At 45.6% G+C, this 132282-nt stretch overlaps 8 protein-coding genes and 1 pseudogene across 10 annotated transcripts; 4 read left to right on the top strand and 5 right to left on the bottom strand.

The window, feature by feature from the left end:
• The first annotated feature begins 11260 nt into the window (after nt 1-11260).
• Nucleotides 11261-17402, top strand: Defb24 (defensin beta 24). Its single transcript, NM_001037508.1, has 2 exons — nt 11261-11375; nt 17132-17402. Exons 1-2 carry the CDS (start codon nt 11318-11320, stop codon nt 17323-17325), a joined length of 252 nt encoding a protein of 83 aa, NP_001032597.1. The 5' UTR covers nt 11261-11317; the 3' UTR covers nt 17326-17402.
• A 2158-nt stretch (nt 17403-19560) lies between these two features.
• Defb21 (defensin beta 21) lies at nt 19561-22129 on the bottom strand. 2 transcript variants are annotated; one of them, XM_087654251.1, is made up of 3 exons: nt 22036-22129; nt 21071-21211; nt 19561-20007 (listed from the first exon to the last, which is right to left on the bottom strand). In XM_087654251.1, exons 1-3 carry the CDS (start codon nt 22058-22060, stop codon nt 19814-19816), a joined length of 360 nt encoding a protein of 119 aa, XP_087510377.1. In that variant the 5' UTR covers nt 22061-22129; the 3' UTR covers nt 19561-19813. The 2 variants fall into 2 exon arrangements, with proteins under 2 accessions (XP_087510377.1, NP_001032601.1); NM_001037512.2 differs by lacking the exon at nt 22036-22129 and having other exon boundaries at nt 19745-20007; nt 21071-21162.
• A 3860-nt stretch (nt 22130-25989) lies between these two features.
• On the bottom strand, nt 25990-33597 carry Defb19 (defensin beta 19). Its single transcript, NM_001416773.1, has 2 exons — nt 33495-33597; nt 25990-26301 (listed from the first exon to the last, which is right to left on the bottom strand). Exons 1-2 carry the CDS (start codon nt 33550-33552, stop codon nt 26084-26086), a joined length of 276 nt encoding a protein of 91 aa, NP_001403702.1. The 5' UTR covers nt 33553-33597; the 3' UTR covers nt 25990-26083.
• On the top strand, nt 30746-59555 carry Defb29 (defensin beta 29). 2 transcript variants are annotated; one of them, NM_001037368.2, is given in 4 exon segments: nt 54251-54359; nt 57034-57137; nt 58095-58270; nt 59248-59553. In NM_001037368.2, coding segments are annotated over 2 exon segments (237 nt in total). In that variant the 5' UTR covers nt 54251-54359; nt 57034-57137; nt 58095-58203; the 3' UTR covers nt 59418-59553.
• Nucleotides 59556-66256: 6701 nt separating this feature from the next.
• On the bottom strand, nt 66257-66778 carry Rps10-ps1 (ribosomal protein S10, pseudogene 1; annotated as a pseudogene).
• Nucleotides 66779-72536: 5758 nt separating this feature from the next.
• Nucleotides 72537-75801, bottom strand: Defb28 (defensin beta 28). The gene is made up of 3 exons (XM_087655255.1): nt 75545-75801; nt 73774-73938; nt 72537-72664 (listed from the first exon to the last, which is right to left on the bottom strand). The coding sequence occupies exons 1-3, from the start codon at nt 75636-75638 to the stop codon at nt 72654-72656; spliced, it is 270 nt and encodes an 89-aa protein (XP_087511381.1). The 5' UTR covers nt 75639-75801; the 3' UTR covers nt 72537-72653.
• A 6910-nt stretch (nt 75802-82711) lies between these two features.
• Defb26 (defensin beta 26) lies at nt 82712-86418 on the top strand. The gene is made up of 2 exons (NM_001037506.2): nt 82712-82825; nt 85815-86418. Exons 1-2 carry the CDS (start codon nt 82768-82770, stop codon nt 86141-86143), a joined length of 387 nt encoding a protein of 128 aa, NP_001032595.1. The 5' UTR covers nt 82712-82767; the 3' UTR covers nt 86144-86418.
• A 15845-nt stretch (nt 86419-102263) lies between these two features.
• Defb22 (defensin beta 22) lies at nt 102264-106525 on the top strand. The gene is made up of 2 exons (NM_134391.1): nt 102264-102579; nt 106189-106525. Exons 1-2 carry the CDS (start codon nt 102522-102524, stop codon nt 106464-106466), a joined length of 336 nt encoding a protein of 111 aa, NP_599218.1. The 5' UTR covers nt 102264-102521; the 3' UTR covers nt 106467-106525.
• Nucleotides 106526-112715: 6190 nt separating this feature from the next.
• Defb20 (defensin beta 20) lies at nt 112716-115579 on the bottom strand. Its single transcript, NM_001037517.2, has 2 exons — nt 115485-115579; nt 112716-113087 (listed from the first exon to the last, which is right to left on the bottom strand). The coding sequence occupies exons 1-2, from the start codon at nt 115531-115533 to the stop codon at nt 112846-112848; spliced, it is 291 nt and encodes a 96-aa protein (NP_001032606.1). The 5' UTR covers nt 115534-115579; the 3' UTR covers nt 112716-112845.
• Between the last annotated feature and the right edge of the window lie 16703 nt (nt 115580-132282).

Here is a 132282-nt window from a genome sequence, read left to right as displayed (position 1 = left end):
ATAGTCAACATTTTTATCTTTTCAACTTTTTATTGATTTTTGTGAGTTTCACATCATGCACCCCAGTCCCACTAATCTCCCCATCCATTCATACCCGACCTTCCCCGTGGTGGAGTCTCCGCTGAGGATGCCCTGGAGCCACCCAGAGAAGGCAGGGCAAAGTCCAGAATGGAGAGTTCGCAGTCGGTGTTTCCCTTTGGGGTGCTGGATTCCGCTCCATGCGGGACCGGAAGGGGAACGGCGTGGTCTTGGACAAATGCTATGGTTCACCGTCTCTCTGGGTATGTACCCAGATGCTGTTGGTGTACCACCTGGAGAGGAAGTCACGGGGTCTGAGGTCTATGTTTCCCCTCGGGGCATCTGCAAGCCAAGCCGTAGGAGCCAAGCCCGAGGAAGGAAGTGGAGCCACAACGAGCAGGGTCCAGTCTGATTGGGGGCGAATGCCGAGTACTGGATGGGTGGCAGAAGAGAGAGCCTTCTTTGGGAGTCTTAGGCCAGGCTTTTTTAGGCGAAGACTTCCCCATGGCAGTCTTTAATGAAACAGTTCTCTGAGATGATCCTTGATTGTTCATACTGCTTTTCGGGGGTTGGGGGTGGATGTGAATTTATACACTTTACTCCGGGAGAAACAGGGATTATACACTTTTGGAGGAAGGGCATGGGAATATCCAGGAAGGTCATTGGCTGACGGCTAAGGCTATCTAGATTCCTCATTGGGTGGTATGCTACCTTGACTCAGAGCAGGTACAAAGACGGGTAGCGAGTGGCTCCACTCCAGCGGTTCGCACATCCTGAGATTCCCCGAGTTTGGGCTCACTCGACCTCACCAGTTCCTATTTCTGTCTGGCGGCACAGCCCACTTGCCCCAATGCCTTTGCAACGCCCCAAAAGAAAACAAACAAACCAAAAATAATAGGTAAAACAAAACAAAGCATAGAAAATATCGTCATGAAAGCTGTAGTGTGTCACAGAGTGTCCCACAGTATACCCCTCTGTCCATACATCTTCACTTGCAAATGTTCACGGCAATGAGTCATCGGTCTGATTTCGAGGCCTCTGGCTTCTACCACACCATCAATACTGGATCCTCAGCGGGACTCTTCCTGATTATCCTGTTGTTGCCCTGTGTCATGGAGATCTTGCTGATTTAGATCACACTAGCCCTTTCATGCGCTCCAACAGCTCACAAATGGTATAGATTTTGGGGTGTGCCAACTCAGAAGCCCTGGGTCTGGGCCTGGGTGGTAGCTGTGCTAGTCAGCAGGCCTGTATCTGCACCACCAGGGCGAGCTCTGCAGCAGCGCTGGCCCTGCTAGCCCACTCAAGGAGGGAGCAGGGTCAGCTGTTCTGATCTCGTGCGCTTGGGGCTGGCTCACCTGCGCTCACACCACCAGAGCCAGCTTCACTGTGCTGCACAGTTGAGGCACGGGGCCCACTCTCTCAAGTGCTGAAACTGTAAGGGACAGCTTTCCTGCTCTCACGCCCTAGCGGCTAGCTCACCTCATCATCAGGGTCCATTGTGTTGCCCAGAGGAGGTGCAGCGCCCTCCTCTGTTCTCCAGTTTGTGAGGGGCGGGGCCAGCTCTCCAGACTACTGCAGGTAAGGGTAGGAGGGGTGGGAAGGCATCACCTCTGCACCCACACCACCTCACAGCAGATGAGCGGTGGGGCCAGCTCTCCCAGACTCACAACCTAAGAACAGGCTAAGGCTCCACCAGGACCAACTCCACTATACTGCCCAGGTGAGGGGCAGGGCAGCTCTCCAGAGTGCGGCATCCAGTGAGGGGCAGGGTCAGTTCTGCCCAGCCCTTGGTGGCTGCCCAGACCAGGGATGTCCCCATGGTTCTCTAGTGGTAATATGACCCATGGACATGTACACCAACCTCTGCTCCTGCATGGCCACAGACCCAGACATGACCCTCAGCGGTAGCACAGGTTGGGACTTCACTACAGCTGACGTGGTTGGGCTGGCTACTCATAGCAGGCTGTTCCTCTCTACCCTCATGTGTCCATTCTCATCTCTCTTCATAATGTTCACACTGTCCTGCTTTGCTCTCTCTCACATCTGTCCACCATGTAGCTTGCACACTGTAGTGGCTCCTGCTGCAGGCTGGCCTTACAGCTGGCTGGTGGCGCTCTGGGTGACCTCCTCTGCTCATGCTATGGGGCATGGTCTCAGACTGGCCCCTGTGTATCTACGGCCTACCCGTGCCGTGTGGTAGTAGAAGGGTCTCTGGGCGTGTTCTCCTGCCCACCCCCATTTTTAATAGAACAGGGGGATGCCCACAAGCTATTCATCTGACAGAGGATTAGTACCCAGAGTATATTATAAAGAACTCAAAAAAAAAAAAAAGAGCAAAAGTGACCAATTGCATGGAGAATTGACTAACATCTTTAGCCATCAGGCAAGTGCAAACCTCAGTCCCTCACGTACTCCAGGTTATCCCTACGTTGCTTGCCGTACCCGATGGAATGGAAACTGTGTAATTAGTGTGTACAAGACCGTTATACAGCCAGGGAAGCTGGGTGTGCTGCCTGTTAGGGGCAGTGTAAGCTTTTAGTCTCACCCATTCCTTAACATGCCATTACAGGGTTAGTGGGATCTAACGGTCAGGTGACACCCTGTGTACATAGGCCGTGCGGCATGACGGTGACAGACACCTGGGCTGCACTCGCGCTGGCACTGAGCAAGCACATCCATCCATCACAGTGGTTGTTACTTTTCCTTGCTGACCAAGTGCTTGACAAGGAGTAGCTGAAGGGACAAAGTTTACTGTGGCTCACAGTGTGAAAAGGAAGTCATGGCGGCTGGAGTGCGAGGCAGCTGGTTAAACTCTACAGGCATTGTGAGCTGAGGGCTGACCTTTACCCCTCAACCCCAGCAACCTCATTTCAGTGGGACCCAGACTGTAGAATGGTGCCACTCACCCTCAGAGTGGGCTTTTCCAGGAATCCCCTTATAAACACATGCGTTATTCCTCACGGATACCCTGTATTTTCATAACCCAATCAAATCGACAGTCGAAATTAGCCATGGCAAGTTTACTTCTTATCCACTCGATGCCAAAACCCACAATTTTTAACGGTTAAGTTCCATCTCTGGTCATCAAAGACCCATGGCCGTGTAATAATACAAAATGTGTTTAGTTTATCTGTATGCATCACTAACGTCTTAACCCACATATGCTTGCCAAGCCTGATGACTGACTTTGATCCCTAGGACACCCATGGCAGGCGGTGAGAACCAGCTTTTCAAAGTTGACCTCTGACTCTATGCTCAACCTTAGTGCAGGTGTGCACATACACGAACAGCCAGCAAATAAATGTCAGTTACCGCTTTAGCAGACTTTTATGTCCTGTGCTGATCATATACACTGCAGCTCTGCTGGGTTTGCTGCTCTGCGTTGCCTCACTGAAAATCCTGAGTGAACAGCCCCTCCTTTGTTGCCGATACTGAGACAGAAGGAGCAGAGCTCTCGAGAGAGACAGGCAGTTACCAGGTCTGACCTTGGTGATAATGACTAACGTCTCATGCACGTTCTGCTCCCATAACCCCGCCCACCTATTTTTACCCACCAAATCCTCCATCTGGAAACCTTCTACCCCTGAGCTATAAAAGCCTGTCTTCCTTATGTCCAAGGTTGATCTCTTCAACTCTACCTTAGGGGGAGGCGGGCCATGTAGATGAATGAAATAAAAGCTTGCTTTAATTAATTTCTTGCTTTAATTTGATCTGGGTCAGCAGTCTTTCTCCTCTCATCTTTGGGAGTAGCTCTTTGTCCTTGGTCCACAGGCAACCAAAAATGAGTTTCTTATCTGTTTCTCCAATTTCCTCTATGATTCCTATTTTACAGCGGGCTGGGCAGTTCTGATGGGGAGAAGTTAGAAAACTCCCCGCTAGGAACAGCAAAAGCATGATCTGTTCCGGGAGGGCTGTGGCTGATTCTGGAGGAAGAAGACAAATAAAGGATCCAGGGATGGAGAGGCCTCCGGAAGGGCGGAAGCCACAACGATAAGAAGCGGGAGGTCAAAGTGCCAGCAAGCGGGAAGAGAGACGCCAGAGGCACAGGGAGTGTAAGGAAGTGATAAACTCCAGGATGTGCTCAGATAAAACATCAGCATCCTTCCACCCCATCTTCCACCAGGGCCTCAACAGTTATTCCGTGTTCATTTTGGACACAGAAGAAGGGACTGGCCTTGAACCCAGTTCTGAGTAAGGAATCGGAGACTTAGACTTTCAACATTGTGAAATGTCCAAACTTAATGTGAGGATGTGCAGTTGGTAGAGAGGTCTGTGTCTCTTGCACTGGGTCTTAACTATACTGATGAGGAAGGGAAGCCAGGGGCACATCAGGGGAGGAGAGGAACCAACAGCCGGTAGGCTGGTAAGTCAGAAAGGCAAGCACTGGGAGTTAATGACAGTGGAAGTCAGTCAGCCGTCAGGACACTGGGTGTCCTGGAACTTGCTATGTAGACCGGGCTGGTCTTGAACTCACAAAGACCCATTTGCCTCAGCTTCCTGAGTGCTGGGATTATAGGTGTGCAGCAGCCAGGCTGGGGCCTTTAGCACCTTCTATGGTGGGAGGTGATTCTCCTTTCTATCAATACGCAAAGGACAGAGACACTCCCAGATGGTCAGAAGCTGGGTTGGAAGAGGAGCCTATGGCCATTTTGAGTGAACAATGCTACCAGCTTTGCCCTCCATAGTGGGTTTCCCTTTGCCAGAGCTAGGCCTACCACATAGGGAGGAGAGGCTTTGGGCTAAGAGCACTGACACTTGGGGTACTTTTTCCCTCTTGGGGTACCTTCAGGCTAGTGCTTTCTAAAATGTCACCTCTTGAACCACATGTCTCATCCTACTCTAGTCCTAGACAAGGGTGACCTTTTTTCTTGTTGTTGCTATGCTGGGTGGACCCTTGGCATACCAGGCACCAGGCACTACAGTGACCTGTGATTTCAACCCCAAATGTCCCCTTCCCTCACTAAAGACAAAGTGGTATAGCAATGGTGTGTGAAGGTGACAGGCTTAAAATGGAACGTAGGGGCTGTAGAGATGGCTCAGTGCTGTTCTGGATTCCCAGCACCCACATGGCAGCCCACAACCTTCTCTAACTCCAGTTTGAGGTAGAATTTATTTACCTGGTCATTTTTCTCCATTTTATTTGAGTGGACATCTATGCACACACAATCCTTTTCTTCTCAGCCTTTGAGGAAGAGAAGTCAGGCCTTGTGCTCTGAGCGGGCTTCCTTTTTTAAGTTGGGAAACTGAAACTGTGTGTGTGAGGGAGTGTGTGTGTGTGTGTGTGTGTGTGTGTGTGTGTGTGTGTGTGCACATTTCAGGGGTAGCCAGGAAAACTGCTCCTTGCCTGCCCCTACCCCCATCTTTGTTAGGGACCTAAACACAAGGAAGCCCTTTCAAGTGGGTGCCCTCTCAGGCGTGTCCACCCAATCAGTGGATTTCAGAGGAACTGTCTACCTCAGGTTGGCCTGTAGACTGTGGGTGCATCTGTCGGGGATGTTCTTCATTGACGCAGGGTGACCCTTCCCAATGTGGATGGTACAGTCTGGGAACAATCCAGACTTAAAAAAAACCAAGGGAGAAGAAAGATTATTTACTGTTTGCTCCATTGGCCTCCCCCTTCTCTCTCCCAAGTTAATTTATCCCGTTGCCGCCGCCGATTTCCTTTGCTGATATTGGAACCAGCTTCTTCAGGCCTTCGACGCAGACAGAGAACCATGACTCTCCAGGAGTCCCCTGGGCCTTCAATACCAGTGGGGCCCACACGGAGCCTCATGCCCCCACCGGCTCTATGACCAGTGTCAGAACAGTAACTTTGGGGAGGAGGAAGCCGCAGTTGCTAGGTTTTGCACACGCTGGTCAATCATCTGTAAACACTTGTACTTGGGACAGAGAAAGGCTTTGCTTTTCCAAATCTGACCCAGGGGAAAGATTTTCCCGACTTTCTGTGGGTCTGAGGTTCTTGGTCCTTAATGTGGCCGTTCCCATGTCATACATTGAAAGTTCAGGGCTTCACATGTTCACTCAAAAGTGTGCGCGACTCCCCACACAAGGTCATGGCTAAGGACTGGGACCCTCATGCCTAGACACAGGAGGTCCTGGGAGGGTTGAACTGAGAACAGAAGGGCATGACCCCAACAATAATGGATAACGAACACCCTACCAGTAAATAAAATCAATATATCATTTCCTAAGATCTGAGGGTGATAGATCGCTCAGTGTTTCTCTTACTATTTTGAAGATGTAGTTGGTTGGTAGTACATGTGTGTATGCAGCATGACCCTCAGCACCACACATGCAAAAGTTTGTAGGTAAAATACTTCACCCTGGAATCTGTCTTCACCAGCGGTGCTGGTGTGGAAGATTGGCACAGGATACCCTCACCATGCTGAGACCTTGGCCGTCCATGTTGCCCTCGATCTCCCTGGAGCCACAGGCCCGCAGGACCTCGGTCAGATGGAGTTTGAATGCCCAGGGGGAAGAATCGTCATCAAAGACTTCGTCATCTACATAATGGCTTTAGAGAGAGGAGCCCCTGAAGTCTGAAGTTCTGCGCAGGTCCCTTCCTGGGAACTTGATAACCAGTGTTTTCTCCTCTCCTCCATGTAGGGCTCAAAGACAATGAAGGGTTGAGGGTGGGGTGGCCTTCAGAGCTGGTCAGGCCGAGCTGTTCCTACGTGGGAGACTTTTAAAGTCGGATGCTAAAGTTCGTTCTCATCTTGCCTCCCACAGACACCACGAAGCAATCACTACCAAGTTGGCCTTCTGGTCAAAGCTCACTTCCTCCCTTATTGGCCCAGTGCTACAATGGCAGCCCCTGCTCCTCACGTCTCCTTTGGCTGCTCCTCCTGGCTGTGTGCCACACCTCCAGCTCCGTAGCAAATTTCCCAGGTCAGGTTCCAGAGTCACGGGATCCAGAGGGGAGTGAGGTAGACCCTGTGTTTAGAGGTCTGAGAACAGAGGGATGTGGTGAAGATCTACTCAGCCGCCAGCTGTGTGTCTCCATGTCAACCACTTGGCAGCCTAATGTACACACCCACATCCTGTATGTACGAAATACCCAAGAACTACCAAAATACATTCAGTTTGAACATCCACACTTATGCATGAGCACACACACACACACACACACACACACACACACACACACACACACACACACGCTCCCCATTCAGCACAAATATGAGCCCAGACACCCAGACAGCCACTGAGTCATCTTTCTCAGTATCTCCCGAGGGGAATAAAGACCATTTTCCTGATCTACCACAGCACGGTCACGTTGTCCTGTTCCAACAGGAGAGGGCTTATAAAGTGCAGGAAAGAGTTATCGTGAGGGATGACCTGGAACACGCAGGCTGAAGACCCCTGGTCCAGTAAAATGAGCTCTGTAGATATGCACAGCCCAGTAAGGAGGGTTCAGGGGTCATCCTTGGCTTTGTGCTTGCCCACTTGCTTATTCTTTGTGTCAACTTTGTAAAGCATTGTTACTACAATTTTATAGCTGATGAAATAGGTTCAGAGAGGTTAAAGAACTTTCCCAAGGAAGTGCAGCTAAGACACGTGCTTGTAAGCACTCGCAGTTATACCTTGTATGTGGAATGGTGTACTGAAGGGCACAGGTCATGTGCCTCAGCTTTGGGCCAAATCTCCCCTCACTTCAGGCTACAAGTCTCCCCTCAACTCTCCAGGTCTGTCACAGGCCCAGCTCTTCTGTAGACTTGGCCTCTTCTCCAGCCCTCAGCCTTCAACCCTCAGGACCTGGCTTCTCCCCCTCACTCACCTGCTCCCCCCTCCTTCCCCACTGAGATGTCCTGACTTCCTGCCGGCCCATCCTGCATGGGTGTTCCCTTATCACTTGAGGATCACAACAGGGTCAGCAGGGAAAGCTGTCTATTACTAAGCCTTATCATCTGAGGTCCATCCCCAGGACTTCCATGGAGGAAATGGAGAACTGACTCTCACAGGTTGTCCTCTGAGCTCAACTTGCACATGTACACACACACACACACACACACACACACACACACACACACACTCACCACAACACACTAAAGGTAATTTTAAAAAATTAAAAAGAACCCAACAAAGCAGGAAGCAGACATTGCTATCCCCAAATCTAGTGAACTGCTTGGCCCTGGAAGGACTGACACCCTTCCCACGTGATTGCTCTCCTAGCATCACCAATGCAAGCTATTGATTATCTATAACCTGAAGTGGAAACTTGAGGGCTCTTTGGAAAGTCAGTTGGACGGTGTTTTGCTGAGGCAAATATGTGGAGGAACGTTTCATTCAAGTCGACACAGGTGTGAAAGGCTGAGGCAGACTCGAGAAGGGACTTTGCTGAAGCAGACGCAGGGGAGGGGATGCTCTGCTAAAGCAAGCACGTGAAAGGACACGTGATGAAGGATTCTTCGCTAACACCGCACATGCATTGGTCTGCCTTTCAGTGTGTAGTTGAGCTGCATTTGTAGAGATGCCTTAGAGAGAAATGCACCAAACCCACTGGTGGTGTGCTGCAGTTTCCTGCCAATTCCAAGGACTCAGGCTGATTGACAGAGTGATGTCGGCTGAGACAGACACACGTGCTGAGGCAAGACCTAAGGAGGAACACGTGATGTTTGGAGGGTATAAATAGGACTCTGCGGACAGTGACAGAGGCCGAGCTAGGCGCGCTTATAGAGCTAGCTATGCAATCCTTGTGGGTCTCACGTCTTCGCTGATTGCTTCCTTGGGAGAGGCATAGCTGAGACACATCTCCTGCTGACTCCAGCTGAGGCTGAGGCCTGGCTGTCTCTGCTAGGCAGTGTCACCTCTGTTACTAACCTGACTCTACTGGACTGGATTGCTAGTATATCCATGAAGAGTCTGCGAAATGGATTGGGCTGCCGCTGTTAACCTGTGAACCGAACTGCCCATTTCCAGACAACACAGATGCGAGTTGTTCCGAACAATCTTTCTTTCTTTTTTTTTTTCTTTTCTTTTTTTCGGAGCTGGGGACCGAACGCAGGGCCTTGCACTCGCTAGGCAAGCGCTCTGAGCTAAATCCACTGAGCTAAATCCCCAACCCCCCCGAACAATCTTTCTAAACATGTCCACTCCCCCCATCCCTTCTTTTCCACTGCCTCTGGTGGGTGGTGGGCTAAAAGGAGGTTAAAGCATTTAAGAACGATCATTAAAAACACACTAAAAATTAAAGTTATAACAATTCTTTACTAAGCGGAGTAGAAGCTCTTATATATTAAGTCTGAAAATGTTTGTTAAATATTATTCTGCATATAAAGCCAGGTCCCAAGCATCACTAGTTCTCCTCAATGCCTGTCTTTTCAGTGAGTCAGGTCCTGACTTTTAGCAAGCTGTCACTGCCTAGAATAAAGAAGAATATTCACGGTGTATCCTGGAGAGCTGGCTTTGGTGGAAATGGGTTCTGGGCAGTGGATTGAAAACAGTGTGTGCCACTTCTGAAGGCATTTTTCAAAGAAATGACCTCTCTCTCTCTCTCTCTCTCTCTCTCTCTCTCTCTCTCTCACACACACACACACACACACACACACACACACACACACACACATGCACACACACACTCCGCCCCCGCTCCTCAATGGTAGGAGTTGGAGCAGCTTCCGGATCAGCAGGTAAGACTGTGCATGGAGAAGTCAGCAGACCCCAGCTCTCTGCTGACTTTGAAGCTGCTGCACTGATCCACACACAGAAATGAAAGAAAAAAAAATCATCGTGGTTTGGAATCGTTGTTTGGGAGCAATACCTACTAAAACTGCCGCGTTAATACGGTGATGCGCCACGTGAAATTCTGCAGTAGTGTGATACACTGTAACAGTCTGTTTTATTAAACAGTTAAGAGTTAAATATTGCTAAATAGCCAAGGGTGTATACTTCCTAAAGAACAGAGATTCACTGACGTCCGTTGGGAAGGCAGACATTCCTTGATTAGCTGTCCTCACCTGTCCCACCTCACTTGGGGCCTTGTGGTGGCTGGGCATCCCAGAGGCGAGGCTCACATGGCAAAGCAGGAAGCCGGAGGCGACCGGAGGTCAAGCTCACACTTCCTTGAGATCTAAGTGGAGTCCCTCACATCTTCTGACTGTGAGGTCCCATGACTTTATAACCTTGTACTTGGCCCTGCCTTGGTTGGGGTGTGTGTGTGTGTGTGTGTGTGTGTGTGTGTGTGTGTGTGTGTGTGTGTGTGAGAGAGAGAGAGAGAGAGAGAGAGAGAGAGAGAGAGAGAGAGCGTGTAAGAGGTCAGTGTCAGGTATCTTTCCAAATTGCTCACCATCTAATTTATTTTTTTTTTTTGGGTTCTTTTTTTTCGGAGCTGGGGACCGAACCCAGGGCCTTGCGCTTCCTAGGTAAGCGCTCTACCACTGAGCTAAATCCCCAGCCCCCCATCTAATTTTTAAGATAAGGTCTCTTACTCAACCTGGGCCATGGTGAACTGCCTAGATGGCCAGAGGGTCTGTGTCTTGGCTTCCTCTGCTCCTGGATTACAGATGTATGCCACTGAGCCTGACTTTTTTGTGAATGTTGGCGATCCAAACTCAAGTCTTCACGTTTACACAACAAATACTTTATCCATGGAGCCATATGCCCAGTTCTAGGTGGCCCTACCTGTTAAAGGCTCTGCCTCCCTACACTGAGAAGTTCTAGGCCACATTCCTCCAAAGGACACAAGTCATGCCCAGTTCCCAGCATCTCAGGGAGAGAAACCAAGACGATATATGTATGATAAATGTGAAAGTCTCATGCGAACCGGTGAAGGCTGCAAGAGAACTTACTGTAGTTCAGAGCCAGCCTGGCACCCGTGAGAGACGCCTGGTAAGACAGGCACTGGCAGCAGCTGTCCCAGGAAGCTCTGAGGCTTTGGTGTGGAACAAACTGGAGGATTCAACATTTCGTGAGACATACACCTGTGTGTGGGAGAAAAAAAGGGAAGAAAGTTAAGAATGAATAACTCTTAAAACTTAAATGTTTCTTGACACGTGTTCCTGGGTTAATGAACATGGGCCTTAAAAGTCCAACCAGCTTTAATTCATCTTGCCCTTCCTAGGACAGCGAAGGTCTTGCCTGGTATAGTTGCCATCTGCTTTCTTACACTCTCGTTTTGTGCGGAGACATCTGTTGTTCACACTGTCCTTCAGTCTGCTGGCTGACCTTGTACAAATCCCCCCTGTCCCAAGTCACCACCCACAGCCCTGCTGATAAGAGGAGGCTCATCCCTACCTCAGCGAATGCTGCTCCTATTCCCTGCAGCCCAGTCATCACCTTCACCCCGGGAGCTGCCGCCATGAAGCTGGTTCTCCTGCTTCTTGCCATATTTGTGACAACGGAACTGGTAATGTCAGGTAATATGGGTTCTTTACGGGCCTGGGGTCCTGTCCCTGTATTTTTCCATAGTATAGAATAGAGTTTATTTAGGGCATGGGGAGGAGAGTTAAGGGGGTAGAAGGGGCAGAGAGAGAGAGAGAGAGAGAGAGAGAGAGAGAGAGAGAGAGAGAGAGGAGAAGTAGAAGACTAGAGGAGGAGGGGAGGGGGAGGAGAAGAGGGGGGGAGAGGAGGAGAGGAGTAGAGGCCAGCCATGAGCACATGGAGAGAAGTGGGGAGGGAAACAGGGAGAAAGGGGACAAGGTGGCAGGAGAGAGCAAGAGGAAGCAGGAGCAAGAGGTCTCTGGGTTTCTTTCCTTCACTCTCACAGGGGTGACACCCAAGCTTTTCCCCATTTCATGCAGTTTTGAAGGGTACCCCAAGATTCTGCCATGCATTCTCTCTCTCTCTCCCTCCCTCTCTCTCTCTCTCTCTCTCTCTCTCTCTCTCTCTCTCTCTCTCTCTGTGTCTGTCTGTCTGTCTGTCTGTCTGTCTGTGTCATTCTCTCAAAACCTTTTTTGTTTAAGTAGTTCCATGAGAGATGTTTGTGGGGCATCTGGTAATTGGGGCCAGAGTGGCGTTCTGGTGGGAACTTAGGAGAGTGCTGAGGGTTGTTCTTTGGATGGGGACTGGGCTAGGGGTGATTCCTAATGAGGGAGCAACCAGGGCCTGGGGTCACAGAGAGAGTGAAGCATGAACTGAAGGTGAGGGCCTGGTTTTCCTGACAACGCAGCTCCAGATGGAGCTTGGCTTGAGTGGCGCTGTTTCTGGCACTAGGCTAGACTTGGGCTGAGGGTGGGGGTGAGTGGAGTGCAGGGTGCTTCGATTCAGCTCGGGCAGCTGCTGGGTACTGGGTTGGTGACTTTATTAGATTTGGGTTTGGCTTGGAGTGAGGCCTCAGAGATCCTTGAGTTTGCCAAGGTAGGAGGCTGACTGGGTCTTGAGTTTTAACTTGGTGAGGAAGAGATCATGGAGGATTGAACACTGGGCTGTGGCTGGAACTGAGGCTTTCGGGCTCCTGTCACTAGCTCTTGAGGAGCTGGCTCTGTCTGTAATGTGATGGAGTCTCCTCTGTCCACAATTGAAACAGATGGGCACTGTCCCTTTCCCATTGTACCTGGGCTCCACTAGGTAGGACTGTCACCAACACACATTTACTCTGGAGGACGTACTAGCACGTTGGAGGGCAGGGTGATTGATGGGGAGAAACTTTGAAAAGGACGGTCCTTGGCTGGATGTGGTGGCACACATATTTAATCCCAGCACTGTAGGCAGAGGCAGAAGCAGAGACAGAGGCAGAGGCAGAGGCAGAGGGGCAGAGGCAGAGGCAGAGAGGCTGAGGCAGAGGCAGAGGCAGAGAGGCTGAGGCAGAGGCAGAGGCAGAGGCAGAGGCAGAGGCAGAGGCAGAGGCAGAGGCAGAGAGGCAGAGAGGCAGAGGCAGAGGCAGAGGCAGAGAGGCTGAGGCAGAGGGGCTGAGGCAGAGGCAGAGGCAGAGGCAGAGGCAGAGGCAGAGGCAGAGGCAGAGGCAGAGGCAGAGGCAGAGGCAGAGGGGCTGAGGCAGAGGCAGAGGCAGAGGCAGAGGCAGAGGCAGAGGCAGAGGCAGAGGCAGAGGCAGAGGCAGAGAGGCAGAGGCAGAGGCAGAGGCAGAGGCAGAGGCAGAGGCAGAGGCAGGTGAATTTCTTTGAGTCTGAGGCCAGCTTGCTCAGCATACTGCGTTTCAGGCTAGGAATAGAGATTCTGTCACAAAGAGGGAGGGGTAGTTCCTGAAAGTTTCTAAGAGCAGTCACCCTCCCTCTCAGACCCACATTCACCTTTCCTGAGACCCAGAACAGCACTGCTCACCCAGCTGTGTGGGTCTGTTTCCCCCCATCCTCCTGTCCTCTGCTGTTCCTTGCCTGTCACTTGAGCAATACTAACTCACACCTAACAATTGTTCCTGTACCCCAAAGATGGACATTGGGAGGACAGACAGTGCCGGTGGTATGCAAGCATGGTGAGGAGTGACATATGCTGACCACATCACAGACACTGCAGTGCCCCTGAGTTTACTCAACACGCCCTACTATGACCATTGATGGAATCCTTGGCTGGACCATTCCTATGATGTCCACAAAAATCTAAGAAGGAAGAAAAGACCTTACTGTGGGTAGAAAGGATGTGGCTTCTTGTTTTTAGTCTCCACACATTAAACCACAGAATTGTGTTTTGTGTCTGTCAGTCATAATGGACTGAGGTGGGGAGATGGAAGGATGAGTTTGGAGGTGGTAGAGAGAAGCCACCAGGACTGGATCTTGGCAAGAGGGTGAGGAAGGAGCACAGTGTTGCAGATGCTGTCACCTGCCAGTCTCTCCTATTGAGACATACATAAACCGGGGGAGCACAGGGTGGGCAGAGCCACAGGCTTAACAGAACTTCAGTTGCCTAGACTGCTGGTTGGTCTTTGGAGAAGATGTCCTAGGGTGGGCAGGGGCTGAGTGGAACCTGAATCTTTGGATTTCTAGGGCCATCAGCTGAAATACCTTCTTATGTTCAAGGGCTCACAGCTAGAAAGGGTTAGAAAGTTTCCAAATATGAAAAGCACCTGCAATTTAGTCTTAGTTGAGCTCTCTCACGCTTTGTTTTGAGTTCTCTCTCTCTCTCTCTCTCTGCTTGTGTCTGTCTCTCTGTCTCTGTGTCTCTCTCTGTCTCTGTGTCTCTCTCTGTCTCTGTGTCTCTCTCTGTCTCTGTCTCTCTCTGTTTCTCTCTGTCTCTGTGTCTCTCTGTGTCTCTGTCTCTGTCTTTCTCTGTCTCTGTCTCTCTGTCTCTGTCTCCTCTGTCTCTCTGTCTCTCTGTCTCTCTGTCTCTCCCCCCGCAATGGTTTGCTTGCTTACCCGTCACAGTTCTGCCTTTCGTCTCTGATGGACCCTGTGTATAATCCAGTCCGAACCTCAGCATTGTGTAGCTCGGGGTTGCAGTAAGATTTTAACAGGCTCAGAGCATGGGGTCCAAGTGGCCAGCAAATGCCACCATCTGTCATCGTGCCAGTTTCTGTAAGCCTGTTATGAATAAATGCTGCTGGTCTTCCCTGACTGTGGCAGGGTGTGGCAAGGGATGGAAAATTGACATGGTTAGAAATGGGACTTTAAGGATCCTGATGAGGAATCTGTGAGACCGGGTGCCTTCAAGCCCTGGTCTTGGGGCCTCATTTATACAATGTATTTGTTCACCCGTATTTGCTATTAGAAATGAGGTCAAAGCCTCGGGGGACTCCAGAAGCATGGCCTAAGCCATCAAGACAAAAGTTCATTGTGATACAGGAAGAGAATGTTCTAGGAAACGTGACCCTCCCCACCGCCCTGCCCGGGCCTCCTCTAAGTTCCCCTCCACAGGGTGAGAAGATACTGGTCCACTGATGCCCACTCTGCCTTCAGGTTTGCGCTTTGATCAGGCCTGATGTTGACTGTCCAAAAACCCTGTGGCTACTTCCAGAAGTTACATGGGCCATTCCCTAGGCTCACCCACAGAGCCTTCTGGCATGTACCAGGAGGCAGGGGGAGAAGAGACAATCACATTCTGTTTCCAGGAGCCACAGTGGAGCTCGGATCACGTGTCCTCATGAGCGACTCCTTCATGTATCAGGTTTGAGGATGTGGTGGAGGAGTGCTGGGCTGATGGTGGCCACCTACCCTACAGCTGCCATGTTTCTACAGAATTCTGAGGAGTCCAAGAAAGGTGGATGCCAACAGGGTCATCCCAGAGAGCTGTTTCACAAAAGAACATAGAATATATTTTACTTATCTTTTGCTGGCTTTATTAGTCTCTTTTAGGTATCCAGACATACGATAAGGGCCTTCATGTGAATTCCCTCCCGAGAATTTAATCTCATCTTTGTAGTCTGATTTCCTTTCTCCAAACTAAGATCTGGTTTGTTTTACAAACTGCCATTCTGTGTGTGTGTGTGTGTGTGTGTGTGTGTGTGTGTGTGTGTGTGTGTGTGTGTGTGTGAATTTATATGGTGAATTTATAAATGTGACATATGTGTTCTCACCCAGAAGTTGGCATGTCAGGTGTCTCTATCAGTTCCACCACACAGTTTAAAAATGTATTTTATGTATGTGAGTGCTCTGTGTGCATGTACACCTGCATGCCAGAAGAGGGCATCAGATTGCATAGAGAGTTGTGAGCCATGGTGTGGGTGCTGGGGATTGAACTCAGATGGGTCCTCTGCTCCCTGAAACATCTCTCCAGACTCTCCACATTATTTATTTGAGGCAGGGTCTTTCATTGTTTTAATTTTCTTGTTTCATGTCTGGGTGTTTTGCCTGCATGTGTGTATGTGCGCCATGTGTATGCCTGGTGCTCAGAGGGTTCAGGAAAGGGAACTGGTCCTCTAGAATTGGAGTTAGAGATGGTTATGAGTCATTATGTGAGTGCCGGGAACTAAACCCAGGTCCTCTGCGAGAATAGCAAATTCTCTTAGGCACTGAGCCATCTCTCCAGCCCCGAAGCTCATGGTTTTAACCAGAATGTTTTAAGGAGGTCGATTTGTGGGCTAGCGAGGTGGCTTGGTGGTAAAAGTGCTTGCTGTGCAGGCCTAAGAACTTGGGTTCGGATTCCCACAAAGATGAACATGCCGGAGTGAGTCTGACCTCTCAGTGTTGGAAGCATAGAGACCAAGCAGGCCAGCCCAAATGACCCAGGTCAGGTTCCATTGAGAGACCCTGTCTCCGAAACACAAACTAGACTGCTTCTGAGAACAGCAGCCAGGGTTGAGATCTGCCTTCCATATGTATGCACACACACACACACACACACACACACACACACACACACACACACACACAAATGGGGACCAAAAATGCTCCTAAATCCAGGAATGGTTAAACAACCCACTATGTGCATCCATGAGTACAGTTCAGAATGAGGAGAGATGAACCCCTGCTGCTCTGAACAAAGCAGAATCTGAAGCCTGGTTGATTATCATTTCTTTAATTTGGCATGTGATTATCTTGGCTGTGAGGAGTGATTTTGCGCAGAGACCTGGCATTTTGTGTGTTATAAGATCCTGACCTACGCCCTGACATGGAGGCATTGCCACAGTGTGCTTGGAGGTTCCATCTCCTAAGTTTGTGTCCTTTGACTCCATTCTAGCTGGGCGGGGGATTCTCTCTTCTGTGTGTCCCTCAGGGGCGCTGTGGGGCCTGGTAGCCCTGGAAGTGTTGCATGATCCTTTGGGCATGTACCTGTTTGGAAAGGACCTTGTTCTGACGAGAGATGCAGACCTAGTCCAAATCCCTGCACCTCCATACTCAGGGCTGCCGGCAGCAGGTACTGGATTAAGTCTTCTCCTCACAGCGAACGAACGGCTGTGACCCCTTGTGTCCCTAGCTGTGGGTTTACTTCTGAGCCCTCTCTTCTGTCTGCACTGTCTCCATGTTGGTTTTTGTAGTGGAACCTGGTTGTATTTGTCATGCTAATGTCCAGAGCCTCGACCTGCACATAGTAGGACAGATAGAGGACAGGACACTGACTCTGTCCCTCTGTGGCACTCGCTGTCACCCTTTAGGTCTGCTCCCGACTCCCCCAGTCCATGTCACTGGTAAACGGGAATTAATTATTGTTTCTCTCTCTCTCTCTCTCTCTCTCTCTCTCTCTCTCTCTCTCTCTCCCCCTCTCTCTTTCCCTCCTCTCTCTTTCCCCTCTCCCTCTCCTCCTTCCTCCCTCCCTCCCTCTCTCTTTCTCTCTCTCTCTTGGTCAGGCAAAAATCCTACCCTTCAATGCATGGGCAACAGAGGATTCTGTAGGCCTTCCTGCAAAAAGGGTGAACAGGCCTACTTCTACTGCAGAACTTACCAGATATGCTGCCTCCAGTCCCATGTGAGGATCAGCCTGACAGGCGTAGAGGACAACACTAACTGGTCTTATGAGAAACACTGGCCAAGAATACCGTGAATGCTGGTACGCCATGCACAGACTTCCAGAGAAGCTGGCCCTGCAGCCTACCTCCTTATTAAAATGTATGCATCTGACAATGTGTGATTGCTTTCCCTCCACTGGTGGGAGGCTGGGTTTCACACGTGGGGAGTCTGTCCCATTCTGGATGCAACCCCATGGGAGAAGGGTCTGGGCTCCAGAGTGACTTCCAGAGAGGAACCCAACCAGGCAGGCACTGAGGGAGGGCGCAGTGGAGACCAGGGAAGGAAGTTAAGGATTTGGGAAGAGCTATGACTGTCTACACTATGTAGGACCCAGGGAGGCACCGATGGGACAGGTGTATCTTCTTTTCTTTTCTTTTCTTTTTTTTTTTTTTTCGGAGCTGGGGACCGAACCCAGGGCCTTGCGCTCGCTAGGCAAGTGCCCTACCACTGAGCTAATCCCCATCCCCAGGTGTATCTTCTTGAAGACACAGTTGATTAAGCCTGGGAGAGCGTCTAAGCAGAGCTGCTAGACTTAGAGGGGGCTGTCTGGCCACGGCTTCAGATTGTGAGGCTAAGATTGGCTTGGTGGTCACTGCTGAAGGAATCTGAATAATACATTCCCTTCTCCAAAACTGCCAAGGTCTTTTAATTCCCAATATATATCTATCTTCTCCTTTTTCTCCTCCTCCTCTTCCTTCTCCTCCTTCTTTTTCTGAGACAGAGTTTCTCTGTGTACCCCTGACTGACATAGAACTCACTCTGTTCCAGGTTGGTCTCAAATTCATAGAGATCTGCCTGCCTTTGCCTCCCAAATGCTGGAATTAAAGGTGTGAACCATCACCTCCTGGCAAACAAACAAACAAACAAACAAACCAAAAACCAAAACAACAACAACAACAACAACAACAACAACTTTTTAAAAAAACTAATTCATTCTCTTTTTTTTTTTCCTGCTTCTGACAGTAGCTAGCCTTCTGATCATGGAATGGTTGTTTGTACTCCTCCCACAATTTAATTTTTTTCATTAAGTTATTTATTTATTCACTTTACATCCAGATAGAAGCTCCCTCTCCTCCCAGTCCCTCCCTCACGTGGCCCCTCCCTCCGTTCTCTCCCCACTTCTCCAAACAACTTATTCTTATTGTGTGTGTCCATACGATGTGTGTCTACCCAGGGTGGCTGGTCATGCTTCTGTACAGCTTGGAGGACATCTCCGTGTGATTGGTTCTTTCCTTCTGCCCTTATGTGGGGTCCAGGGATTGAACCCAGGTCCCCAGGCTTCCAGGGACAGTCCCTTTACCCACTGAACCACCTCCCTAGCCATCATATTTTTTTACTTTTTACCCCCTTTGTTTTTTTCGAGACAGGGTTTCTCTGTGGAGCCTTGGGTGTCCTGGAACTCACTCTGCAGACCAGGCTGGCCTTGAACTCATAGAGATCCACCTGCCTCTGCCTCCCAACTGCTGGGACTAAAGGTGTGTGCCACCCCTGTGAGCTAATATTGACTTTGAATGTCGTATTTCCCACTAATATTTTCTCTCTAGTCACTGTCAATAGGAAAGTAGCTACCCAAGGCTGTATCTTTCTCTACTTCTCTGACTGTGCCCAGCTTGGCTTTGGCATAGCTTGTTCCAGGGAGCTGGCTGTGGTCCAACCACTACTAGAATGTCTCTTTGGAAGTTTCAGAAGTCTACCTCTGGGCAGCACTTCCCCCACCACTGCCTCCTTTAGAGCACTAGCTTGCTTGCTCTCTGTGACTTCTCTCTTGCTTGGGTTTTCCTCCTGAGTTTAGAGCTTCTTTTGTTTGTATTTTTTCTTCTCTGTTATGCAGGGAGCTTCTCTTTCCATTGTCTGGTTCAACGATCTGGGAAGCGCTGATCTAGACTCACGTTTCAGGAAGAATAAGGGTCTGACTTCACTCAGTGAAGATAGTTATGAAAAGACCTTAGCTAGGGACTGGAGCACTCGAGTCCATCTCTCCAGCCTCCGAAGCAAGGTTTCACACCCTAGTAGAGAGCATCATACATGAAAGATTTAGGATTTCATCTGAAGGGAAACTAACACAAAAGAACACTCTGGTTTCCCCAAACCCTCGTCGGAAAGACAGTAGGACAGAGAGAAATGCAGTGCGGAAATGAATTTTTCCTCGAGCACTTCAGCCCCAACACAGCTCACCAGCAAATAAGGAACACAGGGTCCGCAGTGATCAGGTGACATTTCAAGAGCACGGAAGACTTTGCCACTGGAAACATTGGTTTGGTTTACACAGTAGATTTTATCGAGAGTTACACAATCATGATGGTGGCTGTGCATTGTGGGCGTCTCTGTGCTTTCCATGACTTCGTCCATCATTCTTGGGACAGGAGCGAGTGACATCTGATGAGTCAGGAACTATCATAAACCTCAGGGACAGGGCTCTCTACCCACCTCTCAGGTTTTTATTTATTTATTTATTTATTTATTTATTTATTTATTAATTATCTTTCCATCAACTATATTATGTCAAGTCCATCCGTGAAGTCTTAGGACAGATTGTACTCTATTGTAGAGGTTTTCTCCATGGTCCGCGTGATGGAAGCCTTTTGTTTGTAGTCGTTGTCGTCCAGAACGCAGCAGACTTGGAAATATTTGCATGTTTCCATGACCATTTCCCCGGCTTTGCATTTTCTCTTGCAGTGCCCCAATCTATTCAAGCATCTTTTCTCAGCACTATAGTCTAAATAACCAAAGGAGAGACCAACGATTTTAAGTTACTGCTATAAAATGGCTATGAGCCTGGCATTCCACAAATAATACTGGGACCAATGTAAGAGGCACGGCCGTTAGGCTCCTTCCTAGCGATAGCTTGATAATTCCATGCTTCTCCAGAGTCACTACAAAGCTCCCCAGACCTGTGACAAGCTACCCACATCAAGAAACTCACCCGGGGCTCTTGCTATTTAGCCTGGTAGACCTGAGTTGACCCCAAGACACTATCAATGGAGGGAGAGGACAGACTTCCACAGTTTGTTTCTCTGACTGTGTGCGCGCACTGTGTCACACGCATATGTGCTCTCCTCCCTTCCCCCAAGCAAAAGTAAATAAATGAATAAATGTAAACAACTAGATAAGGAGGAAGTCCACCTCATGACTATGGTTTGAGGAGGTAGGTTTTCTAGAACAAGAGCGTCAGGGTTTTTTTTTTTTTCCTTTTTTTTTTTTTTTTTTTTTTTTGGTTCTTTTTTTCGGAGCTGGGGACCGAACCCAGGGCCTTGCGCTTCCTAGGTAAGCGCTCTACCACTGAGCTAAATCCCCAGCCCCGAGCGTCAGGGTTTTTAGTCATGCTTTTGGGTACCCTTTAAAAAGCAATGGTTTTCAAACCCTAGACTTTCAGAGTCCACAGGAGAAAAACAGCTGGTTCTGTCATTCATGTGACCATCCTGCAGACAAATTATTTCATTCGCCAAATTCCAGAACATGAGGAGACAAAGGACCTCCTTGAGAGTGGTAGCAAGACTTAAAAATCCAAGAGGTCATAGGGCTGTGGACTTTGTGAGATGTTCTCAGGAGCTGCACCAGCCGGAAAGAGAGCAGGCAGGGCTGAAAGTCTGACCTTGTTCCTTAGGTGGAAACGGGAGCAAGGGAGAACTCTGGCTGTGTGAACATGGCCCACCTCTGTCCAATCCTTGTCAGAGATGCAGTCTCAGTGAGAAAAATGGTGCTGGTGTGTTAGGGAGAGGAGCCACACAGTCCAGGGCCTACCGGACCTTCATTTTGGTAATTTCCCATGGTTCTGTTACCTGGGATCACTTGGGGTAGAAGAGCAAGCAGAGGAAGAGCCATCAGCAGAAGCCTCATGGTTCGTGGGAGGTAGGACAGTAGATCCAGGTATCCGGAACGCAGGTACAGTATGAATCTGGCCAAGAGTTTTATCGGCCTTTCTGTAGTGTGGGCAGAGGGATGTGCATTGAGCCAGAGAGAGATATAAAAGGGTAACCAAGCAAAACATCAGCCTGTTGGCTGGTGTGTGTACTGAGTGTCTGAAACAGTCCCTGGGAGCACGGGCAAAACTTGTAAGTCACAGGCCTGGAGGACATGTTTGGGAGTTCAGAGAGGGAAAACTCACATTAGGACTCCGTCCCTTGATTCTCCAGGCCTCTTGGCAGGGCTCCACCCCTTTCTCACAGACCCCCTCACTCCAGACTAGTCTACTCTCAAGATCTCTCCTCCAGCCAGGCGGTGCTAGTACAAGCCTTTAGTCCCAGCTCTCTGGAGGTAAAGGCAGGCAGATCTCTGAGTTTGAGGCCATCCTGCTCTACAAAAGACAGTTCTACAACAGCCAGGGCTACACAGAGAAACTGTGTCTGGAGCACCAACTCCCTATCTCTCCTTATCAGTATCTCTCTACATAGACCACGAGGTTGCTATTGGAAAGCCCCCGAGGCACGAAGCATCAGCTCAGCGAAGGCTGATGGGGACAAAACGAACGCATCTGTTGTTGCAAAATTATAAAAAAAAAAAAATTGGTATCTTTTATCCCCACTAGGTCTACACCGCAGTGCCCCAAGATATCTGGTAGATAGATATCTTGCCAGAAGCACACATCCCAATTCCGTGGTGGCCCAGACCAGCCGCCCCACACTTCCTTACACTTAAATCTGCACATGAAAGAGCACACAACACAATAACCTCTGATCCAATTGATAACCTATAATTGCCCACATAGACCTGTACACACCCATCCCTTAAGAACATTCACAACAACCTGTAAAGGTGCAGCGTGGAATCATAACATCAGCTTCCACATTGTCCCGAGGCTATTCTCGTCCCCCCTCCTCTTCCATTCCTGTCTCCTCCTCTTCCTTCAAACTTTTCTCCCGCCCATCCTTCCTTCTCATCCAATGACAGGCCTCAGTCTATCTTGTACCCGCCTCACCTGTGACATCATCCCACATGCATCCATATAGAAACCCAAGTGCTAACCACTGTTCCAACAGAGAAAGTGACTTGATAACAGGGCTGACCTGCAGTAGAGTGTGGGGAATTCAGTGTATGGTGCGGTTCCAACAGACAGCTTAACAAAGTTACCCACTGTTCTCAAAGATGCTCCCAGTCAAAGGCATTCAGAGTAACCTAGGATGTCACTGTTGACGAGGGTACCATGGGGCACTGGGGGAGCTGGGCATTATCTGCAAAGACCCCAGCATCTAGATATGCCTTTAGGACACAGACAACTGGTCTACCATTCAAGGTAGCCTAGTCCCACAATCCCTTAGTCACTTCCGTTATGGCCCCGTGTTTACCTATAAAGCTGTGAAGGTGAAGGCTGGGTTCGTGCTGCTCTTGGTTTTTAAAGACAGTGCTGAGCTTCCTGCCAACGGAGGAGTGGTAAGCAGGTAACTCGTTGCAGTCAGTGACATAATTAATCCAGTTGTCACCTTGGTGGCTTGAGACTGAATCACAGAAACAAATGCTTGAATTCCAATCCTAATCCTGCCACCTCAATGGTTTCTGTAGAAAAGGATACCCTCAGACAGAGACTATTTGAATTCAGTGGAATCCACAGAACGTGCTGGAAATCGGGGCTGGGGTCTCTCAGCAGAGTAGCACTTGGGGGTTTAGGAACGTCTTTTATTTCCTGTAACTTCGTGGACCACCCTTGTTAAAATCAGACTCCAGATTCAACGAAAAGATTTTTTTATTTTTACTTATTACCTGTTTGTATGGGTGTCCGCATGTGGGTTTGTACACAAGAACGCAGTACCTGAGGAAGCCAGAAGAGGGTGAAAGATCCGGAGCTGGACTTCCAGGGAATGGTGACCACCTGACTGACACAGGTTCTGGGAACTGTGGTCTCTTTTAAGAGCAGCTGTGCTCCTAACCACGGCACGATCTCTCCAGCGACCAGACTTCAGGTTTAGTTGTGCAGTTTGGTGGGATTTGGAGCTGGGTCAGTCCATAAAGCACTGGACTCCTTTTTTTTTTTTTTAATTTTTTTAAAAGATTTATTTATTTTATATATGTGAGTACACTGTCGCTGTCCTCACCAGAAGAGGGCATCAGATCCCATTACAGATGGTTGTGAGCCACCATGTGGTTGCTGGGAATTGAACTCAGAACCCCTGGAAGAGCAGTCAGTGCTCTTAACCGCTGAGCCATCTCTCCAGCCCAAGCACTGGACTCCTAATTCTGCTGTTTGTAGAACTTTAACACAAGCTTAACACAACTCAGTTTTACCACCTGAAAACCAAGCTTTGATGAAGGGTGAGGCCTGAATACTCAACGGATATGTGGAATCAAATGAAATCGGAGAATTTGGGATCTTTATGGTGCAGAAACTAGCCAGTTTGCCTGTGAGCCTTCCTCACGACAGCCTTACCTAAGATCAGCCTTGGAAATTGATAACTACTCTCTTGAGACCCATCCCAATAGTACACAGGGCTGGTTAGAGCTCAGCATGCTTAAGAGGGAAGGTGGCAAGTCTAGCCTTGGAAGACAGACTTCCGTGTCAGATTGATGAGAATGCTAACTTCTTTAAGCATGGCCTGCAAAATACAAGGCCAGATTCTAGAGTCTGTTGGAGGGGTTATTTTGGTGATAGTTTAAAATATTTACTAATTTACTACTACTACTACTACTACTACTACTACTACTACTACTACTACCACCACCACCACCACCACCACCACCACCACCACCACTATTATTATTATTATTATTGTTGTTGTTGTTGTTGTTGTTGTTGTTGTGTATTATGTGTGTGTGACAGAGGGAGAGATGGTAGGAGGGAGGAAGAGAGGGAGGGAGGGAAGGAGGGAGAGTCTGAGGGTGACATGTACATCCTGACATCATTGGCTTCTGTTCTGCTTCACCTCAGTGGGCGCTTAGGGGCTCATCAGCAGGTGTAATGATGATTCAACAAAGATAATATTAGCATTAGGTGGAACTGAACTTGACAATTGTTAAACCCTGCCCGTCCCTTTCGGCTCTATAGCCGCTCTCTCCTGACTTTTTGCTGGTTTTGGGAGCTCTTTTTCAGGCATCTTCTGGGGAAATGAGACTTGATGCTTAGCTATATTCTCTTTTCTCCCCGTAAGCACTCACCTTGAGTCATTGCAGAGCCCGTTGGGGGGAAAATACCAAATGCCTTTAGCAGTTTTCTAAAAGCCGTCCTCTCAGTGAAGAGCACAGATTCTAAATCACTGGACAAAGATTAGCGGTTGGATTGCCGGATCACTCAGCAGTTTGATTTTTAGTTTTAAGTTTTGTGGGTTTTTTTTTTAATCTGCCTCTCCCTCACCTTCTGTTTGGCTGTTTCCTGTAATGACCATCCGAACTTAGATTCCCACTTGCAGTGTGAGGGGTTAGCTTACCCTCCCTCCTCTGTTGTTCATATCTCCTTTCTTTTTTACATTAGCCATTTTAACAGGCGCCAACAACAGCTCGGTGTACTTTAACTTGCGTTTCTCGGCTGACTTGGGGGCATCTCCACATGCTTGCTGGCCACTGTGTGTGTTCTTTAGAGAAATTTCTGTTGAATCTCCTGTCCAGTCTAGAAGCCATATCCACTGTTTTCTTCCTAAAGAGTTCAGACTTTATATGCCGAGAACTGATCTCCTTACTCTACACAGTGCAAACCCCTCCTCTCTGTCGCTTGTCACCTCAGGTTTCTGGCTGTTCCCTTGACTGTTCAGAAGCACTCAAGCTTAATGGAATCCCTTCTGTCTATTTTTGCTTCAGTTTCCTGATATTTTGAGTAAACTTTGAAGTAGAATGTCTTAGACTAGTGACTGTGGTTTCCCACAGTGCTTTCTTGCAGTCATTTTGTAGTTTCAAGTTGATGCTTAATCTGTGCGGAGTTGATCGTTGTAAGGGATGGGAGGCAAAGATCAAATTCCAGTCTTAGGAATCTGTATAAATATCTATGTAATCTGTGTCTTACATCACGTCTACGTTGTATCTATCTCTAGTTTTCCTGAATCATTTGTTAAAGAGAATGAAGGACATTTATATGTCTCATCACTATCTTTCTTTCACACACACACACACACACACACACACACACACACACACACACACACGGGGAGTTCAGGGGAGGGGCAGGAGGAGGAGGTGGGAGAGGGGGAGAGGGAAGGGGAGGGGAGAGGGAGTACAGAACAGAGAGTCTCACACAGGCTAGGCGAGAGCAAGAGTTCTGCCCCTGAGATATTTCCCAACCATTTTTCTTAAGCAAGGCAGGCAGAAGGAATCCTCACTCGGGCAGGACATCAGACTGGAGTTTAGGATGAAAGGCAAGCTTGTGATACGGGGTGAGCTAACTAAAGGCATTTTCCATGTTTTGAAAAGACCTCTTAGGTTCCTGGTAGCTGTCGGTAACACAACAAACAAAAACACACCAAGGAGTTACTTACATCCAACTAGAAGGCAAATTAACACAAGCATCCACAGTGGTTCCCCTACTGCCATTTTGAAGGCAGACACTTGTGTGGAGAACAAGGAGCTACAGACGTAGGACACCAGGGGGAAGGCCCAGAAGTAATAGAAAACTGTTTGCCTTGAGCCAAATCGTCTGGTGTTTATATTTGAGGAAACTTCCATGGAGGGCTGAAAGTTTCCGGTTTCCATCTGTCGGCATGTTTAGCACGGGTTGGTTCTGTGTTTTGACACCTCAGTGTCTGCCGGTAACCCCGTGAGAACAGAGATGAGAGACGGCAGAGAGGAAGTCATGGATTTAATGGACACTTGGGAGACACTTGTGCTGGCACCTTCTGCTCTGTAGAGGACCGAATCATTTTCAGCATAACTCTAACTTACTACGTACTGTTCTTGAGGACCGCCACTGGCGCTGTTCTGGAGTGTACTCTGAAATTACGACTAAACGCATTCTTGGGCGCCTGTGGCACAGTGTTTATCTTCTTTGCAATACAGCAGTAGTCCCCGTTGCTGCATGGCTTTTTCACCCGCTCGCCGGATCTGCAGTGTTTTCTGCAGTGTCCTCTTATGACCCAGCAAGATTTGCGGCACCTGTAGACTGACAAGAGTGAAGAAAGGCTATAAAAAGATTCCAGAGCTCATTCTGTGTTCTCACAGAGATCTTACTACTGATGCCAGAGGAACTCACTAGCTGACAGGAACTGGGATAACTTGTTAAGGAGCTGTGGGATTTTGTAAATAAATTAGGTGCACAACAGGCTAACTTAACTCCATGCCGGCTGGGTTATTAGTCCCAAAGACACAGGCCTTATGATTGTTGCCAGAAATGTATTAATAACCTTTGCTTCAGGAAGACGGAAGATCTTAGAGGTGAGGAGTGGGCTTATGGTGGTACTGTGTTACCATAACGACTGAAAATCTCTCTCACACATATACACACACACACACTTGGTGGGACTATTTGGGAAGGACTAGGAGGTGTGGTCTTGTTGGAGGGGGTGTGTCAGTGGGCATGGGCTTTGAGGTGTGAAATAACCATGCCTTTCTCAGTCAGCCTCTTCCCTTTCATGGTTGTCTCAACAGGAGACCTCTCAACTCTAGTTCTAGCGCTATGCAAGCCTGCCTGCTCTCATGCTCTCCCCAGGATGTTTATGGACTCACCCTCTGAAACTGTAAGCCCCCAACAAACTCTTTTTTTTCTATAAGTTGCCTTAGTCATGGTATCTCTTCTCAGCAATACATAAGTAACTAAGATAGGCACAGACTGTGGTAACGATCCTACATTCACTTCCAAATCCACCCACTAGCATACATTAAGTACACAGAGCTCCCATCTATCAATCGTAGCTTGGTAAAGTGGCTTCAAAAACGAGCTGGCAATATAACGAAATCAGCCTGGGAGAGCCCGGAAATACAACTGAAGAGAAGCAGGCATCGGTCCCCATTTTAACACATTGCCACCTGCTCTGTGGATTCAGCTCATTAAATTAGAGATCTCTGGGACCCACTCATACAGAGCTCTGGATTCAGCCAATCAGAAATGGACGGACGTGTAAATTAGCACTTCTGATGGTTCAGTAGCTGGTGCTGATGTGGGGGCTGAGAGAACCAAGGGGCTGTAATGGAGCCTTCAGCATCTTTGGAAGACTCTCTACACAACAGTCAGTTCTCAATAGATGGCACCCATCTTAAAGAGCCGCTGATAAAAACCGGTCTGTGAAAGGCTTGCTGGTAATCTTACAGAAAACATTTGGGCACTTCTAGTGCTCCAAGACTCACGGAAGTTGTGACTAAGGTAGCCCATCTGTCAAAATGTGTCTGTTGCTGCGCTGGGGAGATGGCTGTTAGCTTAAAAGCACTAGTTCTCATCACAGTGACTCACAACTGTCTGTAAGTCTAGTTCCCGGGATCTGATGCTTTTCCTGGCCTCTGCACAGGCACCAGGCACTCACGTGGTGCACATCCATATATGCATGTAAAACAACCAAATGCATAAAATAAAACAAATAAGTCTACATTTTCTTTTAGAAATCTGCCCATTGATTAAGTGTACCTAAATGGATTTTCTAATGAAACATGTTTTAATTAAGAAAAATGAAATCAATCAGTCAGAAAACACACCCATCACCATTCTCCATTTGCTGTGTCTGGATGCTGTATTGTTAACCACAAAGGTTCTCCCAGAGTCATGGAGGTTTGTCATAGACGTGTACGCATTGCATGAAGTGCTGACGTCACACTGGCGATGTCTTTGATGGTGATAGCGTTCTTTGGCTGTATTCAACGCCCCCATTCCTTCTCCTTAATTCCACTTCCTCCTTTTCCTCTCTCCAGTCTCCTCCCTTGCTTTGGCCTCCCTTCAGCTTTCTACTGATCAATAGAAACAGTTTCTGGGTCTCTAAAGCATCTAAGACCCACAAGTGAACGAGAACACATGAGGCCAGCCTTTTTGTATGACTTACCTTGTTTCATCTGATCCTTACCATGGAAAAGGATGTAACTTGATTCTCTTTAATGGTTGGATCAGAGCCCGTTGTGTATAACTTGTACGGCACCCTTTACTTACTTCTCACGGAGATCTAGCTGAGCCCTGGCTGTTTTGAACAACCCTGCCTTAAACACCCAGTGCGGACATCTTTAGAACGCTACTTTGCAGTCCTTCAGGAATGTGTGCAGAAGTGGTTTAGCCGGGTCATATGATAAGTGTATTTTGAGTTTTTTGAGGATCTTTGTACTGATTTTCATGCCAGCTGCAACAATGTAGCTTCCCACTAACACTTTAGTGCTTTTCCTTTCCCACCTCCTTGTTCATCTGTCCTGACTTGGATGAGATGAATCCTAAAGCATTTTTTTGTTTTGTTTTTTGTTTTGTTGTTGTTGTTGTTGTTGTTGTTGTTTCTTTTCCCCTCATGGCTAAGGATATTCCGGGTTTGGAAAACTAACCTCTGAGAACTCAGTTGAGTACCTAACCAATAATGGCTTCTATTCACTGCCTCTGCAGATACGGCTTGAGCCAGGGCTACATAGCAGATGCTGTCTTTAAAAGGAGGACACGGGGGTTGGGGATTTAGCTCAGCAGTAGAGCCCTTGCCTAGCGAGCGCAAGGCCCTGGGTTCGGTCCCCAGCTCCGGAAAAAAAAATAAAAGGAGGACACAAGATGTGCAGGGATAAAGATGACCGCCCCAACCTGAGACCCATCCATGATGGGAGAGAGCCAACCCCTGGCACTATTAATGATACTCTGCTATGCTTGCAGACCGGAACCTGGCATGACTGTCTCCTGAGAGGCTTCATCTAGCAGTGGGTAGAAATAGATAAAGAGACCCACAGCCAAACATCAGGTGGTGCTCGGAGAGTCTTGTGGAAGAGTGGGGGGGATGGGCAGAGAATTGAGTGAGCTGGAGGGGTCAAGGACACAAGAAGACCTACAGAGTAAACTAACCTGGCCCCAGTGGGGATCACAGAGACTGAACTACCAACCAAAGATCATGCAAGAGCTGGACTTAGGTCCCCTACACATTTGTAGTAGATGTGTAGCTTGGCCTTTATGTGGACCCAACCATTGGAGCAGGGACTGTCTCTGACCCTGCTGCCTGCCATTGGATCTCCTTCCCCTGACTGGACTGCCTGGTTGGACCTCAGCGGGAAAGGATGTGCTTAGTCCTGCTGAGATTAGATGTCTCGGGGCAGGGTGGGACCCAAGGGAACCTTCCCTGTCTCTGAGAAGGGGAGGGGATTATTGGGAGAGGGATTTGTGAGGGTGGGAGTGGGAGGAGAGGAATAGGGGACTGCGATTAGGATGTGAGGTGAATAAATAAATAAATTGATGGGGGAAAGAAGGACACAAAGGTGGGCGGGTAGGGATCAGGAAGGAGTTAGGAGAGTAAATATGATCAAAACATACTGTAACATCCTCAAGGAACTGATTTTAAAATTACTTTCCTCCAAATTTATTGCCTTACCTAATTTGAGAGGAAACACATACAGTTTTAATTAAAAATGCCATTTAAGTATCAGGAGGAAAATAGGTAAAAAGGAACAGTTAGAGAAAAATCTATGTCATTATGCTAAGCACAAATCTAGAACATACTGTGCCTTTCATCCCAGCATTGAGGAGGCAAGAGCAGACAGACCTCTGTAAGGCCAGCCTGGTCTACATAGAAAAACCCTGTCTCAAAAAAGAAAAAGGAAAGAAAGAAAAGAAATAAAAAATACATGTATTGAACTCTGAACGTTGATTTAAAAAAAAAACCAAAAAAAAAAAAAAAACCAATAATAGTTTATTGAGTGCACGCTGGACTGTCACTGTGATACCATCAAAAGTAAAAAACGAAACAACAAAAAAACACCCCAAAAAAAACAAAAACCAACTGACTTTCTTTTTTTTCTTTTTCTTTTTCTCTCTCTTTTTTTTTTCAGAGCTGGGGACCGAACCCAACTGACTTTCAATAGAAGCATAACAGACTCCCAGAATTGTGTACGGTTACTGGTGCACAGCTGGCCGGACCATCACAGAGACTCTGTACATGCAGCTAGCACTTAGAGGATCTTTGGGACCTCTCCTAGTTAATAATATTCCTCTCCCATCGAAGTATTTTTGTCCTGACCTCTAATACCTCAAGGTAGATTGCAAAGTAAGTAAGTAAGTAAGTAAGTAAATAAATAAATAATAAATAAATAACGGATGAGATAAAATTTAATCAAAAGCCTCCCATGGCCTTGGCTGTGTAGCTTTGTGATAATGCGCTCTCCTTAGATAAGGTCAGGGAGCCACCTTCCCAGCTGCCCCCTCCTTGAGTCTTGCTTGTTAGTGAATATGATTTGCTTTTTAGCACAGGGTTCATTTAGTAACATTTTTCCTCTTTTCTAAGTACATGTGTTTTTGTGCCTCTGTTACGATTAATTTCACCCACTGACGTTGACAAAGATGATTGGCTTGCTATTCGTTAGTGAGGCTTTCTTATCGGTCTAAAACGTGTTCTATTTTGGGGATCATAAAGAACTTTTGTCATTTATACTCATGTTCGACAGCTGACACTTTAAAGTGCACTGGTCAGACCCTCAGGATGGTTTTCTGACTTGAGTGTGAAGATCTGGGTTGAGGACTGCGTGCTGGGATCGATCATTTGCACTAGAAAATATTTTTTTTCGGATGGGTTGGAGAACTGTGAGTACTATTATCTGTTTCTCTAAGAGGATTGCCACTTGCTAGCTTGAAGATGTGGAAGCTGAAATTACGAGTACCAATGTGTCCTGTGGCTTGATTACCTCCTCCTGTGTATAACTCGTCTGCTAACTATTTATGTATTTCCCCTGAACCATCTCGTTGTCTATGACTGCCATTCTAAGTTTCTGTTAGGTTGTATTTGCCTGAAATTGTACTTTACTATTTTGAAATTTTCATATCTTTTTATCCATTTTACCTGTCATTTAAAAAAAGAGAAAGACGAGGTCTTTTTAAGTAGCCTGGGCTGGAGCTTACTATGTAGACCAAGCTGGCCTTGATCTCACACAGATCTGCCTACCTCTGCCTCCCAAGTTCTGGGATTAAAGACATGTACTGCGATGGCTGGCAGATATACTTTTATTTTTAACTGTGTGTGTGTGTGTGTGTGTGTGTGTGTGTGTGTGTGCGTCTGTCTGTCTGTCTGTCTGTCTGTCTGCCTGTGGGTATGTGAATGTGAGCACAGATGCCTGTGAAAATCAGAGGCATCAGATCTCCAGAACTGAAGCTGTGAACCATTTCACGTAGGTGCTGAGACTAGAACTCAGGCCCCCTGGAGTAAGAGCAAATGCTCTTAAGCCCTGAGCCATTTCTCCAGCTTACGCGTCTGTTTTATTATTATTATTATTATTATTATTATTATTATTATTATTCAACCCGTTATTTGAGTTATCTTTATCTTGTAAGAGAATAGATGCTTTCATTTAATGAGTCAACTATTATAAGTCTATTTAGACTTTTGAAATTTCCATTTTTGTGGGTGTTTTTTCCTATTTACCACTTTCAGTGAAATAGACCAGGGTTCTCTCCTCTGGTTTGAAGCATCTACCTCACTGGCAGTCGGAGCTTATAAACTATTGCCACTCAATTTCACAGGTAGCTTAAGAGTGCACTCATACCAATTGCCTTTCTCTTCCCTTAGATTTGGCTGTCTCTTCCCTGCCCAGGTTAAATATCTAAACTTTACAGGCAACTCAGACATTCATGCTCTCACTCTTGAGATGCCTGGTCTCTCTCTCTCTCTCTCTCTCTCTCTCTCTCTCTCTCTCTCTCTCTCTCTCTCTCTCTCTCTCTGTCATCATGGGTTGTACTCAGGGCCTTGAGTTATATCTATAACCCTCTATTCTAGCTTCAGCTCAACTGTAGACCAATAAATAGTTGATCAATCTTACATGTCCTAAATCCCAATGTCCTTCTGGAGAGCTTCCTTGTTTATTTGAATTCCTCTTCATTTTCAAGACAGATCTTTGTGTGACAAGCCTTGCAATCTCAGAAGCTAGAGACCACCTTCCCTAAGTCCCCATGTGTGAACAGCAGTGTAGTTATATACCTCACTGTGGCACAAAAGACCTTGCCTGGCCAATTTAGAGTCTTTCTTTTCTCCAGTCAGCTTTTTTATAAGTTTTACGGCAGATGCCTTTTCAGATCTTCTAAAGACCCTTTGCACTAAAAAGGAATTGACTTCCCCCAGAAATGTATGCTCAGAGGAGAATCTGAAAAAGTGCTCACAAAAACATAAATCATAAAATTAGTCTTGACCTACCAAGTGGACCTCTGGAAAATTATACAGAAAACTTAATCCAAGTGTGCAAAACCCAGTTGTAGTTGTTGTTTGTTTTGTGAAAGGACTGAAAAACTTTACCCCCAGTAGGGAATAGATTTATACACTTTCAGTTATCCGTGTGATGGAACAGTATATGACTTCTAGAAACATCCAAGCAGGTGCCAGCCAAGATGTTGAATATATACTGCTGAGATAAGCACTTTAAAAACAACGCAGTTGCATTTTTAGTACATGAAAATACACTGACATACATATCTATGTGGACTTATATATGCATAAAGGAAAGGTTTTCACATACCAAAAGAGAGGCATCATATCTTTTCTAAAAACCATCCAAGCTGTATAAACAGTAATTTCAAAACTAAGAGCATTTATTTATAGAATTATATTGTAAATCACTAAGCAAGCAACAGTCTTGCATGGCTGAGAAAAAGCAGCCGGGTCTACATTTTCTTCCACATGATCGCTCTCAGAACACTTTGATCTTACAACAGGAGAACAGGGACTTCGTAGGAAGCAATAGTAGGACCTAACATCTAAGAAAGGCTTCAGAACTCAGCATCAATGGAGACTGGAAAATCTAGGTACTTGGACAAGGGGCAGAAGAATGGAAGAGAGTTAAAGACATCGTGGAAACACACAGAGAAGGCACACGCTCTAGGAAGTCTTCCTTTCATGCATGGTGTGTCGAGAGACTTTGCTCATAGCCTCTCATTGTACATCGGTGGAGACTGAAAAAATAGCCCAGAGGCATCATTGGGACATTCATTGAAGCAAATACTAGGGGGAAAGAGCTGGGCTTCTCAAGACACCTGCCCAACCCCACAGCCCCAGGGATGCTGACCGGATCTACTTCCAAATATTCCACTCAGGGCGAGTAGTCCAGTAGGTTTCAGCTGCCTCAGAGAACCCTGCCCACAATGGACGGAAGGTATCAGAGCCCCCACCGGCAAGCAATCCCCCCAACCAAACTCCCTTGTCCGTTTTCCTTGGTTCTGTTTACCTGGAAACAGCTGGAACAGGATAAAAAATACCAAAAGATTCAGGAGCAAGTATTTCATGATCTTTGAGAAGGTCTTAGCACATCCCAGGGTCCAGAACATTCTGTGATTGGGCTCCAGACTCAGGTTTTATTTGCTTCCATGGGCTGGAGTCCAGAGAGTGAGCTGTGAGGAATGAATGACGTAGAGACAAATACAAAGAGTGTGGGTTCTTGGCCAACAGCAATGAGTGATTGTTTGCTACCCAAAACAGTGTTCTAGGTACTTGGACAAGGGGCAGAAGAATGGAAGAGAGTTAAAGACATCGTGGAAACACACAGAGAGGGCACACGCTCTAGGAAGTCTTCCTTTCATGCATGGTGTGTCGAGAGACTCTGCTCATAGCCTCTCATTGTACATCAACACGTGCGACCTTGCACAAGGGTCAGCCGAAGACTCTTTGTGGGCAGAGGTTGACCCTTTACTGTGTTTCTAGGGCTAGAGATGTCAATTGTAGGTGCCTTGTGAAAGAATCTTTTAATGACATGAATGAACATATTTTTATATAATGTCAGGTGAGAGAACCCTGGAGTGCACTCTTCCTGTGATGGTAACTACTTTCCTTGTGACCACTTTCCTTGGGGAGCTTTTCTCCAGCTCCTCTTGCCCCCTGTTCTCCATGACTTCTGGTGATGATTCTATTCTCCATTTCATGAGGTCAGCTTTTTATTCTCTGCATGTGATTTCCCATCACGGTTGAAGAGACCAATCTCTCCCCCCGGTGTGTTCTTAGGGTCTCTGTTGAAGACATCTCTGGTCATGTTGTTGGAGATGAGCCTTATTGCTCTGCTCTGTGTTCTGCCCCATAGTTCCATGGGCTGTTTTCATACCGGATCTATGCTCTTTTGACTGCACTCCCCTTGTACCATATTTTGCAGTGAGGTAGTAGCATGTTTTGAAGCTTCCCACTTTTGCCTTGGTGTGTGTGTGTGTGTGTGTGTGTGTGTGTGTGTGTGTGTGTCCCCATATAAACTTTTGGCTTTTTCTTTTTGCTGTGAGCAATGTCATTGGAATTTTGATGGGGATTCATTGAATCTGTAGGCCACTTTGGGTAGTGTATTAATTACTTTTCTCTTGCTGTAATAAAAAAAAATATTGAATGCAACTTTGAGGAAGAATGGTTTATGTGGGCTGGGAGGTCCGGCAGCAAGCAGACATCTGAGGCAGGATGCTGAGAGCTTTCATTCTTTACTACAAACTCAATGTTTAAGCATGTGAGCCAATGACACATACTCTCATTTATACAGTATTATGGACCTTTTAACAATATTAATTCACCTTCACCATCCATGTTTTATGGAGTTTTCACTGCACACAATTGTGATGGTTTGAATAAGATGTCCCATATAGACTCAGGTTGTAGTCGGTAGGACTGTTTGGGTAAGCTTAGGAGGTATGGTCTTGCTGGAGGAAATACATCACTGGAGAAGGGTGTTAAGGTTTTCAAAGCCACACAACGCCGTCCCCAGTTCACTCTCTGCCCAGTCTGTGGATCAAGGTGTGAGCTCTCAGCTCCCAGCTTCAGTTGCCATGCTGGCCTGCTGTGTCACTTTCCTGTCATGCTAGTGATGGGCTCTAACCCTCTGGAACCATAAGCCCAAACAAACCCTCCCTTCCCCAAACCTCCTGGGCTGTGGTGTTTTGCTAGAGCAGCAGGAAAGTGACTGAGACCCATTGCCTCTTTGGTGTGAATGAGTGGAGAGTCCTGAGGTTGTATCTTACTGAGTGGACACTTTAAAAAATGGTGTCATATTTGTGCTTTTTTAAAAAAAATTGGAATTTGGTGAACTCTTTCAATCTAAATATTCACATCTTTCTTCAGTTGTGGACATAAAAGCACAAGGGAGTGCAAGAGCCTTTCCCCAAGATAACAGTTTCCACCCCTCGTCATTCATTGGCTGTTATGAGCCCTCTCTCCCATTTATTTTAGACTCCATCTGTTTAGCTATCCTTGGCATCTATTTTCCCCCTTTAATGTGATTTTTAAACTGATTGCACTATTTTAAGTTCTAGGTTTTTCTTACGCTCCATTTGTACTTCCTTGAGAGTCTTTGCCGTGCCAACATCTAACATTTCATCTGGTTCTATTCGTTTTGCCTCATCAAGGACACAGTAGGAGTGAACAAATGGGCTCTGTCTGCACTCCGTGGCCCTGAGGAGAGCCACTAACCACGGGGCAATGGCTCCTTAAAATTCCAGGGAGCGCAGGTGCTATGATGGACGACGAATTAACTCATCCTGGAATTTTCACGCTGAGCTGGAAAAGTGAAGGCCGATGGCCCTTCATCCTACAGGGCCAGGGCGATGGAGCGAGAGTCTCCTCGTCTTTGGTCTCATGCATATCTCATGGGATAAGCACCTAAATACAAAGCAAGGTGGACCGGGAGCATCTAAAACAGATCACCGATCCTACTCTCTCTCTCTGGGCAAAGGGCTCGAATTCAGACCCATGGCCATCTGTCATCAGAGGTTTAGGACATGGATATACTTTCTGTGACACACCCTTTCTGAAAGAGAAAGCGGGCTCCTCCCAAAGCAACACTTCCCCACAGCCTCTTTGAGCAAAACTGGTTTCCCCTGGGCCTTTGTTTCAGGAAGCATCCCTTCCCCCCTTGTCAGTTTCCAATTCTCTCTACTGTTTCTCTTCCTTTCTCAGAGAGGATTCCTTCTCTGCTCTGAATCCTCGTCTGCCATCTGGGGAGCCCTAAAGTCCTTTGCTCTTGAGTACTCGGTGACATGTGACAATACTTTCCTCATTGAGCTTCACCTTCTTTCAGTTGATCAAGTAGTGATCTTACTGTGACCTCATGTGGCTAATATCTGTCTATCGGATCGAAGGGGCAAGCTCACAAAAGAAGCATTCGCAGAACCCAGAAGTGCACTGGCACTACCCCTACCTGCATCTTGTGTCCTCCTCTTTGCTGGATTCCTTTCTCGGAGTTATGAGGGTGAATTACCAGGTCCAGCCTTTACCTGCACGACGTCCTATCAAGCTGAGACTCCTGATGCCTGGGTTGTGACAAGCATGTTAAGCGTCTGCTACTATTTTGTTAAATTTAGTTTCTCATTGAGCTCATCTCTTTATCATGTGTGTAGCATGTGTACCATGTGTATATGTGTGTGTTGCAGAGGCCAGTCTCAGGTTCTGTTTCTCAGGAATGCTATCCCCTTTGTTTTTTGAGACAGCGACTCTCTCGTTGACCCAGCTTAGCTGGCCAGCAAGCCCCTGGGATAGCCCCCTATTGTGGCCTCTCCAGCACTAGCATAAGAAAGGCATGGCACGACACCTGGCTCTTTTCTAATGCGTGTTCTGGGACTTGAACTCAGGTCCCTATGCTTACAAAGACAAGCGCCTTAGCAACTGAGCTATCTTCCTGTCCTCTCTGCTGTTACCTTACAACCAATATCAATATCTTGGTGACTTAATGGGGCAGCAGACACTCACATCTCTCTCAGTTCCTATGGTTCAGGGACTGAGACATATCTGGGTTTGGTGATTCTGGCTATGGCCTCTCCTGAGGTTGCAGTTAGACATCAACAGAGGCAACAGGGACCTTAAGCTTGTGGGGTTGGGGCCTGGAAATTGTTCTTTTTTCTTTTTTTCTTTTTTTCCCTGTGGATGATAAGTTGATGTAGGCTGCTGATACATGGCCTCGGTTTCTCTCTACCTGAAAATCAGGTAACAGATTTCCAGGGAGTGAACCATGACTAACTCTGGGAGAAGGATAATCTTATCAGCATGGTGGGATTTAGCATCACCAAAGAGATTCATAAGGCTCATCTCTGTGTCTGTGACATTTCCAGAGAAGATTAGTTAATCAGGAAGATCCAACCTGCCTGTGGGCAGCGCTGACCTGGGAACCTGGATGGAATAGGAGAGAAAACAGAGGAAGCCAGTGCCACTCCAGTGGTTCCCCTTTCTCTCTGCTTCCTGTCCAGCAGGTGGGAGCTTCTCGGCCACATTTTCCCAATACCGTGAGAATCTTGCCAAGCAACTCTGGGCCAAGCAACCATGCACCAAATTCTCTGGAGTTGTGAGCCTAGTTGAATCTTTCCTTCTTTTTTTTTTTTTTTTTTTTTGGTTCTTTTTTTTTCCGGAGCTGGGGACCGAACCCAGGGCCTTGCGCTTCCTAGGTAAGCGCTCTACCACTGAGCTAAATCCCCAGGCCTTCTTTATTGGTTTATATCAAATATTTTGGTCAGTGTTGAAAAGCTAACTTCTTCTGTATCCACATCTACCTCTTTTCTCAGTGAGTGGACTCCCACTGGTTTCAGGGAGCCTCTGTCCCACCTTACCCACTCCCCCTCCCCCTCCTTTGGGGGAGCTCAGAACCTGGCCGCATATCACTTTGTTTAAAATGTATTCCCCTTTGTCTTGGTTCTGTAGGTTTCTAAGTTGGTACTGCTTCTTTCCCCTCTAGTTAATGAAACACCTCCAACATTTAGTTTCGTAACTTCTGAAACTTCGCCGTGGGTGTAGAAGGGGAACTGTGGGAAACCAGGCGATGAAATCCCTGGGTTTGCCTGTTGCTTCCTCCAGGGGCCCCTTCGTTTTCTCCTATCTATCCTGTGTGCCACCCATTTGTAGGTGGATCTTCTTGTGGTCTTTGGTGCTGTAACTCCTGAAGCTCTGAAGCCTGGTGGTGTGAGTCCCCGAACGTTGTTGTTCTTTTTCATAATCTTTTGGTTATTATAAGTCCTCTTGTTTTCCATACAAAGTTTGGTAATTTTTTTTTAATCTGAAGGCAGGTATGATGGATTATGCTTGTGATCCCAATAACGCTCGAGGCAGAGGCAGAAAGACTGATGTAAAGTGTGGCCAGCCTTGGGGCTGGGGATTTAGCTCAGTGGTAGAGCGCTTGCCTAGCAAGCGCAAGGCCCTGGGTTCAGTCCCCAGCTCCGAAAAAAAAAGAAAAAAGAAAAAAAAAGTGTGGCTAGCCTGGATTGCAGAGTGAGATCCTAGAAATAAAGAAAGAAAGAGAGAAAGAAAGAAAGAGAGAGAGAAAGGAAGAAAGAAAGAAAGAAAGAAAGAAAGAAAGAAAGAAAGAAAAAGGAGAAAAGAAAGGAGATCCTGCTGGGATTGATAACGCTTGTTAGGAAACTACTCTGGTGTCTACTAATATGGAGTCTCCAGGAACTGAGTACTCCTTCCCTTCCTTCACCTGAGGATCCTGATCTCATCTGGTTCCGCTGTCAGGGATGCTCTAATACACCCAGCTTTCAGTTCTCCACCATTAGTGCATGGGAACACCACTGACTTTTGTTTAGGACGTAGAGACAGAGAGCAGAGCTCAGAGCGTCCAGAAAGGACAGCACTGCCACATGCACCAAGTCTGTCAAAACCCAAGGTTTCAGAAACACATTGGAACAAAACAAAAAAGGAAAAAGAAAAACAAAAACAAATAACTTCCTTAACAATTGACAATACGCAAGCTGGAGACTCGCCTGCAGAAGAATTAGAGCAGATCCCCACTCTGCACAGAAACTACTCACAGTGAATCAAAGATCTCACCGTAGGCCTGAAACTTTGAAACTGCTGGATGGGGGCCTGGGCAACCATTCAGTGTTGTAGGGACGGGTGAGGGCTTTCCAGAAAGGACTCCAGTGGCTCAGGTAATAAGCTCAAGCGTTGGCAGTGGGGATTACATGGATTTAGAATGTTCTGCAAGGCCAAAGAAACATCGTCAGAGTGAAGGGGTGACCTACAGACCAAGCCTTTCCCATCCACTGCAGGTAGAAGTTTGGTGGCTTGTCATCACCCTATCAGTAAAAGGCTAAGGAACTACACAGGCAGTTCTCAAAAGAAGAAACATAATGGCCAAAAAATAATTTTAAAAGATTCCAATGTCCTTGGCCATCGGACAAATGCTAATTAAGCCTGCTTTGAGAGCCCATCTGACTGTATGGCTATCATCGAGAAACTGAATGACAGCTAGGCATGGTGGTGCATTGTGAGTTCTAGGCCAGCCAGGGCTATGTAGTGAGATACTGTCTCAAACAAACAAACAAACAAACAAACAAACAAAGCAAAGAGATAAAATGAAGACCAATGAAAGGACTGGTGTCCTGCCATCCATGAGAAAGAACATAGACACTGTAGCCATTGTGAGATCGGGGAGGAGATGTCTCCCTTCCTTCTCTCACTGCTGAGGAAACACAGGACAGAAACAATTTTAGAAAGGAGGGGCTTTTTTGGCTCACGGTTTGAGGGAGTAGATTCCATCACGAGGAGGAAACGGTGGTGGCAGGAGCAAGAAGCAGCTCTAGTCAAGAAGCAGAGAGAAGAGAGCTGGGACACAGCTCTCTTGCTCGTTTGCTTGTTCGTTTTTATTTAGGTTTATTTGTTTTATTTAATGTATACAAGTGTTTTTTGCCTGCTCCTTCTTGCTGTTTTAAAGTTTAGGCTTATTTATCTTATTTTACGTGCAGGAGTGCTTTGCCTGCACGTGAGTATCACTGCTTGCACACCTGCTACTGGAGGAGCTGAGGTTAGCCTCCTGTCAGATCCCTGCAACTGGGGCGATGGGTGGTTGTGAGCCTTCGAGTTGGTGATGGAAGCAGAACCTTGGTCCTCTGTGAAAGCCACAGGGACTGCAGTCCCCTCAGCTCTTTCCTTTTTTTCATTCAGTGTGGGGCCCCATGGGAGGACCAGACTTTCCGTAGTTACACATTTCTGGAAACATCTGCATAGACACACTCAGTGGTTTGACTTTAAATTCAACCTGACAATGAAGATAACTGTACCACTCTTGGACACACACACACACACACACACACAGGAGTCTAAACCAACACATCTAGCTTTATAGCTGCACTAGTTACAATGGCTAGGAAAATGGTTCTAGCCTACATGTCCATCAATAGGAAATGGAGAAAGAAAATGTGATACACAGTCATAACGGAATTTCTCTGCCATAGGGAAAAGTTAAATCATATCATATGCAGGAAAGTGTGGGACTGGAAATCATGTTAAAGCCAACAAGCAGCCTCAGACCTTGCCACATGAGGAACCCAGATGTGTGTGTGTGTGTGTGTGTGTGTGTGTGTGTGTGTGTGTGTGAAGTTAGAAAGAAAATCACAGGAGTGGGGAAAAGCCTTAGGGTGGGGTTAAAGAGAGGGCAATGGAATGAATGAGACACAAAAGCAGAAGAGGCACTATTGGGGGAGAAAGTGAGCCATAGAGGGGCAGGCAACACAGGGAGGGCAGCGAGAGTCAGCCAGATTAGAACAATGCAGATAAATATATATAACAGAACCAATTACACTGTATGGCAACTTTAAATATTACTAAATGAGGGCTGCAGAGATGGCTCTGTGGGTAAGAGCACTGGCTGCTTTTCCAGAGGACTTGATTTGGACTCCCAGCCCCCACGTGAGCTGGCAGATGAAATTATGGGGGGTTTGGAAAATGCACATGAATATTTGACCAGTGCATATGTACATGTGTGCACACATTTAAGGAGGCCAGAGCTCAATGGGTAAAATATCATCTGTTGCCTTCCACCTTAGTTTTTGAGGCAGGGTCTCCCGGTGAGCCTGGAGCACACTGATTTGTGCGGTGAGCCCCCAGGAATCTTCCTGCTTCAGTCTCCCTCACACTGGGGTTGGAAGTCCGCACCACCACACCAGGCTTCTTATGTGGGTGTTAGGGATCTGAACAGGGGTCTTCAGGCTTGCGGTGGAAGTATTTTACCACTGGAGTCATGCCCCAGTCTCCACTGGTTGTCTTAAGACTTCACCTTCCTCATACAGTTGCTTCTTGTCTAAATATCTTAACCAATGGAGCAATGGGCCCAGTGGTTGCTGAAGTAACAATGCTGTTTCTGATGCCTGACTTGTTTTGTTTTGAGCTCAAATTGATGCTCAAATTGCTTTGGACAGCAATTCCTTTCAAGCTGTTTCTGTATTCTTTCACCATCATCCACATCTATTCTAGAAGATTCCACCTAAAAATAACAACTCTGCTTCATCAATCCAGGAATAGTGTGATCTGTCTTCATTATATACGAAGATTGGCATTTTCTTACTTTCCCCATGAAGGCAGAGAAGAAAACTTTTTTTTGTTGTTTTAGTTGATTTTTTATTTCAACACAGTTTCAAGAGCTTTTAGCAACCTAATAAATGACACTGGTGAATAGATTGGCTAAACCGAGCACACAGTGCAGAGTTGAGCACTGAAAGTCATCAAAAATTCATCCCTCTGGGATCTGAAAACACTAACAGAACGATTTCCTCCAGAAGTCTGTGAACTTTGGGGGATTTTTAAAACGCTGTAGCTGTTGCTGTTTGATGGCTTTTTCTGGTGTATGCTCCCAGGTGGTTTTATTTGAGGAGCTCCTGTTACGGTGTGGTGGTGGGGGAACCCTGGTCTTGGTCCTCCTACCATTATCCCTTTAGGTGATGGTTACAGTAGGTTTTTAAGCCTATGCTTGTGCTGCCTGGTCCAGTGCGTGGAGCTGCTGCCCTCTGGAGGTCAGCATTGGAATCACAGGACGCTCAAAGCCTATCTGAATTCTTGGGAGAAAGAGTTTCTACCCAATTTTGCTCTTGCCTGAGATTTTCCTTTTTTTTTTTAAGATTTATTTATTTTATGTATGCAAGTACACAGTAGCTGTCTTCGGGCACTGGACCCCATTACAGGTGGTTGTGAGCCACCATGTGGCTGCTGAGACTTGAACTCAGGACCTCTGGAAGAGCAGCCAGTGCTCTTAACCGCTGAGCCATCTCTCCAGCCCCGTTGCCTGAGATTTTCTGTTTCCTTCTGTTTTTTGACTGTGAGGCTTTCTCTGTGCGTGAACTCCTGAGAATTTAGAGACCGAGTTTAGGTCGCAGGAGGAGTGTGTAACCCAGGTCTCCATCTCCCTGAGGCTGCCTAGGCACGGACCATTGCAGAAACCTCAGCTTTTCTAAAACTGAGCAGGTATGCCAAGTCCGTACACAGGGCTTCCTTTCCAGACTGTCTCTAGCTTACTAGAAAGGGTATAAAGGTTTCACTAACTCAGAAAACACCCTCACACACTCCTAATGTTTTAAATTCAAGGAAAAACTCTCTTGCCCAGGAAGGCGGTAAGTCATTGAGGAACTGAGTGACCCGGTAAGCTTTCTAACCTTGCAAATAAAGTAAGTCAAGTAAGGAACCATGTCTTCAAAGGTCTGACTCTGATTTCTACTTGAAAAGTACTTTGCAAGTAAAGATTTAAAATTGTTTAAAATCATATAATCCTTCACTATATTGAAGTGTCATGGCACTAAATATATATTTTTAAAACATTGATTTATTTTTATTTTGTGTGTGTGAGTGTTTTGCCTGCACGTATGTCTGTATACAGTTGTGTATTCTTGGTGCCTGTGGAGGCTGGAAGACGGTGTCAGATCCCTTGGAACTGGAGTTACAAATGGTTATGAACCTCTATGTAGGTGCTGGGAATCGAACTCAGGTCCTCTACAAGAGCACCAAGTGCTCTTAACCACAGACCTCACCAGCCCTTGACTTACAGGTTTTTTTGTTTGTCTTGTGTTGTGTTTCCATTTGCTTGTTCATTTTTAAGATGCTGTGGTAGGCTGAACTGACACCGCAAGAGTTTCAAAAAATGATTGTGTTTTTTTTTTTATGAAGAGTTTACCTCAGCTAGAAATAAAGTAATTTTATGAACTTCCAAGAAGTAAAATGGCAAATATGTAAATAATTAACATGCACTGACCAGGTCAAAATCTCAAAGATCTCCAAAACCGTTTTAATGGTGTCTACTTGAAAGAGATTTCTGAAGAGAGAAAGGAGTCTCTAATATCAGTTAATAGCCTGGTGTTCCTCTGGAGGGGACATGAGGAACATGAACAAGCCATTGCTGGGTTGATGAGTACTGTAAACGCCATCTCGGTCTCCCTTGTGATTGGGCTTAAGGATTCGTGGTTGAGAGGTTTTATGGTGATAGATAGTTCCCATTAATACTCCCAAGCAGGGGAAACGTTTTCATTTTTGTTATTTGATGAAGTGTGGGTTAGAAGCAATGTATATTTATTCCTTTTGGATTTGTCTCAGTAGGTAAGAGAAGTGCAAACAAGGGACTTGGAGTTTACCAGAGATTTAAGCTGTTTGTCATTTTTATAAACTGGTTGAAATCAATACCCAGATTCCTCACAGTTGGTTTGTACACTGAACGGGTTTTTGCTAGTTATAATAAATTATCAGAATATATGAATATAAATACAAACGCGAATGGACCCTGGAGTGAACTGAGTCATGATTTCAGAACATGGCATTTGTGAACTGATTATCATAAGCCTCAAGCAGTGCCTTTCTGCACACACAGCATTGGTTTGGGGATGTATACCCTTGGGGAAGATAGGGGCTTCTGCATTTCACTTTCTTCTCCATGCACAGCTGTCCTTGACCTCCGCAACTGTTGTCCTCGTTGTGCCTGCCAAAGGCTGGGAAGATGTGTGAGCCACCTTGCATGCTCAGGGCACGGTTTTATGGTGTCCTCTTTCTCTGCTAAATGGTTATAATGAGCTTTGATTTCATTGTCTTTTAGAGTTAATGTAAGATATCCTCTAAAGCCTATCATTGATTTAAGATCTTCAGAAGAATTGAGTGTTTTGGGTAAAAATTTGTCTTGATACTTTTTTCTGTCTGTCTGTCTGTCTGTCTTTTTTGCTTTGGTTTTTTTGTTTTTTGGTTTTTGGTTTTTTTTTGTTTTGTTTTGTTTTGTTTTTTGAGATAGGGTTTCTCTGGGTACTTCTGGCTGACATGGAATTTGCTCTGTAGACCAGACTGGCCTCTAACTCAGAGATCTCTCACCTCTGCCGCCTGAGTGCTGGGATCAAAGGGCTGCATCACCACCTCCCAGCTATGCCTTCATAATTTTAAAGAATCTTAAATGTAGAGAAACAGATAAAGTAATATCTGTAATTACTACACAGCCTTTTAAAAACATAAGTTCTCACTGAAGTATATTAATTTTATCCTATTGCCCAATTTATAAAAGTTTTTTTTTTTTTTGGAGCTAGGCAAGCGCTCTACCACTGAGCTAAATCCCCAACCCCCCAATTTATAAAAGTTTTATCAGTCAAAGACAATCAAATTGTGAAGTTATATTTAAAGATTTTGACAAAGAGTTGGTTTCAAACAATTTTTAAGCTTAAATGATGTTCACTCATTGTTGGTTAATTATATAGTGTATGTATACATAAAAGAGATATTAAAACTTTTGATAAAATTTCAATTAATAGAAGAAAATAACTGATAGAGAAGCAAAAATAAAGTTGCATCTGGGGCTGAAGAGATGGCTCAGCAGTTCAGAGCAGTGGCTGCTCTTCCAGAAGACCCAGGTTCAATTCCCAGCACCCACACGGTGACTCACAGCATCTGTATCTCCAGGGATTTGACTCTCTTCTGGCCTGCTGGGCGCCAGGCGCAGATGCCGTTCACTGATACTTGTGCAGACAAAACACCCACACACCTGTACACATGAAAAAAATCCTAAAAGAGAAAAAGTCGAACCTATGAAGTCCTAATCACGGACAGGTAAGTATCCCATGGTGCTCTGGGCTTTTGTACAGGCGAACAGTCCTCTTCCCTTCACCTGTGTGCTTTCCCATTTGTCTAAGAGCAGCAGTGATGGCACTCAATGCATGTCAAGTATTTTGTAATTTATAGTTAATTGCAGTGCAGGTGTCACAAGGACCCTGGCTGGATTGGGTCCCTCAGGTTCTCCTCAACTGAAATGCAGAGGCAACTTTGTCCCCCTCTTTGAGCAAGCACCAGCCATAGGGTTCCTTCTGGGGCAAGGTTGAGACAGCCATTGTTAGCACAGGGTGCTTTCCCTAGAAGCTTGGTTTTGAGTGCTTTTATAGGCAAGGGGGTGGATGCTTCAGTCCTTCTGGGGACTCTAGCAAGCACGCCATAGTCTATAGTCTAAGATGGAGAGTTTGCAACCCATCTGGAAGGCTCTCAAGGCTGACCTCTTAGAGCTGATAGATAAAAAAGAAAAACAAACAAAAACAAAACAAAACAAACAAACAAACAAACAAACAAAACAGAACAGCTACTGTGACCAAAACTCACACTGTCTGACTGGAAAAGCAAGACCTCCTGATCCAGTCTTTGTTATTTTTTTTTTACAAGATTTGTTTTTATTTTATGTGTTTTGCCTGCATATGGTCTCTGTACCACATGGGTGCCTGGTGCCCATGGAGGCCAAAAGAAGGCATTGGGTTTCCTGAGCTTAGAGTTACAGCAGTCTGCGAGCTGCCATATGGGCACTGGGATTAGAACCCAAGCTGGTGCTCTATGATTTTCTTTTTGAATCCACACAGTGGGCTGTTAACTCATGGCTGGACCTGACAGGTTTTGGCTTTGCAGCTGATGCTTTTAACCCACAACTCACAAACTCCACCCACAGCAAGGGCAGAAGAGCGCCTTGTGAGGAAAAACTAATCTCTCAGACAAATTACAAATTTGCATATAGTGACAGGAACAACAATGACGATTTTCTGATTAAGGGACAAGAGTGTTTGGGATGAAGGGTGATGGGTTCTGACGGGGCAGACTGGGTAAAAAGAAAGATTCCATGTAACTGGAGACATTTTAAATAAAGAACAGAAAAAAAAAGTCAAGTAGGCTGAGAATGTAACTGCCTTGATAGACTGCTTGCTTATCACAAATGAAACCCAAACAAGTTTCATCCCCAGGGCCACGCAGATCAGGTGTGGTGACACTCCCTGTACGGCACAGCCTGATGCAGGAGGATCAGAAGTTCAAAGTCATTCTCTACCACATAGTGAGTTTCACTGGAAGAGGAGACATGGGGGGGGGGGAGAAAGGTTAGGAGGGAAGGCCATGGGGAGGAAAGGAGGGAGGGAGGCAGGCAGGCAGGGACAACTTTGTGACTGGGTTCTTTCCCACTTCTATGTAGGTTCCGAGGATCAGACTCATTCCCCAGGACAGCGATGCACCCTTATGCACAGTACTGTGAGGGAACTCTAGCAGCCCCCTAGGCACAGTACTGTGAGGGAACTCTAGCAGCCCCCTATGCACAGTACTGTGAGGGAACTCTAGCAGCGCTGATTAGGGGTGTTCTTTACTCTGCAGTCTCGACTTACAGACAACAAAACTCCACATCTGCAAGTTCCAGCGAAGCAAAGCATGTTGGAAAGAGGGATCTGGAAATGAAGCAAAACTGCTTCTGCAAATTGAAGTGGGAGGTACAGTACCACTGAGGGGACACAGAGAGGAGCATTGTCAGGGTGACCCAGAAGGGGTTTCATTGCTAAAAAAACAACCTCTCTTGTGTTTGTTACTATATGTCAAGTTTTAAACTCACATCTCCCTTCATTGAGACAATCAAAAGATGCCGTCACAGTGATAGCATTTATGATAGTTTGTCTTTTCTGGAAGATGAAAAACCAGAAAGGTTCACTGGCTCTTCCAACTCCTCCCTAAAACAGAATAAGCAAGAAAATCAGTCCCAGAGGTTTCTAATCAAAGCCCAATGCGGAGCACGTTAGACTCTTAGTAACTAAAGAAACAATATGGATACAATTGTGTCATTTGCTTCTTGTCTCCCTGAGGAACATGTTCAAGATGAATCTGGGCTCCCACGCTTGATCTATGGAGCTGTAGGCTCCTGGGGGAACCAACACAGCTCCATCCCCAGCATCTGTAACGCTGGGCACTTGGGCCTATGCCTTTTTCTCTATCTCCCACCTCTGTTTTTATTCCCACATCTTCACTTTCTTCAGTGCCTGCACATGGCCAGATGCCTGGGAAATGCTCCAGGAACCCTCTCACAGCAGGGGATCCTCGTTTTTTTTTTGTATTCTACTGTCATACATTATATCCCAAGAACAACTTCTCCTCCCTCACCTTCCCTCAGACTCTACCCCCCAGTTTCCCTTTCTGAGGGGAGATTAGGAGAGTGGATCTGAGGGAAAGGGAAACTGGGGATCCACTCTCCTAATCTCCCCTCAGAGAAGAGAAGGCCTCCCAGGAACTTCAACCAAACCTGACATAACAGTCAGACTAGACACATATCATCATATCAGGGTAAGATTAACCCAGTAGGAAGAAAAAGGTCATACAGGCAGGCAAAAGAATCAGGGACAACCCCGCTCCCACTGTTTGGAGTCTCACAAGAACACCAAGCTACTTACCCATAGCATCTATGCAGAGGACTGAGGTCAGACCCCTCCAGGCTCCTCAATCTCTGTGTGTTCTTGTGCGTCCCGGTGCGTTGATTCCATGGGCCATGTTTCTGTGGTGTGTCCCTGATTCCTATGGTTCCTCAGTCATTGCTGATGTTTCCTTTTCAAAAAGCTTGAAGACACAATCTTGACTATTGTCAGCAGTAAGAAATGGTGTTTGCTTGAAAATGGATGGATAGGTTTTCCCTATTTAACCACACGGCATAGCTGCACCAGAGCATCCCGTGGACCACATGAGATGTAAATCCATGTGCTTTTATGTGTCAGTTAAAAGTACACTAACTCACTCTGGTTACTCACTCACGTCTAACGGGAAAGCACAGGTGGGTTTCACAATGATTGTACACTTTTTTTTTCACAAATGCAAACTGGGGTATAACCCTTACAGAAAAGAGTATTTATTGGGATGGCTAGAAAGGGTCAGCACAGCTTGCTACACAGCAGTCCAAGTTCTGAGTATTTACCCAGAGAAAATGAAGCCAGTATCTTCCAAGGACATTCATTCGCTCATCTCCCAGTGGCCAAGGCAAGACAAACAAACACTGTCTGTGCCCATTGCAGATAATTGGATAAGAAAGACCCTGCTGAGCTTATGGTATATAATAAAGAGTATGATTAAGTCGAGACATTACCCAGCCATTACAGAGAAGGAAAGCCTGGCATGTGTGACAGCAGAGATAAACACAGAAGACAGTGTGCTAAGTGAAGTAAGCCAGGCAGAGACGGAAACCTCCTGGGGTCACTTATCTGTAGGCTCCATCATCAAACAGACTGCATGTTCACCAGGGACGGGAAGGAGGGTGGGGAGATGCTGGGCAGGGGCACAAAGTTTCACCTTTGCCAGATGAAAAAGTTCAAGTTGTCTGGAGACAAAGCATGTGGGCTGTGGGAAGCAATGCTGTGGACTTGCAATGACTGGAGAATTCTCACACCCCAAAACGAAAGAATAAATCAGTGGTACCCTCATGAGCCTCTGTTGTGAGCCACTGGTGTGTGCTGTTACCTGGATTACGGGAAACATTTCACAGTGTATGTGTGCATCAGAGCTTTGTAAAACTGAAGGAGATGAAGCTGTTAATTACAGCAGATTATAAAAAGTCTATATAGTAAGATTTCAGTCCGGTAAAACGTATGCATAGAAAAAGATGCTGTGTGCTATGCCATGGGTGCTGGCAGGTGGGTTCTAGACGACAGGGAGTGGCATATTCCTTTGTGCTTCACTGTATTTTAACACACATGTCACATTTTAAACCACTGTTTAAAAATGAGATGGGCATTAATTTTGAAACCTCAGACAAATAACTATGAAACTGTAATTAAGTCTGGACACTTGACTTGAGCACAGTCAGACCAATGGAGCAGGAGTCGTCTGAAAGACCGCCTGAGAATAGGGGTAACAGAGAAAGCCAGATCTGTGGTTCTTTGTAAATGTAAATAAAACAGGTTCACAAGATTTTCCCCAGAGGACATGACGGCAAAGTTAAAACAGCAGAAAGCCGAGGCAGCTAGACAGCAGGCAAAGCGGAGGACAAATTTTTTTACTATGAGTGAACCTGTGTGAGAAAAACACTGCGAAGAAAAGCAATCCACCAAGCCTCACTCGGGAAGAGACGCAAATGACCTGGGAGCCAAGACCTCCCCTCCTGTCGTGGCTGCTTCAGGTGGAAGGAGTCTCTTTTGTTCATGTTCTTGGCTTTTGTTTTCCCCCAGCACAATTATTAATAATGCTCGTTTATCCTCATATTGTGTCCTGGTTACATAAACTGTAGATGGACCTAGCAAACTTGGAAGGAACGGCTCATTCCTGTGCTGTACAAACTGTTTCAGAACAGAGGAGAGGAGGACAAGCTATTCAAATGGTGTAGGAGGTTAGTGTTACTGCGATTTCAGAGACAGATAAAAGGAGAGAGGCCCGGGGAAAGAACCTGCTAAACATACGTAGTATCAAACCCTCGTCAACAAACATAAGATTAAACCACTGCTAAATTGTGCCTCTGCCCACAGCTGGTCTGAGGGAAGAGGATAAGAGATGGTGGAGAGCCCACACACAAATGAGACATGGAGATCGGCATCACCCCTTCCCCAGCCCTGGGAACCCTCAGGAGCCAGGAGAGAGGAGTCAGTTTTCTTTAAGGATGTAGTCACTGGAAGGTTCAACTCCAATGGATGACTCCACACCCAGGAGTATATACACCACATAATTAGACTCGATGGTTTGTTTGTTTTTTTAAAGACACAGAGTTGGGGGGCAGTAGGAAGGTGGGGAGAGATCTGAAAGGAGCTGGCAGACATGATCAAAATGCACTGTATGAAATTTTTGATGAATTAATAAAAATGTAAAAAATAGCAATAAAAAGTAGGAAACAGTAGGCCATCTCACTTCTGAAACCCTAACTAAAGCTGTGGGTAACCAAACCTCATTAGAGGTTAATACCCCGTGACCAACCAGGACAGCAATGAAATACGTGAGGGTAGTACATGCCAGAAAAATTCAGCCATGCATCGCCACCTTCGTAGACAAAGGGTGACAAACACCCCTCCCCCAGACTGCCTTGGATCATATGGAAAGGAATTCATTTCGAAGCTGATCGTGTTGGAACATTTTAGCTGTTTGAAAAGAGGAACCTGGCAAGCAGGGTAAAGATTAAATGTTAAAGCCATACAGCAAACGGAACCTGGAAGCAAAAGAAGTGGCTGAGAGGGTAAGGGCACTGGCTGCTCTTGCAGAGGACCAGAGTTCGGATTCTAGGCCCACACAGCAGTGCACACCTGGCATTGCCCGGTTCCAGGGGATCCAACACCCTCCTCTGGCCTCTGTGGGCACTGCATGCATGTGGTGCACAGAGGTACATGCAAGCAAAACTGTCATAGAAAATAATTAAAAATAAATCTTTAAAGTAATTTATTGCTTTCCCTTTAAATCTAAAGAGGCAACTAATACCCCTATCAATATTCTGAGAATTTAACACCACAGTACTAAGTACAGTGTAATATTTAGTTCCACAGTGCTAAGTACAGTGTAGTACTTAGCATCACTGTACTAAGTAGTACTTAGCACCACAGTACTAAGTACAGTGTAGTACTTAACACCACAGTACTAAATACAGTGTGGCCCCCTGCCTCCCTGGAGTTTGACAAGCTCATTCGAGGATTTACAGACATAAATGGGCAGAGAATAGCTAATCTATTTTCAACAGAGCCATAGAACTTAAATTCCTGGCTATTAAGATTCCCAGAAAGCTCTGGTAATGAGGAAGACAATAAAAATCTTGTATTTTGAACACACCGAGAATTTTAAAACCTTTTTTATCTAAAAATATTTTATTAATTCTTTGAGAATTGCATGCAATGTATTTGATCATATTCACCTCCGTCTTCTCCCCAGCTCCTCTCAGATCCACCTCACTTCCCTGCTGCTTTCAACTTTCAAGTGTCCTCAGTCACAAATACTTCTGTTTCTTGGCCTAAGTGGGACCTGCACAGGTGTGTTCACAGTGGGGATCCCCAGGCTGCACACTTTTGGCTGGCTTAAGAAAGGCTTATATTGGGCTGGAGAGATGGCTCAGTGGTTAAGAAAGGCTTATATAGTTTGATAAGATAGTTGATTTTTAAAAGTTGTTAGCACAAGCACTCTGCCAGCTAGCTGCTTTAATGTTTGACTATTAGGTTTATAAAACAATAATATAACTCAGGTATATAGAACTTGCCTAGTGTGCATGAGGTCTTGAGTTAATTCACTAATTCTCGGTATTCATGAGGAGAGAGAGAGAGGGGGGGGGAGGGAGAGGGGCAGGGGAGGGGGAGGGAGTGGGAGAAGGGGAAGGAGAGGGAGAGGGAAAGGGAGAGGGAGAGGGAGAGAGAAAGACTGGCCTGGAACTTTCTGTGGAGACCAGGATGGCCCCGTACTCACAGACACCCATCTGCCTTTGCCTCCTGGATACAGAATTGATAATGGGCACCATTACATTCGTTGAAACAAGAGTATTGATTCAAAGAGGAATTTATGAATTGACTTATTTTAAAACCCTTAACATGTTTTAAAATGTATGTGTATGAGTGCATGCACATTGCAAATTCCTTGGAGGTCAGAAGAAGTCATTCAAGCCTCTGGAACTGGAGTTTTGGGTTCTGGGGATTGAACTCTGGTCCTCTGGAAAACCAGCAAGCTCTCCTAACCGCTGCACCACCTCTCCAGTATTTGTATAAGGATTTGCAATGATGGCCCTGGTTCTGATTCCTTCCAATACAATATATAATCCTCCCTGCCACCCCCTGAAGCCATGGTGCTAATTGGAGCCTTCTGTAATGATTTCTGCAATAGAAAAGCCCACTGTGTGCAAATAAAACAGACTGACATTAGTACTTATAATAGTAAGAGATTTAGCTCATTTAATTCTCCTAGGAGTCTAAAAACAAATTCCTAGATTTTAAGCAGGGTGTGTGTGTGTGTGTGTGTGTGTGTGTGTGTGTGTTTGTGTATATGTGTGTGTATGTGTGTTGTGTGTATGTGTGTTTGTGTATATGTGTGTATGTGTTTGTGTATATTGTGTGTATGTGTTTGTGTGTATGTGTGTTTGTGTATATGTGTGTGTTTGTGTGTATGTGTGTTATGTGTGTATGTGTGTGTTTGTGTGTATATGTGTGTGAGTGTGTGAGTGTGTGTATGTGTGTATGTGTTTGTGTGTGTATGTTTGTGTGTGTGTGTATGTGTGTTATGTGTGTATGTGTGTGTGTTTGTGTGTATGTGTGTTATGTGTGTATGTGTGTGTTTGTGTGTATATGTGTGTGAGTGTGTGAGTGTGTGTATGTGTGTATGTGTTTGTGTGTGTATGTTTGTGTGTGTTTGTGTGTGTGTGTGTGTGTGTGTGTGTGTTTGGTGTCCTCTGCAATCACTTTTCACCTTAATTTTTGAGGCAGGGTCTCCCACAGAACCAGGCATTCACCAGTTCAGCTAGACTGGCTGGCCAGCCCGCCCTGGGGGTCCTCCAGACTCTGCCTTCCAGCACTGGGCCTGCAGGCACATCTGGCTTTTATGTGGGCTCTGGGGATTGAACTACCTCGTGCTAGAGCAGCAAGAGCTTCGCTGGCTACGCCATCTCTTCATCCCCAAACCCATTTAAAAATATTATAATACGGTTTGGACTTTTGCAGATACAAGTCCTACTGTCTGGGATTAGGTTGTTTTTTTTTTTCTCATCTTTGTGTCTGTGTTTAGTTTTGTTAAACTAAGAGGCCCCGAGCGCTATGAAAGATTAACAGTTGGAGTCTCACAGAATGTAATTTGAGTATAATCGTGCTCTGTTTGGTTAATAATAATTCCTTCCCATTGGTACATTTCCAATGCCAGGTGATATCTCACTCATTATTTAATATTCAGCAATACTTATTTCTGTCTGTGGGAAAGATTCAAAATGTTCTGTTCTCTTTAAATATTAACCACGGACTCAGTGGGGCCTGACGTTCCAGACAGGTGCAGAGAGTTTTAGTCAGAACAAGTAGGAAGGATTGAGATAGTTGGCGTCTTATTTTGTTTGTGATTTTTGAGTCTGAGCCTTGCTGTGTAGTCCAGCCTAGCATCAAACTATCAATCCTCCTGCCTCCTGCTGGAGAAATAGGATGTAAGCGCATCTGTCTTCAAGTCTGTATGTATCAACCAGAGACCTACTCAGGAATCTTATTCCTCCAGGTGGCCACAGGAGGGTGCGATGCGCCCACAGAACAGCAGAGGCGCTCCTCCGCCTGGTACCCAGAGAGAGGCTGTGCTCCCTCACCAGACCAGACATCCAAAGGGAGAAACACCAAGCTTGCCAAAGCGGGTCAACCTTAGTCTTTCATAGAATTAGCAATAAGGCTCAGGCTTGATTTAACTTCGCCAAATAGTCCTTTAGGATAAGAGCCGATGTTCATCCCCCTAACTCAAAATGCTGGAGACAGTAAGCAATTGGATGTCAGGGATGAACATGGGGTCTCATAGAACTCTTTGTTTGCTGTAGAAACAGAGTCCTATTTGCAATTCCTGGTGTGCGAGAGTCCCAAAGATTGACAGGATGTAATGCTCTAAGGCTGCAGTCACCATTTACCTGAGCGTGTGACATAAAACGAAGCAAACCTCTGGCATGCAGGTGCCCAGAGTGTTCCTTACCTCCTGAGAGTAAGCCTTTAATGGGGGGTGGGGGGATGCCCATTTGTCCCAGGTCCAGGAGGCCTTGCCCCTGGGATTCCTTGGTTTAGCTTAGAGGAGTCCTATACTGTGGCTGGTGTCTCACATTGATGTCCCCTTGGCTGCTGGGCCCTTGTGATCTTTGCTGAATGAATTCGGATAAGACAGGTGGAATGTAGAGTGGAAGGTGGATGCAGTTTATCACAGAATAGCATGAGGTCACTTTGGGGAGGTCAGAGAGCAATGGCTAAAGCAGTGACAAGCAGATGGCTTGCACAGGGTGAGAGATGACAGTGTCCAGAGACACCACTGAGCCAACCTCCATATTTAGGTAGGCTCATACTACTTCTAAACTCCATAGAGCAAACAGAGTTCTTGAGAGACATTTTCCTGGCCAGGTGATTAACAGGCACACTTGGACTGTCACTCTTGAGAGGGAACAAAGGCACATGAAGCCCGAGGCTAGGTAAGAATGTTATTTTTAGATTCCTGGAACTGTGTAGGTAGTTATCAATTAACAGCCTCCAGCATGTCAAGTCTCTTCCTATGGCTGCAGTAGCTAGAGACTAGCTGCTGCTGTTCTTGGTTTTACAAGTCAATGGTTATGAGGGGGTGTTTGGCCCTAATGGCCTTCAAGCCTGCCAATAATTAGCTTGCTATCTAAAAATAGCACGCGTTTGCATTATGCCCTGAATTATCTGATTCTTGTTGTAGATGTGATGAGATTCCAAGATTTTCACTCTTTTTTAAGCAATGCTGTGGGTTAGACAGCAGGAGGAAACCATCCAGCAGGGCTGGGGAGCTCATTCAGTGGGTAAAGCACTTGCTACACATGCTTGAGAACCGAGTTCGGATCCTCGGCATCTTTGTAAACACCAGGAGAAGGTGGTAGCTTCCTGCAATGGCAGCTTGAGAGGCAAAGACGGGATAACTGGATCAACCTGACTGGCCAACTTAGTGGGCTGAGTTCAATATCTAAAACAGAGAGTGATTGAGAAGGATACCTGACATCAGTCGCTTACTTCCACATGTGCACCCACACATACATGCGTTCTACACACACACACACACACACACACACACACACACACACACACACACACACACTTGGACTCGTGCTGAAATACATGGATAGTTTTAGTGGATTATCCCTATGATGTGGCCACTTTCTAGTCTGGGGAGAGTTTCACGTTCCTTCCTTTAAAGATTTATTTTTGTTTAATTGTGTGTGTGTGTGTGTGTGTGTGTGTGTGTGTGTGTGTAAGTGTGTATTCATGCACATGTGAGTGCAATGCCTTCAGAGGCCAGAAGCAACAGAGCCCCTGAAGCTGGAGTTAAAGGCAGTTGTGAGCCTCCTGACATGGGTGCCTGGAACCAAACTCAAGTCCTTTGCAAGTACAATATACTTTCTTAACCACTGAGCCACCCCTCCAGCCCTGAGAGTTTCATATTTCTGAAGCTATGAATCAGAGGCCCTGGGTTGATGTGATGGGTCCTCATCTCCCTGGTCGAACCCTAGCAGTCCTTTGTGTGCCATTCATCTAGATAGTCAAGCTCACTTGGTATTAGTTCTGCCATAGCTGGTAATACACCTGCTGGGGAAATTGGCAATTACATCAGGAAGCCACCAGTTTGTTTCCCTTGGGTGTTTTGTTTCTCATCGATGTTAGAAAGTCTCTTTCTTCCAGACTTGGGTTGTAGCAAACTGGTCCCCAAACCCAATAGCCAATCTGAGTGCTCAAAGAACAAGATTGTAGCCTCCTGTTTGTTTTTTATCTGTGAAGACAGTAGCTTCTAGAAAGAGTGGTTCTCAAGTTGTGGGTCACAATCCCTTTGGGGGTCAAACAACCCTCTCACAGGATATCAGATATCCTACATATCAGATTAGGGAGAACCTCTTGTGGACTGTATGGAAGCACCACCTGTCAATAAAAAGCTGATAGCCAATTAGCTTAGACAGGAAATAGGAGGTGGGAGTTCTGGCAGAGAGAGAGGAACTCTGGGATAGAGTCAGGCACCGAAGATTCCCCCAACTCTGAGGAAACAGATACATAACACTGAGAAGGTAACCAGCCATGTGGCACTCGTAGGATAGAATAAACAGGTTAATTAAGTTATGAGCTAGTCAGTGAATGAGCCTAAGCTTGTAGCCTAGGCATTTATTCATAAATAATAAATTTCAGAGTCGTTATTTCAGGAACTGGGGTATGGGTGGAAAAGCCCGTGATTATACCAGATATTTACATTATGATTCATAGCAGTAGCAGAGTTACAATCATGAAGTAGCAACAAAATAATCTTATGGGGGGGTTGCCACAATACAAGGAACTGTATTTAAGGGTCACAGCAGTAGGAGAACCACTGGGCGAGAATCCCACAGGTGCCCATAATTGCAATTTGGGAAGAAGAAGAAAAGATTTTGAATGTTTATACTTTAAAATGTTTAAAGGCAAAACTTGCCCTGATTTGGGCATGATCCCATGTATAGAAGTATACTGTGTTGAAAATCAGTAATTCACAAGTGCATAAAGCTCTTATGTATTGGTTTGATAAAAAAGAGGTGATATGAGCTGGCCTATATACTAGACCCAGGACCAATGGCTTCCATCACCGTCCCCGCCTGCTTGGGGGATGGTAACCGCAGCTTGCTTACAAAAGTGCTCTGACCCATTGGACACTAGCTTCCTATTTCCTGCTTCCTTAGCCTTGGAAACCATAATTCTGATTGCTGTTTCTAGAGGTCTGATGTCTCTGGGTACCTCGTATGACTGGGACTCTGCAACCATGACTGGATTCTTTCTCTTGGAAATTTCATGCAGTGTCTTTGAGGCTCAACGATGTCAGAGCATGTGTCAGAAGCAGAGTCCCTTCCTTTACAGGCAAATCAATACTCCACACCCACACCACACTTTGTAGATCCCTCCAGCCAGTACTGAGTGACAGGTCTGACTGTGATGGACGATGTCACTGTGGACATGGGCTTTGAAACCTCTGTTCTTTGGGGAACACACCTGGGAAGGGAACTTGGGGTGTAACTGTTTGAGTAATTGCCACTCTGCATACTGTCTTTCATAGTCTCAGAAATCGCTTCCTATTGCCACCAGGGATATAAAACGCTGTGACTGTGTTCATCTTTGCAGCATTTGCTAACAGCATTACTCTTGTTTTGGAATAACGTGCATTCTCAGGATGCGATGATGCCTCTCTGGAATTTGAAATTAAATTTCTCTTATGGTTAGTGATGGTAAGCGCATGCCTGTGTGTGTCTGTGTGTCTCTATGTGTATGTCTGTGCATCTATGTGTGCCTCTGTGTGGGTCTCTGTGTGTCTGTGCATCTCTGTGTGTGTTTCTGTGTGTGTATATGTGCCTGTGTCTGTGTGTGTGTGTGTGTGTGTGTGTGTGTGCATCTGTGTGTATGTGTGCACATGCGCGTGCATCTCTCTGTGTGTGTATCTGAACTCAGGTTCTCTTGTTTCACAGCAAGCACTTTACCCATGGGCTTCCCCAGTCCCAGGAGCATCTTTCTTTGTGCTGTTCATTGGTCACTCTTCACATCCTTTGTCCTTTTCCCCGCCCAGCTGTTTGTTGCTGTCGTTTGGAATTCTTGCTTGTTTGCTCAAATATTGCTTTGGTATGATTTATTTGGGGTCATATGGGTGTCTTGCCTGCACTATATCCGTGCACCACTTGTGTACCTGGTGCATGTGGGGCCAGAGGATCCCATGAAGTTGCCAACAGTTGTCAATCACCATGAGGAGGCCGGGAATTGAACTCTGGTGCCCTGGAAGAGCAGCCAGTGCTCTTAACAGATGAACCATTCCTCCAGTCCCTCTGCCCAGTTTTACTGGGGAAAAATGGACAATGATTGAACATTTGTGTAAGGAACCTTAAAGCTTCTTGCATTTGCAGGATGCTATTCAGTTCATTTCTTTTAGCAGAGAAATGTCTAGCAAAGACTCCCATCCCAAGATTACTTGTTATAAGTATACATTTTTTCACGGAGTGAGTGACTCATTCATTCTCATGTCATGCACGAGGTGTTAACTGGCTAAAACTCTGTCTTCTTACTGGAATGTGGGCCTGCTGTGCTGTGAGTGGTGCTGGGGTGTCTCCTGCCGGGCACAGCACCCCCAGCTGGGACTTCGGAGGCACTGCATCCTTCTCTGCTTGGTTAACCTCAGGTTTTAAAATCCCTTTCAGTTCACGGCCTCTAACCCTGGCCCATTTCCAAATCCGACAGAGGCAGGGCCCTGCTCTGCTGCTGTGATTTCTATCCAGTCACCTGTGACACAGCCCTCTGCTCTCGGGCATGCCAGTCACAAAGCCATACTTCGTGACTGTGGCCGTCCTGCTGATCCTGGTTGACAAGACCACAGGTAACTCGGGTCTCCTAAGGTTCTGGGGTCTGACATGGACTGCGGGTATCTTGGTGATATGTAGACGAGGCAGATCTCTCCTGTAGGTTGCAGATGACACCGTCTCAGCTATGTCAGGATCCCCCTTAATTCTCTCTCATGGCAAACTTGAGGTTCTTGGCCTGTGTTCCTGGCACAGTGGAGACTCAAAACCTGAAGGGCATCAGGAAGTGCTCTCGCTGGGATGGGAGCTTGGTCCATGGTGTAGGTGTGGGATGTTGGGAGGAGGGATGACTAGATGTGGGGTAGTGAGCTGGGGGTTGGGGCATGGATTTTAAGACCAGGAAGAGGATGATTGCAAAGGCGACTATGGTTGAGCAGGAGACAAGCAGTTCTGCTTCGAACTCAGTCTTGGCTGACGTTCTGACGTTAGGTGGACAGTGAGTGGTCTTTGCTGCTGGATGGAGCTGGGAGGGGTTTAGTGAAACTGGGAATTGGGGTAGAGAAGAGTCTGTACATAGAGTCCGTTGAATTAATGCTATGAATTGGGGTTGGGTGCTGACTCTGTTGATGCTGTGAATTAGGGTTGGGCGACTTCTATTATGCTTGTTTCTGTTAGTTTTTGTAAGTGCCATGTGATTACCTAAGTAAGCAAATAATTACATTGTTAATTTATATAATTTAAATAATTATTTAATAAATATCATTTCATTTATTTACTAATTGCTTGATGAGTTTATCCCATGGGTAATAATTTTATCATCACAAAACCATTAGGGACTTGGCTGAGTTGTTTTTTGTGAAGATGATGCAGGGCCAGGGCCAGGGGGCTGGAGGAAGAAGCATAGAGCCGGCAAAGGGCAGGACCCCGGTTCGACTCCCGACGTTTTGCCTCTGGGTCCTGTGCTGAAAGGGACATTGTGTTTCATTTCAGTCAGGATGTCTCACCTTCTGCATCTCTGCTACACAGAAACTAAGTGTGGCTGTGTCTTCCCCAGGTGGCCTGTTCGGACTCCGCAGTGGCAAGAGGCGAGAGCCATGGGTTTCGTGTGAGCTTTACCAGGGCAGCTGCAGAAATGCCTGCCAGAAATACGAGATCCAGTACCTGACCTGCCCCAAGAAGAGGAAATGCTGCCTCAAATTTCCTATGAAAATTACTCGTGTCTAACTCTGAGAGGGGCCTGGCTTGCCCACCGCGAATGTTTCAAGCTACTCTCAGGTTTGAATGTCGCCAGCGTCATCCCTTCTTGAAGTAATTTCCCCCACATTCTGGAATGTTCTCATAAAAACGCACTCCTTTCTTGTGTGTGTGTCTCTCTGAGCGGTCATCACTGGCTGGGACAGTTTAGTCTGGGAGCTGGGTGGCCTTTTATGGAAGGAAACAGTAAGAGGGAGGGAGGGAGGGAGGGAGAAAACACAAATGAGATACCAGGTACTTCGTGGGGTATAAAGGACAGAGAGGAAGGAGTAGCTTGATTTTTCTGTCCCGTTTTGGCCTCATTCTGAAGGCTGCAGAAGGACTGTAACAATTGGCTAGAATTCAGATAATTCAGTGACATGTGGGAGGACTCATGATATCCTCCCGGAAATCCCAAAGAGCCAAGCCATAGCAACAAACCTGTCTTGATTTCCGCAGGACCAATACTGCTTAATAATGCACTGTTCTTAAGAGGCACTAGAACTGGATGGGCAGGCAAAAGTGAGGAAAGGAATTTGTTTAAAAAACTTAGCTCTTTCTACCCAGTAGACTGTTGGATGCGGCTCATTCCTGGGCAGCCTTCCAGTTTTGAAGCTGAGAGTCCGTCTCTGGGTCTAGTGATGACACAGATGAGCGTGTTTATGGTTCATAGAATAAGGCCACATTTGTACTCATGTTATAGGGAGGAGTCAGTACATATACATTGTAAACAGCTCAGGACACATGGAATGGTTCATTTGTTCTGGGTTAACCTCTCTCCCGGGCGGCACCTGGGAGGAATGCAAGCCTTGAGGGTGTACAAACCCAGCTACGCTGAGAGTTGATAAGGGAGAAACACAAAAGCATAGATAAAGAGATATAGACTCAGAGACAAGGCTGACCACCTGACCATCAGCCAGGCTAAACTTTGGAATGCCTGACTGCCTGCTTCCCATCTCCTGTAATGTTCACTAGCTGGAGCTGAGGTGGAGAGCAGACCTCTAGGTTGCTAAGGGACCACCTTCTCAGATGGCTGCCTCTCTGAATGAATCGTACCCTGAAGACTCGAGTTCTGTCTCTGATCCTTGACTTTGCGAGGACCGGCACAGGCAAATGCACTGTCTGGTAACAGAGGCAGAGAGGTGGTGGTGAATAAGTTACAGGGTGTTTTAGCTTGGGCTTCCATTGCTCTGAAGAGACACCATGACCAAGGCAACTCTTATAAAGGCAAACGTTTAACTGGGGCTTACAGTTTCAGAGATTCAGTCCACTATTGCCACAGTGGGAAGCATGGCAGACAGTCATGGTGCTGGAGAAGGAGCTGAGAGTTCTACACCTTCCTCCAAAGGCAGCAGGAGTAGACTGCCCCCCAGGCACCTAGGATGAGGGTTTCAGAGTCCACCCCTATAGTGACACATTTCCTCTAACAAGGTCACGCCCACACCAACAAGGCCACACCTCCTAAATATTGCTACTCCCCGGGCCAAGCATGTTCCAACCACCACAGAGGGGGATGATGCCCTGAAGTGAGGCACCAGAATAGCATCTTTTCATCCCAGAGGACAGAAGGATGTGGTTGGGGAATGTTCTCTCGCCAAACTGAAATTTACTTCCTGTCTTAGTTACTGTTCTATTACTGTGAAGAGACATCATGATCAAGGCAATTTTTAAGAGAGAACATTTAATTGGGAGCTTGCTTAGAGTTTCAGAGGACTGCTCCATGGCCATCGTGACAGGGAGCATGGTGGTGGGCAAGCAGGCAGGCATGGCTTTGGACCAGTAACTGAGAGATCAATTCTGATTCATAAGTTGCAGGAAGAGGGAGGGTGGGAGAGAGGGGGAGGGGAGGGGAGGGATGGGAGATGAGATGAAAAGGAAAGAGGAGGGGAGGGAAAGGGAAAGGAGAGAAGGGAAGAGAAGGGAAGGGAAGGGAAGGGAAGGGAAGGGAAGGGAAGAGAGGAGAAGAGAAGAGAAGAGAAGAGAAGAGAAGAGAAGAGAAGAGAAGAGAAGAGAAGAGAAGAGAAGAGAAGAGAAGAGGGTATGGTATGGGCTTTTGAAACCCCAAAGCCTGTCCCCCAGTGGCATACCTTCTCCAAGGCCACACCTCCTAGTCCTTCCAAAGTATTCTGTCAAAAGGTACTAAACATTTAGATACATGAGCCCGTGGGGGGACCATTCTCATTCAAACCACTCCATTCCACTCCTTGGCTCCCATAGGCTTGTAGCCATATCATGATGCCAAATTTACTCAGTCCAACTTCAAAAACCCCCGGCCTTTCAGTCTCAACACTGTTTTAAAGCCCAAAGTATCTTCTGAGACTCAGGGGAATCTCTTAATTGTTAATTGCTGTACAATCAAAACACAACAAGGGGCAGCTTTTGCAGCTGTTGGCAAGCTCGCCTTCATGCATGCAAACCTGACCAACATTGAGTCAAATGATGCTCTAATTGTGTCATACTTATTGGTGAATTGGAAACTGGGGACTCTTCATAAAACAAAAAGCAAGGGCTGGAGAGATGGCTCAGTGGTTAAGAGCACCGACTGCTCTTCCAGAGGTCCTGAGTTCAAATCCCAGCAACCACATGGTGGCTCACAACCATCTGTAATGGGATCCAATGCCCTCTTCTGGTGTGTCTGAAGACAGCTACAGTGTACTCATATACAAAATAAATAAATAAATCTTCAGAAAAACAGAGAAAAAGAATCTTTAAAAAAAAACAAAAAGCAAACAAACAAAAAAGGCACTAACATTTGTCTGCTGGCGTCTATTGCAAATGCTTTCTATATCTGAAGAATAAATATTCTGTCTTTGAGAAACAAATTTGGACATTTTACGAGGCATGGAGAACCTTAAACTCAGCCACTGCCAATCTCCCTGTGGTCATAAGTGCACAAGAATGGATTGAGTTCAATGGCTTAGTCATTGAAGGAAAGGCACTACAGTGGAACTGGTAATTACATGAATCCCTCCATGACCAGGATATGGTAGCCAAGTGTTCTATGAGGAAATAGCTCAATGGGCCATCTCTAAACCACTCACCCCTTCCCCAGAAGAGGCACCTGTTGAATTATGTGGACCAACAGAATGATCACAACATTTGGCTAATGCATGGTTTACTGATAATTCATCCACCACTGATGGAACCAAGGCTAAAGGAAAGTGGCAGCCTGCAGACCCGGGATGGAAGGACCACTACTGTGGAAAGAACCACAAAATCAGTGCAGCACCATTGACTATAAGACCAACAACAAGGAAAGCAGAAGGGAAATCTCTCTCTTCTTCAATAACTGGTGTGTGCAATGGTACAGCAGCTACATGGCCATCAAAATGGAAAACCAGACTGGCAGATAAATGACAAAGGTATCCGGCCCTGGGAGGCATGGATGGAAATGGGAAAACCCAGCAAAACTCAGCAAAGACATCAAATGTTATGTGGCTCGTACCGGCAAGACAGACAAACACCTGGAAATAATGAAACGGTGGACAAATTGTCATCATATTTAATTAAGACTAGAACATTAAAATTTGTCAGGGAACAAATTCAGAATAAACCAGCAAGAATAATGATAGATGACACATTGGAAAAACTTGAAAGTTTACCCCTAACACTACAAAAATAAGGAGAAATAGAGAACTAAATTAAACCAGGACAACCTTATGAGAATAACTGTTATAAGGAACCCATAGCCAGGCCAGTGGCTCGCATCTTTAATCCCAGCATTTGGGAGGCAAAGGTAGGCACATAGGGATTACAGTGATTTAAATTTAAAAGCCACTTGCCAAAGTCATGCTGGAATTCAAAGTGAATGCCCTTTGTGATCTAAAAATAAATACACTTAAACCTCAACTTTATATATAAAAAGAGGGGGGAATATTGGTATATTTATCCACACATATTAAGGTATATTTACTTTCAAATTTTCAAAGGCATTTTTGTTTAATTACAGTTGAAAGATAATACTTTTTCTGTTGTCAAAAAACAAAACAAAACAAAAACATTTTACTGTAGGAAAGATATAAACTACCAAAAAAGGAACCCCCACCCCCACCTCCAGAATTAGGGTTGGGGCAGGGTTTTGTTTTATCTTTCCAGGAGAATAAAAGCATCCAACTGAGGAAGCCAGAGACCACTGGACAAGTGAAACATCTGGAGAAAGAGGACGAATCACAAAGGGGAAATGTCCCAAGACAAGAGAGTAAGTTGACCAAGTGGTATCACCCGACTCCAGCTTGTCTCTGCTGCCCTTTGCAGTCCTAAGTGACAGATGGTCTATATTGGTCCCAATTCAATTAAAAATTAAAGCTGGGGGTTGGGGATTTAGCTCAGTGGTAGAGCGCTTACCTAGGAAGCGCAAGGCCCTGGGTTCGGTCCCCAGCTCCGAAAAAAAGAAAAGAAAAAAAAATTAAAGCTGGCTTTGGGGTTGGGACATGGCTCTCTCCTTCTCTAAACCCATGCATGCTTGTTAAAGGACAGTCCAAAAATCTCTGTCTCCTATCAGAAGAGCCACCTGGTCTGTGACAGAGGAACACAAAGGATAAGGGACTGCTTTTGCCACTGATCTTACAAACTTTTGGTTGTTATTTGATTCTTTAAAACTTATCTTGGGAACCGCCTCAGTTTCCCCAGTGGGAGGAAGAAGAGACAGCATCGGAGTTCTGTGACATCAGGCAGCATGGGGGTCCCCTCCCACCCCCTCACGTGTTCCTACACCCTCCTGTTTCCCTTAGCCCCCCTGCCTGTCTTCTGTGTCCCCGTTTCATATTCTTTCCATGTTGTTCCATGTGTCCCCGTCCCGTGTCTCCCCTTCTCCCATGTCCCCTATCCAGTGTCTCTCCTCCCGTCCGGCCGACTGCACCGCTGGATCCTGGGGGAGGGGCTCCTTCCCGAATCCAATTAATGAGCCCATTAAAAACTAATAATAATAATAATGCTTTTCTTGGGGTAATGATATTATCTCAAAATCTATAAGATTATTATGTAAATATAAACTTCCTGTCATGATACTAGTAATCATACAGAATAGTACCAAATTCTAGAAGTAAAACTTATTTCATCTAGCTTTCCGTATGTGTTTTTTAGGTTTGAGTCTGAAGCAGGTAACCAGCAACAAAGCCCGTGAACCTTGGATGTACTTATATTGACTGTGGTCCTCAAACCTTTCTTATATCTGCTGAATGTGGCATTTAAAATGTTTATGTTTTCTATCGTTGCTATCAGTAACCTTTGAGGTCTCCGAGAACATGGGGACCTGCAATGACAAACCCACCTGAATTGTGGTAATCCTAATCACTAGGAGGAACTGCCCCTTGCCCCATCTGCCACCAGGTCCTGCACAAACAGTGGACATCTTTAGGTTGACTGCTGTGTCTGCCTAGCCAAGATTGTCACTAAACAGACAAACACTGATATTCAGCTTCAGCCTACAAACTGCTCAGGACATCCAAACTGTTGAGTCACAGAAGATTGACGTGAACATTTTATAGAACTCTGAACTCAAAAATACTTAATCCTGAGACTTCCGAATACAGTCAGGCTAGATGTTGTGGAAAGTTTGACAGAAATAGTTTCACTATTGTAAATAGTTTCACTGTGTTGGAGGTCATATCTTGCCTTTTTATTTACACAAAAGGCGGGAAATGTTACAGGATATTTGATCACGCTGTGACCCCTGAGATTGTGTTATTTACTTGAAAACCCTGTTTTTTTTTAGTTATGGTTTAGTTATGGCTCAGCCCTAGAACACACCTTTAATCCAAGAGCTCTTTGTTTATTGTAAACAGGATTAAATAAAGTCAACCATAGGTCAAGAGGCAGAGCAAGCAACCAATTGACAGGGAGTGAACATAGGAAAAAAACTGTAGAGAGTAAGAGGAGATCAGGAGGATGGATAGAGAGACTAATAGGAAGTAGAGAGGAGGGCTTTTAGAGGCAGTGTGGAGGAGCGCATCATTCTGGGGTGTTGACTGAGGAGGAAGGTCAATTGGATGCATTTTCTCCTTTCTAAGCTAGCAGGCTTTCACCAGCATCTGGATCCTAAGTCTTCAGTGGTAAAATCAAATGATTGAGATTTTATTAAAAAAACAACAGACTATCAAGTGTCATGCAATGGTCTCTCCAGGCCTCCTTGCATAAACTCCCTTGGCACATACCTGGCCTCTGTTTCACTCCTTACCCGAGAAGGAAGATGCCACAAACATTTACTCTGCATCCTTCTTGACTGTAAAGCCAGAACCACGTGACCCAAAGCTGCCAAACTCTCCTGTTTTGGGGGGCCTGGAGCCTTGCCCCTTTGTTGATGTTTCCCTTTATTGCATAAGTTTTCCTTTCCACAAGTTGGAAGCTTCTCGGGATGAGATCTTGCCTGGAGGTTATTCCATTTCGTATCAGACTTCTCTGTAAGCGTCTGATGTCCTCGTAGTCACAGGACGCGGCTCCAACATTACATTTCCTGGTGCTGCTTCTCCTCCAACTGCACAAGCTTGTTCTTCTTCATCATAGATCCGCATAAGACTGATGACTAGGGCCCCAGGACACAGTCAGTACTAGGCTGTCTTGAAATCTCCCTTGCCAACAAAATCAATCAAAAACTCCTCAATTTAGCCTGAGACACTTTTAAGACAAGGACAGAAATCGGCCACATTCTTTGCCAAAATATCACAAGAATGGTCCCTAGTTGACCACTAGTTTTTTTTTTCCCCTTATGTGTGTATGGGTGTTTTTCCTGCGTGTATGTCCATTGAACAATTGTGAGGAAGTGGTCTCAGAATGGTGGTGACTACCGATCTTTCTTTTTTCCAATTTTCTTTTTGTTTTCCTTTAAAGTTTATTCAATACAACATAGTCTCCAACTTCACTGAGGTGGCTGACCACGTCCATGACCAAAGCATCCTCTAAACTGGAATTCCGTTGCTGAGCCAGCCCCAGCCTCAGCTTTCTTGTCAGCTCCAGGGGGCACAGCACTCACTCCTTCTGTAGGTGTCTCTGTCTGCCTCCCCTCTCGTGAATCTTGCAGGCCGCTCACCCTCTGCACCTTCGGACTGAGGCCTGTCAGTCTTGGGACGGCTGCAGCACAGGGTGGCGGGCACGATCTCCAGAGGTAGGTGCAGGTAATCCCGGAGATGCTGGTACCAGTAGAAACGTCTCCAAGCAAACTGCTTCTTCACGTAGCCTAGAGACTTGGAGACTGCAGGGCCTTCATGATGTGACGGCTGGGCATGTTCTTGTCTGCCAGCTCCAGGTGTTTGGCCGTGTGGACATGTTTTCTGGCAACCATCACTCCTTCCTTAAAAAGGAGCTCATAGATGGCGATCCGATTCTTCTTAGGCATCAACATCGCTGCAGCTGCAGAGTCCGAGGTGGAGGCTGAAAAGGAAGGGGCGTGAGCCTCTTTTTCCAATTTTAATGTTAATTTTTCCTTCTACGTGTGGGTGTTTTGCCCGTGTGTATGTCCATGCACCCCGTGTGTGTGCACCTCGGAAGTCAGAAGGCAAGATAAGGATGTCAGTTTCCTGAAACTAGAGTTATAAATGATTTGAGTCACCAATAAATAGGTACTTGGAATCAAACCAGGGCCCTCTGGAAAATGATACTTAAAAATGCAACCCCAATTAACCCATGCCCTAGGGCCTGAGAGGGAATTAGGCCCTTCTGTTATGCCTCAGAACAAGATGCTTGAATCACCACTTAGAGTCATCACCCTGAGTGTCCCAGGAAAACCGGGGGACTAGCGATGATGTGTAATGTGACCAAGACAACAGCTTTTAAAACTTGGGCTAATGAGATCTTCAGTCTTGTTGCAGAGTATGATCTAGACATGTTAAGTCATTCTGTTTAAATGAGCCTTGGAGGTGACTGGGGCTGTGTCTGGGGGGAGCAGAGAAATTCATCTTCTTCCTGAGGTCTAGGCTGGAGTTTTAGTCTTCTGCTTCCATTTTGAGGGATGTGCTAACGACGTGTCAGACTGCCTTGTTTTGCAGGGAAGAAGTGATCTGTTGACTGGGAAGAGGCATGAACACATCCTACTGAGGTTCCCCGTCCTGGGAAGACCATGTCCTCTCTTGCTAGAAATTTCTTTTTTTCATGTGTTTTTCACCAAGTTTTCAGGGCCTTCTAAGGCTTCTCTATCTCTACTAGCAATCTGTCAATGCCCACTTCTGGAAAAAGGAAAGACCCTTTGGTTAGATAAATCATAGTAATAAATCATAATATGAATGGGAAGAATTTCTAAATGGACCAACATGTGACACCAGCTCTGATATGTGTCTATGAAGGCTCGTCTTGGTTGGATCTGAAATCAGGTGAAAGGTAAGGCTGTGGACACTCCTGTGAGGAGCTTTCTTGATCAGATTGTTTGAAGTAGGATGACCCACCGTAAATATGGATGGCATCTTTCTCTGACAGCCCAGATAAAAGGGAGATGGGAGAGGGAAATGTTGTTTTTGCCTACTTTCCTTTTCTCTCATTGGCAAGTTCATCAGCCCTGTGGCTGTCACTGCTGCTTTCCTTTGCTGATATTAAAATCAGCTTCTTCATGCTTCCAACATGAAGGCCTTTGGGTCCATGTTGGGACTTCTGTGATATCCATCTTTGTGGGCCAAGCAGCTGCCAGATTCTAGGGGCCCCTGAGACAGCCATGGTTAAACTACCCAGACCCTACCATGCAAGCTAACCAATAAACTTCCTTTTGATATGAATGAACTCATTCTATCACTTGTGATCCTCAGGAGACCCTTGACTAGTGTAATTTCATTTCCTTCTATTTTCAGCCAGGCAAATTTCCTTGCACATTTTCATACTCCCGAATATTCAATATGTTGTATCATCGGTGTTGCAAAAACCTCGTTAGTCCCTGTATTTGATATTTTTTGTTTAACCATGTTGATAGATAACAGCCAGCACCATGGCATGGCAATTTGCCTGGAAACTGTCATCAGGTGTCAACAGAACAACATTTCTTACTTTGAAGGGGATGAGAGAGAGCTTATTCAGTGTTAGATCAGGGTTAATCAAGGCAGCGTAGAAATAAAGGAAGAGCAGACCAACTCTACAGGAACAGTGCTGTCCTTTAGTCAGAACAAGGAAGGACACCACACCAGTCTCTCAGAGGAGTTAGAGACTGAGTGCCCATGTGCAGGAGGCTTGGGGCTTTATGGGGCATGAGTTTTATCAATTGATGGGTTCTTTATGGTTCCAAGACCAAGTGACGGCAGTGGGTGTTTTTATTCGTACATTTGCTTCCTTGTCAGTCATGGGTTCTTATCCTTATGCCGAGTCAGGAGTTTCTCAGCTCATCTTGTGTTCCTTGGTTTATGGCATTAATCCTTCAGGAACCTACTATGAGAGATTATGGCCCAGATTCAAGATAACATGTTCCAGAATGGTAACCCTTTCATGAAGCCGTGTGTGTGTGTGTGTGTGTGTGTGTGTGTGTGTGTGTGTGTGTGTGTGTGTGTGTGTGTTGTATTATATTCTCATTCTCATGCACACAGAGGTCAGAGGAGGATGTCAGGTGTCCAGCTTTTCAACCTCCACTTTATTCCCTTGAGAGAGGTTTCCTCGGTGGAGCTAGGCTGGCAGCCACCTTCCTGTCTCTGTCCTCCACTGAGCTGTATACAGATGTATATGAGGCCACACCTCGCTTTTTACATGGACGTGCAGATTTGAACTAAAGTCCTCTCACTTGTAGAGTGCCCTTATTCACGGAGCTCATCTCTTCTGTTTCTCATGAAGCTTTTTGGCTCAGAACAAAAGAAATTCATCAAAGAACTTTTCAAATATGTTGCTGAGAGCATGGGGGTGGAGAAGACACAACTAAGAGAAAACCCTTCTGTTGGTCTCAGATGCTACCTCAGCATTGGGTGCTGTGAGGTACTGGTCTGTTAGTGTATCCCAAAGTTGTGTCTGCCAGCCACAGGATGATTGGCGGCGAACAGCTGTCAAGGAGGCTAAAGGTAGCTCAAGATAATTTTTCTCTGGTCTTATAACATTCCAACTCTCCACAATTGCTGTTCTAGTTAGTCAGTTAGCCTTGTAGATCTTTGACACAGGTGTGGCTCCCCCAACCCCACAAAACTTCAGGTCTCACACTCTTAAAACTGTTAGAGATGGGTGGATGGCAAGTGAGTTTAATCCCAGCACTTGGGAGGCTGAAGCAAGTGGATCTCTATGAGTTCAAGGACCAGTTTACACAGTGAGCTCCAGACCAGCCAGAGCTACATGGGAAGACCCTGTCTCAAAACCAAACCAAACCAAACTATTATACTATAGAGGATCTAAATGATAGTTTGGAAATATGATTCCATGCATAGTTTTCAAGACCAGAAGTATATGTCTTAATATTTAATGACATTCGTCTCAAATACTTTTGCTTTAAAGACACCATGCCCAAAGCAATGTATAAGATAAAGACTTTACTGGGGACTTAGAGTTTCAGACAGTTAAAGTCCATGACTATCATGGTGGAGAGTATGTGCTCAGGCAGGTATGATCTTGGCACAGTAGTTGAGACCTCCACCATTAGGAGGCAAAGAGCGCATTGGGAATGGCAAGAGCTTTTGAAACTCAAGTGACATACCTCCTTTAACAAGGCCACACCTTATAATCCTTCCCAAGCAGTTCCGCCAACTGGTGACCAACTATAAAACTTATGAACTCATTCAAACCACCACAGCTTCTCATCTATTTTTAAGAGGATAAAAATGTATGTTGCTTTTAGAGATATTTTAGGTATGTTCAGAAGATAGAACTGCCCTGTTGTACAAAGCTTATGTGTCACTGAGGAAGATCTCATCTGTCAATTATACCTCTCACTATATTGTACTTCTTTGCATTAATTGAACTTAATTGAACCAAGTTACCTGTGTTTTTATGTGTCTCCAGACTCCTCAGCACTATTGCTTCCTAAGCTTTCGTCATTCACTCACAGATATGCCTGATCACTACAGATATTACCTCCACTCCTTCAGCTTTCAGCTCTGTCATTCTTTCTAGGAGTCTGGGGTCAGGAAAGACACTTGTCCCATGCTTGTTCACTGGAATGGGAGCTGCAGCAGATCTGCAGAGCTTCTAGACATTTTTCCCCATTTTTAGGAAAGTCTTACAGCTTGGGGAATCAGATTTGCTGTCTGCAGTAGCTACTCAGTGGGTGCTGGTAGAAGGGTGGATGCTGATGAAGCAAGCCAAACAACAAAGAGGTAAAGCAGGAGGGAGTCAGCAGGTAGCTTCTAATTTCTGCAGCATTCTTGTTGATCCTGCAACTAAGTCTTTTTTCACTAAACTGTGTGCATCTGGTAACATCTCCGTCTACACCCTGGAATTATCAAATGAAGTGTCAGGGTACATACTTTGTTTCATGCCTGCTTTCTAGGGCAGTGGTCTTACTGCCTAGCAATTTTTGCTAAACTGAAACATCCTTGGAAGAATTTCCTTGAGAAGTTTCAAAGGAAGACTTAAGATTCAAATAGTTAACAACTCACAAGTCTCAGGAAGTTCCTGAAATGTACACATACTTCTACTCCCACTCTGCCTTGGTTATATAAACAGTAAGGATGCTGAAGAGACACTATGACTTGTCAATCTTCCTGTGAGTCAAACAGATGGAGGAATATGGGAGGCAGATAGTATTCTGATAGGCAGACAAGTAGGAAAATATGCCATAAATAAACAATATGGCACACTTCCAGCTTCTTCTTCAACCAGGACAAATATTTGGAAAAATTTCTTGACATCTCTCCACACACGGGACCTCTTCCACCTGACTTGCCCAGACATATTTCAGGCAGGCCCTTGAAATGCCTGTCAATCAACTAACTATCCTACCCTCCTTTGTCCAAGCTGACTGATCCAAAACGAGGTGAAGAGGACCTCTCTCAGGCCACCAGAAACACTTAGGACCCACAGCCCTCCAGGAAGACACAGAGCTCAGCTGATAAATCCCCTCTTCACTTGTGAAGTGTCTATACATGTGTGTGCTCGTGTGCTTACATGTATGTGTATCCTTTTGCTTTTAATAAGACTTGTTAGCTTTCTCTGACCATTATTTATTTTCTGCCTATTTATTCTTCAATCAGTGGAGAAAATGAACCTGACCCAAGAACCCTCGCTGGTAACAGAGAGAGCTCCAGAATTGCAGCTTTTGTCCATTTTTACCCATGTTGATGATGCAGCTGCCTATGCATGGCCCATGTTCCTACAAGCAACCCCTTACCTTCTACTATCACCCACCTGATTTTTTGAGACAGGGTCTTTCCTTGAATCTTCAGCTGTTTCAGTTAGACTAGCTGACTAGCCATTCCCCGGAGAGCCACCTACCCCTACCTTCCCGGTGTTGGGTGACAGACATGTACCACCACACTCAGATTTGACATGATGTTGGGGATCTGAACTCAGGACTTCATGCTTAAACAGCAAACATTTCACCCACTGTGCCAACTCCTCAGCCCTGATTATTTCTCCTTTCTTTTTTTCCATTTGTGAATGGGACCTTTGGGTGGTTTGGTGACATGTATTATTCAGATTTAGAGAGGAGCGAGAAGTGGCACAGTTAAACTCCAGACCTGAGTGGCTGAAAGTGAGCTGGAAGCTAGTGTCATTCCTTCACGGTTTCTTTCCCAGTTCCTGCTTCCAGGTTTCTTCCTTGAGTTCCTGCTTTCCTTAACGGTGTTCTGTAAACCTTAAATCAAAGGCTTTTCCATTACACACCTTCAGGCATGGTGTTCACTGTAGCAACAGAAGGCAAACAAGAACAATTGCCTTTGATTCGGTGGCAACCACATCCTAATTCTTTCTGGAGTCAGAGTCACTCAGTGACCTGGAACTCAACAAGTAGGCTAGGCTGGCTGGATGGCTGGGAGCCTCCCATCTCTGCTCCCCAACATTGGGATTGAAATCACCCAACTTTTTAAGTGAGTCCTGAGAATCAAACTTGGGTCCTTAAGATTGCACAGCAAGCACTTTACCAGGGGAGCCATTCTGCAACCCCACTGTTGAAAGCTTTAAAATGGAAACTAAAACTCAGATTTGGAGTTCAGGGCAACATTTAAGATACAGGTGTCCAAGTATGTTTGCACTCGTTTCCAGGGCTATCATTAGAGAGGACCACAAACTGTGTGAATTGAACAACAGAAATTTATTTCCTCAGAATTTTGGGGACAAGGTCCAAAGTAGAGTTGGTTCTCTTGCAGGCCTCTCTCTTTGGCTTGCCAATGCCTTGAATCTTCTCAGATCTTAACATGATTCTGTGTGTCATAATTATGTCAAATAATTAGGTCCAAGTCTCCTCTCACAAGAAAACTAATCCTACAATTAGGACCCCACCCTAACAATCTCACTTAACTTCTATTACCTTCTTAAAGACCCTCTCTCCAAGTCTCACGTTCTGGGGGACTAAGGCTTGAAATTTAAGTTTATAAGCTTTTCTGCCATGGATGGAAGGATGTCTGCCCAACTAGAATAGTAGGGGGAGGTCTAACTGTTAAAATTGATTGTCAACCTGACAAGATCTAGAATCACCAAAGACACAGGGCTCTAGGCATGCCAGTGAGGGGAAGTCAACTGAAATGCCAAGACCAACCCTGACTGTGGCCTGAGAAGTGGGACCCGTACTACATTTCTAAAGAGAGAGCTGAACAGGCAGTTCTCATTCTCTGCTTCCTGGCGGTGGACGCAGCTGCCTCAAGCTCCTGGTGCTGTAGTTTCCTGCTATGGCAGAAGGAATCCCTCCGACGTAGGTTACATCAAACTTTTCCCTTCTTATGTAGCTTTTGTTAGGGGCATTTCATCACGGAACCGGGAAGTAGCTAAGACAGCATGGGGGTGATGAGCAGGTGCCCTGAAGGCCAACTTGGAAGGTCGTTGGGTTGAAGGTCATTGGAAGGTCATGCATGTATGGGGTGGGCAGTGAGGTCCAAGAAATGTCTCCCATACACTGTAGGATTATGACTGACAAGTAGACTGTGGGCTGATTTCCACCTTCCCCCTTTGCCTGAGAAAGCAGTGTCTGCTCATGGTGATCTGAAGAATGGAGCTTAAAAGATATCTTAAATTAGTAGTCCAGCCTGAGATTTCCATTTCAAGGATGAGTGGAGACCAAGGTTGGTAAAGAAGCTTAGCCACAGCCTATGGATACATCCAGATTTCCCCTGCACCCTCCTCATGTCTATGAAAGTTGGGAGACATGTGAACCTAAGTGTATAATCCTTACGAAAAGTAAGACACTCGATGACCCATGTCAAGACCCCTTTACAATGAACACTGATTAATGAACCCTCAGAAGCTCCAGCACAGTACTGTATGTGTCCCCGACTTGTCATGAAGCTCTGAAGCCAGACGTCTGAAACATACGTACCATCCTTTTTCCGTCCTTTGGTCGTTGGGATGTTGGACAGTTTTGACTTTGTTTCTCCGAGACAGCAAAAAGAGTTCTCTCCACACCTCTCTTTCTTCTTCTCATTGGCCCTGCATACGTGCCTGCATTTTCCCATGCCGTAAAAGCACGTTCTGAACCATCCTTCTATCACAGTGAACAGAGAGGAACTGTGTGAAGAAGACACACTTGTATATCCCGAGAATGTTGGCAGACCCGTGAGAGCGGTGGGTTCAGAGAGACATTGAGACCCCAGTGTAAATTACGTATTCTCTCTCCTTGTCAAGTGCTCTCCTAGAAAGTAAGTCTGAGTCCTCTCTCCCCAGCACACTCAAACTGGAAAAAACCAAACTCAGGTTGACTTCCTCTCCAAGTTAGGATTCTGCGGATGGCGTGCTGGCATTCTCTGAAATGTCATAACTGCAGCAGCCTCCTCTGCCCTAGCTGTCCTCTCCAGAATTTAAGGCGTTTTGCAATCCATGGTAACCAACGATAGATCTTTTCTTCTTCCCCTCCCCCTTCTCTCTAGAACAATCAGTGGAAGGAAGATCGGCAGAGATCCAGTAACAGTGCAAGTGAAAGCCATGAACTTGGGCTGGGGGATCGCTCAGCAGGGGACACCCTCACTTCATAAGGATGGAGGTTTGGGCAGCAAGCACCCACATAAAATTGGGCTCATCGCTGGGGGAATACAAACAGGTAGGTCCCTGAAGTTTCCCATTCTGTGTGTTCCAGGCATAGAAACGGTGCTATCTCAAACATAAGGTGGCACCAGGCATGGTAGTACACATCTTTAATCCCAGAACTTGGAAAGGTGGATCTCTGAGTTCAAAGTCAGCCTGGTCTACATACTGAATTCCAGGACAACCTCAGCCATATAGTAAGACGTATCCTATAATAGTTATCAATAAAAATAATAAGTCTTATTATGTGGAAAGTGAATAGAAGGCATCCGATGTTAATTTAAGGCTGCCACACACAATTCAGAGTCTTCTGCCCTAAAAACAGCTCATGTCTGTAGCCCAGGATGAGCCCGTAGATCCCCGACATCTCCCCATACATTTCCTGACACATTCTAAGAGCAAGATGCCTCCTCTGCTTGCTTCAGGAGAGGTGAAGTAAATACATGGTTACTGTAAGGTATAGGACCAGTGGTGGAGACTGAAGTGGGAGACTGGGATCAGACTGGAGATACTGGGAGCAGAGCCGTTGTTGCCAGGGGGAAAGGACTTGCCTGCTCTCTGCATGCACCCTCTAGTCCCCATAATGAGAAGCATCAGTGTGACCACAGGCAGCCCAGGAAAGCACATCCCTGTCTTCTGCCCCCCTCTCTTCTCTTTTCCCTCCTCCTTATTGCCTCCTACCTCCTCCCCTCAGTCCCCCCCTCTGTTCCCCTCCTCCTCTCCCCTTCCTCCATACATTCCTTCTTTCCCCTCTATTCCTTCTTGCCTTCCTCCCTTCCTTTCTCACTTCCTTCCTTCTCTCCCCTCCCTTTTTCCTTCCCTCCCTCCATTCATTCCCTCTTCCTTCCATCCCAGTACTGGAGATCCTACCCAGAGCCTCACACGTGTTCCACAAGCAACTCTACCACCAAGCTATAGGCCAGGTCTCAAAGACACAAGCATACTAAGGCTCCCTCTCCTCCCAATCTCAGCGGTCCCTGTCTGTCATCCGGACAGAAGGGGCACTTTCCCAAAGATCCAGTTATAGGATGCTGCTCTCCCTTTCCCCATCTCACCACCATTTTGGTTACCTGGGGAAGTCTGAGCCAGGACCACAAGCACAGCTAAGGTCAGGAACCAGAGCTTAATGTGTCCCGAGAGGGTGGAGGAGCGAGTCAGCAGCATACTGAATGTGCTGGGGAAACTCCTACCGATTTTGGTTTTAATGACTGAGGTAGGGCCTAGTCACGGGCAATAAATCCGAGGAAGGCAAAGGGCCTTCTGCAGGTCAGCACTGAAAGAAGCTCACCCAGTGTTTAGGGTCAGCTCTGGACACCCTTTGGCAAGAGGACAGTAAGTCTACTGCTTTGTAGACTGCACATCTGCCCCCCAAGAAGTCTTCCTGTCCCTCCTTCCGGTCAGGTTCTGCCCCCTGTTTGCCATGGTCGGAACACAGTTTTTCTAGCCCATTTTCCGCCCACACCAATAGCCTCAAGGACAACCGTGAGCCTGGGAGCCCTGCAGATACAAACAGGCTGCCGCGTGCCTGTGTGCCCAGAGCACGCAGAGCAAGCACTGCAAACACTGGATAAGCTTGGGCAGCATTCTAACAGCACTGCCTGGAGTCACGGGGTCAGCAATGATAAGGAAGAGAACACAGAAGGAGGGGAAAGTCATGTTGAGTGCAGGGGGTAGGTGGGAAGGGGAGTTGGGGTGGGTAGGACCAAAATACACTGTTTATATATGTGAAATTGTCAAACAGTAAATAAAAGTACTCCTTTGAGAAGATTGGCTGAGCAGGCAGATTGGTGTCAATGGAACTCAGCTGGCAGAGCTGGCCTGGCAGGAGCCAAACCTTTAGCTCCATTCCCTGGGGAGGTAGGTGAAGGCAGGAGGATCAGAGGTTCAAGGTCATCCTCGATTGTGACGTGAGTTCAGGGAAGGTTTGGGCTACTACGTAAGAGCCTGCACACAAATGAATAAAGTGCAGGAGGAGAAAGATGGGGAATAAACAGTGTGTGAACTCCATGCTTACCCCTCAGACCACAGAGGAGCTGACATTCCTTAGCCAAAAAAATGTGGGCCCAGAGTGTGAAAGAGAATTCTGCAGGGTCAAAGGGTGAGGAGGGAAGAAACAAGCAAGGTGATAGTGTGTGTGTGTGTGTGTGTGTGTGTGTGTGTGTGTGTGTGTGTGGTTATGGGGTGGGTATTTTTGTATAGTCCTGGTGTGAATGTATGGTGTATATGTTTCTGATGTATGTATAGTTGTTATATGTGTGCGGTGTATGTGTATATGTGTATATGTGATGTATGTATATATGTGTGTATATGCTGTATGTGTGGTGTGTGTGGTCATGGTATGTGTGTGGTGTGTGATCATGGTATGTGGGGGGGGTGGAGGTGAGGGAGTGTTTTTGTGTAATCATGGTGTTAGTGTGTCTGGTGTGTGTGTGTAGACACGTTGTATATATGTGGTGGATGTGTGGTATGTGTGTCATCATGGTGTTGTGTATATGTGGTCATAGTGTGTATGTGTGTTTATGTGTGTGTATCATGGTCTGTGTGTATGTGTGTTTGAGTGTGTGCCTTGGGGGTGTGTTTTTGTGTGTAGTCGTAGTGTGTGTGCCCTAGTGTGTATGTCTCTGTGTGTGTCTGTGTGCGTGTGCATATGTGTGTGCTATGTGTGAACACCGTAGGCAGAGTAGTTGAGGAAGGAATCTATGAGGAAGTGACAGGACATTAACTGTGACCTGAGTGTCCTGCGGACTCAACTTGATCCTTCTGAGTATCCAGAGTCTCCCGAGCAGAAAGAACACCGAGGGCCAAGCCCCAAGACAGGAGATTCTAACAAGTGCAGGAGGAGAGTGTGCTGCCCTAGAGTAGGTGAGGAGAAATAAATCTGGCTGAAATTCCAGGAATGGCAGGGCCACCTACATCAGACCACACACGGCTGTGCGGGGTTTGTTCTGGCTGGGCTCTGGGCCTGGGGTTACTCTTAAGTGATATTTCAATCTGACTTCATTCTCTCCACCTGAAGCTTATCTAGGCTGAATGACACGCCCCTGGCATGTTCTGGTGTCGCTTGCAGTGTGACGTATAGCAGATACCGTAGGGCACATCTAATCCCTTCGAGAACAAACCCACGGCTGGATCTGGTGCTGTTTTAGATAACGCAGCTCAGGCCAGTAAAACGAGGGTGATGTCTCTGTGAAAAGAAGTGAAACATCAGGTCATCGATGACGTGGCAGGAGGGTTTGTAAGGTGAAATACAATCAACCGTAACGTGGGGCTGGGGGTGACAATGACCACTCTATGGAATTGGAAACTGAAGTTCAGAGAGGGCAACAGGCTTTCCTGGGGACACACGGTCACTATGATCCTTTCCAGTCCATCCAGCCTTCACCTCACCACCTGCCATCTCTAGAAAACAATGGGGTTCTCGCCTCCACCACTTTAGTGGTTTTGAGAATGCTGGGTGCTCGGAATTCTAGCGGGCAGCCTCCTGCGGTTGCTGTTCCGATTCCTGGTTCCTTCCTTTTGTTGCCAAGTGACATTCACAGTATGAGCACTTATGGAGTATTTTCTAGGACAGGAGTACTGTCTCCCACCTCTCGGTTTTTGAGGCAGCATGTCACTGTAGTAGCTTGGGGGCCCCACAATCCACTGTGTAACCGCTCTTCGCCTCAGTCTCTCCATCCTGTGTCTTGTGCTCCCAAATGCAGAGTTTATGGATGTGCACCCCACACCCAGCTGTCATTTCTCACTGTTTTAATCCTAGCATCCCGTGTCCCCTCCTGGTCTGAAGCTGTACTTCTCTCCTGACTGCTGCTCTTAGACTTCCTCCAAGTGTTTCTTGTCATCCATAGCTTCATCTGCTAAATGTCTGTTATTGTTTTGTGCCCATTTTCTACGTGGGCTCTTTTTAGTTGCTTAATTTCCAAGCCCTTGTCTCTTGGGCATAAGTTCTTTAGTGTATAGATAGTTTGAAGACAATTTCTCTCCACCGTTAGTTCTCCTTTAAGTTCATCCAAAGGCCTGCTCCACCTTTAATCCCCAGCTCTGTGAGTTTGAGACAAGCCTGGTCTATGTAGTTAAGTTCCAGATCGACCAGGGTTCCAGAGCGAAAATTTCTTTTAAAAAACTCCGTGGTATAATTCCTAATTTTTTATTATTGACTTGTAGCTCTGTCTAATTGTGATAAGAAGATGTATAGAACATCATTTTTAATTCATTTACCAGTATCTGTTTTGTAACTTAGTGCGTGGCATGTTCTAGAGGGAGTTTCACAGGAGTGAAAAAAACCTACTCTGTATATACTGGGTAGTTCTGTGCTGACTATCCCATCCGTCTGTCTGTCTGGTCCCCAGCACACCTCACTCCTCATGCCTCTGTGTTGATCTGTCTGGCTATTGTGTCTGCTATGAGAGCGGAGTATGGGAGTGACTCACTGCTGTTGTATTGAAGTTTATCTTTCTTTCCTTCTGGGTCTGTTTTATAGAAACGGGTGCTCTATGTTAGGCACACGGAGACTTGTAATAATCATGCCTTTTGTTGAATTGGTCCTTCAACCATCCTTTCCTTTGGCCTTCTTAATTTTTTTGTCTCAGCTACTTTTATTAGGTGTAAGTACAGACTATGCCTGTTTGCTTTTTTTGTTTTTTGTCCATCTGGACGCTTTTCTATGGGTGAGGTGAGTTTCCGGATGGCAGCGTTTGATTGCATTCAATTTCTTTATGCTTTTGCCTGGTCTGCTCTTCTTTATTGGATAATTTAGTCTGTTTACATTTAAGTTCACGCTTGACAGGTAAGCACATTTTAACGTTATTTTGTTGATTGTATTCTAGTTGGATATCTTTGCTGGATTTTTTTTCTACTCTTGCTCCCCTGTAGTTGGGTGACTTATTACAATGTTAGCATTTGAATCAGCCTTTCTAGTGACAGCTGTGCTTTCACACGCGTCTCTACTCCACTTCTGGAGATAGGATTCCCTCACGCGTCTTTTGTAAGCGTAGTCTGATGTTCACAAATTCTCTGGCTGCCTTGAAGGTCTTCATTTCTGAAAGCGATCCTTGCTTTGTATAATAATTTTGGTTGGCAGCTGTTTTCTTCCAGGACTTGGACTACGTCATTCTATTCTTTCCTGTGGTATACGACTTTAAAGAAACATGCTGTTACCTGATAGGAGTGTTCTTAAATGTGATTTTATGCTTTCCTTTGCATATTAATTTTCCTTTGTCTACTTTAAAAAATTTATTTATTTATTTATATTTCGAGTATACTAGTGTTCTGCCTTCGTGTATTCATGTGCACCACGTACATGCCTGGTGCTAGCAGAGGCTAGACAAGGACTCCACATACCCTGGACCTGGAGTTAGAGCAGTCGTGAAACACCATACGGGTGCTGGCAACTGAACGCAGATCTTTGCAATAATAGTAGCCAAGGCTCTCATCCACTGAGCTGTCTCTTGCACCTGCCTGCACCTCGGTGTTTTGTGATCAGCTGGGACAAAGATCTTAGTCACGTCTGCTAGGTTTCGGGAAGCCTTCTGCATGTGGACGTCCGCGTGCTCTCCAAGATGGGCGGGGTTTTGTTGACGCCATTTCATTGAGTAGGTTCTCTTTTTAAAAGCCTTTAGCTTTTTCCTCCTGCCTTTAGGTCTAAAATGCTGGTGTTTCCCACCTGACGGTTTTCCAAAAGGTCTAGGGAATCTCGTATGTTGCTTATTTTTGTGTCATTGTGACCAAAAATACCTGACCAAAAAAAAAAAAAAAAAACAACTTAAAGGAGGGAAGACTTATTTTGACCCATGGTTCTAGAACATTTCCGTCCATAACAGGAGAGGAAGCAGAATCAGAGTGTGGGGCTGGAACTAGAGGCCGAGCTAATCAGAAGCTTACACTGCACGTTAGTCACGCGCTGTGCCGTCTGGAACCTTCTAAGGTTCCACAACCTCTCAGCTTCGGACTCTCAGCCAGAGACTAGGCTTTCCAAACCGGAGCAATGGAGATTCAAGCTGCAGGGAATCGTCTTTCTTTATCTTTTTTTTTTTCTTTTGTGTGTTTGGAGTATTTTTTTTTTAAAACCTGTCCTCAAATTTGGATACTCTTTCTTCTCTTTGAGCTGGCCTGCTGGTGACCTGCAACCGTGTTCACTCGTCTCCTTATCCAGCCTTCATTTCCAAGGCTCTGTTTAACTCTTACAGAAATCTCCCCTCTGTGGAATCCCTGGTTCCTGTGTCTTCATTTGGTTAAACTTTGTATATCTCTCTTGAGTCCCTGTGAGCTCTTCCGTAATCATGCAGAGCTGTGGTTCTCAACCTTTGGGTCGGGACCTCTTTGGGATTGAACGACCCCTTCACAGGGGTCACCTAAGACATAGATACTTACATTATGATTTATAACAGTAGGAAATTACACTTATGAAGTAGCAATTGAAATAATCTTATGGCCGGGGATCACCACAACACGAGGAACTGCATTAAAGGGTTGCAGCGTTAAGAAGGTTGAGAACCACTGACTTAAAGCTTTTAAATTAGAGTGAAGCACACTGTAACCTTTGAACTGTTTATTTCCTTGGGAACCGCTGTGGAGAGTAATATTCTAGAAGCTTTATGTTCCCTTTCCCATGGTTTTTGCCCCTTTTAATCCTCATAACTGGTGGATTTGCTATCTCCACTAATTTTCTTTTTATTAATTTATTTTTATGGGCACAGTGTTTTGCCTTTATGCATATCTGTGTACCATATGTGTGTAGTGTCCACCCAGGCCAGAAGAGAGTATCAGACCCCTGAGTCTGGAGTCACAGATGGTTTTGAACCACTTTGTGGGCTCTGGGAATCGAACCTGAGTCCTCTAGGAAAGCAGCCAGTGCTCTTAGCTCTTGAGCTATCTCTCCAGCCCCTGCAGTGAACTTCTTAGTAAGTTACATTCTCCTGGGGGTGCATTTTGTGGTTTTATTTTACATTCAATCCAATGTCAGTGAGCTGAACATCTCTTTATCAAACATTCATGTGTCTTCTTTGGAAAATTGCCTGTTGAGATCTGAGGCTTATCTGCCCCATTGAAGCCATCTAGGCTTGACTATTTCTTTGAGAGAAGGTTGAAAACTGCTAATTTAGTTTTGTGAGTCAGGTGCAAGGTTGTTTGGGTAACCTTTCACTGTCAGGTTGTTTGCTTCCAAGGACTTGGTTCGCCTCACCTATCAATAAACATTGTGGGCGTAACATTGCATTCAGTGACTGCCCTCTTACCACCAGTGGGGTTGATAGTGACGACCTCCCTTTCAGTCCACATTGTGACCACCTGAGTCCATCTTCACTGTGGGCATAGCTGCAGGCTCATCCAGCAAACGCACTGGATGAACTCGCTTTCGTTGGCCCAACTCTGTGAGCCTCCCACTGTCGGTGTCATGGTATTTAGCTCTTGGGGGTTTCATCTACTCATCTTAAGGGAGTTTTTCTCATTTTTTTTAATTTCCTAAGGTAAAATTTCAGATTTTGGGTTGTAAATGAAACAAACAGGCAAGCAAAAAGAGGCAGACACAGTGTATCGAAGGCGGGCAGATCTCTGAGTTCAAGGCCAGCCTGGACTACATAGTGAGTCCCAGGATACCCAGGGCTAGGTAAAGAGAATCTCTCTCAAGAAAGCAAAAATAAAATATAAAATAATGAAAAATATTTCGCCTTTCCCAATACACAGTTTCTTGCTTAGTTCTTTGGAGAAGTGGGGACAAGGAGACTATACAATGGAGAAAAGACAATCATAGTAAATCCTGTTTTTCTGTTTTGACTTGCAATTCCTGATCTCTTCTGTTTAATGGCCCATGGAGTCAGGGTTTCAAAGGTTTTTCTGTTTGTGCATTTTTTTTTTCTTTTTTGCATCTCCCTTCTTTCACGGGGATTCACACTGGGAGAAAAGACAAACACTTTGCTACATACTATGATCCACTGGTCTGCCACAGTGGTAACGTCCCACACCATTCTACTAGTGTTGGATGTGTACGGGTGCTGCACAGGGACAGAGAAGAAACTGACCCCACTAGGTTTGAAGGAAGCTTCCTCTTGGGAGTTCTTCCCATCAACCCATGCAGGATTACACCTTGTTTCCTTAGGTTTTGTTTTCCTTGGATTATCTCTCGTGCTGGGCATGATGGTGTCATGCAAATGATTGGTATGACAGGCCAGATGGCTTAGCAAGCTCTCTTCTCCGGTTCATCACTCATGACACCAATAAAGCTCAAGACCTAGATCGCCTGCTGGATAAGGCATTCTGGCTTCCTCCGGACATAGATCGCTCTCTCGCTCTCTCTGAAGCCATGCTTTTCCCAACACTGGCCTTCATTATCTGTGGGTTGCTAACTCAGGTGACCAAAGGTAATGGGACCTTATAAAATGGGGAAGGTGGAGTTTGGGTGAGTTGTTGAGCAGAGCCTACCCCTTCCACCCCCACCCTGCCATCCTTGAGGGTGGTGAGGAGCGTCATTTCAACTCGGATCGGTTGGAAGGAGAGAGGGGTCTTCTTCCGGCAGCCCCGCCCCTACTCTCTCATATTCTTCCGCCACAGGCATCCAAATATCTGGGGAGTCCTCTGAGATGAGTCTCCAGAAGGCAAGACTCTCCTCCACACTGAACTGCCCTGGGGATCTTTCTGTACAACCACTCGGTGTCAGTTTTACCTCCCTACTCTTTTCCTGTAGCTACTTTATGGCCGTGTCCTACGGACCTAACCTTTCTCCCATGTTAAACTATCCTTAGTCCTGAGAGGGAGACTCTCACTGGTCTGAGATGCAGTCAAGGAGCCCAGGCTGCATGTTCTGCAGAGCTGTCTTGTGCAAGAGACGCTAAGTTTGTGGTCAATGTAAGGCTAAAGCTGTGGTGGGAAGGCGCACGCGGTTGATGAAGAGCCTCTTGTTTCCGGTCAATATGAAGCCCTTGTCCCCCTCTTTAAAACACTGATACTTTTGGTTCCCTGTTTTTATTGAGAAATGGTTGCCATTGGTTTGTGTATAAGAAAACCCACACAACTGGTCTAAGGAAAATGAACACACCATTCCAACCTAAAAGTCCTGGTTCAGTCTCACCCTTCAGGACCAATCAGTGCCACTAGTTTCCAGGATGCTCTAGTATATATTAATCTATTTAGATGTTTGTCCCTTATACATGTTTATGAATTCAGCTGTAAATGAACCATGCGGATCATTCTGAAAATGTATTAGCATGCCTTGGGGAGTTTTTTTTTTTTTTTTTAGATAAGAGCTCATGTGTTAACTAGGCTGGCTTCAAACTTGCAGTCTTCCGGTGTCCGTCTCCCACATCTTGAGATCGCAGGCATGAGCCACCACACCCATTATATTTAATGCTAGCCCCCTTTGTTATATTTGGTTGGCAGATAGCCTTTGAGAAAAGTGTTGCTTCACTGAGGCTGGAAAATAACTCTTTGTCACCAACAATTCTTCAAGGAGATCTTATAAACAAATGTATGCTTTTTCCAGAGAGAGAGACAGAGACAGAGACAGAGAGAGAGAGCTATCAAAGGCTGCTTTCTTCACTACCAGCTATATGTTATCTTCCCAGTCCCCTTGTCTCATGTTTCTATTTTAATCGTTCAAGATTGCAATCTGCTAAGTGAAATGATGTCTCCTAGGATTTGAATTCAGATGCTGTGGTTGTGAGTCTTATTATATCCCACTAGATTTCTGAAACACCTGCCTGTTGAATTTTTTAAGATTTATTTATTTATTTACTTACTTATTTATCTAATTTCTGTCACTGTCTTCAGACCCACCAGAAGAGGTCATTGGATCCCATTACAGATGGTTGTGAGCCACCATGTGGTTGCTGGGAATTGAACTCAGGACCTCTGGAAGAGCAGTCAGTGCTCTTAACCGCTGAGCCATCTCTCCAGCCCCTGCCTATTAATTTTTCTTAAAGAGCCTTCATGTACTTATAAAAGACTCACTAAATTTGAACATGTGGCAGTTTGCTTATAAAGATTTTCTTCCATCTCCATAAATGAATTGGCTTGAATTTATAAAATGTCTCTAAATAGAGACATAGCCAAGGGTGACGTTAAATTTCTGATTCTCCTTTTTCACACCCAGAAAGCTAGGATTTCAGATGTTCAACACAGGCTCAGTCGTCCGTGGTTGGAGGTTTGATTGCTAAGCATCGGACTAACTGAATTACAGCCCCAGACTCTATGTGGTCTTGAAGCTTTAGTGGAACTTGATCACCTCTCTTGTTCCTCTCATATTGTTTTGTGGCTTTAACTTTAACTTTTGTCTATAAGCACTGATTCTGACATTCACATCTGCACTTGACACCTTTAGCCTGAGCTCCCACTGACTTCTTGACACCCTGGGTTTATCCTGTTATGTGCCCCAAAGCAAATTCTTGCCCCGCCCTGTTATTTTTTTTTTCTTCTTCTCAATTGTTGTTCTGTGAATAGCACACACCTCCATCTACCTTCATGGTTCAGAAACCATTTGTTGTTTCCTTTACCTTGTATCCAAACCACCTGTCTACAGCAACATTTTAGTTACAGCCACTAATAGGTTGGCTTGGAAGAGCTTTAGTTTATAACAATGTAACAATACACTACTCCTGGAAGTGTATTGTTACTACTGCTTCATCCTACTATTTCCCGCCCCTCAACAAGGCTCCCAGGACTGACTAACCTAGAACACAGTTAAGCCATTAAACTTTCATCATGTTCTGAATAAGCTAAAAACACTGAATTTGTAAAGGAATTGGGGGTTTGGCCCTACTACCTCATATTCGTTTCTGCCTTGTGACCTCTGGGCTTTGTACATCATACCTGAGACATGTTACCTTGCCTGAAACCTCTCACATACACTCAACAACTTCTTCCACAAAAATGGAGCATCGCTGCTTCTTTTCTGAAGCAGTCCTTGCCCCCTGTGGACCTTTCCTTCTCTCTTCCATACTTCTTAAGAGTCTGGGTGGTGCACACCTTTAATCTCAGCACTCAAGAGGCAGAGGCAGGCAGATCTCTGAATTCGAGGCCAGCCTGGTCAACAGAGCGAGTTCCAGAATGGCTAGGGCTATGCAGAGTAAACCCTGTCTCAAAAAACCAAAACAACAAACGAAAAGAGGCTAGGTTTAATCTCTCTCTCTCTCTCTCTCTCTCTCTCTCTCTCTCTCTCTCTCTCTCTCTCATGCTTCCACTGCATTGTTTTGAGGGTGCATAACATATCACAGTTTTAATGTTTTATATTTCTTGTCTCAGCATCGTAGAATTTGCATTGGTGTTAGTCTAGAGGGCAAAGGCAAGTTTTTGATTGAATGGAAGTTATGTCTATGCTAGAATTGAGTTTTTTAATTTACTTTTTATTCTCTGCAGCTGCCTGGAGGAGAATGCCACCAAAATGCTGGAAGGATAATTTAGGGCGCTGCCGAGTCCGATGTCGAGGTGACGAACGGTACATATATCTGTGTAGGAACAAAGCAAACTGCTGCATTCTCCTAACACTAGCGGAAGACCAAAGTGCACACCCAAAACCTACCTCGGTCCACCCAGAGAACGTGACATGGAAGAACACTTCCATTTCACCAACGACCAGATATATTGATGACATAACTTTGGATAAAACATCCATAGGAACGCCTACCAATGTTGCTGGCATTGGCAAGGCACTCAACCTTACAGTCATCACACCCACCCATCCCTAGGCCACTGGACCATTCACTCTGATGTCTAACACTACTTAAATAATTTGTCTTCTTTCGTTTCGGGAATATAAACACCTCCCAGAGTAAGAACAAGAAGCCAATGCAACCAATCTGGGCTTGTGTCAGAAATTGTATAGCCATGGGTATAGACTTATGTGCTAGAGTCAGGACAGGAGCCAAATGACTTTTAGATATGAGAATTTTCTTTCTCAGGCTTACATTCCTTACCTAGGTCCCTTTGACTTATTAAAATATACAGGCTAGGTTCAGTTTCAACTGAACAATGGTGTATTGTATGGGTGTTTGGTTATTCCTTTAATTGTACATATTTATGGACTGTCATATGATTATTTCATGCATGTATAATGTACAACGTGGGATTTCCAATCATGGTAGCTCAGAGTTCCTTCTACTTATATTTTCTTCTATTTGGAAAGTCAGAGCTCTTGTCTTATTTACTAATAAAATACAGACTAGGTGGTCATACGTTTAATCAACATGCTGGCCTATGGAGGGCTGGGGCTTGCTGCTTCTGTGTGGCTGTGTTTGGTACCCACTAGCCAGCCTCTCTCAACCTTCCTACTGCCTCCGACCCAGTGGCATCATTTCACATAAGACTGATTTTTAGCATAAACAGAGGGCCAAGAACATGTGGCATTTGGTTTTCTGTATCTAACTTCTTTCACTTAACATGTTAAGAGAAACACCCATTTTCTACAAATGGCAAGAGTTATTTTGACTGGGTGTCTCATTGTGTATGTACAGCACCCTGTGACATATGTGCTGATGGATATCCCTGTTAACCATCCGTTGTGAATAATGCAGCAATGAGCAGGGCACGCAGGGGTCCCGTTGCGCGCTCATTTCATTTCTTTTGGATGTACCCCCAAACGTAGGCTGCTAAACCTGGAGTCAATTTTTAGGTTTTTGAGGAGTTTTATTCTGTTCTGCATGACAGCTGTATAACTTCACATCCCAAAAACACTGTAAAAAGGACTTGGTTACTCCAAATTCTCACTAGCAGCTTTTTAAATTTTTTATTTAATTTTTCTCTTTATAATGTGTGTGTGTGTGTGTGTGTGTGTGTGTGTGTGCGCGCGCGCGCGCACTCACATAACACAATGTGCACGTGGAGGGTTGGAGGACAACCTCGGGTGTTGATTCTTGCCCTCTACATTGTCTCAGACAAAACCTCTTGTGTTTTGCCATTGGGTACCTCATGGGTACCTCAGACCATCGAGCCTGTGAGCATCCAGGGATGCTCCTGTATTCTTCTGTCTCACTGAACAGAGCTGGAATTACATGTACATACACCATACCTGGATTTATATGACTTCTGGAAATGCGAACTTGGTTCCTTTGTGTGCCAAGTGCTTTGCCCACTGAGCTACCTCTCCAGACCAATTCTTTTTTTTTTTATTTTAATAATATCCATTTTGACTAGGGTAGTTTTACAAGGATAGCATCCACTACCTCATCAAGATGTACCCCAAAATACCCCATATGAGTATTGGACTTGCTTCTTGTCACCTACATGCCAGCTAGCCATAAGTATCATATGTAGTTACTTTCCGGGATTTCCGTGGATTTTTTAAAGGTATACGTACATGCCCTATTTGGTGGAGTGCCCTCAGTCATTAGAGGAGGGCATTGGACCTCCTGAACCAGCATTGGAGGAGGCGTGAGCTGCCCACAGTTGCTGCAAACTGAAGTCAGGTCCTCTGCAAGAGCATGGGGGGCTTTTAATCCCTGGGCCAACTCTCCAGTCTCCCATTTCCTCTTAATCTTTAGATATAGTAGGTTTCTTCCACACCTGAGGGTACAGTTGTTTGAATATTTATGAATAAAGTCTTATATTTGATTATTTTCTTTTTTTTAATAGAAAACATATCCTAACAGTACTTACTGGTAAATTTTTTGGTCCAAATTTTGTTTTTTCTATACGCCCATAAGCATCGGTCTCCTTCACATTTAATCGAGGGTGTGGCATTGTACACCATATCCAGCTTCATAAATAAGACAGAAACAGTACAGGTTAGCCCTTCTGCGAACCACTGGATTTCTCTTCCTTTTTTTCCCCCACTCACCAAGGTGTCTATAGAGAAACCCTTGACCCAAGGAGTTTCTTAATAAGAACTTAAATCGGGCAGAGACTAGCAGCAAAGTTAGGGAGAGGTGAGGCGTATATGGGTCCTTTGAGGAAAAGCCCAAGGTTTCCTTAAGCCATTCGAAAGAAGAGCTTCCTTCCATGACATTTTTCCTTGAATACGAGATCTTTACATTCAAAAGTTTCAAACAACTTTAACGGTGAAGATGCTGACCCACCCAGAACAAACGACTTCCTGTGTGTGCGCACACCAGACAACTGAAAGGAGTGTTCAGGTACAAAGTGGACAAACACTGGCCCCTGGTAGATATTAAAAAATAATTTATTAATATTTAGCTGAAATTTTCTCATTGTATGCATTTACAGAGTACTTTTTTTTTTAACTCCTCAAAATTGCTTTGCCGCCATCTGACTATAAAGATAAAGGGAGATTAATGGCTTTGGGCACTCCCTTAAGAAGTAAAGACAGAGCTTACAAATGGACAGTTAAGATAAAATTCTCAGATGCAGTCAGATATTGAGACCAGGAGAGGGACTGCCATCTGTCTCGGGGAAGCTTTCATGTACAAATGTCCTTCCCTAGGTTGGAGGCAAAATCAGCCGACACTTTCAAGGACCACTTCCCTATTTGCTTCTGACAAGTGGTCTCTGGTGAGCAGCCACCATCTTCAGCCCCAGCCCACACATCCTAGAAGTTGGGGTGCAAGACACCCACATAGAGCACTTGGAGTTCCTGCCTCCTTGGCAAACCTTCCACACAGTCAACATATCACAGCCTATGCAATTTCCATGCTAGGGGTCGTGATGGTTGAATAAGAACGACTGTCATAGGCTCGTATGTTTGAATGCTTGGCCATCAGGGAGTCACACTATTTAAAAAGGATTAGGATGCTGCCTTGTTGGAGGAAGCCAGCCATGTGGGGGTGGGCTTCGAGGTTTCAAAAGCTGACACCAGACTGTCTCTCTGTCTCTCTGTCTCTCTGTCTCTCTGTCTCTCTGTCTCTGTCTCTCTCTCTCTCTCTCTCTCTCTCTCTCTGTCTCTCTCTCCCTCCCTCCCTCCCTCTCTCTGTCTCTGCCTTCATATCAGGATGTAGCTCTCAGCTGCAGCTACAGTCCCATGCTACCCCCGCAATGAGGACATTGGACTAACCTCTGAAACTGTAAGCAAGCCCCCAACTAAACACTTTCATTTATGAGTTGCCTTGGTCATGGCCTCTCTTCCCAGCAATAGAGCGGTGACTAAGACAGGGGTCTTCATCAGGGACCCCACAGGGAAGTAGGAGAAAAACTGGCAGGACACCTACAGAAGTTGAATCCGGGTTCTTCCTTCTAGCCCCGTGCTCCCAGAAATAGGTAAGATTCAGACTCAGAATATTTGAAAATGGCCGTATACCTGGACTCTTCTCCGACTGGATCATAACTCAAATTAACCCAGTTATTCTAATCTACATTCTGCCACGTGGCTGCTCACCTGTGCTCAGGAACCGTGTGTCAGACTGGTCACATCTTCCCCAGGTGAAGATTCTATCCCACAATTCTTTCTGCCTCCCTGATGTCCCACCTTCTATTCTACCCTTTCCTATAAGCCATAGGCTTTCTTTTCTTTGACAGGTGATACATCCACTCAATACAGAAGATATTCTCTCCACATATACAATGGTCTTTAGGTTGTTAATTTGTCTGCTGGCAAAGACTTCTTTGAACATTGGTAGGAAGAGATCCAGGGGCAGGTCCTCCTGAGCTGAGATGGCCAAAGCCTCAGCCCTCAGCAGCAGCTGCCTTGCCAGCTCCAGGAGTGTAGATGAAACTGGTCCAGCACCCCGATGGCTCTTCAAGGTGAAAAACCATGGGAAGCAGAGATGGATTCTGGTGACAGGGCTCCTAGTCCCAGCATGGCCAGGATTACATTCCCGGGTCTTAATTTGTCTTACTTCTCATTCTCTCCATTGTCATCGGTGGTTAACGGGCACAGTGTTGTGACTCTCCCGTAACAGTCTGAGACTTGAGCTGAGGTTTCCTGGTGGAGGGCCACTTTGTGGCATTGCAGACTCTGTCTTTAAACCAAGACTTCAGGGTGTTTCCAGTGTAAACACTACCATTCCGATCCTGCCTGTCTGTGGCACGGGGCTTATGTTTTGGACTTGGCTAACCCTCCCTTCGGAGGAGGCAGCAGCCACAGCGTCTGCCAACGAGAAGTCAGCCAAGCCCAGGCTGGTGCCAGAGGCAGGTGCAGTTTGGTATTTTGTTTGTTTGCTTTTTTTTTCTTATTTTAATTCAGTGTTGTTTTTAAATATATTAACTGATTCTTTGAGAGTTTTATAAAATGCACGTTGATCATATTCACCTCAGCTCCTCCCTTTAAGTCCTCCCATGCCCACCCCTACCTCCCTACCCCCTCCAACTCCACTCTCTGTGCGTGCGTGCATGCGTGTGTGTTTCAATTTTGGTAGCTAATAGTGCTACTGTACCCAAAACAATGAAGGGAGTTTGCGTGGGCCTAAGCAGCAGTGTATGCATGCGTTAGTGCCCACTGGTCCCATCTTCACCCAGGCTCTCTTTACCACGTTCCCCAGTTTCCTCTGCATACTTATTCACACGCAGCTTCCTCAATAACACGTTCAAGTCAATCTGACGTTCTACACCATTTGCCTCTAAGTGCTTCCCACTGCTGCCTGACCCCATGTGAAGTCCCCTCACTGTTTGGGGTCCAGTAGCACTTTTAGCTACCAAAATTGGAATTAATTACCTATTGTTTTTTCTATAAATTTTGTCAGATTAAATCACCAATTTGGGCTGAGACTATCGTTCGGTTGGCACGTTGTCGGGTAGTCTGCAGGGGATTCAGGATGTGATCCTCGGGCTCTGCATAAACCTGGTGTGGATGTTCAAGACTCTAACCCCACACTGAGGACGGAGAGACAGAAGAAGGGTCAGAAGCTCAGAGTCGTCCTCAGCTTCAGATGCCCCGTGAGTCTGCACCATTATGAAATGTATGGCACACTGTCTCAAGAACAAGCAAGCAAAACCCTCAAAATTAATCACGTACAATTTTTAAGATATTTTCTTTTATGCGTCTCGGTGTTTTTGCCTGAAAGGATGCCGAGGCACCACATACATGCAGTACCCAGGGAGGCCATAAGAGGGCATCAGATCTCCAAGAACCGGTGCAAACAGTTGAGCGTGGCCACGGGGTGCTAAGACCTGGATCTCCTAGAAGAGCAGCCATCGCTCTTGACCACTGGACCATCTCTCCAGTCTCGTGTGGAATTTATAGTTTATGTTCTGGAAGTCAGAAGTGCTAAACCGGCTGAGCTAAAATCAGTTGCTACTAGAAAAAAACATCTCCTTTTTCTTTTTGCTTTGACGGCTGCCTGCATGCCTTGGCTCCCGGGGCTCTTTTCTGACATATTTCTATCATCGCCTGTCAGTCTCTGTCTCTCGATTATCTCATCAACACACTCAGGACGTGACTGGCAGCCCTCAGCTGTGGGGTTTGAAAGTGAATGCCACCCCGCCCCCCATAAACGCAAGTGTTTTAACCCTTGGTTCTCTATTGGTAGTTCTGTTTGGGGCGGTTACGGAGCCTTTAAGAAATGGAGCATTGGGAGCTGGGGATTTAGCCCAGGCCCTGGAAGGGCCTAGCTTACCTAGGAAGCGCAAGGCCCTGGGTTCGGTCCCCAGCTCCGAAAAAAAGAACCAAAAAAAAAAAAAAAAAAAAAATGGAGCATTGGGCTTTGAGAGTTTGTAGCCTTGCCCTATTTTCAGTCTTCCGCCATCTAACAAACTGACATGAGCCAGTTTCCTGCTCCAGCAGCCTGCTGTTGTGCTGTCCTCACCAATTTCATGTCTCTCTGGAACTGGAGCCAAATAAATTTTCTTCCACAAGTTGCTTTTGATCACGTTGTGCTATTAGAATTTTTTTTTAAGTAACTAGCACAGAAACTGGTACCAGAGAGAGTGGGCTGTTGGGCTTTGGAGGAATGTGGAAGACTTCGGGGCTTTAGACTCAGAAAGCTACCAATGCACTTCCCACCTGTCATCAAAGCTCTCTATCTGCAGCATCTTCTCATGGATGGAGGCACAAACGCGCAGCTCTGCCCTTGAAGTTCAGTGATGTTGCTCAGCCCCTGAGATGTGCCCAAAGGCCGTCAGTGCAATGAGATTGTGGTGTTCTAAGCAAGGGATGGTTGGCTGGCCCTACTGAACATGCCGGATTTGTTGGAGAACACAGTATACTATATGAGAAGACCTAAGTGTAAATGGGCTCTTGGAATCTCTGGCTTTTGTTTTGGTTTGGTTGTTTTTCCTTATTGCCTTAGGTTGTGTTATGCTGTGGAAATGACAGCTTGGGAGTAGTGACCTGTACACATAACCTGCTTCTCCAAACTCCGAAACTCACAGTTGTGGAAAGTGATGCAATTGCTAGCAGTTTTATTCAAGTAGTGTAGGTTCACCGGGGTTTTTCTAGAAGGATCCTTCAAGGACGGGTAGGGAGCAAGGCACGTGACTGTTGCCTATAATCCCAGCACTCAGGAAGATGAGGATAAAGGATGAGAGGCTGGAGAGTAGCCTGGGCTACAAAGGAGACCAGGGAAGGTGCAGGTTCAAGGGTCAACCCCCTGCCGTCTGTCCTGACCACCCCACCCCCATCTCTCATGGAATGATGATGGAGGTGAAGCTGCTGCCTACAGTGATAGCGGAGGATACATAAGGACATAAGAGAAGAGAAGGCATCCAGCGTGATGGAATATTTACATCTCCGTGCTTGTGCCTGAGCCACGGATTATAGGTAGGATGTGATGGCGGAACACGCCCTTTCTTAAATTCAGAAGAGGGAGTTTCCTTTCCTTTTTTTAAAAAAAAAAAAAGATTTATTTATTTGCTTACTTATTTATTATGTATGAGTACACTGTAGCTGTCTTCAGTCACACCAGAAGAGGGCATCAGATCCCATTACAGATGGTTGTGAGCCACCATGTGGTTGCTGGGAATTGAACTCAGGACCTCTGGAAGAGCAGTCAGTGCTCTTAACCACTGAGCCATCTCTGCAGCTCTCTTCTCTTACTTGCTTTGTTTTGTTTTTGAGATCGATTCTTAGTGTGTCCAAACTGTGGTGGAACTCACTCATTAGCCTAGTTTGAATTCACAATCCTCCTGCTTCAGCCTCTCAAGTGACAGGATCGCAGGTATGTACCTGTGGAAGAGCATTGCTGGCTACGGTAAGACCCTTCCAACTGGAGGTTCATATTATGCTAGAAGAGGAAAATAGCTCAAGGACTCTGAGAAGAGTCGTGGCAAATATAAGGCGAAAGAGAATGTTTTCCAAAGAACATAACAATTCCTCGGAGCGATGGATATGGCTGAGAGACTTTAAAGCATATTTATTCTGGAAAGGTTCCGTGAGATCCAAGGGATTGGAGTAAAACAGTTTCAGGAAATTGGGAAGATAATATGGGATATGAATAAAAAGTTCAACATAGGTAGAGTGGTGCAGTGGGATCAGAAAGACTCATCGTCTCCCTGGGCCACAGAGGGGGCAAACACCGTAGAAGTTAAAGAGAATCCAAACAGATTCCAAGCTGTCTCTCAGGTGCAGGTCACTACCCTCGGGCATCTCAAAATACTAACGACAAGCTGAGGCACTAAATATTTAGAAAAATAATCAATGGCACCTATAAGGGTAAGACAGAAGCCTAGAAGACATCTGAGTGTGAGCTGTCAAGTGATCCAGAAGAGACCTTCTGCAATCCAATGACCCATTAATGACAGCAGGAAGGATCACAGGGAAGGAAAGCCATGCTGACTGATAAAGTCACTAGTTGGGATCTTCAGTTGCTACCAGAAGCCAATGTCAAACAGCCTTCACCCAACCGTGTGGGAAGAGAGCTTTCACTGGCCCCAGTGTGAAATGATTCCAGTGGAATGAATGGATTTGCCAAGGAATAGCGACGGGTGGTTTTCTCAGAAGAAATCCTGGGATCGTGGAAGGAAATAAGCTGACTCAGCAGAACGGAGCCGTTTCTTAAGGACGATGCCAATAGCGATCTTTGGACCAAACTGAAGTGGCCGTCAGGAGTCACGCTTGCGGGTCTGCTTTTGGAATACAGATATGCAGATGTTTGTATAAAGATAAAACCCTGGGGTGGGGATTTAGCTCAGTGGCAGACCGCTTGCCTAGCAAGTGCAAGGCCCTGGGTTCGGTCCCCAGCTCCGAAAAAAAAGAAAACAAACAAACAAACAAACAAACAAAAAAGATAAAACCCGAATACCTGAAGATAAAGAGAAAAAGATGAAGAGTGTAGAAAACTTACTCAAAACTTCCCTGACCTTGATAAAAACATGGCTATCTGTGAGGTCGGTTCCAATTTGCTTTCTGTTGTGACAAACACCATGACCGAAAGCAGCGTGGGGAGGAGAGTGTTATTTTACCTTGCAGGTTACAGCTCAAAAGAAGCCAGATCAAGAATCCAAGGCAGACACCCGGAACAGAAACCATGGAAGAGTTGGGTTGCTTGCAGGCCCACTTTCAGATCCCTTTCTTACATAGCCCAGGCCTACCTGCCTAGGGGTGGTATTGTCCAAAGTTTGCTGTGCCCTCCCACATCAGTTATCAATAAATAAGACACTTCACAGACCTGCCCATATGTGGTGGTGTGAATATACTTGGCCCGGGGAGTGGCACTATTAGAAGGTATGGCTTTGTTGGAGTAAATGTGGCCTTGTTAGAGAGAGTGTGCCACTGTGGGTGTGTGGGTTTTTTTTTTTAAGATTTATTTATTCATTTATTATATATAAGTACACCGTAGCTGTCTTCAGATACAGCAGGAGAGGGCATCAGATCTCTTTACAGATGGTTGTGAGCCACCATGTGGTTGCTGGGAATTGAACTCAGCACCTCTGGAAGAGCAGTCGGGTGCTCTTAACCACTGAGCCATCTCTCCAGCCCCCAGGTGTGTGGGTTTTAAGACCCTCATCCTAGCTCCCTGAAAAACAGTTTGCTCCTGTTTGCTTTCAGAACAAGATATTGAACTCTCAGCTCCTCTGTACCATGCCTACCTGGATGCTGCCAGATTCCTGCCTTGATGATAATGGACTGAACCTCTGAACCTGTAAGCCAGCCCCAGTTAAATGTCATCCTTATAAGAGTTGCCTTGGTTCATGGTGTCTGTTCACAGCAGTAAAATCCTAAGACAACACAGGAAGCAATTCCTCAGTTGAGATTCCCTATGTCAAGTTGACAGCTAAGATTAGCCATCGGAATGTCCTGGTTTCATCTCTGTCAATGTGACAAAAATGCCCTGGAAAACAGCAACTATGGGGAAAAGGGAACTTACCTCAGCTTTACAGTTCCAGGTTGCATTCAGTCATTGTGAGAAATCCAAGACAAGAACTTAAAACAGCTAGTCACATGTCACCCACAGTCAAGAGCACAGAGAAATTAGTTCATATATGCTCACTTGATTGCTTGCTAGTGGTTAGATACCTCACCAGGACGGTGCTGGAAAGCTGGCCCTGGAGTCATGACCTTGGGAGACCTGGTGAGCTGACCAACTCAGGTATCATCCAGGTCTAGATTCAGGGCTTTGAGTTGGTCCACCCCAACATCTACCTCATCAGTGAACCCCTAGAGCATTTTAAGGAGCCAGTCTTGCAAAACAAAAACTGCAGGATCTTCATGACACAGGGCAACAATAGGATATCTGAGAGAAATCCGGGTGAGGATCCAATATTCAGAGTGTAGCAGAAGCCAGAGGCCTTGAACCAGACCAATGACTCACTGCAATGAATATTTGCAAGTAAAGATGTTTGGACAAAAGGGTATAGTGTGTGACACACTGAGACACACCACAACTTCCAAAACAAAGACTTTTTAAATTTTATTTTTTATTTTTTACTTTTTGTTTTCTTTTGAAGGGAGGTTGCAAGGGCAGAGGACAGATATGGAGGGATGGGGAGATGAGTGGGATTGGGGTGCATGATGTGAAATTTAGAATCAATAAAAAGTTTGGAAGGAAGGAAGAAAGAGAGAAAGAAAGATAAAATAAAGGAGGATAGAAAGAAAGAGAGAGGGGGGCATCAGATTGGTCAGGCAGTGGTGGCACATGCCTTTAATCTTAGGACTCAGGAGGCAGAAGCAGGTAGATCTTTATAAGTTCAGGCCAGCCTGGTCTACAGAGCAAGTTTCAAGACAGCCAGAGCTACACAGAGAGACCCTGTCTACAAAAAAGAAGAGGAGAAAAAATAATGAAAAATTAAAAATTAAATCAAACTTTAAAAAAAGGAAAAGGAGGACGAAGAGAAACAGACTGGAAAACAACAATAACCCAACTTTGTGCTGCTTACAAGAAACTCACCTGACTAGTGGTCACACACCTAAATGAAAGTAAAAGGACAGAAAATGATATTCCAAGCAACTGAAAAGTCCAAAGAGAACAGCAATACCTGTATTTATATCTGACAAAATAGATTTTAAAATAAAAACTACACAGAGACAAAATCACTATACAGTGATCACAGCATCAAGTCAGCAACAACCAAAAAAAATATAGAGGATTATAAGCCTATCTGCACCCACTTTTATAAAGCAAATCCTCCAAGACCTAAAGGGAGAGCTGGGATTCAATATAAAAATTATGGGAACTTCAACATCTAACTATCATCAACCAAATAAGTCATTCAACAAACTTCAGAAACAAGGTACAATGTGACATGCCTGTGGTCTCAGCGTTTTGGGTACTGAGGCAGTACAACTGCTTTGAGTGCTGTGAGTTCACCAACTTGAGACCAACCTGAGCAGTGTAGCAAGACATCTTCTCAAAAGAAAGAAGAAAAGAAATAGGAAGGAGAGGAGAAAAAAGAGAGGGAGAGAGGGAAGAAGAAGGAGGGAGAAGGGGAGAGGGAGAGGGAGAAACCTTGTTAATGGAAATATGAAGTTGAGTTTATACAACCATTATAAAGATTAGCATGATGTTTCTCAAAAACAGACAAACCGAGCCCTCCTAATGATCCAGCTATCCTAGGAACATAGACAAGAGAAATGAAGTCAACATCATGGAGGTGCCTTCACAATCACATGTACTGAGTTTCTATTCACAGTAAAATAGGATCAATGTAAGTGCCTGTCTGACCGAGAATACACAAAGAATATGGAGTACATGTTCGTAATGCAATATCATCCAGCTGCAAAGAAGTCCAGTCAGAAAAATGAGGTGGAAGATACTATGTTAAATAACCCACAGGAAGAATAAAAATACTTTGTGTTCTTTGCAGAAGCTTTAAGGAGTCAATCTAAAAATAAAATAGTGCTTGCTGTGGAGGGGAGTGATATAAGGCTGGATTCAATAAGGCAGGTAGATGCATGTATAGAAAGAGATCACAGTGAACTTCATTAATCTGTGCGCTTAACATGTGCTAATTAAAACAGGTTGAGGGGTTTCTGTCTGCTACTTTGTATAGGTTCTCTATATGTAACACAAATTGACTTGGAAATTGCTATGTAACTCAAGCTGGCCTTAAACTTTCCATTCCGTCTGCCTCAACCTCTAAGAGGTGAAGTTATAAGTGTGTCACTGTGCCCAGATTGTGTTCTATTTTTTTTAAAGATATATGTATTTTTATTCTATGTGTGAGAGTGTTTTGCCTGCATGTATGTCTGTGCATCAGGGGCAGTTGGAGGTGTATCTGATCCAGACCTACTGTGTACATGTATAAAACTGTCAAAGATAAATAAAATGAATTTTAAAAAATACATTTAAAATTTCCATTATATGTTCTAAATCCAAGAGCTGTAGAATAAATATATAATTTGCCAACAATGTCTCCTAGTCTGTGGCTTGTCTCTCCGTTTTCATCTTTTAATATTTATTTTTAAAAATGATGAAATCAAATTATTGATAACTTTATAATGCATGCCTTTGGATCATAGTTTTAAAAGTTTTGCTAAACCCGAGGTCACATAGATTTATATTTTCAGAAGAAAACTTAGAGAAAGAAGTTTAGGGTTTTTGGTTCTTTGATGACACCTAGGTTCAGCTCCTGCATTAAGTGGCCGAGTGACTGAGAGTCAGTTTTAGAAAGTGGTCTTCCAAAAAAATCCTTAAGGGTGATTTTTTTTTAAATTTTAGATATATGAATAATTTGCTTTCACTCATGTATGAGCGCCACATTCATGCCTGCTTCCCACATCTGCCAGAAGGAAGTGTCACAGCCACTGGAAGTGAAGTTGCAGACGGTTGAGGGCTGCCGTGAAGTGTCAGGAATTAAACCGAGGCTTAGCAAGAACAACACGTGCTCTTAATGGCTAATCCATCTCTCCAGTCCTGCAGGTGCTTTCTGTCGTTCCAATCACTTCATAAATATACGGGTCTGCTGACACATACCTGTAAAATACCTGTAATCCCAGAGTTGGATAGCTGAGGCAAAAAATCCTGACTTTGAGGCAGCTCAGTCTACATAGTGAAATCCTATCTCAAACATAGAAAATAGCACCTTTAATTAATTTTTTTTTTAAAAATCACTTCTGCAGGAGGCCTTCAATTAGCCAGCCCCTGTAATACTAGCTCCCTTGTCTTCTGGAGAGGTGTCCAGGCTCCTGTTCCCCCCCCCCCCCGCCCCAGGCAGGCTTGGAAGGATGTGGATATTGGGAGTTTGTGTTAGGAGAGCAGTGGGATACTTGAGGCAACGCTTGGCGGGCCACACTAGAAGAAACATGGAAGACAGTGGTTCTCAGGGTGGTTTGAACTGTGGGGGCCTGGCTCAAGAGGTTTCAGAGGAGAAGAATTTCAGTATGCTGCCTAGAGATCGTTCTTGTGATACTTTTAATGAAGAATGTGGCTGCTTTCTCGCCCCTGTCTGAAGAGTCTGCCTGAAGTTAAAGCGTTGAGATTTAGATTAATTGCTTTGGCAAAGGAAATTAAACAGCCTAGAATAGACTCCGTGTGAAAAGGAGCAAGTTGAGCAAGGAAAAATACAAAACGTATGGTTCAAAGATGGGGATGGGATGGGGGGGAGGGGGTGGGGGAGGGCGAGGACCAGGAAGTGGACCAGAGCTAAATCCTGGGTTCAGAAGATAAAGGTTAAAGATTAAAAATATTAAGTAGAATTAAGGGAGTGATGACCTCCGGGCAAGACCCCACCCAACTAAGCTTCCATCTCGTAAAGAATGAGTTGAAGGACAGTTTAGATCCAGGTGTGATGGCACAGGCTCTCCGTGACTAAGGAAAGCTGCTGGGTCAGGCATGTGGCAGGGATGTCCCTGTGTGGAAGCCCAGAGAGGCCGCTGTGTGAAGCTGTGCAGGTGAAGCCTGGATCGCCTCAAGGCTCCAAGATGTTGGAGATGCCAGAGCCATGGGCTACCTGCTGAGGAGAGCTGCTAACAGGGAGTGGAAATAGCCAACGGAAAGAAGTTTGTTTCAGTCAAGCGCTTTGACATCAAACATGGAGCTGTAGAGTTTGGAGTTTGTCCAGGTAGTTTTTGGTCTCTCTTGGGTCTAATACTTCCTCGCCATGCTACCTTCCTTACAGTTTGGAACGGTAACGTACATCCTGCACCATATTATGTCTGAAGTATATGATCTGTTTTCTTCTCATTTTGATGTTATAGGAGATTACACTTAAGAGAGTTCAAAACAGAGACTTTGGACTTAGAACTTTTAAACAATTTTGAGACTCACATAGACTATGGGTACTTTTTTTTTTTTTGGTTCTTTTTTTTTCGGAGCTGGGGACCGAACCCAGGGCCTTGCGCTTCCTAGGTAAGCGCTCTACCACTGAGCTAAATCCCCAGCCCCGACTATGGGTACTTTTGAAGTTGGCCTGAATGAATTTCTGCTTTATGGAATGGCTACAAGCCTATGGGGTCAGTGAGTGGAATGTGGTGGTTTGAATAGGAATGACCAAAGTGTGGAGCAGAGACTAAAGAAAAGGCCATCCAGAGACTGCCCTAGGGATCCATCCCATACACAAACACCAAGCCCAGACACTACTGCAGATGCCAAGGAGTGCTTGCTGACAGGAGCCTGATATAGCTGTCTCCTGAGAGGCTCTGCCAGAACCTTACTGATACAGATGAGAATGCTTGCAGCCAACCATTGGACTGGGCATGGGGTCCCCAATAGAGGAGTTAAGGGAAGGATTGAAGGAGCTGAAGGGGTTTGCAACCTCATAGGAAGAACAATATCAACCAACCAGACACCCCAGAGCTCCCAGGGACTAAACCACCAACCAAAGAGTACACATGAAGGGACACATGCCTCCAGCAGAGGATGGCATTGTCCAGCATCAATAAGAGGAGAGGCCCTTGGTCCTGTGAGGGCTCAATTCCCCAGAGTAGGGGAATGCCAGGGTGGTCAGGTGGGAATGGGTGGGTGGGAGGGGGAAGCATTGTCACAGAAGCAGGGGGAGAGGATGTGGGGGATGGGGAAACCGGGAAAGGGGATATCATTTGAAATGTAAATACTTAAAATATCCAATTTTTTTTTAAAAAGTAAAAGAAGTCAGTGACAGAAAAAAAAAGAATAGGAAGGACCCCCATAGATTCATGTGTTTGAATACTTGGCCCTTAGGAAATAGCCACGGCCTTGTTGGAGGAAGTGTGTCATTTGAGGACGAGCTTTGAGAGCTCCTATGCTCAAGCTATGCCCCGTGTGGCACACAGTCTCGTTCTTCTGCCTGCAGATGTACAACCCTCAGCTCCTTCTCCAGCACTGTGTCTGCCTGCATGCTGCCATGCTCCCTGCCCTGACGATCGCGGAATAAATCTCTAAAACTGTAAGCCAGTCTCAATAAATGTTTCTTTTATAAAAGTGTGGTGGTTGTGGTGTCTATCACAACAATGAGGCCCTAGAAAAGGCAATCATGCGAACTTGGCTTGAAGAGGAAAATAGATTTTCTATGTGCACATATGCAGAAGGGCCTGCCATGTCTAGGTGTGGAATTCTACGTGCACTCATGGTGCCCATTTTCCAGTATTTTAAATTGAAATGTCTTTTATACAAAAAAATCTGAGACCTGTTTCCTGAATTGCAACAGAAACATGTACAAACACCCAAAGAGAAGCAGCGGCATATTTTAAAAGGGAATACGCAAATCACTGTGGGCATCTCTCTCACCGTTGCCAGAACACACATCCAGGGCTCCTGCTGATGATGGGGGAGATTTTCAAAGTCTTTCCACATTTCTGAGGTCCTACACATGATAGACTCTGACTCTAGACTTGTCTTACATATTGCCTTGTTAAATGCGGCTACTTAATGGGGCTGGAGAATCTGTGGGGCCAGAAAAAAAAATGACTCGGCGTGTAAAAGCACTTACCACACAGGCATGATGACCTGAACTCAACCCCCAGATCCCACGGTCAAATGAGAGAAACAACTCCCCAAAACTTGTGGTCTGACCTCCTCCCATGAGCCACGACATCATATTATACATACATGCATCCTATCCATGCAATAATGATGATAATAACTGAGCTGCAGAGATGGTCCAGCAGTTAAAAGTTCTTGCTGCTATTGCAGAAGAGCTGGGTTTGGGTTGGCTCCTTTGATACCTCCTTCTGACTTCTGCAAGCTCTTGCAATCATGTGGTGCACGTGCGTATACTCAAGATCACACACACATAGGCACACACACACACACACAGCATTAAATAAACATAAATATTTTGAAATAAACTTTAATTTTGAAGAGAGTATCTGAGCTCCCAGATTACCAACAGAGTAGGCGCCTCGCTCAATGATAGCCTCAATTCTTCTCTGTGAACCTTTGTTAAGGAGAAGAACCACACCCATCTACAGCTACCTATGGCAACCTATGTGCAGAAAAGCACAATTCATGGACAGATCCAGCAGACGCAGTGCTTCAGGAGAGCAGACGGACAGATGAACGGACAGCTTATATACTGCAGTGAACGAAAGCCTCTGCTAAGGCAGGTGGCTGTGAAACCCCTCGGGTGCAACTCGCCAGCCGTGAAAAAGTCGATATAAACGCCTCCTATAATTCTTCCCTGTAAGTCACCCTGTGCTTTAAGAGAGCTCACACCTCCAAGTCTTCCTGTTTCCCCGAAGGCATGGCTAGTGCAGGCCTCTGGGTGGTGCTTTCTCAATTAGAGCTGCTGGCCAATAGACCGAAGTCATGGTTGACACAGTAGCCTTTATTCTTCTGTTCTACTGGCTGAGCCGAGGCTCCTCCTAAGGGACAATAAGGATCTGCATCCAGAGTCATACTGCCTGAGAGTCTTGGACTCCATAGAACCTACTGCCTACTGACAGGAGCCATGAAGTCCCTATTGTCTGCTCTTATGATCATTATGTTCCTGGCCCACTTGGTCACAGGTAAATGCAAACTCTTGGGGAGAAAGAAACATTAGTCAGCCTAGAACAGGATCTTCTACATGAGTCCCTAACGTCGAGTGAGCTGTGAAACAGGGTCTAACTTCCTCAAGGCTCTCCAAGTGCAGCCCTCTCTGTGATCATAGCTTGGGGAAGAGAAAGGAAACCAGGGACCATTTCCAACAGAGGCAGAGGAACTGTGGCATCTAGAGTCCCCCTGTCCTATCGTTTGGGGCCAGTCTTGTTGGCTTCACTTTGAGGACCATGAAGATGTCTCAATGGTATTACTTCTATGTTGGAGCCCTGGTTCCTGATTATACGATTGCGGTGGTAGATGAGGGGAGACAGACAGAGGTGTGGATGTGGGGAGCCATAGGAGGCTGTTTCAGGACAGCTCTGTCTACACAGGCGCTCTCCTTCCTTCGGGCTGGTTGGTTGGTTTTGAGCCAGGCTCCTGCTCTGCAGACCAGGCAAGCCTTGAGCGTCTTGCCTCTCCTTCTGAAGGTCTGGGGTTACAGGTGCGCACTACCACACCCTGCCAGTTGTGCTTTGCCTCATTAGCTTATGTATCTTGAGACAGGGCCTGCTACATGGCCTAATCTTGCTCCAGTTCACCATCTGCCTACCTCTACCTCGCAGGCACTGAGCTTTGAGGCACACGGTACTGCTGTGGCTTTTATTTTAGCTCATTTTTGTGGAGCCGGGGACCACACTCAGAGCTTGCTCTTCTTAGGCTTCTGGCCCTGGGCTACCCCTGCAGCCTTTCTTCACTCTTGATTGACATGCAATTATACATATTTGTAGAGTATAAGATGAAATCTTTATACGGTTCATAGTGAAATGGATCAAATAAAGAGTAGTTAGAATATAGCATCTGTCACCATAGCATCACATAAACATTCACCATAAACATTCATAAACTTTGTAGTGGGAACACTCAAAACCCTCTCCACACTGCATCGATACACCCGGCACATCGTCATCAAACACAGTTCTCCTACCGGATGACAGTATACGGTCTGCTTGTCTGTGACTCTATCGCTTATAGCCACAAAACCTGAACAAAAACCAAGAAGTGTTTTAGAAATAAAGAAAGGGGTTGGGGATTTAACTCAGTGGTAGAGCGCTTGCCTAGTGAGCGCAAGGGCCTGGGTTCAGTCCCCAGCTCCGGAAAAAAAAAAAGAAAAAAGAAAAAAGGAAATAAAGAAACCTGGCAACCCTTTATCTCGACTAACAATTCCAAACATTATGACCAGCTGACACACATCTGTAGCCTGCTTCCTGCCCTTGGTTCTTGATTGGCATGTATTAGTTGTACAGAATAATTTGGCCTTCTGAATTCCCAGATTAACTGAATGGTAAACTGTGGTACAGACTCTCCTCTGAACAGAATGCAACGAGGCGGGGTATGTGCATACGTAGGCTCAGCTGTGCAGATTGCTTGTGCCAAAGAGAACAATACGTGGTAAACAATCACAGAGGAGGGGGAGAGCTGGATGCGGGAGGCTGCTCTATAAGTTTTTGGAAGTTCTGACTCAGTCCAAGGCTGTTTTCTCTACATCAGTTTTAATTTTCCTATGTCATTTCCTTACATTTTTCTGCCGTTTTAGAGACATCCACTTGGAGAGCCCCCTCCTGTGCGACTATGGCGGTTTGTAATGTGTGTAGATCATTGTAAAAAAAAAAAAAAAAAAAAAAAACCAGCACACAACCTGACTGACGTGTCACCGGGAACCTCTCCGATCCTATAGGCATATAGTGGAAGTTCCATTGCTCTGTCCGAGAGTGTCATTTCTCTGACATTACCCGGCATGCCTGCTGCTAATGGGAATAGATTACGTGGGTTTGCACCTCTTTACTTTTCTGCCTCAGATTTCCGACAGGTGTTAGAAGGCATTTTCTATTAATATCATTTAAATATCTTATAAATAAGTTTAGAACTTTTATCTAAGACACGGAACTTTCTTTTTGCGGGGCATGGCTCAGGTCCTCAGAGGAGACTGAGCAGCTGGTAAGATCCATGACCAGTGACTGATTTAATGGAGCAAGGAGCCGCTCCAGTCACTGACTGTCAACCACACACATCCATCCACTGCACCTCTTGTCTCTGTCTCGGGCTGTTTTTCTCCACTTTCTGGCTGCTTTGCTGCCCCCACTCTCCTAGACTTTGCCTTCTTAGTCATTGCGCTATTCCCAAAATCTCGCCAAGTTCTTAACTCAGGAATGAGTTAAGCCACCAAAAGTGAGGTAGGGACTAGCCTCAGAGTCTCTTTCAGATCCTTACACATTCCCACACACGGTGTAGTAGCTCACAGTTATATATGATGTGGACGTACACACAGGTACCCCTGGGAGGAGGCTCCCTGATGTGCTGTTGGAGGCTGTACAGAACTGCTCTGTCTACACAGGCGTCCTCCTTTCTTCAGGTTGGTTGGTTGGTGGGTTTTGAGTCAGGCTCCTACTCTGCAGACCAGGCAAGCCTTGAGGGTCACTCCTGTAATCTCAGTACTCAGGAGGCTGAGGCAGGCTAGCTTGAGCTACATAGTGAAATGTCCCAAACAACAATAACAAAAACCATAGAATGCACTTATAGTTCAGTACACATAGAGGTATATACAGAAAGATATACACATAGGTATATACAGAAAGAGATAGGTATAGCGTTTAGTTATATAAATATGTAAGAAATTTTTATGCTGATCCTTCCAAAATGGTCTACACTTTAGATTTATTTTTTATTTCATGTTTGAGTGTTTGCTTGTATGCATGAGGACTACCAGGGTGCAGTACCCATAGCAACCAGAAGAGGGTGTCAGATCCCCTGGAACTGGAGGTCGAGGTGACCTGCCATGTGGCTATTGGAAACTAAACTCTGGTTCTCTTCAAGAGCAGCGCTGAGCCATCTCTCCAGACCTTTAAGTGTCTGCTTCTAACAAGACAATATGTAAGACAAGTCTAGAGTCAGATTCTATCATGTGTAGGACCTCAGAAATGTGGAAAGACTTTGAAAATCTCCCCCATCATCAGCAGGAGCCCTGGATTTTGTTCTGGCAACGGTGAGAGAGATGCCCACAGTGATTTGCGTATTCCCTTTTAAAATATGCCGCTGCTTCTCTTTGGGTGTTTGTACATGTTTTTGTTACATTTCGAGAAACAGGTTTCAGATTTTCTGGATTAAAAACAATTCCCGTTTAAAATACTGGAAAAGGGGCACTGTGAGTGCGTACAGAATTCTACCCCTAGAAATGACGGGTCCTTCTGCATATGTGCACATAGAAAATCTAATTTACTTTTCAGAGAGAGTTTATATGATTAAGAAAAATAGAACAGCAATTGGCGAGAGCCTAGGAGAAACAGCGCTCAGAAGGCAGGAGTTGCTCTTGGGTTTTTGTTTGTTTGTTGAGACAGGCTCTCTCTAGATATAACCCGTGCTGTCCTGGAACTTCTGTAGTCCAGACTAGCCTAGAACTCACAACTCACAGAGATCTGTCTGTCTCTGCCTTTGCCTCTGAGTACTGGGCTTAAAGGCACTGGCCACCAACCCATGCCTGGACATGGTTTTACCTATGTCTGTTCAGGTCCCAGTTTGATGGCTTTCTTCTCTCTCTACAGGTAACTGGTACGTTCGAAAGTGTGCAAACAAATTGGGCACCTGTAGGAAGACGTGCAGAAAAGGGGAGTACCAGACAGACCCTGCAACGGGGAAATGCTCCATAGGAAAACTGTGCTGTATTCTGGACCTCAAACTTGCTGGTCAATGTGGGGGCGCAGATGGAAACCAAGCTGCTGCGGGGACACAGGCGGCAGGGGGGACACGGGCGGCAGGGGGAACACAGGGAACAGGGGGAACTGGGGCCACAGGTGCAGCGGCCACCACTGCTGCACCCTGAACGCTGCTGCCTCTTGTCTTATGACCTAATATCCCTGATTGATTAAAGCAAAGAGGCCTAAACCAGTGTTGGTTTCCTCTCTACATCCTTTTCCCACAATGCCTTTCAACCACCGCACCTTGTCTCCTCACTGTGGCGATTCCAGGTTGGGGATCCAAATTAGAGAGAGATGGGGTATAAGAGGGGTTAGACTCCAAACCCCATGGAGGACTGAGAAATAGAAGCCTGGCATCTTAAACACCAAGTACAGACCTTCAGTATGTCCTGACCAGGGGTGTTAGGGAAGAACGATGCAGATGCTGGGCCTCACGAGCCTTCCTGACCCAGGGTGTTCCAGCATGCAAAGGCATGGGGGACCGGCTAATTGAAGCCCTCCTGAGGAAAAGATTTTCTATGGATCAAAGGCAATATTTTCTTTGTTTGATATAGGATCTCACTATGTAGACCGAACCAGCCTAAAACGAGTTTTCTCTGTCTCCGCCCTCCGAAAGCTAGGATTTCAGGCCTGTCTCTCCAGTGATTGGAACTACAGAAAAAAAAAAAAAGTGCCTGCAGGGCCTGGAGGGATGGTTCAGCATTTCTCTTGCAGTTCAGTTCCCAGCACCCGTACATGGGGGCTAACAACTTTCTGTGACTCCTTTTCAAGTGGCTCTGACTCTGTCTTCTAGCCTCTGTGGAACCAGGCACTAAAAGGGTGCCCATATATAAATGCAAGCCAAACACCCATACATATAAAATATTTTTTAAAAGAATTACCTGAAGAATTCTTTGAAGAGTCCTTCCGTTTGACTTCCTGCACTAATCCAGGTCCTGATACAGTAGCCTCACTTAACAAAAGAACAATTTCTGAGCATTAGGGACCTGAGACACTGTGGCGTTGTCTAATCATTTCCTGTCCCTTGGGAATCCTGAAGTTTGGGTTTCAGCTTAGGTAGGAAGAGATACCAAGGAGTGAGCAAGGTACTCGCCTTGAGTAACGGGGTTTCCTAAGCGCTCTGTGTGACCAACAGGGTGCATACCTGGGAGCGTCCTAGCGTACTCCTCAGCAACGGCTGGAGAGAGCCGGAAGCAGGGTCTACCTGCAGTGGTCATGTTCTGATTCCTTGAGGATGACAGGATGGGACTGAGCATGCTCCCATCTCGTCACACTAAAACATACTTCTAACTTTAAAGGGAGAGGGAGCGAGGAAGAGTCTCGGTAGAAGCACTCGCTACAGATGCATGAGCTCCAGTCCCCAGGATCCATATAAAGTGCTGAGGCGAGCACAGTCATGCTTGCAACCCAGCGTGGTGGGGAGCAGAGGCAGGAGGATTGCCTCCTTGGGCCTTGGGTTCAGGGAGAGACCCTAACAACAAGGAATAAGATATAAATGACAGACTCGGTGTCCTCTAGCCTCCACATGGGCACATAGGCACTGTGACCACACACACACACACACACACACACACACACACACACACACACACACACACACGAGATTTGTTTATGCTCTGACCTCCTAAGAAACCAAAGGTTTGCTGCAGATGCCTAAGAGTGGAGAAAAACAATGCTGGCACAATGGTCATCTCCAATATCGATGAGTCTGTGGGCACTGTTAGTGTATAGTGGTTTTCCTTCACTTGAGCCTGGTCCAGTGACTAACAGATCCAGATGCGTCCTGTCCTCCCTAATGCATGTTCCCTGGGGTTATTACTGAAGCATCACATGGTTTGCTCTGTGCTCCTTTCCCACATAAAGATCCTTCTCCTACAGTGTTAGCTAAAGTCATTCTTGAAATACAAGTCTAGGGCTGGAAAGATGGCTCAGTGGTTAAGGGCACCGACTATTCTTCCAGAGGTCCTGAGTTCAAATCCCAGCAACCATATGATGGCTCACAACCATCTGTAATGAGATCTAATGCCCTCTTCTGGTGTGTTTGAAGATAGCTATAGTGTACTTATATATAATAAATAAATAGATCTTTTAAAAAGAAAAAGAAGGGGCTGGGGATTTAGCTCAGTGGTAGAGCGCTTACCTAGGAAGCGCAAGGCCCTGGGTTCAGTCCCCAGCTCCGAAAAAAAGAACCAAAAAAAAAAGAAAAAGAAAAAAAAAAGAAATGCAAGTCTAACCACTAATCCCCCTCTGGTGTCTTTGCCCAAAATATCCCAACCAACTTTCCAGCCCCACCTCCTCACCCACTGTGCTCGAAACCTCCATGGCTCCTGCAGTTCTTCTTCCTAGTCCTCTCCATAGAGCAGCGCGAGTTCGAACGCACGCCTCACCTTGGGATTCATTTGAACTCACTGGATTGCTACTGGCTTCATCTCTTTCCACTTAGCCCTGCCTGGGGTGGAGGGGGAAGGTTCTTGTCACTCTTATGGAACTCTGCCACTTCTGAGGCTCCATCACCGTAATTAGTCTGCAAGTTTATACCATCGTATATACTGTATCTGACCATGACATTTGTTTAATAATGGGAACCATGTTTTTCTCTTGTCATCCCCTAACTAGAGTTGGTACTAACTTTTTTTCTAATTTTTAAAATTATGTGTATGCACAGGTAAGTTTGGATATCAGAAGAGTCCAGAAAAAAAAGGTGCCAGATTCCTTGGAGCTGCGGTTTCCAGCGTTTGTGAGCTGCCTGACGTGGGTGCTGGGAACTGAACTTGGGCCTTCTTCACCAGAAATGTGCACTTTAATGACTTGGCCATCTCTCCCATCCTTAAAGATTGCGTTTTTATAACTCATTTATTTTTAGCTGTGTGCCTGTATATGTGTGAATGACTGTGCTTGCCCACCGATGACAGAAGAGGGTCAGGGTTCCTGGAATTGAAGTTACGAGCAGTTGTGAACCATCCAACCCCGGTGCTGGGAACCAAATTCAAGTCTTCTGGAAGAGCTGTGTATTGTTCAGGATTCGCTAGAGCAACAGAACTGATAGAACGAATCTACTTATCAAAAGTAGAGTGGATTACATGCCAGCGATGGCTACCTCCCGGTGGGAAATTCAAGGACCTGATAGTTGTTTGGTCCATGAGGCTGGCTGCTCTTCAGACAGCGTTGGAATCCCAGGAAGGCCTGCCTCAGTGGCAAGGGAGATGGACTGGCCCTCAAGATGGAGGGCAAGAAAGCAAGAGGCAGAAGTTTCCGTGTCCTTTTATGTGGGCTGACACCAGAAGCTGTGACCTAGATCTCCTGGGGCTCTCCCCACCTCAAATGATGGAAATTGAGTATAGATTTCCCCCACCTTAAATAACCCAATCAAGAAAAACCCCTCACGGGCCTGCCCGGCTGCTTGGGCTTTCACTGATGACAGTTGTAGTCGGGTTGACAAGCAAGATGAGTCATCACACGCAGTCCATCCTCTCGGCCTCTGTACCAACTCTTCAGACCCAAGGGTTCTGAATTAAGTCTTCCTGATGAAGTAAATTGCGGTTCTTCATTGCCCCGAGGGTCAGGGGTGTGACTGAAAGCTTACTTTGAGTTATTCCAGATCTCCCCCTGGGAAAGAAGCTTCCGTGTCCTTCTCATGACACAGCTATGCCCATGTCAGTACATGTGTACCAACGGGTAAGGCTCCTCTGCCCATGGCTGTCTTTGTGAGTAGAACTCATAAACTCACCCAACAGGGTGGGCGATGGGAACAGGGAAGGGCAGTAGGGAAAGAAAGCGTGTGAGCTTTGAAGATCATACATGTCTAGTGTCAGTTCTCTGTCACATCAGGTGTCTCTTTTAGACTAGAGTTCTAGACCCCGTCTCTGGACACGTCCTTTTGAACATGAAAACTACTTGCTCCTACTGAAGGCATGTTGAGAATTACAGGAGTGGCGCATTAAGTATATTGCAGGGACTCGGTTACAGCAAGTCGCTCGTTCCTGGATGAGGGTTGACAAGAACTTTACTGATAGCCCTGCCTGTTGGACCGTGGCTGCCCCTCGTGGGCACGTGTGAATGTTTCGCCTGCCGGGCAATGCATTACCGTGCAGAGAGTGTGAGAGGTGAGAGCCGTGGGCTCTCTTTGAACGGCCAGGTGCTCTTGTAAAGCTCTTGGGGGCACTCGATGTGCTTGCTCCTTAGTAATTAAGTGGATCACTGCCTCAAAAAGTACCTTAGGCCTGGGATCACTTTGACTGTAGGTAGCGACTCTAGGCTAAGGACTAAGACAGTCTCTTGCCTTCTTGCCTCGCATCTCGTTCTTCCTCATCCCATGCTTGAACTTAAGCAACGAATTGCCTTTGCTGCTGTGGTAAAAGCCCTGAAGAAACTAGCAGTAGAACGGACAAACCTCAATGCAATAAAAGCTATCCATGATAATTCTATAGCCAACATTATGGGGTGGGGGTGAGAGCATTACTCCTAAAACCTAAAGGCAGTTACAGGAGCCTACTACCTCCGTTCCTACTCAGTATGGGGTTTGGAATGTTAACCAAAGCAATAAGACAAGAAAAAGCAGTAATAAATACAAGTGGCATGGTGGGGGATGGGATGCTGGAGGAGATGTCTTGGCAGCTAGCAGAGGACTTAGGCCTGAGTCCCCAGTACTCACGTAGTGGTTCCCAACCATCTGTAACTGCAGTTCCAGGGGACCTGTTGCCCTCTTCTGACTACTGCCGATACCAAACACACCCACGTATACATACATACATGCATACACTCACACATAAGATAAAATAAATAATGTTTAAAGGCTTCAAAGAAGACAAATAGGACAGGAAGAAAACAAGTTATCTATATTTGTACTCTACAATGTAAAAAAAACCTATTCCAACAGAGTTGAACATGTCCAAGAATGAGAAGGGCAGCCCAGCTATCACAATGATATGGAAACCAAAAGAAGCACCAGGCCAGCAGAAGTGTGTGCTGCTGAGGGTAGGCAGGGTGAGGAGACCTTCCAGGGGAAGTTACCTGACTGGTGACAGGAAAACGATTCATACCTATGGTGAAACTCAAGAACATTGTGTCTGAGTTAAAGGATGCAGTTAGGATTTCTCACCCCATGTTTCAGAGCTGGGCCAGTGGGAGAGACGTAGTGTCCAGGAAGCATTAGGAGCAGGCGAATTACTAGGGTGCTGCTGGAGCAGGGTACCAAAGCACCCACTGGACAATGCAAGCCTTTGACTTTCCCAGGCACCACCTGATGCTTTTACTTGTTTGCGTGCTGGAGGGAGGCCCAGATCCAGGCCAGGACTCTATGAATGGTCTCATTAAATTTAAAGGCTGAGCTCATCTGATTAGTCAGGACTCGTTAGGTTGCTCTTGAGATGACTTCGTCCCCTAATCCCCCCAGACCTCTTCAGCCTTCCCACACCTAGTGCACCACCTGCAGTCTCAAGTTGATCTGGGTTCTTTCTGCACAATAACTATACAACATGAGACATGCTAGGATCTCCCTGTGCGTGGACACCGCAGGAAGATTTGCAGAGACAGAAAACATCAGGTGCTGTTGTCTAAATGGGAGATCCTTCCATCTCAGCACCACAGGCCTGTGTGTCTGAAATCTGTGTCAACTAGATATTCTAATTGCTAGTGAAAGAGAAGATGGGAATCACATGGAAAGGAGTCCAGATTGCACCCTAAGCTAATTAAAAGCTGTTATCCCGTGTGTGTGTGTGTGTGTGTGTGTGTGTGTGTGTGTGTGCATCCGTGTCTGTGTCTGTGTCTGTGGCTATGTGTGTGTGACTGTGTGTGTGTGTCTCTGTGTGGCTATGTGTGTGTATCTGTGTGTGTGTGTGGTGTCTGTGTTTCTGTGTGTGTCTCTATATGAGTGTGTGTCTGTGTCTGTCTCTGTGTGTATATGTGTCTGTGTGTGTGTGTGTGTGTGTGTGTGTATCTGTGTGTGTCTGTGTGTGTTCTCATAGCTTCTTGGAGACATAAAAAGTTTCACTACGGAGTGTTGGGGCAAACATGGATGACACACAAAGGAGTTGCTTGTTACCAAGCCTTACAATCTGATTTCCATCTCTGGAAACCCAAAAAGTGGAGAGAACTGACTCCCTAAAGTTGTCCTCTGACCTCCACACACACACACACACACAACACGTGCATGTCATGACACATACACAAGTATGCATGTACAAGCACACAGACTTAAATGTCCAAAGTTATTTTTAATTTTTTTTATATGAAGAGAAATATTTGAAATCTGTGAAATATCATCTTGGCTAGAGAGTGGAGTGTTCACTTAATCTCTATGTCCCCATTTCACAGGTAAAACACAAGCAACGCCACAGCTCATCCTCCACATTTAAAATATCCAGACAAGGAGTGGATACAGGCAAAAGTGTTGAACTTTATTGGGTGCAGAATCAAGTTCACAGAAAGAAAGAGACAAGTCGGAAGCAGCCCACTGGATTCCACAGGGCTTCAGAGGACAACGGCCTTCAGGAATAAGTGGTTCCTTCAGATAGTGATGGTATAGTACGTGATGGTGGGCAGGACCATATAGTCTTGTACTTTTGACTTATCTCTGGGTTCCATTGGCTGCTCGACGACGGTGTCTTTCTTGTGCCTTTTGTTCTCCAGCTCGTTAACACAGCAGTATTTCCCATGCAGGCATCCCATCTCCGATATCTCCACTAGTCTGCATCGCTTCCTGCAGTAGCCTGCTACGTTGCTGAAACAGCGTTTAGGTTGCACACTGTCTGAACATAGGAAAGAACATCGATTGGGGTTAGTTTCTGAGGGGAGGCAGAAGATGCAGGTGAGTTCACACTCACAGCGAGGGACAGCAGACGCCACCCTCTCTCAACACCATCTCCATCTCAGAAGGAAACGTTATGCTGGTACAAGGAAACTCAGAACAGCCAAACCAAGGACATTCGAGGGTCTGGACTGATGGCTCAGCAGCTAAGAGTGCTTGCTGCTCTTGCAAAGGGTCCACGTTTGGTTCCCAGCACCCACATGGTGGTTCAGAGCTATCTGTAATGTTCCAAGAGGCTCGACACCCTCTCCTGACCTCTCTGGGCACTAGACACACATGTGCACACTGGATGCACATGTAGCATACGTACATATATGCTAGCAGATCAATTGTACACACAAGATTAATCTTTACTTTAAAGAAAGGACATTTTACTCCTGACCAATACCTTACAGATACCTGTCGGGGGAGAGAGAGAGAGAGAGGATCTAACTCCTCAGCCTGAGCACACACATGCAACCTCAAATACAATTCCCGCATATACAATAATAATCAAACAAAGTCAATTTTTCACATGGGTTCAGGGGACCAAGCTCAGATTCTGACTCTTGCGCAGCAAACACTCTCACTTGCTGAACCATCTTCTTAGCAATTTTATTTTTAATTTAAAAGGAAATCACAGGTCAGGAGAGATGTCTCAGGAGCTAAAAAAAAAAAGTGTGGCTGTGCAGCATTCGAGTTCAAATCCCCTGCACTCATATAAAAGACAGGTATGGCTCTGCATGTCACCCCAGGAGGATAGAGGGGGACAAGGTAAAAACAACAGAGCTATAAGGCTTGCTGGCTGCCAGCCTAGCTCCAGGTTCAGTAAGAGATTCAGTCTCAAGGGAGTGAGGCAGAGAACGGTAGAGCAGACACCCACTATCCTCCTCTGGACTCAGAGTGGGTGGGTGGATATTCACAACACGCATACCACACACACACACACACACACACACACACACACACAACATCACAAACTCTCTCACGGACATACAAAGCAGCACAGACACACACACACACACACACAACATCACAAACTCTCTCACGGACATACAAAGCAGCACAGACACACACACACACACAACATCACAAACTCTCTCACGGACATACAAAGCAGCACAGACACACACACACACACACAACATCACAAACTCTCTCACGGACATACAAAGCAGCACAGACACACACACACACACACACACACACACACACACGCACACACACAGAGCATCATAGACTTCCCCCTCTCTCTGTCTCTCTCTCTTATACACACACACACACCTCATACACACAGCATCACAGACAAGCACAGCATCATAGACTCTCTCTCTCTCTCACTCACATGCACACACGCACACATACACACACGTCTTTTGTGTTTCACACTGTAGGCTGCAGGCGTCACCCTTGCCAAAACCTCCTGAGCCACATTCGCTCCCGAAAACTCCTCCTCCCCATCTCAGACAAATTCTCCAGAACCTGGCTGAACTCTCTCTCACTTTCTTCTTCAACTCAGAACCATGTCTTGCCTTTTGGGCAGGCACAATTGTTGGCTACCTTCTCTGGAGACCCCAACCAGGCCCTGTTCAGAGGCATGCACTGCGGTCCTAAAACTCTCTGTCTGCATCTTAATTTCCCCTTTCTACACAAAACCAGAAAAGCCTCCCGAATAAATGTGGATAACAAAGATGTTTTCTCCCTGTTACAAACTTTGTGAAGTGGCAGCACCCTCAAAGATGAGAACGATGATGCGCTTTGAGGGATATGAAAACACAATATGGCTTCTTGCAAGCAAGGCAGAAGGGAATCCTTGATTTCTGGCCTCCGTCTGCCAGTGCGAGGTTTCACATCTTTGCACCTAAGCTAAACATGTGATAGTCACACGCCAGAGGTTCAAGAGGAGTGATTCCCTCGGTTAATTAACTACTTAATGATGGAGAACGACTTTCGCTGTGTGCTGCTCACGTCTCTTTGCAGTAGCCCGAGCTGAAAATGATTGATTAGAAACGGGCATGGCCACGGTTCTCAGATAAAAGCTGCTCGGCATCATAAAGATGAGTCAAGATGATGGGCCAAGGGGTTGGGGATTTAGCTCAGTGGTAGAGCGCTTGCCTAGCAAGCGCAAGGCCCTGGGTTCGGCCCCCAGCTCCGAAAAAAAGAAAAGAAAAAAAAAAAAAAGATGATGGGCCAACTGGTACCTTCACCAACGATGCCCCTGGCCTCATGGCTGGCTCTCTTGTAAGGCGCCCAGGAGAATAGGCACTACTGATGGTACCGGACAGCCGCTGGCAATCTTAACCGCCCGTTATTGCCAGCACTAGTGTCCCCCACTTCATGTTACATTTGGACAAGTTACCTGCAAGTACCACAAACAGCAAAATAAGGAGAAGCTGAGGCAGCTTCATGTTCACAGATCCTCCAGAGGCAGCAGGGTATCCTGTGGTGTGCCACAGCCCAGAGCACCGCCAGCACCCCAAGTTTTGGTTTTAACTCACATGGACAGACAGGGAGTCCAGTCCCACCTACATTCCCAAATTTGAAATCCACAGTCACACCATGTTCCAACGTCTCCCGCCTACTCCCTTTCTCTCAGGATGTGAGCCCCTGCTTGTGCTTTCTCCGCCTGGCTGTCAGCCCACTTGGGTCAGATTTGGTCGACTAAACTCCCTGGTTTGGACCGGCCATCCCTGGTTTATACCCGCCATTGCCTCTCACTCATAAAGTCAACCTGGAACGGCACACAGCACTGGGTTGGAATACACAGAAGACTAAAGGTGAGACGTCCAACAAAACGACGCTTTCTTTTTTTCTTTTCTTTTCTTTTCTTTTTTTCCGGAGCTGGGGACCGAACCCAGGGCCTTGCGCTTACTAGGCAAGCGCTCTACCACTGAGCTAAGTCCCCAACCCCGAAAACGACATTTCTTAACAAATGAGGTTGACCTCTTTCTCAGCTCAAGGCCCAGTTCACATTATTTAGGGAGGAAGCTGACTGCGCTGAGATCATTTGTATTTCTAGGGGTTTTTCTCCCTGATGACATTATTACACTCTGAAAGAAACCTTGAATACCTATGTCAGACATCCATCCATCCCTAAGTCCATCCAACCCTAAGTCTATCCATCTATCTGCTGGTCCTTTCATGTCCCCAAGCTGCTGTCAAATTGCCATCTGAATTAGGTACAAAAAGCACATGGCCTCCTCATTCCCAAAGCTGTTTATGGCTAAGTAGCGGGTTTCTCCTGAGCAGGCTGGAGACGATAACAAGATCTTGCTTTATAGATGGGGCCACTTTTTATTTTATTTTCTTTTTTTTTTTATCACCTGTCAACATTTTTTTCTCCCACCAGCATTCACAGCCATACAAATTGTTTTTAATACCTTACTTATAAATAGATTTTAAATGTGTTTCACTTCTGACAAAGGTTCTCTGAATTCTACTTAAGATGTTATCTTTCCAAATGGTTGGACGGGCTGAATCCGGAAGAAACAAGAGTGCTAATTTTTGCACAGAGAGGCTGAGAGAGCTGAGATAAGATTCTTCTATTGGGGGGTTGGGGACTTAGCTCAGTAGTAGAACGCTTGCCTAGGAAACGCGAGGCCCTGGGTTCGGTCCCCAGCTCCGAAAAAAAGAACCAAAAAAAAAAAAAAAAAAAGATTCTTCTGTTGGTTTGTTTAGAAGCAGAGGATGGAGGATTGGCAACTCATGCTGCAAAAATCACACATGAATATATCAAAAAGAAAAAATAACAGAAAAAATACAATATTCCCTTTTTAAAAAAAAAAAAGATTTGCTTATTTTACTTATGAGTGCACTGTCCCTGTCTTCAGACACACCAGAAGAGGGCATCGGATCCCACTACAGATGGTTGTGAGCCACCATGTGGTTGCTGGGATTCAACTCAGGACCTCTGGAAGAGCAGTCAGTGCTCTTAACCACTGAGCCATCTCTCCAGCTCACAATATTCCCATTTTAAAAGATTGATTTTATTTTTGTCTTATGTCTGGGTACTGCATGCACACCCGGTACCCACAGAGACCAGAAAAGGCATCAGAGCCGTTGGAACTGAAGTTATAGACAGTTGGAAGCTGCCATGTATGTACTGGGAACTGAACCGGGGTCCTCTGAAAGAGCAGCCATTGCTGCAGCCCATGGTATTACCTTTTACACGCATGCTTTAAAGGGAAATTCTTTTTATACTTTTACTCCAGAAAGTGTTTTGCTAGCTCAAATACCAGGCCCAGGTTATGGCTGTACATACTTCAGTTGCGTCTTATTATTCCATGATCCTAAGACTTAATGTGCACTGAAAACTGTGTATTATGGGGGCCAAAGAGAGGGCTCAGTGCTGAAAAGCACTTGATCTTGCAGAGGACCCAGGTTCAATTCCCATCACCCACATGATGGTTCGCAGCCATCCATAACTCCAGTTCTAGGGTATCTGATGTTCTAGTCTTAGCTTCATGGGCACCGGGCATGCATGTGGTATACAGACATACATGTGAGCAAAACACCTCTACATATAAATTAAAATAAATAAATCTTTGAGTTGGGCTTGGTGATGCATGTCTTTAATCCCAGCACTCTGGAGGCAGAGGCAGGTAGATCTCTGAGTTCAAGGCCAGCCTGGTCTACAGAGCAAGTTCCAGGACAGCCAAAGCTACACACAGAGAAAGTCTGTCTCAAAAAACAAAGAAACCAAACCAATAAATAAATCTTCCTTTTAAGAAAGAGACCTGAAGAAAGCAAGAGACAGTGGATCATGATTTATGAATGCACAGGCGAGTCCCTATTTTAAAACTCAGTTAGCAGTTGTTCACCACTGCTTAACAGGTTCTGTCAACACAGCCCTTACAAGCATGCACCCCTGAGCTCCTTCGCCAGAACCCATGGGTAAATGCCTGACATAGTGGCATTCAGTTGTGATTCCAAGAATCAACAAGTGACAAGTGATTCATCCAGGTATCTAAGCCCAAGTTGACTTCAACTAAACAGTCCTCCTTGGATTTAAAAAAAAAAAATGTTAGGGCTGGAGAGATGGCTCAGAGGTTAAGAGCACTGACTGCTCTTCCAGAGGTCCTGAGTTCAAATCCCAGCAACCACATAGTGGCTCACAACCATCTGCAATGGGAACCTCTTCTGGTGTATCTGAAGACAGTGACAGGGTACTCACATAAAATAAACAAATAAATCTTTTTTTAAAAAAAAATTTTAATGTTAAGTAGCAAACAGGAGAGAGGAGATGATCATGTTGACATGAGGGCTCTGTGACTTTCATCCCAGCCCCAGGAAGGCAGAGAGAGAAGATTCCTGTGGCTTGCTGGTCAACCAGGCTGGCCTACTCAGTAAGCCTGAGGTTTAGTGAGAGACCGCGTCTCAGACAACAGGGTAGAGGGTAACTGAGGAAGACACCAACCTCTGACCTCACATACAAGTGCATGTACACGCCAAATGTTCACACACACGCAAGTGCATACATGCAAGGAAAACAATGAATATTTTATACTTACAAATTTAAACTGGTTGAAAAGGCATGTGTGATGACTATTTGGGTTGTCAACTTGACTGTATCTGGAATGAACTAATGCCCAAAAAAATGGTCTGGGTACACCTGCAAGAAATTTTTGCTTAATTAAATCATTTGAAGTGGGATCCACTTATAAATTCTGGTCTTTGAGGTGGGAAGAGAGCCACCTTTCATCCCGATCTTTTGCAGCTGGAAATCCCACCTCTAATCAGCCACACTTTCTGCCGGAAGCCCATATAAAGAACACGGAAGAAGGAAGCCTTGCTCTTTGCCTGCTTGCTCTCACTTTCCTAGCATGACCATTCTTCACAGGCATTAGAGTCTACTTCTTTGGAATTCCAGCCCAGTCGAGACATCCAGCCTTGTAGACTGAACAGCTACTGGATAGTTGGACCTTCCATTAATAGACAGCCATTGTTGGATAAGCTGGACCATAACCTGTAAGTCTTTCTAATGAATCCCCTTTCAATGTATAGAAAGTCATTTTTTAAGTTCAGTCACTCTAGAGAACCCTCACTAATACAGCATGTTAATAAAATTTGCCATGGACAAAGTAATAGTTCCCCACAATGTCCACAATGAATCCTCAGAAACTAAGAATGCTGCACTGCATGAGAGCGTCAGTGAATAGAACCAAAGATGCTAATTAGAAGATCATAAAGGAGGTTGTCCTAAGGCACCCTAGAGGCCCAGCCTGGTACTAGGATTCTCTAACCATGGCAGAGAAAATGGGAGAATCAGCATTAGAGAGAGAGATCTGATGGTTCCATACAGTTGACTTTCAAAATAGATGAAGGGACCAAAAATGGGCAAAGGGATCGTCAGCCAAAGAGTTCAATCTCATAAAAACCAAAATTCAATGATTCTCCATTAGAGCCTGCAGAAGGAACAGAGCCTTCCCAACACTTTGTTTTTAGTCCAGTGAAATCCATTTTGGACTTCAGAACTACGAATCTAAATTATCTTCAGAACCTAACATGGTAAAATCTATGTTACTCTATGTTGTTGAAACATAAAGACATGTGACAGCAATACAAAACCAGATCGGTATTTGATCACACACAAAAACTGACCTAGAATAATCCATGACTTGAACATGGGATCTGAATCAAGCTTCAAGTTCTACACTGAGATGAGAGAGAGAGAGAGACAGAGACAGAGACAGAGAGACAGAGACAGAGACAGACAGAGAGAGAGAAAGAGAGAGGGACAGAGAGAGAGAGAGAGAGAGAGAGAGAGAGAGCATATTTTTGAGACAGGGGCTTTTTCTGATCCTGGAGCTCACTGATTGGCTGGCCAGGGAAACTCCTGCCTCCACCTCCCCTGAGCTAGGGTCCCATCATGCACTGCCAAACCCAGCTTCTTACATGGATGCTGGAGCTTCACATGCAGGTCCTCGTGCTTGTGTAGCAAGCCCTTTACTAACAGAACCAACTCCCCAGCTGTAGAGAGTTTCCTCTAAGACAAGTCCAAACCTTTAAATCTGAGCCCAGTACATCTACTCCTCGGGTAGACTTCTGCAGAGAGATCAGAGATGTGTCTTCATTAATGTATAGCCAGTTTCCAAATGGTGACAACTTGGCTCCTTGATGAAGGACTCTGAGTGTCCTTCCAAATATTCAGAAAAATAAACATATTTTTTCTACCAAAATACCCTTGGTTTTATTTAATAGCTTATTTTGAGAAGACACTTATATGGTTAAGTAAAAACCCAAGAAAAGGCCCGCCCTTGCTGCGTGTGGTGGGAAACACCTTCAGTCTCAGCCCTCCAGTCAGACAAAGGAGATGTTGTGAGTTTGAGGCCAGCCTGGTCTACAAAGTGAATTCCGGAGTTCCAGGTGAGCCAGGGCTACAGAGTGATAAAAAAGCAAACAAATAAACAAACTAAAATCCCAACTGAGAAGCACTCCTCCCTGTTTTAGACATAAACTATCAGTTACACATAGCTGTTCATTTAATGTCTCAGAGCAGTTGTTCTCAACCTGTGGGTCACAGCCCCTTTGGGGATCGAACAACCGTTTCACGGGAGCTGCCCAAGACATCAGAAAACATAGATATTTACATTATAATTTATAACTAGCAAAATTACAGTTATGAAGTGGCAATAAAAATTGTTTATGGTTGGAGGTCCCCACACCCTGAGGAGCTAGCTGTATTGAGGGGTCTCAGCATTAGAACAGCTGGAAACCACTGTCCCAGAGGAAGTTCAAAGTTCAGAAATCAGAGACTTAAAAAGTAGCCAAAATTATATTCTTAATCTATTCAGAACAAGAAATAGCAAAGGATACTTTTCCCAGTTGAAATCCTCCATCCGATAATCCTATAGTCCTCATAAATCTCCCTTACTCTAACATGAAACTCTGAATGGCTAGCCCAACTCTCATTATCTTCCACTGAAATGACATACTTTGGATTTCAAGTACCACCTAGTGGCCAGTTCCTTTTCCTAGTTGCCCAGGCATCCAGACTTTCAAAATTGTATGATAACTTCACAGAAATTAATTAAATAAATTATTCTGCACGGTCCACAGGCACTTAGAGACCTCAACCTCAAGGAAGGTACTAACAGGGGCTGGAGAGATGGTTCAACTCCTAAGAACGCCTACTAACTATTCTTGCAGAGAACACAGGTTTGGTTCCCTGCACCTCCACGAGAGCGCTCACAACCACCTGTAACTTTAGTTTCAAGGAATCTAACACTATTTGAGCCTCCACAGGCGGAGGTAGGGACAGGAGAACCCAAGGGCTCACTGGCCAGAAAGTCTAGCTAATCAGTGAGTTCCATATTCAGGGAGATGTTGGATGTGGACGTCAAATCCTTTAATTCTAACACTCAGGAGGCAGAGGCACGTAGACCTCTGTGAGTTCAAAGCCAGCATGGTCTACATAACAAGTTCCAGGGCAGCTAGGGCTCTATAGGGAGACTCTGTCGTTAAAATAAAATGAAACAGAAGAAGAGACTATAACCGGTTTTATCTGTTATGAAAAACTCTCAAACTATTTACATACTCGATGGTGCCAACATGAAACGGCAAACACAGACATAGCCTAACATCCGCCAAGCATGTGCCGAGCTGAGAGAAAGTGCCACGCCTGGATCTGTTTGAACAAATCAAGTTGTAAAACATTCTTTGAAACAATTATGGATACTTGAAAGTGGACCAACACCGGAATGCCATTAAGAAATGTATATTAGCCTATATGGCAATGGACAGGACAGGACCCTCCCTATACACTACATGCTTTTATTAAAGCCCAGTTCCAGGAATGGGGTACCTGTTTTGGCTAATGAAGTCGCATAGAACCCCAAATACTGTAGACGATTGTCAAGGCTAGAATTTGACAGAAAGACCCTATGGCCGAAAACCATAAACGAGTTATAGAATGTGGAGAATCAAGTGAGTACTGACCTTGAAGCTTCTTCCCTATTGGCTAGTTTTCACAGTGCTAATAGGTGCTACCAGAGAGGAAAGGTCGTCATTGGTCTTATCGAGCTACAAACCCTGTGAACTACAACAATGACTGGCTGGCAACATGTGCCCGCCAAAATGTAGCGGCACAGATGCTGTGGGAATAGTCAAAGATCTTCTGATGGATTTAAGGTCTGCCTCACAATGAAACCTACACCTGTCGCCAATATTGGAATGGAGAATCCATAGCCAGACAGGTCCTGGGCTGTGGGGGAGACCTGACGACTATTATTCTGCTAAATGAGCACAGGACTGAACTGTCTCCCGGTGACTTTGTGCTAAACCCAGAGATCAGTACATCTCATCAGAGAAGCTTCCTGCAATATATGGAGATTAACACAGAGAGCCACAACTGGTCAACATGCAGGGAATAAGAGAGTGGGATCTCTTGGCACTAAATGAGACGCCCATGTTATACCTACCATCTCCTCTCAACCCAGGGATCATCTCAGAAGAGAAGGCAGAAAAAAAATTGTTAGAGCCAGAAGCAGAGGAGGGATACATAGAGACAATGTTTCCAGATACAGCATGGCAGCTGCACACGTAAACTCCTGGAGACTGTGATACCATTCACAAGACCTTCACAAGCTCAAGCCGAAAAGAAATGGCAGTGTGGAGAAGGGAGGTGGGCATGAGGCTCCGCCCCTTGCCCAGGAGCTGCTGCGGGAGGGGAAGTCAGTTTTCTTCATGGCTGTGATCCCTAGCAAGACGGGCATACTACAGGGCTGGACCCACTCTCAGGAGTGTTTGGGCAGTATAAACGAATCTGGTTTTATTTTTAAATATGTGAGGGCCTGAAGAGGTGGCTCAGTACACTTGTTGCTCTTGCAGAGGACCTGGGTTTGGTTCCTGGTGCTCACAACCATCTGATCCAGAGGATCCGATGCCTGCTTTTGCCCTCTGCAGCACCAGACACGCATATAATACACATACATACATTCAGATTTTTTAAAAAAAGAAAAAAGAAACTCAAGTGTGTGAAGTAAAATAAATCTATTTTTTTAAATCAAAACAACCAATATGTTTTAAAAGTTAAAAATAAATAAATAAAAAATTGGGGCTGGAGGGATGGCTCAGCGGTTAAGAGCACCCGACTGCTCTTCCAGAGGTCCTGAGTTCAATTCCCAGCAACCACATGGTGGCTCACAACCATCTGTAATGAGACCTGATGCCCTCTTCTGGTGTACTCATATAATAATAAATAAATCTTTTTTTTTTTTTAATTTAAGCACACAAAGCTGGGTGGATAAAGAAGTGAGGGAAAAGCTGGGAGACGTTTCAGGGTGGATATCTTTAAGACACATTGCATTCTCACACAATTACTTATAAACATTGTTTTTTAGAAAGGAAATTTGCATTAACCTTGCAGGGCGTGGTGACATCGTTAGCAACACTGAAAGGCAAGCTTGGTTTTCAGGGCTGAGGACAGAGCTCAGTAGTGAAGCACTTGCCTGGAATGCAGGCGACCCTGAGTCTCATTACCAGCAAAGATAAAAAAGGTATTAGTCTTCAAAAATAATGGCTACGTTTCACAGAAATGAAATATCTCACTTCTAGCTTACCTTAAAGTATTTCAGCAGAAATAATAAGTTCCTATTTTTCTGAAAGAATCAGGGAGCAAAGAAGGCCCTGGTTAGACTAAGTGGGTCCCACAATAGAACCAAAAGCCATGAATCTTGGCAAGGAATGGTTAGGGAAGAAATGGGGTGATAGCGGTAGGAGGGGGATAAGACAGAGTTGGGGAGAGAGCTCTCAAAGTGCAATATATATGTGTGTGTGTGTGTGTGTGTGTGTGTGTGTGTGTGTGTCAAATAATACAATTGATCAATAAAAGTGGGATATGGATGAAAGTAACTAGTGATAAGATGTTAAAACTTCCCCCACATGTTGGATGTATATGAATGATACATTTAAGTCCCTCATCAAATGCAGCACTTAGGAGAGTGGGCCCTGCACCAACCAGGGTAGCACAATAAAGATGGCCTTGGTGGCGAGGGAGAAATGCCCTGTGCACCCCTCGCCCCGCCCTGTTGTCCTTCACTGCCTGCAGCATCCAGGAGAGCTGGCCTATGCCTTGCCTGGGCAGCACAGTAGAGCTGGCCTTGTTGGTGTGGACATGGGTGAGCCTGCCCTGAAGTCATGAGAGCAGGAGAGCTGGCCCTGCCCCTCGCCAGCTGTGACACTGGGTGCGTTAGCTGAAGCAGTGATGGAGAGCTTGCCCTGGTGGTATGGCTTCAGAAGAGTCGGCAGGCTGACCAACTCAGCTACCAACTGGATCCAGGGCATTAAGTTTGCACACCCCAGCATCTACCCCATCTATGAACCGCTGGAGCATGTGAATGGGCCAGCCCTGCAGATCCAAAGCTGCAGGATCTCCATGGCACAGGGCAATAATGGGATAACCAAGAGGAGTCCCCGTGAGGATCCAGTATTGCTATGTAGCAGAAGCCAGACCAGACCAAAGACTCATTGCAACGAATGTTTACAAATAAAGATGTTTGGACAAAAAGATATAACTGTGGGGCACACTGTGACACACTACAGCTTCCAAGACTGCTGTTGTTTGGTTTGGTTTGGCTTTGGGCTGTTTTTGTGGTTTTAATTTTCTTTTTCTGGGGGGGAGGTTGCAAGAGCAGAGGGCAGATATGAATGGATGAGGAGATGAGTGGGATTGGGGTGCATGATGTGAAACTCACAAAGAATCAATAAAAAGTTTTAAAAATATGAAAGAAAAAATGAATTATTTTGATACTGTCACTTATCTATCACAGCTCACATATACTGTAGACTTGATTTGGAAGTAATTATTTGGCACCAAACATGAACACAAGCTGAACTACGTAGAGTTTACTTGAAGTTAAGAATTCATACCTGAGTTAAAAACACAGCAGATTAGAATAAATGATAAAAAGAATAAACACTAACAAATATCAGGAAAAATTAGAAAATCTGGGGGGAAAATAGAGACGAAAGAGGAGCTGGTTGTCAGTCTTGGGGCTGGAGAAAGGGCTCAATAGTTAAGAGGATGTGCTCGCTGCTCCTGCAGAAGACACAGGCGGCTCATGCCCTCCTATAACTCCAATTCTAGGGGGATCTGATGCCCTATGACCTCTATGGACATATAAACTCCTAGCTGTGCACATGCACATGTTGCATCCACATGCACACACGTATGCACACACATACACACATAAATACATAATGAATTAATCTTTAAAAGAGTAACGATTATGTCAGTCGTTTTGGAAACAGTCATTGAAGATGCAGATTGGAAAAACCCTACAGTGAGTTGCCGAGATGGCTCGTAGGTAACGGTGCTCCCAGGTGAGTCAGATGCCCTGAGTTCAGTCCCCAGAATTTACACGGTGGAAGGAGAGAACTGACTCCAGCCAGCCGTTCTCTGACCTCACACATGCTCCACAATGTCTGTATGTATACGTGCACTCATGCACACACACATTAAGTAAATAAATAGTAAACAGAATTTTATAAATAATAATAATCTTAATACACTAAATTCTGTTTGCTATTGTTGGCAGTGGTAACTAAAACTTTAAAATTTAAAAATGGGGTTGGTGGTTAAGAACTGTTTTCCTTTTAGAAACTGTACAACTTAAACCCACTCCATTATTAATGTTATTTCACAATTATTTCTCTCCCTTCAGATATCTATATGGAAATGAACTCAACCTTTTTTCATGACCATTCTAATTCCCCGAGGCCACTAACATCTGCTACTGCTCACGCCAGTGCGCCGGCCTCCTCCTCATCCCCAATGCTTCTCCCTTTTTCAGGCTGTTTAGAAGTCTCATGGACTCTTTATCAAAATGCAAAATTCGTACAAGTCTCATTACCCAGGGAACAAGCAGGACAAACACATCATCTGAGCCTCTCCTTGCTGCCCCCTGCTGTCAAAATTAATCCTTGAAGCTTAAAATCGAACACCATGTAGCAAAGCCTTGAAGCTTAAAATCGAACACCATGTAGCAAAGCTTAGTTTGTGTAGCAGTTGACACTTTTTCTAATATGGCCATTGCTTCTTTTCACAAGGCCAAAAGCACCTCAGATGCCACAAATCACTTCTGATACATCTTTCTAGGCCTCCCATGACAATGGAAAAGTGATAACGGTCCTGCTACTACTAGCAAACGCTTTAAAAGAGTTTTGCAATTTTACAAAATAATAATTATCTTACTGGAGTCTCTTACAAATCCCAGGGTCAAGCTATTGTAGAATGACACCATCGAATAATTAAACAGCAAAATTTAAAAGAGAAAGGTGGGTATATACAACCACTTACATCCCTACACACCACATTCAGCCATGCTTACTTTGTTTTCCCTTTGGAGGATAATGTTTCTTCTAATGCCCCAGAACATTTGTCCCTAAGGGAGACACAGCCCAAGATGTATCTTAAATAGAAAGATCCAGAGACTGCCCAATGGAGAAGGTCAGATGTTCTAACACCAAGGAGAAGTCATGCTTGTTTCTTTCCAGAAAATAATGTCCCAGATGACTCTTGCTCCAGTGTGTCCAACCAGAACAGCATCCCCTAGTCTGCCAGACAAATGAAGCGTCTGTAGATAGACAGCAAACCCATCAGAGGAGACACCCCAAGAGGGAGAATAAATCAACGGTTTGGGAGACATCGAGACTTTAACTCGTCAAGCTGAGAGCTTGGGGAGGCAAGAAGGACACAGTACTTCTGTCTTAGTAACTGTTCTATTGCCCTGAAGAGACACCACGACCATGGTAACGATTACAAGGGACGCATTTAACTGGGGTCTTATGGTTTCAGAGATTCAGTCTGTTATCATCATGGTGAGGAGCATGGTGGCAGGGAGGCTCGGCACTGGAGCTGACAGCTAGAGAGAGAGACAAAGACAGACAGAGACAGACAGAGACAGACAGAGAGACAGAGAGACAGAGAGCGAGACAGAGAGAGAGAGAGAGAGAGAGAGAGAGACAGAGACAGAGAGAGAGAGAGAGAGAGAGAGAGAGAGAGAGAGAGAGAGAGAGAGACAGCGCACCTGAACCGCCAAGGGCTTTTGAAACCTTAAAGGCCACTCCCAATGACACATTTCCTCCAACAAGGCCATACCTCTTACTGCCTCTAGTCCTTTCAAATGCACGCCCTAGAAACTAAGCATTCAAATTGATAAGCCTATAGAGGTCATTTTTTTATTCGAGCCATCACAATGACTAGCCCCAAAATGACGCTGTTGTATTTATTGGCTATATTACATATTAATTCTCAGCCTGTCGGTGCAGAATCCAAACGCTTTTGATCAAGGGGAATAAAAGGCTTGTCCCTAGTAGAAAACAGTATGATGTTTTGCCATACCGAGAAGTGTTTGTATCCTTCGGGGTCAGTTGTCGGAACAAAAGACAGTGGACAGGGGCTGGGGATTTAGCTCAGTGGTAGAGCGCTTACCTAGGAATCGCAAGGCCCTGGGTTCGGTCCCCAGCTCCGAAAAAAAAAAAAAAAACCAAAAAAAAAAAAAAGGAAAAAAGACAGTGGACAAATATTTAGTCACATGAATGAGGGTACGCATGGTTAGACTAATCTAACTGATCAACCCAAATGCTATAATACAGATTTTTAGCATAATTAAGTACTCTCTATAGAGCTCTGAGAGTAGAAATTATAGTTGCATAAAGATAAAGGAATATCTAAGGGGTTGGGGATTTAGCTCAGTGGTAGAGCGCTTACCTAGGAAGCGCAAGGCCCTGGGTTCGGTCCCCAGCTCCGAAAAAAAAAAAAAAAAAAAGAACCAAAAAAAAGAAAAAAAAGAATCAAGGCATAAGGAATATCTAATTGTTGCTTACTAAAGTTACTATTATTGTATCTAGAGCTGTGCTGTATGCTGCCAATGGTTTAGAAAATAACTCTGGCTTCATTTGGCACATGGCAAAGAACAACCTCTTGTATCAGAGGAGACCCGTCTACAGTGGGGCTCTCAAAAAGACATTTACGTGGCACAGGAGTCACACTTATAAACTATGCACAAGCAACGGGGGGCTGCCTTGGCTTGAGTTTTACTACTGTAAAGAGATACCATGACCATGACAACTCTTACGAAGGAAAACATTTCATTGAGGCTAGTACAGTTCAGAGGTTTGGTCCATTATTGTCGTGGCAGGAGCATGGCAGCAGGCAAGCAAGTTTAGTACTGGAGACGGAGCCGAGAGTTCTGCATCTTTCTGTAGGCAGCGGAAGGAGTCTGTCACACTAAGCCTAGCATAAGAGACCTCAAAGCCCACCCCCACAGTGACACACTTCTTCCACACCTACTCCAAAAGGCCACACCTCCTAACAGTGCCACTCCCTGTGGGCCAAGCAGTCAAACCCAAGTCTGTGGACCACGCCTACTGAAACCAACACAGGAATGCAGTAGAGTTCACCCTCGGCCATATTCATAGGGCTTCCCCTGGTATTCTTGCCGATGATGTCCTTTTTATCACATTGTCTAGGCTTCAAACGTACTTCTGTCCCTCCTTCTGGTGACCCCATTTCTAGCTATGCCCTTCTCTCTGGTAAACAACTGCCCTTGAAGAGACTTTTTTTTTTGCATGTGAAAATGCTACTTGAACTTCCCTTCCTGCAGGTTAGAAAAGTTTATGTGGGATAAGCCGTATCACACCTATTTTGTTCAGTAAATCTTGGCAATTGATTAAGAGAATTAAGAGAGTTCTCCCCAACAACCATAATGACCCTGAGCAGCTACAGTGTCCCGTAACAGGAGCCACCACGATGGCTTTTTATTACCAGTCCCAGGAGTGATTTCTGGAATTACAAAGACATTACAAACATGGCCTTTGTATGATAGCAAAACTATTAATATTGAGGCAAAAATATTAGCAGAAGTTAATCAAGAGATGGGTGTATTGAGAACCAAAGTTTTACAAACCAAAGCTACTGTAAATTATTTGGGACTCAAGCATGATCTTGGCTGCCAACCGTTTTCTGCCTTGTGTTGCTTTAAGGTGTCAGAGTTCCCTCACATTATGGGTGGTCAGTGCTAATCTACATAAAGAGAAGAACATTTCACAAGTGAATAGGCGTCGTGGTTTACATGGCTTCCCCTTTTCCTCGGTCCTCTGATGGCTAGTCTTACAGTCCTGCTTCGCTTGGCTCTAACGTTTAGCCTAGCCCTACAGACAATGCATCCAACTCTAGCACCACAGTGTTCTCTTTTAAAAAATAAGGATTGCAGAGAGGCAGGGGTCATGGAGGTCTCTGTGCTCACAGACCTGCACTAGGGAGCCTGGAGTGTTAAGCACACAGGGTTGTTCCTTCAAGGAAAGAGATGTACAACCTGTTTTCTACCCACACAGCTGGAACTGATGCGTTTTCTAGCCTGGTGGCCACTGGTACAATCTGTGTGACTGGAGACTTTCTGGCACTGGACCGTTCTTGTTAACCTGTTTTTCTCAGACAATCTATATAACCTATCTCTATGGAAGGTTCCACATGTACTTTACAAAGAGTCTTGATGTCGTTGAGGCCTGCCTGCCCCCAGCATAGCATAGCATAGCATAGCTGTAGCCATTTTATTCCATGCCCGCCAGCTAGTCCATATTGTTGCTGTAACATGCTGGCCAGTGATTGGCACAGAAGTGACTTGGCTCAGAACTGGGTCCTGCTGATCACATATCCTGTGATGTTCTGTATGACATCTTTTTTTTTTCCGGAGCTGGGGACCGAACCCAGGGCCTTGCGCTTCCTAGGCAAGCGCTCTACCACTGAGCTAAATCCCCAACCTGTATGACGTCTTTTAATCTTAAGAAATTCCACAAAGCTTTATGTAAGACCCATCAAATTAAAGGCCAATATGAACTGTTATGTCTAAAATGACTTGAGTTAGACTCAAGGCAGCACTTCCTGCACATGCATATATGAGTTCGCTGTGGTTTTTGCGGTCTTAGCCTTTATAAGCAGACAAAGAAAGATGTTACAGGTCATACATAGCCTCTGAACTCTGAGCTATGGCCTGATGGATCAGTCTTAGGATATGCGTTCAATAAATCATCCCTGTCTGAGATTAGTGTTTATGTGGTTTGTGGATTGACTCCTGGACCCCAACAGATGTAATCGTGTCTGATCTGTATTTACCTGACTTTGTTCCTCACAGAGATTTAAGTATGTGTTGTCATGCATGTGGGGTTGAGTTAATCATCACAGTAGTTTTCACCAGATTGCGCTGTGCTTAAGTAAGTCTAAAATTAACCACTAGGGGTCAGACTATCACGGTTTGAACCAACCCTGTGGCCCATAGCCCTACTTGCAGCTAGGCTGGCTCGCCAATGGGGACCCAGGATCTTCCCATTTCTCCCCTCCCCAGTATTAAGATTACAAGTACATGACACCCACACTTAGCTGAGGCAGAAACTCAAGTCTCCACATATTTGTGTACACTGAGCCATCTCCCAAGCCTAAACTACCCACATTCTTTGTAACACACCTTTTTTTTTTTTTTTTTTTTTACTAAAAATCATTGATATGTGGTTTTCTCATACTTAGATAATTGGCAGAAATTTTCTCAAAAATTAACAAAGCTGATTTGTCATTTCCAAAAAGAAAAAAAAAGTTGGGAGTATTTGTTAACAGGGGTCTAACATACACTACAATGTGTAGTTGACATTATGCCATAAAGAAATAGTGTCAAAGGCTGGAGGCGGGATGGCCCAGGGGTAAGAGCATTTGATGTGCAAGCATGAGTACCTGAGTTCAAATCCCCAGAGCCACATGGTAGTGCATGCCTTGGATCCCACGACTTGGGAGGCAGAGGCAGGTAGATCTCTGTTACTTAAGACTATTCTGGTCTGGCTGAAGGAACGCCCATCAGAGCCTGCCCCACATGTGGCCCATACATATACAGTCACCAAACTAGATAAGATGGATGAAGCAAAGAAGTGCAGGCTGACAGGAACCGGATGTAGATCTCTCCTGAGAGACACAGCCAGAATATGGCAAATACATAGGCGAACACCAGCAGTAAACTACTGAACTGAGAACAGGACCCCATTGAAGGAATCAGAGAAAGGACTGAAAGAGCTTGAAGGGGCTTGAGACCCCATATGAGCAACAATGCCAAGCAACCAGAGCTTCCAGGGACTAAGCCACTACCCAAAGACTATACATGGACTGACCCTGGACTCTGACCTCATAGGTAGCAATGAATAGCCTAGTAAGAGCACCAGTGGAAGGGGAAGCCCTTGGTCCTGCCAAGACTGAGCCCCCAGTGAATGTGATTGTTGGGGGGAGGGCGGTAATGGGGGGAGGACGGGGAGGAGAACACAGATAGAGAAGGGAAGAAGGAGGGGTTAGAGGGATGTTGGCCTGGAAACCGGGAAAGGGAATAACATTTGAAATGTAAATAAGAAATACCCAAGTTAATAAAGATGGAGGGGAAAAAAAGACTGTTCTGGTCTATGTAGTGAGTTCCAAGACAGCCAGGGCTATGTAGAAAAACCATTCATTTCTTTTTAAAAGTCTGGTATCAAGGGGCTACATAGCTAGTTCTGTGCTTAGGAGCACTCATTGCTCTTCCAAAGGTCTCAGGTTCAATTCCAGAACCCTGCATTGCCTCTCACAACCACCTGTAACTCCAGTTCTGGGGGATCTGATGCTCTCCTCTGACCTCTGTAGGTTCCAGGCGTACACAAATAAATGCAGGCAAAACACCCATATACATAAAATAAAGAAATAATAAAAGAAATGATGTCGATAACATTTTTAAAAGAGGATGTGAAATTGAGAGGGAGAAGGGGGTCGGGTTCAGGGAAGCTAGAGTGGGTGGCAGTGGATGGATGTGACTGGTGTGCACCTGATAAATATATGAAACTTTCAAAGAATAAAAACATTTTTAAAATAACAAATGAGATTGTGGAAAAGTAACACCAGTGCCCCTTGCTGAACATTGGTTGATCTTTGTCACCACAGTGACCAACGCGGAGAGCCAGAATGTCTTATGAAGTGTTCTCACCCTGCCCTTCATGTTAGAGGGACTCTTGGAGCACGTGGAAAAGTCCAGCATAGAAGTCCTGGCAGCTTCTAGCTCATGGCCTGAATCACAGCTAGAATTGACGTGAGGGAGCTTCCAGACTCCAGGCTTCAGGCTGTGAGTCTTCCATGCCAAGGACATGATCACGGGGAG

This window comes from Rattus norvegicus, chromosome 3, assembly GCF_021556685.1.
Source record: "Rattus norvegicus strain SHRSP/BbbUtx chromosome 3, alternate assembly SHRSP_T2T, whole genome shotgun sequence".
NCBI classification, from domain to species: Eukaryota; Metazoa; Chordata; class Mammalia; order Rodentia; family Muridae; genus Rattus; species Rattus norvegicus.
The sequence above is the reverse complement of the archived record's forward strand: the minus strand, read 5'-3'. Positions and strand labels throughout refer to the sequence as shown.

Bases quoted from the DNA above. Each gene is read 5' to 3' on its own strand.
- Defb26 (NM_001037506.2), top strand. From the start codon at position 82,768: ATGCTTTTCCCAACACTGGCCTTCATTATCTGTGGGTTGCTAACTCAG. The intron at 82,826-85,814 runs GTAATGGGACCT...TATTCTCTGCAG, and splicing joins GCTAACTCAGGTGACCAAAG to CTGCCTGGAGGAGAATGCCA.
- Defb29 (XM_087654240.1), top strand. From the start codon at position 58,204: ATGCCAGTCACAAAGCCATACTTCGTGACTGTGGCCGTCCTGCTGATC. The intron at 58,271-59,247 runs GTAACTCGGGTC...TGTCTTCCCCAG, and splicing joins CCTGGTTGACAAGACCACAG to GTGGCCTGTTCGGACTCCGC.
- Defb28 (XM_087655255.1), bottom strand. From the start codon at position 75,638: ATGCTGCTGACTCGCTCCTCCACCCTCTCGGGACACATTAAGCTCTGG. The intron at 73,939-75,544 runs GTAACCAAAATG...TCACTGTGATAG, and splicing joins CCTGGCTCAGACTTCCCCAG to AAGGATGGTTCAGAACGTGC.
- Defb21 (XM_087654251.1), bottom strand. From the start codon at position 22,060: ATGATTCCACGCTGCACCTTTACAG. The intron at 21,212-22,035 runs GTTGTTGTGAAT...CCCACACTACAG, and splicing joins TCCACGCTGCACCTTTACAG to AAAGGCCGATAAAACTCTTG. The intron at 20,008-21,070 runs GTAACAGAACCA...TTGGTTATTTAG, and splicing joins TCTACCCCAAGTGATCCCAG to ACTATAGTGCTGAGAAAAGA.
- Defb20 (NM_001037517.2), bottom strand. From the start codon at position 115,533: ATGAAGCTGCCTCAGCTTCTCCTTATTTTGCTGTTTGTGGTACTTGCA. The intron at 113,088-115,484 runs GTAACTTGTCCA...TCCTATGTTCAG, and splicing joins GCTGTTTGTGGTACTTGCAG to ACAGTGTGCAACCTAAACGC.
- Defb24 (NM_001037508.1), top strand. From the start codon at position 11,318: ATGAAGCTGGTTCTCCTGCTTCTTGCCATATTTGTGACAACGGAACTG. The intron at 11,376-17,131 runs GTAATATGGGTT...TCTCTTGGTCAG, and splicing joins AACGGAACTGGTAATGTCAG to GCAAAAATCCTACCCTTCAA.
- Defb19 (NM_001416773.1), bottom strand. From the start codon at position 33,552: ATGAAATACTTGCTCCTGAATCTTTTGGTATTTTTTATCCTGTTCCAG. The intron at 26,302-33,494 runs GTAAACAGAACC...CACTCTTGTCAG, and splicing joins CCTGTTCCAGCTGTTTCCAG to TCTACAGGTGCCGCAAATCT.
- Defb22 (NM_134391.1), top strand. From the start codon at position 102,522: ATGAAGTCCCTATTGTCTGCTCTTATGATCATTATGTTCCTGGCCCAC. The intron at 102,580-106,188 runs GTAAATGCAAAC...CTCTCTCTACAG, and splicing joins CCTGGCCCACTTGGTCACAG to GTAACTGGTACGTTCGAAAG.